This window comes from Urocampus carinirostris, chromosome 16 (genome assembly GCF_059441175.1).
Source record: "Urocampus carinirostris isolate Australia breed hairy pipefish chromosome 16, RoL_Ucar_1.0, whole genome shotgun sequence".
NCBI lineage: Eukaryota > Metazoa > Chordata > Actinopteri > Syngnathiformes > Syngnathidae > Urocampus > Urocampus carinirostris.
Genome location: NC_142364.1, coordinates 18,814,195 through 18,958,373, shown reverse-complemented (window position 1 = coordinate 18,958,373; position 144,179 = coordinate 18,814,195). Strand labels below are relative to the sequence as shown.

General features: G+C 39.4%; 3 protein-coding genes, 1 long non-coding RNA gene and 1 pseudogene across 6 annotated transcripts; 2 read left to right on the top strand and 3 right to left on the bottom strand.

Moving 5' to 3' along the window:
• Positions 1 to 1,313: 1,313 nt before the first annotated feature.
• On the bottom strand, positions 1,314 to 1,447 carry LOC148350534 (U2 spliceosomal RNA; annotated as a pseudogene).
• A 3,709-nt stretch (positions 1,448 to 5,156) lies between these two features.
• Positions 5,157 to 46,299, bottom strand: sppl3 (signal peptide peptidase 3). The gene is made up of 11 exons (XM_088319793.1): positions 45,779 to 46,299; positions 25,800 to 25,877; positions 21,231 to 21,322; positions 21,027 to 21,146; positions 20,757 to 20,835; positions 18,371 to 18,483; positions 17,228 to 17,334; positions 13,014 to 13,177; positions 12,575 to 12,765; positions 10,904 to 11,013; positions 5,157 to 5,527 (listed from the first exon to the last, which is right to left on the bottom strand). Exons 1-11 carry the CDS (start codon positions 45,802 to 45,804, stop codon positions 5,459 to 5,461), a joined length of 1,149 nt encoding a protein of 382 aa, XP_088175919.1. The 5' UTR covers positions 45,805 to 46,299; the 3' UTR covers positions 5,157 to 5,458.
• Positions 46,300 to 72,565: 26,266 nt separating this feature from the next.
• Positions 72,566 to 100,444, top strand: gnaz (guanine nucleotide binding protein (G protein), alpha z polypeptide). 3 transcript variants are annotated; one of them, XM_088320197.1, is made up of 4 exons: positions 72,566 to 72,819; positions 78,980 to 79,038; positions 90,329 to 91,577; positions 98,635 to 100,444. In XM_088320197.1, exons 3-4 carry the CDS (start codon positions 90,855 to 90,857, stop codon positions 98,977 to 98,979), a joined length of 1,068 nt encoding a protein of 355 aa, XP_088176323.1. In that variant the 5' UTR covers positions 72,566 to 72,819; positions 78,980 to 79,038; positions 90,329 to 90,854; the 3' UTR covers positions 98,980 to 100,444. The 3 variants fall into 3 exon arrangements, with proteins under 3 accessions (XP_088176323.1, XP_088176322.1, XP_088176324.1); XM_088320196.1 differs by lacking the exon at positions 78,980 to 79,038; XM_088320198.1 differs by lacking the exons at positions 72,566 to 72,819; positions 78,980 to 79,038 and adding an exon at positions 73,207 to 73,361.
• On the bottom strand, positions 97,076 to 112,942 carry LOC148350531 (uncharacterized). Its single transcript, XR_015847121.1, has 3 exons — positions 112,816 to 112,942; positions 107,033 to 107,189; positions 97,076 to 97,089 (listed from the first exon to the last, which is right to left on the bottom strand). It is a non-coding gene; the product is annotated as an uncharacterized LOC148350531 (long non-coding RNA).
• Positions 112,943 to 117,691: 4,749 nt separating this feature from the next.
• Positions 117,692 to 140,198, top strand: slc5a1 (solute carrier family 5 member 1). Its single transcript, XM_088355376.1, has 15 exons — positions 117,692 to 117,935; positions 123,701 to 123,772; positions 123,887 to 123,991; positions 124,061 to 124,120; positions 124,196 to 124,300; positions 124,369 to 124,474; positions 125,626 to 125,706; positions 125,788 to 125,996; positions 128,309 to 128,444; positions 128,508 to 128,615; positions 131,094 to 131,244; positions 131,312 to 131,480; positions 135,664 to 135,879; positions 137,624 to 137,723; positions 139,075 to 140,198. Exons 1-15 carry the CDS (start codon positions 117,798 to 117,800, stop codon positions 139,287 to 139,289), a joined length of 1,971 nt encoding a protein of 656 aa, XP_088211502.1. The 5' UTR covers positions 117,692 to 117,797; the 3' UTR covers positions 139,290 to 140,198.
• The last annotated feature ends 3,981 nt before the right edge of the window (positions 140,199 to 144,179 follow it).

The following is a 144,179-nucleotide window of genomic DNA, read 5'->3' as shown; positions in this document are numbered from 1 at the left end:
TTTTCTTAAAAAAAACACTGAAATTGACCATGGGATTAATCCTTGGGATCATATTTTAAAGATAATATGGAGTATTGTAATATTTTCCAAGTGATTAAAATATAAAAACGAGCCGCCATTTCGCATATGGCAAAACTACATATTCGTACTGCGTCTCCATCTACTGGACAACTACCACACATTCACCTGAACAGAGTCTCTAAAATGCTGACATTTAAATTAATAAGTGCTTTTAAAAAATCAATAATTTGACGAGCCGTGACATTTAGTCGTTATGTTTTCAAACAGATAGATTTTATTAGTGTGTCTAAAAATAAAAAAACATCCGAGAGGGATTATAGGGGACCATTCAAACCAACGTGGCAAATACTGGTGATTCAAATACACTTTTAACGCTCATATTTGAAGCTATATTTAAAATTCCCGGAATAATTAATAGTTTCTCATAAGAATTTGGAGTTTAGAATGTCATATAGAGGTATCATTTTAACACAAAAATACAATATGGTCCACCATCTTACCTCTGCTGATTTCCTGTTTGAGTCCAGTATTTCCGTCTTTGAACTTCAAAGGTCTTGTTAAAAAAATATGTCCAGTGAAAAATATTTTATCTTGTGTTCTACACACATTTTTGTGATCATTAAATGTCTAAAAAAAATATTTCAAGAGACTTGTTATTGGTACTGTGATCATCAAGTTCTGAGTGAAATTATTATAAAGGGACAGTGTGTAATTGTTAATGCTTCCTAGTGGTGCAAAAACCATCAATTTGAATACTATGCAAAAATGCATGAATTATCATACCACTGATAGGTATTTTATATAAAATAAGTGGAGAAATTTGTACCTTTTACATATTGAAATCATACCTAGTAGTCGCCGCTAGGTTTGCCTGTCATCTAGCTGCTACGCAGTGATCATTTGGAACTGATTTTGTTTCACATTAGACAACAGTGCCTTCTAGTGGTTAAACATTACACCATAAGGCTTTAAAAAGAGAGGAGATTGATTTTAAATACATCCTGCTTTCGGCTTTGTTTGGAAGGAGACATCTGGCTGTATCAACTTTTTCATCATTTTAAAATGTCAATTTGTCACAAAAATCCACATGTTTTATTCAAATATTTGAAAGTTCACAACTAGTTATCGATGTGTGGGGTTTTGGGGTTTTTAAGGGTTATTGTTCTATCTTCGTTATTCATTATCCGTTATCGGTCAGTTCATAATACGCTACAAAGCCTAGGAGCCGGGACACTTACTCTCAGCCAAAAGGCCAAGCTAAGGTCCTAGCCCTAAAGCCTTGCTGCGATCATTGCGAATGCACCGTTCCCGGAGGTACTGCAATACCGGGCCGATGCGTGGAGTGGACAGAGCAAGCTCTTATTCCATCTCCGAAATGCAAAAATCAAAGATCATGGCAAGAGGTATGGCCTAAAGGCCAAGCTAGCCCTAAAGCCTGGCCAAGCTAAGGAACTAGCAACATCTGAAGCCAAGTTAAGGACCTAGCATCAAAGCCTTGCTGTGTGCCCAGGCAAGTTAAGGACGCAGTTTCTGTGAACCAGGCGTCTTTTTGGTTGAATTGTCCCCATTAACGTGTTTTATTTTTAAAGAAAAAGCATCGCCATTGTGTCGAAAGCAGTGACGCACAGCATCATCCATCATCATGAAAATGTAGACTTAAATGTGAGTGGTGGGACTGCCATGCCTTCTTTGCTGGCCTAAAATATCCAAATCATGTGATGTTAACTATATTTTCGACATCAATACTTACTAAATAATTCCAAATAATCCATCAGCTTCCTTTTATTTCTTTTTTCTGGTTGCGATGCTTCTAGATCTGTGCTTTTATAAATTGAGCATTTAACCAATCACATTTCAGCTATTTGTTGTTGCCAGGCTGGGAAAGCGATCCAAAGGCCTTCACAAAAAAATCTTGAAGGCCGTGTTCAGTGCAATCAGTCTTCGAGAAAGCTATTTGTTCAGCCTAGGGGTCGGAAACCTTTTGGACTCAAAGAGCCATAAAAGCAAAATATTTTGATTTTGTTTTGGGAAAGAGCCACACCATTTATTTTGAAACAAGATTGTTAGATGCGCTCTCCAGACAAAAGCTTATTCAGCCCATTTCATTTCACTCTATGACACTTGATGATTTAATAACATTTATGAAATAAGAGTAATGCCAGCGCCTGTGTTACAAATATCAACAAATATAGCACTTTAAACTTCCTCCCTCTTGCATTAAGATTTTTTTCCCATCAATAATGGTTTCAAAACATGGTGCAAACTGTACCTCCACGTTTTCAGCGTTAGTTCAATAGACTTCGCTCACTCAGGTTTGGAACAGCATGGAGAGTATAAGCATAGTAAGAATTTTGTCTCCGAGCCATAGGTACTCATGAAAAGAGCCATATTCGGCTCGCGAACCATTCGTACTCACGAAAACAGCCATATATCTCACGAGCCATTCGTATTCATGAAAAGGGTCGTATATGGCTTGCGAGCCATCCCTACTCATTGAAAGAGCCTAATATGGCTAGCAAGCCATTCGTATTCATGAAAAGAGCAATCTATGGCTTGCAAGGCATTTGTACTCATGGAATGAGCCTTATACGGCTCATGAGCCATACTTATTCTAGAAAAGAGCCATGTACGACTCGCAAGCCATAGAACTCATGAAAAGAGCCATGGGTGGGTCATGAGTCATAGGTTCACGACCACCGGTTTAGCCTATCAAATTCCGAGTCTGCGCCTGAAGAACTGCAAGCCGACCTTAAGAAATGTCAGTTTTCAGAAAACTATAAAAGGGGGCGGTAATCGCCCGAAATAATTGCGCGAAAAGCCATTAAACCTGAAAAGAATGGGTAGCACAAGGAAATTTATTGTGTTGATTTAATAGAGAAAGGTGGAAAGACTGAAGCAAACTAAATGTTCGCAAGCAGGGAAAAGGTTTGATTCCGCCACTTTGAGCCTAAAGATCGTAAGGCCAAGTCCGACCTGATCCAAATTTCAGGCCGATTCGGGCCTTAATTGTCAATAGTTACTTTTGGGTTGGGTCAAGCTTCTTTTCCGCTATTTTTTTAATATGATCCACTCACTGTTCTTCTTTTTATATAGTCTCATTTAACTTATATTTTGTAACAACAAAGACAGGCTTTACGCATTGCACATGGCAGAACCATTTGCGTCATCATAATGCAGATTATTTCCAAAAGTAATTCCCAAAAACGAACCACAACAGGGTAAACTGATCCCAAATGAAGACCACAGCATTTACAGTTAGTCATATTTATTTACAGCACAATCCTGAACAAGGGAGGCAGACAAAAATGAATTTTTAAATGTGTGTGTGTGGAATAGAACTCAACTGGATTCATGTTTCATCACAACACGGTTCTTAATTTATTTAGTCACCATTTGTCTGTACAGAATCCATTCAGTCATTTTTGCCAGAGAGCTGCAATCCACTTGTTGGAGACCCCCAAAAAAGGAGGGAGAGGTTGAGGGGGCTCCATGTAGAAAAGAGTTGTCCACGATGATCGTCTTCAGCTATCTATATAGGTATATATATACATATATATACACACAAGGTATATATGTATACTTATATATGTATATAAATCTATATATTTTCTTGTCATGTCTATGAAGAGGTGATGGGGTTTGGGGTTTTGAAAATTCAGGCTTAGAGAGGGGTCTCGGGTCCCAAATATGGAGCATTTTTTTCTCTGCCCCGAGTTGCAAATGTCCCAAGTACAAACTCTGTACATGAGGGGGGCCTCTTAGAATAGGTCCGGTCCAGCCTCCAAAATTTTCGGCAGTAGCCCTCCGCAATGATTACAATGTACGCATAACATGCACCTCCGGAGTTGTAATCACCCCCCCCCCCCCCCATTCCCCCAGGAAAAACCCTGATAAAAAAACAACCTTCTGGCTTTCGTTACCCCCTTGTGGTATAAATTAAAAAATCTCTCACGAGCACCGACAATAGGTGGCAACACAAAAACAAAAAAATAATAAAAAAGCAGACTGGTTACAGAAAAAAAGACGTTAGCTTTAGTTCTAACTTCCATTGATCGTTTTTGAAAGTGATTCTCCACCAATCGTCAGGTCCATCATGCACGCACACACTCACGAGCACATTCAGCTTTATCTATACATGTAACCAAAGAAGATGTTCATCTCCTACTGACCCATCACAATAGTCAGGTCCTCATCACTTTTGCTTGCTCTGCGCCAACGACAATAAAAGGGGGCAAAAGGGGCACCTGGATAAACGTTACACGCCTTCAAATGAGTTAACATTCATTTATTTGAAGAAATATATTTTGGTAAAAAAAGAAAAAGAAAAAAAAAGTACACAATCCCATTCTGGCCTTCCCCTAAATTTGAAAACGAACCAAAAACGACTTTATAAACATTTTACAAAAAAGCTTTACACGCCAGTTAGAGTAGTTCGCTCGCATGGATGTCAACCTGACTATTGTCGCAGCTGGTCCGACTTAAAAGCAAATAAAAGCACCATTCACCCCATCACACATGCAGGCGCTTGACGACGGGAGCGGGAAACTAACCGCCGCCGACAACGGAAAATGTCGTCTTTTTCTTTTCGGTTGTTTTTGTGGCGGATTCGAAAAGGGTTCACGAGTCAACCGGCCGTCAGTTTCGAGTTTCCCCCCGCGGCTCGACGTGCTCTCCGACACAAATAAAAACCCGAGAGATGGCAAAAATACAAGTGTATACATATATACAAACGCAAGACACGCCCGCCGGGTGTGTGCTTTTGCGATTTAATAATGCATCGTTTTTCTGTATACGCAGAGAATAAAACCTTTTTTGAAATAAAATACATTGTTGTCTGTGCAGAACGGGGGAGCGAGGATAGCGGGGAAGGAGTCGAGAGTGTATGTTTTGTGTACACTCCCCTCCTTTCCTTCGCCGCATCTCCCCCTCCCGTCTCCACGGCGACGCTCGGTGCGTGCTTGACATCGCTCCAAAATAATATTAATAATAATGTCAAGAGTAATGACCACGACGACGCTAAAAAAATAGATATATAACAACCCCTCTCCCCCTTGATGTCTTACGACTGCAAGTCCACAAATGTAGGAGGGGAGGTCATGTGATCTGGTGTGTCAAATCAATGGAGGGGGGGGGGGGGGGGGGGGGCAAGACGGGAGGAAAGGGAAGTGAAACATGAGCAGGATGTACTATAATGAAGAGGAAGATGGGTTGTGCGTTTGCGATCCGCACACACTTGTGTCCGTCTGAGGCGGGGGGGCATGAGGGATGGGGTTTTTTTTTCGTAGATGGGTGGAAAGCATGAAGGAGTTGTGACGACATGGCCTCGCTGCGAGGGCGGCTGCTCGACTCCACCCCGGCCCCCTCCTTGGGAGCGGGAGGAGCCCGGGACCGCCGTCTTCTATCCCTCCGTTAGCTGGTCGCTAATCGCCTGGGTGCATCATACCTCCAGGAAGCGGGAGCTGGGCTTGGCGTGGAAGGGCTCGGACCACATGCGCCGCAAATCCCCCTGAAACGCACACGAGTTTACTTCAAGGGGAGAAAACTACGGTCACTTTCTTCAGTCTGGGTTACTAAGTATCTACATTTAAATAATTCAAAATAAACAGATTTGTATTTAAAGGTCTTTGTAAAGGGAATAAAAAGTTACCGTATTTTCTGCACCAGGTTAGGGCAGTGTTTTTTAACCTTTTTTGACACAAGGCACACTTATTTTCATGAAAACAATTTGAGGCACACCGCCCGTAGAAATTGTGTAAAGATGAATTGACAGTACCAGTTTCATGTTGGTGATTTTTTTACTTAAATTATCATGTTGCCAAAATGACTGTATAAAGCAGTGTTTTTAAACCAGTGTGCCGGGGCACACTATTAGCAGTGCTTTTCAACCTTTTTTGAGCCACGGCATGTTTTTTTACAATGGAAACATTTTGCGGCACACCACTAACCAAAAATGTTATAAAATGACACTGAACAGTATGTTTAATTATAATATAATTTATAATACCCCCAGTTTTTACAGTACAGACACTTGACAAGGACAAAATATTTGGACAAAATTATTAATAAATGTTTTATAAAATTGTAAATTTTAAAAAGTGACATTGGATAATTTCTCACGGCACACCTGACGATCTCTCCCGGCACTGCACTAGTGTGCCGCGAGACCTTGTCTACTTTCCCGTGGAATTTGCCCAATTTTATCTTTCCAAAAAATCAGGCCATCATTCAATATTTTTGCTTTCTTCAGACGAGAACTGTAATAGTCATCCATATCAGTAGGTGGCGGTAGATTTGTATATACTCTTTATATACCAATTATCTGCTCATGAGGTAGCACAGTACATTTAATAACATAATTTGTTTAACAAAGCGGTTTAAGATTGCACTGTAAAAAATAAAAACAAATAAAGCACATCATTCTTTTTTTATTTTAACTATCATTTTCTTCTTTTTGTATACTAATTACCTACTTATGGGGTAGTACAGTGAAATATTTCACATAACTTCATTTTTAAACATTTTCGACGGACGGTGTGCTTCGGAACTTTTTTATAAATAAAAGTATACCTTGGTTCAAAAAGGGTTGAAAAACATTGTTATAAATTATAAGCACCTTGAGGACTGAAAGTACTGTTGTAAATGGCTGTGTAAATAAAGTACTGTACATTTTACATTAACATTTTTAATCATTTGTGATCACCGTGGGTAAGGAAGTAAACCAAGTTATTCATTCTGGTTAATAATTTTGCTGTGATTTGGGGATTGTATTACAGTATTTGTTTCATCTGTTACTGTATTTTTATGATGTCATTCTTGAAAAATAAAAAAATAAAAATGAGCAAAAATTATTTTCTAATATAACCAAGCATGTTTCATTATATTCTAACTCTTTCAGTCTTTATTTTGTAAAATGTCAAGATAATATTTAAAATATGATTTTTACTTTATTCCATTGATTTTATTATTTTCTGTTGGAAAATGTTAAAAATAAATAAATGATCAATATATGTTCCTGATGATTGCTCATGAGCCGGAAAGTAAATGCTGCTACCTACCGGTATGGATGAATATTACAGCAGGGCGATCAATGGCAGAAAGCTTTTTTTTTTTTTTTTAAATACTAATAAAATTGGGCAATTTCCTGTGGCACACTAGACAAGGTGCCCCGGCACACTCATTGAAAGACACTGGGTTAGTGATTAGAGGATAGGATTTGGTGCGCCTACCAGTCCAGTTCGATCCCTGTTGCCACCATTGAATGCAATTGTGGTCAGCGATCGACTTATCAATGATTGTAAATATGGGATTGGATTTCCAACACTAACATGGATTATTTAATGAGTTTCCATATAAAGGATTTTTTAGCTATATACAACCAAAAAGGTGTCTTTTGGTATGGCACCTCGACTGTTAACTGTAGTTGAGATTGTGCCCTATGTATACTGGACAAAACCTAAATCCTATTTAGTGAAGTCCCGGCTTCACACAAGCTACAATCAGCTTTGCATGCGTCAATGCAGTAATTAATTGTGCACGCTTTATTTTATCCCCGAGCCATATGAATTCATAAAAAGAGCCATATATAGCTCGCGAGCCATAGGCTCCCGATCCCGGCACTAGACCATTAAGGATACAGACAGCACATGAAAATGCATTTTATTACATCATCACACTATTTTTAGTCACAGTACCTATTTGTTCATCTTATTGGGTCGGGCCGCAAAAAATATTGCCAGACAATAAACCCGTGCGTGTTCAAGAAAAGGTTAAGGAACACTGGAATACAGTATTGCTTTGCCCACTCGGAAAGTCTTTACGAAGCGCCCGAGATTCTGAACTGAAGCTTGAGCTGAGAAAGTGATACAAAATGTTATACCGATTTTTAATCACTTTCTGCTTCCTCATTTTTTTTTACATATCTGGTACTGTGACTAAAATATAGTGTGATAATGAGATGAGACCTAAGGCCTTTTCATGCGTTGTATCCCTGAAGGTCTACTGTAGGTTCAATTACCGTTGTATTCAATGCTATACAATTGTGAACAACAATCCATGTCACTCGTGGCCTAAGTGGTTAGGATTTGGTGTTCCTACCCTTGCCTCTGAGTTGATCCCTGTTGCCACTATTGTCATGCAACTGTGGTCAGTGATATTTATCGACTGATCAATTATTACACAAATATGAGAACACAATGTGAGCATATTAGGCGCACCGGATCAGAAAGAGCACATATTCAAATTTCTGGCCAATTTGGGTTCTTGGGTGCCCCATATAGCCAGGAAAATACAGTATGTTTTTTTCTAATGAAGGTTACCACATTGAGTCACACAGACTAAATCATAATGCTCATGAGCTGCCCCCCATCACTATGGTAACCAAAGCCTTATATTGGCATTAGCTGGAAAAAACATACATTTTAACCGGAGCCGCATAAGTGGGTATTACCAGTAGGGATGGGACATAACATTGTTATAAAACATTTCGGAATTTATCAACCAATTTGGATAATCAATAGAAAAAAGTGAGAGAAATCGGCTAAACAATTGTGTCATGTCCGAGAACTAACGAGAAATAACATGGAATGAAGCACACAGAAGAATGCACCATTGATATTGTGTAGCATTCGAAACTTAAAAAAAAAATGCTTTTGATTCTCAAAAATGTTTAATGACCCCCATTTGGAGCTTGGTATGGAATACAGACGCTGCCCTACTTAAGGATGAGATCGCTCGTAAATTGAATTTGTTCGTAAATTGCTTCAGTGCTTTATTTTGTATGTTTAAGGTTTATATAAGTAACCTGTATTGTTTTGTACTAAAAAATAAACATTTCATAAAATAATATGCTCTATAAAGATAAATAAAGTTAAGTTTAACTTACTTTTGGAGGATGAGTTACAAGAGTTAGGCCCTTTCTCCTCCGTGATAAAAAAGTGGCCGAAAAAAAGCGTTCCGATCATTTTATCAACCGCATCAAGCTTTCTTATTCCACTTTCATTTCACAAGAAACAGCTTGCTTCTTCATGACACTTTACACCAACCATATTGGTGGATGCAAGATATATTAAACAGTAAACACGTCAAAGTTCCTAGCGCACTAGAAATACAGTAAAGAATGTTTACACACGACCTAGGAAGAGGCAGCGTTTTTTCTCCTTCGGGGTGGATGCTGGGTGAGCTCTCACAGCGCCACCACAAGCCGGCGGAAAGAAGCACTACAGTACTGCCCTTTAATGTACTTGGAAAAAGGTGCACACAATACGAAATCTAACTTATAGCCATGTCCAGATATTTTTCTACATCCGGAAAAAAATGTTCGTATCTACAGTTTGACGTAAGTCGAATGGTCGTAAGTAGCAGAGCGTCTGTACAATGGTTTTTATCATCATCGATAACAATAAAGTGAAACATCATAAGCATCAAGATTAAACATTGCACTCCAGGGAAAATATTTAATAAATCCTTTAGAGAGAAAAGTAAGATAAAAGACTGCAAGCATAAATAGGCAAATTTGTTTACAACGTAATGCTTAGAGACTTACCTACTTGGCAATAGTAGCGCAATGTAAAATATTAGGTCATCGTATCAATGGTGCAATGAAAAGAAGTTCAATAACATTGAACAGCAAGACAAATTCCAAAATAAGTCACGAGAAATAGTATTCATGGTTTCGCGCGCTTGTTTGTGATAGTGATGGCCCTAGGGAAGAAACTGCTATACATACAATAAGTATTCTCGCTTCTCTTTTATATATTAAAGAAGCTCTACAAGACTTTCTACTAGCTGCTGCCATCTCCTGGCTTGTGTCATCATTAGAGCCTTAGTCAGCTCATTGATGATGGGCTTGCAAGTACAAGCATTTTTTAGGGCGGCAGTAGCTCAAGTAAAGCGCAGGTTCGATTCCTGGCTCCTCCGTGTTATATGTCGAAGTTTTCTTGGGCAAGATACGTAATCCCTATTGCCCCTGAAGATCAGGTAGTTGCCTTGCATGGCTGACGCTGCTATCGGTATGCAAGTCTGTGTGAATGGGTAATAGTGAAGCACATTGTAAAGCGTTTTGGGAGGTTTTCCATGACTTGAAAAGTGCTATATAAAAGCAGACATTTACATTTAGACACGCTCAAATAAACTCTTCTTTTGTCATCTTTATTGGGGGTTTGGGTTGGCGATTAGACTCTACTAGAAGCAGGCCTTTTCTTACTTTCGCTATTTTCTGCCCGCACTAAAACATTTTAAGAAAATAACACTCCAGGGACGAGCATGAAGTCGGTCTCCAGGAACCCCCAAACCCCCGATTCTCCTAATTAATGTGTTCTGCCCGGAACAGCTTTGCTCAAAGTAAGATTAAAGCAGATAGGTGTAGTTCATAAAGGCTCTCTGAACTCCGTTGGGCATCGTTAACACATACTTAATAGTGAAAATGTTTAACTTTCAAGTTTTTGCAGGACACCTCAAACCATGCACCCCTCCTTCAAAAATTTAGGAGAATAAATTTGCCAAAAATAATATTGGATGCAAAATTATTTATTAGGATGGCACTTTTCAAATTCAAGTCAAAATTATTCAAAATGTTGTTTTTTTCTAATTTAAGAAGAAATTTAACATAATTTGGAGTTGAATTGTGCTTGATGCTTATGTGTTAGATATTATCAAATTGGATTTCTTTTGAAAAATTATGACTTTGAAAACCTTTGTTCATAAATTTCAAACACATTGTAATAATAGGCATTCCAACGGTATCCAAAGAGAACACAAATCCAATACCAAAAGGGATTATATTGACTGTAGACTTTCAAATGAAGTCATCACTTCTGCTGCATTGCTTGACATATCAACCGTTTAATCAATCAATCAATGAGTGAAGGAGCAGCCATGGACGTACCTTCAGGTAGGCCATAGTGAGCAGAGGCAGCAGGGTGAAGGGCACCAGGTAGAGCAGAGCAGGCTGAGCAGCACGATGGATCCTGGATGCCACGGTGGCTGTCAAAAGACCTAGGAAAGGTGGAGGAGGGACTTTTACTAAATTGATTTGGAATGATTGGTTATTATTAGGTTCTCCTCACCCAATAAGATTACCAAAAAATATCAATAACGACAACATTAGCCTTTTATTTATTGAAATTATCATGACAAAGCCCCTTCCATTGGAAACCACCCACTTTCCAATACACCCAAACAAATTTTTTTTACATTAACTTGCAGATACATTTGCTATAACCATGAAAAACAAATGATAACAGCTTTGAGAAAATCAATTTCACTAAGGTTGGTGTGTACGGTGTATGAATTCCTCTCGTAGAAATGCTGAATGGTTTTGTTGAAATACTTGTAGAATAGAGTATGCACGTTTTTTCCCCAGCGGCTGCCTCCCAGCTTTTTCGGTTGTCGAATTTAGATCCCCTTTGTTGACAGACAGCAGTGTAAAAATCGATGGAGCAGACTTGATTTAAAATGCAATTGCCGCGTCGTTCTCTCAGTCCAAGCATCAATTTTAAAATAAAATTCTGGGAAGAGTCCAGATATTTTGATAAGCTAATGACGTGCTGGGAATAAGAATGTTCTAGTATTGGTACTTGCTTATAATATCCATTAAATCAAGGGTCTCCAACGTGGTGTCGGCAGGCACCAGTTAGCCCCTAAGAACAGCCGAGTAGCCCGCAGTCAGGTTCTGAAAATAGTTCACCGGTGATGGGTCATTGTAATTTTCCAGAGAATTTAATTTCTAACTGGCATCATGTTTAAGTGGTTGATTGAACATATCTGATCTCAACTTCTAATAGTTACAACAAAGTAATAACATAGGTTGTTATTTTAGAAATACATATCAAACTATTGGCTAGTGCCAATCAACAAAAAGTAGCCTTTAGCTTCAAAAAGGTTGGTGATCCCTGTATTAAATAACACTGAGATGCAGAGCAGATTTTAAAAGGTTGATTACCTGATTTAAAACGTAGTCTATTACAGATTTAATGTACTTAACAGTTTGATAATAATGCCAAAATGCAAAACTCTCGAGTAGTGGCCAAAACTGACAGCGATATGTTTATACCATTAGTGCATTACGTTCCCAAATAAAAGAAATCCCATTATTTATTGTTTTAAAACCGAACATTTTCCTTCCAGGTCATGAATTATTGGCAACTTCCTGTTCCTACCATTTCAAACTTCTAGTTTCAGATTAAAACACCATCGCAAGAGAGTGGTCACTGTTCGATAATTGGGCCAATATCGGCATGGATACTGATGACTGGTATCGACACTCGCTCATCTCTAGTTTAGATGGTGAAACCTTTGCCTCCGTTTGAGCTGAGAAAAACACTGGTATGAAACTGGAATCACATTGATAGTCTAGTTAGTCTGACATGCATGTGGCTATCAGACTAGAGATATGTATTAAAATACTCTTTCATCAATTTCTTTGAAGGTTCTGAGTGAAAGAGTTCCAACCAATACTAAGAAAAGCAAAGTATTTATCATATTACTAAATGTTTACCAGTAAAGTGTATACCTGTCCATCTAAAGTCCACGTACCCATACTTGATCCCTCGCTTACCCACAAAGTATCCGATGAGGGTGCAGTGGAAATAGGAGACTCGCTGCATGCGTCCCGGAACGTTCCCCGGGCCGGAGGCCTCCCCGCTCGCTTGCTTCTTGTAGTTGTCGTAGCGCAGGACGAAGCACAACAGCAGCCCCGGCATCACAATGTCTCCAATTCCCAGCATCGAAAAATGACTCCCTGTAGAGCTGTGACACAGCAGGGAAAAAGAGCCATGTTTGGAATATTAAAATTATTCAATATCTTGTCATTGTGTGCAAATAAAGGACAAAGACACCAATTTGGGGGAGAAATGTTCTTTAACAGCCCACTGAGGCTGTAATGCTCATTGGAGCGGAAAATTAAAAGTCGTGCAGGAAAAAAAGCGGAGAAAAATAAATTCAATGCAAAAAAAGAAGTGAAAGAAAAAGTCAGGGAAATCAAAAGTCATCCCTACCTAGGAAATACTAGTTTTCCAGGTAAGGAGAGGCGGGGTACGTCCCGGGCCATCCCCGGCCCCAGGTGCAGTTTCCTGGACAGGACGTCGATGGGGTTTTCAGCAGGCTGGGTGGCCACTTTCACCATTACGTTACTGTTGAAGATGTATGCTGAGAAAAACACCTGAAGGGAAACACAGGCACCAATACATTATGTTACTCCGCTTGCATCGGCGGTTGCTAAGCGCCCAACCACGGATGCTCACTATAGTGGCTAAAAGTGATCTTTTGCTTTTATTGGTCTGTGATGCATCCCCCAATCCAATTTAATGTTAATGTGACACTAAACCCTTATGGCTTGCTCCAGGGAGTCTTAGTCTCTTGTGAAATTTACTGAACAACAGTAGTAAAATACTTTCTAAAGACATGGCCAAACAATTTAATCCCAGCCGATTAGTGCCCACAGAACTCATCTGTGTTTTAAGATCTTGATTTGAATAAAACAAACATGATCTTATCCTTTGTGTGCACATTCCCACTTAACTGAGATAAATGTAACAAAAATTAGGTATGCTTCCAGGTTACACATCAGTGAAAAAAATTGAGCCAAGATACATTAACCCCTTATCGTTTCTGTCAAATTTGCCTAAAATTTCAATAAAGACATACCCAAAGTAAATTGAATGCTGTTTTTGAACCGTCTGGAGATTATGGACGGATTTGGTCTCATTTGTAAAATAAGACTTTGTCCCAGACTGAAAAAAAAACAATGCAAGTACAACTAACATCGAGTAATCTGAGTTGGAACACATAGGAATATACGTTTTTATTCTCCCCTGATTTATTCTTTGCAATCAAATGCTTGCAGATGAGTGTGGCATGCGCATCTTAGCTGGAAAATAGGTGAGACAATAGCTAGATGCCTTACGCAGTCTCCTGTCAAATTTAAACACAATCTGAATAACAAGATATTACTAATTTTTCTACTAGTACATCTCGGCGTTTCCAAAAGAGGCCATGTGGAGACGACCAGTTTACAGCTCTAAAAACTTTGCATTTGTGCATTTTAGTTTGGCCAATTTGTAGACATAGTGAAAGAGTTGTAAATGTCTGACTTCTCTTTCCAAAAGTCAATCACTGATGGTGCACACTTGTGTGTAATAATCATGCATAAAAGTACATCCCGTATTTAAATTGCGCATGTTTTTTTAAAACTCTGATTTCGTAAATTTACGTTGGGATTTTCTTTGGGTTAACTAATGTGTCAATCCACATTTGAATTGGCTATGGACTTTTATAATAAGTCATGGCGTTTTTTTCCCAATATAGGTCCTCATAGGTAGTCACAGGCTAAGACCCGTAAAAAAGATTGAAATTGGCCAAGAAAGGTGTCAATCAAAAGTTCAGAGGCTAACGGAAGTATTGGAAATCATGACGAGTCTGTTTATTTTTTAAAGAGGAGTAATAGAGCCAAACAGACTGATTGCAAATAAGAGCGTGAAACAATGCAGGAATGCTTTCAGAGGTTTTTTCTTTTTTTTCTGTCGGCATTATCATGTGTTTTGGAGTAAACATTTCACACTGATGGACTTACTGGACTCTTGTGAACGTGACCACACCATATTCCTAGCACTTTTGGGTGAGCTATCCTGTTTTTATAGTTTTTAGGTATTTTGTTTCAGACTGATCGTAATGTTTCTGTGATAAGTATATTTACAAAAGGTCATACATATCCCGAATCCCAAGAGTTTAAGGTTTCCAATGATATGTAGCATGACGCATTTCAATGACTAGTGACAATGTGAAGACTTTGTTTATCAACAGTCTGACAGGCCGCTGGTGTTGATAAACCCTGAGGGGTTAACATAAAATAGCTTATAAAGTAGATTTAGTAATAATCATGATAACCTCTCACCAATTTAAAACCATATTGACCTAATATGAAATTTGGGACTGAACACAAAGCCATCGTTTTGAATAGCAACAAACTAGTACAGAGTTGAATTGTCCCTATTGCCATCTAGTGGAGAAGCATTTAATATTCCGCTTTATATCGACTGGCATGGATAACAAAAAAAAAACCTTGCATGAAGGTTTAAAAAAAAAATCTGTTCTTTAAGGAGAAATTGGGTATTGCCACAGGCACACCTGAATCTTTCACTAGGGCGTCTCGCTGCAGTGGTTGTAATCACAGTTGAACACAATGAAGATGCAATTTGCCTAATTACAAAGCAGCACACCATCTAAATTGTCAGGGGATGTTACCTGCTCTTAAGATTTAAGCTTTGAATAGGAATTGAAACGGCAAAAAGAAATATCTGCCAATATACTTTCCAAATTAAAACAAAAAGTATTAATTTATGAATAAATTAAGTAATACATCACTGTTGATGGCAGAGTTGTTTAATGCCATTTTAGATTAATGTGGTAAATCTCATATGTCAAAGTCGATGCCTGTGGAGCGTATGTGGCCCGCGAGAAGGTATTCTACGACCCCCGACATGATCTTGAACATTATTGTATCATAAATCACTTAGCATTTTTTTTTAACTGTACTGCACTTCCCCTTTAAGAAAGTTTTACTAGATTTCTTTTTACTTTGTCTGATTATATCTCAGTAAAACTACATTTTCAAAAATATTTCAATTGAGTGAATAAAAGTAAATTGCCATTATTTTCTTTGCGGAAATAGAACCTAAAGGCTACTGATGGTGCCTGAGAAATGGATGCTGGCGTTGGCGAGGCAGCTTCTAGCAACAATCTTCTTAATTAAAAACATTAGAAAATTGAAAGTAAATACAACATTAGCAACTAGCATTAAGAGCTGCTTTTATCTTTTTTGTTTGTGTTGTGGGGATTTTTATATACAGTGAAGGAAATGTGTCATTTTGTGCCCATCGAAAATATAATTACTGACCGAGCCATTAGAAAATATTGTTTTATTGATCAAGTCGTATTGCAATTATTTTTTTTAGGTTTTCAGTAACTTCAATTAGTTTCATTAGACTATAAGAAGCATTTGAAAATGTGGCCATCAGTCTGGCCCACTGCTTACAGTCAATTTTTTGATTCGGCCCTCCTTCCATTTGACTTTTGCACCCTGTTGTAAATTGTCACTATCATGTGAATAGCACACATCTCCATTTTTTCAGGAAGAGAGAAAAAAACGCCGTTATTCCTCAACGATAAATTGGAGGTATATTTGCTTTTCCACAAAAGCAGCGGGATCTTTCTTTTAATATTGACATAATTAAAAAAACATTATGCCCTGCAATTGGCTGGCAACCAGTCCAGGATATCCCCTGTCCTGTCAGCTTGGGTGGACTCGAATTAGAATAAGCGCCTGGAAAATCAATTCATGAAAGAAAACAATTACGCTTTAAACAACTTGTTAAAAGCTGTTGAGGGATGTTTTTGATGATGAACAAAAGAACAAATTTCAAAGAGAGTTTTCTTTCAATTCATTAGACAGTGACAATGTGCTCAGTGCCTGCTCGGAGTGAAAAAGCTGCTGAACCTTATTTTTGGCATATTTTAGGCTTAAGCCATAGTATAGCTCGATTTACAGGGAGAATTCGGCCACAAGTCATGAAAACTGGTCTCGTGGATGACATCTCACAGTGTGGATGAGTTTCTATTGAGTGTTTTTCCTTACATGGTTTCTATGTGTCCTTTTACAGTTCTCCAGCATCCGTATTTAAGTATTAAAGGTGCAAAATGTTTTGATTAGAAGTTTGTTGTTGTTGTGGGTTAACAAACTGCTCTGTCTTTTGGCATGTGACTATACTCGTACTGTCGGCCTAAAATCAATTCATTTTGTTCCATTTGTAATTTAAAATGTCACAGTTATAGGAAATATTCAATCAAGAATGTTAAGTGGTTTATTATCTTGTGAAGCAGTGCTTATAATTTGTGAGGAAATATAGAAGGATGCCTATAGTTAAAAAAAAAAAAAAATCATTGAAAGATTAAAGGAGAACAGAGGCTAAGATTCAGTGACTGATCCTTAATGTCCCATAATCAGGCTTACCCATGATTGACAGAGGCAATATCATCATCTGAGGTTCATAAATCACAGCGACAACAACTAAAGTCAACAACACGACAACGGCATTTAAATGTGTTGCTCAAACTAATTTTCGAGACAGCGAGCTGATGAGAATGAACTTGTCCTAATGCATCACAGCAGAGTGTATGTGTGTAAGTGTGTAAGCAGTTCTGCTGATGTCCGTACCCAGAAAACATCATAGATGAGCAGCCCTGACAGCAGCAGGCAAGACACCTTCAGACTGGGCAGCCGCACAAAGGCTATCATGGCCACGCACAAGCCCATGGCCAACGCTACAAAAAAGGAAAAACACATTAAAATATGTTTTCTCATTTATAAATAAACATTCATAACTACAAATGCCTGGCTGATTATTTGCATTATTTAAATGGAGTTCATGCTATCCAGAGCTTGGTTGTCCAGCAGGCATTACATTACTGGTACTTAATATCGTTTACATTCCACAAAGGGGACATATCCCTCCGTAGATTTTTCTAAATTAAACAAACAAAAGTATCGTGGTACCCTGTTTTTACGAGCTTAATTCGTTCCAGGATGTTGCTAGTAGCTCAAACTTTCCACATATAAAATGATTAAAAACTAATCAATCTGCTCCTATTCTCCCAGAAGCATACAAAAAAACAACCATAAAAGCACATCCTACTTATAGTTACTATTTTAATGCATTTGTAGTTGAACATAAAAAAGTTATAATATGATATTAACCAATAAAGTTAGTATGAGCGCCATAACGAATGTTAGCACGTGCTGCGGAGGAAAGGGGTTGCAAGGAGGATTCACAGAGATCGCATACGTGTCAGTTTATACATTTCCCCCGTCTTTTATATTTTTTTGGGTGTGGATAAATTACCAATGTATACGCTGTGTAACAATTTTTATATCGAGGGAAAAAAATAATAAAATAGACCCATCTCGTCTTGCCCATTTTGGGTCACCAGTCATTGTTGATTGCTAGTATTTTACATAACCGGTCTTGGAGTGAGTAAATAGTTGCTTTGTTGCATTTGTAAGGTTTACTATTGCTTAATAGGATTGTTTGCAAGCATCAATGAGGGGAAATACTGGCGGCGGTTGACCGGTATGAGACCAAGAGACTTGATGATAGGTACGCATTTATTGTACACTTTAAATAGTCACTGTAACTTTAAATAATGAACAAATAACCATGCCATCTTCAAATAAGGGGTTTCATCTCCTAAATATTTTTCCCACTAAAATGTAGGCGTTCAGCATATTACGGAGCACTCTATAAACATAGCCGTGCTGAACTCTTCTAAATGGCACGTGAGTGGTGGTGGTGTGACGCACCGTCCATGAGGAGCCAATGTCCGGTCAGCACCCAGATGAGCACCAACATGACGGAGAGGGAGAAGGACAGCAGCTCGGCCAGAGTAAAGCGGCCACAGCAGCCGAATGAGATCCTGCAGTCGAAATCAGGAGAAAGAAAACATTCAGAGCCAACACCGCTGACACACAAAAAACGAAGAGGCCTAGGATAATAATGACTGTGCAAGTCACTGCCACTCCTTGTGGTGAACCACTGCAATGGAACAGATCCACTGTCCACACGCCACGCTAAACCTAACATTTAGGAGGCTGCATGAAGAGCTCTTTAATATATTTTTTAACTATTAAACAATCTTTTTTTTTTCACTTGAGGATAAAAACATTGTGATAAACGCAAAGTATAAAGAAGATTGTTTGCAAAAAATTATAATCAATTCCAAGAATCACACAGACTGCTAAACTCATACATGTTTCTATTTATTTTACATTAATAGAACAGCCTAATGAGATGCTGCGGCATGACTTCATAGGTTACTTCACACCTGACATACATAGGAATTGTGCAAAAACTGCAACAGTTTTGCAATGTGGAATAAAATCCTTCTGACCATTGTCCATTTCACATCCTAAATTATGGGAACTGCTTGCTTGAGGTTACTGCTGTCAAAGAAGGACTGACTATTATAACCAATGGTTTACTTTTTCCTCCGACTTATCCGTCCACTCTTGCAAAACAAAAACTCAGGAACTCGTCAAACTGGAGGATGTGTAGCACAGCCTGACCAAGAATAAATGGCTGCCAAACACCAAAAATGCAGATTTTGAAATGAATATTTTGAGCAGAGCACTCCTTACACCGCATGAGCTACCGTCAAATTCGGACTATAAGCATCGACTTTTCCCCAAAGCTTTCGACCTTGCAGCTTGTGAAATGATGGGGCTAATTTGTGCATTTTTTAACGGCCGCCAGGGGCACCCAAGCAGTAAAAGGTCAAAGCGGGACAGGTGGAATATGTGTGTCAAAGAAGACGCAAGTTTAATGTAACTTTGCGCTTTGTGCATGGATAAAACCACCGTGAACAGACTGTAATCATGGAAAATGTGTCAAACGAAATGGGAGTACTGACTACCACATTGGGAATACTTTTACAAGTCTGTTTATTTGTAGATGGAAATAATGTGGTGAAGCGACCGGATTACAAGAAGCAACGTCCAACGAAGTAGAAATATTTAAGGCAGATTCCTATTTATCTGTCGGCATCATAGTGTGTTTTGGAGTAAATATTTTACACGGTCAGATTCTATGGATTGTCCAGGATGTAACAAAGTCATTTTCCTGGATATTCAGAGAAGATGAAGACGGCCAGGGGACTTACTGGTAAGTTACCTCGGCTTTATAGTTTTCTGGTATCATAGTTCAGACTGATTGTGATGTTTCTCTGATGAATACATTTTGGAATAGTCATCTTGAATCCCAACAGTTTAAGCTTTCCAATGATATGTAGCATGACAAATTTCAGTGACTGGTGACATCGTACAGACGCGTCTTTGTTAATCAAAAGTCTGTCAGTCCGGAACGTATAATATTAAAACTCATTTTTTGTGTACTATCTTTCTTTGTAAATTTCTCATGTTTCAAAATGGACACATGCGACATATAGTCAGGTGCGGCTTATGTATGTACAAAATGTTTTTCTTTTAAAAATGCACTGGGTGCGGCTTATAATGAGATGCGCCCTATAGTCCGAAATTTGCAGTAGTTTCGATCAACCTTTAAAAAAAATTTTTTTAATTACAATGACTGTCGGGGTTTTATAGGGGGAGAACAGTACAGTAAGAAGCCACCAACCAGTCAGTGGTGTAAAATGCCACTTGTCCAATTACAGCAATGATACAGCAGCTCACCGATTTTCGTCATAAGGACTATCACTTGTAGTAAATGAAAATGTATTTCCAAAAAGCTTGCCTGCAATCAATACCAAAGACTATCAAATTGAGTAAATAACAGCTACGAGAAAATACAGTTGTGTGCAACTTTGACACTTGTGAAGACAAGCAGTGTGTAAATTAAGTGAACTTTCATTTCACAATCCTCCAGTAAATTTTACTATTAGTCCCAGGGAAATAATCAAATTCATTTTATTAATTTGTCAATTAAAAATTGTCAATTTGAAAATGTGCTAGCTCGTGAAAATGAGGCTTAGTCAACCACTAATACATCGTGCCAGTTGGAAATCAAATTTCATCACAATGACCAATTTTCAGAACCTGTCCACAGGCTACTCAGATGTTCTCAGTGGGTATAGACTTGACATAAAAATCTAGATTTTATTTTTGGGACATATCACCCAAACCGATATAAGGACAAGTTAACCAAGCGGTAATATATAATGAAAAAATATCTTACTTGTTCTGTGGGGAGCATGGCCTCGTCAGATACTGGCACATTGGCAACAAGAGGAACGCAAAAGCAATTGTAGCGAGCACTGAGGATGAGAAAGAGAGCATGGAACAGCAATGAGATACAGTCAGCTCATTCGCATCCTTTTTGTGTCCGCTTGACGGAGCAACTAATGATCTTTGCACTCCCATCAGCTGAGCACAAAAAAACCCGCTACAGTGTGTATAAGCCTTACAGGCGCTCGTTTGTTGTGGTTTTGCACTCTGCGGCGCTTACCTGCCGTGCAGATGGTGAAGACCACCTGGACTGAGTCAAAGAAGAAGAACATGACTAGCAGAGAAACAGAAGCTCCTATTGGTAGGAAAAGCGCCTGCGTCGAGTCTATAGTCTGAATACCTGCAGCACAAACAAACACAAAAAACACTTAATCGGCATTTTCAGCACACCATAAAATACTGATAACCGGGTGAAAAAACACACTATTGTTTGTGTTGCTGTTGTTGAAGGAGCCCGGGTTGGTGATGTTACCATCTTTGTCCTTCTCTTGGTTCTCACAGTCCATGTTTAATGACCTGCGGCAGAGATGAGAGTGCTGTAAAGAAGCCTCACACTTGTAGCTTATTTCAACTATTTGGCACTCAATTTAATTGAAGCAAATTACTGACACTTGTCTGAAGTGCCATTGACTTGTTGGCCACAGTGGTAGAGGCAAATTGAATGCACTTGCTTAAAGACTGGCAGGACTCGTCTAGGTTCGAACAGCAAGCCAGATATAAAATATTGGATGACGCTGAGAGAAAAATTGACTACAGCAGTTAATGAACACAAATGACAAATTCTTGAACAAAATTAGGATTCCCCCTCTGTATTGGTATCAAATGTTTTGGTGAAGGAAAATAGTCAAGTCATGTTTATTTGTATAGCCCTTAATCACTAAGAGTCTCAAAGGGCTGCACAGACCACATAATATTGCAAACTACAGACTTACAACGCCATCCCCTGATCTAAAACCACCATGAGGGCAAGGAAAAACTCAAAAACCTCAACATGAGGAAAATGATGAAACCTTGAGAAGGGATTGCTCATGAGGTAATCCCCCTTCCAGTATGACCAGGCTGCAATGGATGTTGCAATAACAAATGATACTCAAGTAGCAATCATTTATCCCATTTTAGGACCATTGTGTTCTGTACAGCAAATGGGACACGTTGGCGGGTTTATTCTATCAATTTATCAATATCATATGGTCAGATTACATTTCACGCAAGAGCTCTTAATGTAAACGTCACGGTAGTTACTATGTTTTCACTGGGGGAAATGATGCAGAAACTCCATCCCTGTGATGTGATTGCTAAAGTTGTATTGTAAAGTCTCCATCATTTCTTTTCCAAACGGTGATTACTGCAGTCACCGGATTCGATTTACTGTGTCTTGATGAAAAACTAAGTTGGGGGGCTCAAATTGAGTATGCACCTCCATGCCTGTGAGGCCATGTACCTGCCATCGAGGCTGCTGTAAATCAGCACGTTGTGGGTGTTTTTCTAATGCTACAAAGCCATTGAAAAAAAATCATTTCAGGTGTAGTCCAGAGCGTTTGCTATGCCGCCAAAATCATTACCATACCAGTGATGGTTCCGGCTTAACCTTCAGAAGAACCTTGCAAACTGATAATGTAACTGTGCACTTAATGGATTGAGGACGAGGAAGCATTACTTTTTCATAATCCCGTCATAATCCTTACAATTATGACAATTAACTTTATTAAAACATAACTCTCAAGGCCTATATCCACTGATATGTATTTACAGTGTTCAAGGCAACCACGCATACGGATTTCCTTCAAGGCAACAACAAAACAGTATTCCCTCGATTTTTGTGGTTAATCTGTTCCGTAATCACCTGTTTTAAGGGAATTTCCATCATCTAGGATATTTCATTCAGCAAAGCTCTCTTGACTGGTAGCACAGAGATACACAAAACCGACAAACTCGCTGAAAAAGCCACAAGTGTATTGGTGGATATCTCTGGTATATTTCCCAATTTATTTTCTGCCCCCCACGGCGAAAATGTCCCAGTTGTACCACTCCAACTATAATGGATTTTACAGGTGTATCTATCCATAAATAAATCTATGTTTTAAGGAAGCACAACTTGGACTGGATGCAGCAATGGGGCTCATTGTTGAAGCGAGAGTATACAAGCAATAAACCTCGTTGCTTTTGATGAGTAACAAGAAATCCGATTTTATTCAACGGCAAAAGTTAAATGTATAAACAACGTCTATTTGCGCAATGACGTCACTCATGCTTACGACCAGCGATAGCAGTGCTGGCAAACGGCATGTTTCGGAGTTATTCGGTTGTTACAAGACAAATTAACGATTCTTTAGGATTGCTCGAATCTTCAGCCAGGAAACAGAAGACAATTTGCAAAATTGCCTTCTGTGTAAAGCCAGTTGTGAAATGACGCGGCAACTCTGCGAGGAACATAATTAGCAGAGAAGCCTATTAATAGAAAAAAAAATAATGACGCATCCGGGACGCCAAAGTCCAACTAAAAAATGGCGAGGGAATACTGTAGTTCTCAGAAGATAGAAAAATTGTCCAAGTATACAAGTATACAGTATACAGTACAAAAAATAGAGATAAAAATAGAAACAAACTGCAGCAATGTGACCCCCAAGAGGTGCAACATCATCATTTTGATGGTGCTCTATCTTTGCATAAGGGCCATTACCATGGCAACTCCAGGAGACATTCTTTGAGGGTGGTCTAGATTGCAGCAATAAAAGGAAACTATTGATTTCAAGAAATGCGATTGTTACATCCAGTCTCGATCATCTTAATGTTCTACTCTCCGGTCTCCCAATGTCCAGCATCAAGGGCCTGCAGCTTGTACAGAATGCTGCAGCGAGGCTTTTAACTTAGACAAAACAGTTTGATCACATTACCCCGATTTTAGCTAACCTGCATTGGCTCCTGTCAGCTTAAGGTGCGATTTTAAGGTTCTGTTGGTATATTCTACAAAACCATGCATGGACTTGCTCTCTCACATCTTTCAGATTTAATTTATCCCTATATTCCGGTCCGGAGCCTTTGCTCTGAAAATGTTGGTCTATTGGTAATCCCAAGAGCCAAGAAGAGATCCGCAGGTTCGAGAGCGTTCTCCATTCAGGCCACGGTGTTGTGGAATGCTCTGCCCTCAGTGGAACTGTTTAAATCTAGGCTTTAATCACACTTTTATTCAATAGCTTAGGAATTAACTATTTGTCATGTTGATGATGTCTGTGTATTGTCTGTTGTTGCCCTTGCAACATCCATTGCAGCCTCATCATCCTGAAAGGGGTACTACCGCATGTGCGGCCCCTTCTCAAGGTTTCTTTATTTCCCCCATGATGAGGTTTTTGAGTTTTTCCTTGCAATCATGTAGATTTTAGATCAGGGGATGGTGTAATAATAGTCAGAGTAGTTTGCAATAGTCTGTGCAGCCCTTTGATACTCCTTGTGATTAAGGGTGATGCAGATAAACATGATGTGACTTGAAATGCACCTCTGAAAAATTTTGTTCCGAGAAGTAGTAGTCAGAAAAAACAAATACTATATTTACAAGAAGAGATTCAACACCCAAATGCATCCGTTTGTAGCACTTTCTTTGCGAATTTAGTAAAAGGTCCACTATGGCGGAGGTCTTAAGAATTTCATTCATTTTTTTTGCAGAAGGAAAGCCATATAGTAATGGTATCGGTATGTGGTATAGGTACTGATGCCTCCTCAGTCTGGGGGAAAACATGTGGTATCAAACATCCTAACTATTAGAAGCAGCAAATGCAATAGATAGTGTCAAAAATTCGATCAATCAGTTACCTTAAGCTCATACACCTCTGCAAAAAGACGTATACTTATTCGGAAATACCATTTAAATGTGCAAATTTGGGGTAAAATCGCATGAAATCAATGTCAATTTATTTCACGAATTGCATGTTCATGATTGCAAATCACCCACTAAAAGTCAAGAGGTATTGGGCACTGCTGCAAGAACAGATACCGGGATTAAAACCCCAGTATGTAACATTTGACCGCTAGATGGCACTGTTTTGTTAAATGCGTATGAAAACTAGTGCCAAGAGCACAATGAAGCAGCAAGATGACAAACAAACATGGCAGTAACTTCTAGCTAGGCATACCACTATGTAAAAGAGATGCAAATTTCTTGACCGATAATTTTTTTTTAATAAAAATTAACGTACGTATGATATTTAATGTATTTTTGAGTTGACAAATGTAGCATCACCAAGAGTGACTCAGTCAAAAATGTAGGTGTCCCATTTGACCCTGCAGCCTGGTCTTCCTGGAAGAGGGCTAATCTCATGTGCAGTCCTTTCTCAAGGTTTCTTCATTTTCCTCATGTGGAAGTTTTTGAGTTTTTCCTTGCCCTGTAGGTTTTAGATCAGGGGATGGTGTAATTATAGTCTGTGGTTTGCAATAGTCTGTGCTTTGGACTTCTTGTGATTAAGGGCTATACAAATAAGCATGACTTGCCTTTATTGTACCACTAGGAGGCACAAAATATTACACAAGGTCCCTTCATAATAAGGCTGGTATCTGCATGATACAATAAGTAAAATAAGCAAGTAATTCCATAAGCAGAAACAACAACCAAAAATAAAACGAAAATTAAAAATATGACAGGCTTGACTTCCGCCTGTTAAAGCAACCCCAGATAACATTCAAAATCTGATGTCTTTGCTTTATCAAGAGAGTTTTAACTGGAAAGATGTGTGTGTTTAAATCAGATATCGACACTACCATCCTCTTGGTATATCAGATTTGTGCATTCACACCACCATTACATTGGCAGATACTAGATGCTTAAAATTTGTATCTAAATTTTGGCAAGGCTGAGCAAAGGATATCACATGTGCTTTGCTGACTAAACTACTAAAGCATCTTGATTGAGACAAAAACAAACAAACATGATTGCACACTTTGCAGAGGAGTGTTCAGAGAAATACAGTCACCAAAAAAAAGACTTTTCTCAATGGACACTTACCTGAAGCTACCATAAACAATGAGGAGGATAGAGATGAGGAAGGTGGACACCTGGCTGGAGTCAACTAAGGAGTATGCCCTGAGAAAGATAGAAAGAAAACAATTAACATGGAAACAAGACAAATGCAATTTATTTATTTTTGATTAAGATGGCAGTAACATGGTATGTAAACCAATGAAACCTTCAGAAAAGAGTTTCCGAAAGTATAACAATTTATCGTTCCACGTACATTTCCTTGTTTTTCATGGTTTCCTCCAGGATTTTAAAGAGACACCAGGTTTTTTTCTTACCGACCCTCGCAAATTAATTAAGCTAATTTTAAACAACAGGCACCACAGATATAATAATGCTCTTTTTTGTGCTTTAAGTCTTATTTTCATCAAATTATTTAGATTATGCTGCACATTTAACCTTTAAATGTACCAAAGGATTGCATATAGGTGATTTATGAAAAAGTATTGGAAAACATCTATTAGTAGCTGAATTTAACCCTTTTTCAATTAGTGTTTAAGCAGATTAGATTCATAGTGCATCACTTAAAACAGGGGTCACTAATGTGGTGCCTATGTGCACCAGCTAGCCCTCAAAGAACAGCAGAGTAGCCAGCAGGCCAGTTCGGAATTCATACAAACTGTATTTTATAGAAAATTTCCAAATTAAAAAAATTGAGAAAAGTGCTTCATACTTGGTATCATTTGTAGTCTAACCAACAGATGAAAATTTTAACTTATTCTGCACCACAGATGCGTGGCAGAGAGGTTCCCGATTAGTGATGATCTGTTGCACCGCTAATAGCAAGCTATAAGTAAAGGGTGAGAGTGTTTCATTCCAAATCTGTGAGCTAAATCAGGCTTCCACAATCTTGGTGCTCAAGACCTGGATTCCTGCTTCATATCATCATAAAGATCTGCAAAAGCGTGATAACTTTCCTCATCTTTAGAGTCAGGTGTGTTGGAGTGCGTAAACATCAAAAACAGTGGCTGGGGAGGAGAGGAGTTGGGGAAGTCTGGGCTAAGTGTTCTAAAAATATTGCACGTCAATCACAGTTTTAATGACATACTTTCGAGGAAGGTAGGGCAGGCGTAGATGTGTGTTGGGACAAAAGCGTAGGAGTTCCCTTTTCACAGAGGTTGCCCCCTGCCTCTGGCACAGCGTAAAAGTGAGAGCCCAACAAGGTTAAATAAAAACTACTGCAATCAATCAATAGGGCCTGTCAGGAAATTAAAAGCTCTACTGCCAGAGAACAGACATCTACACCCCATTCCAAGGGGTAGTTTGTACTTGAATGTGGACAGACAAGCATCAACAGGTTCAGTAGTATTTACCGGGTCATTATTCCTACACTCAACATAATAACAGCTCCAACACTCACTGGATTTCAATTACCTTATTTTCTGCACTATAAAGGCGCAACTTTCTATACAGTCTATATGAATGCAATGGTTGATCGAAAATTATTGCATGCAACGGGAACCTGAGTAGTGCAGTGACAGCACCACCACTTTACCGATAGACCACCAATGGTACAGAAGACATATGCAAAGGCGTTAGACCTCTTTGCATTACCACATTATTTTTTACAGTGCCAGAAAAACTGATTTGCATAGTGCATTATGTTTTGCTTTAAACATTTTCTACACTTCTTCACCTCTGCATCAATAACATTGTGGTTTAGTGAGAATACATACTTAAGAGAGCTTGTAAAGTATTTTATTAAGATTTTCTGTTTTTATAACGTTTGTTGGTGAAGAAGTGGAGACTGTTTAACATATCGAATTGCACTATGCAAAAAGTGTGTCTGGCACCGTGAGTAGAACAAGTGTGATAATGAAATAAGGTGATAATGAAATAAGGTCTAATGCTTACTAATGTCCACTAATGATCACCACTACTCTGGTTCGCACTTTTAAATTATTGGTTTTTGGGTGCACATTTTAGTCCAGAAAATATGGTAATATACGTGGCTAAATTAAGACCGATGACTGGCAATATTGCTACATTCCAGAAAAGTGGGAATTGTCCAACATCCGAGCAGGAAAATATCACTAAAATGAGAAATTGAAAAATATGTACCCGACTTCATCGAGTTGCTTCAATCTAATATCACTCGACAAAATGGCAATGCCCATGGACAAATGCACGGTTGTAAGGTAAAACATAATTTAGAAGATTATAAAAATATATTTATCTCTGTGTGCTATTGACCTCAGCCGCCATTTTGATGCGGTTGCAAAAAGGCAGGTTTGCTGGAGGTCCAAATGTCTTTGCGATCCCACCTTTCTGGAATGCAGCATAAGAACATTTGGTAGTTTGAAAAACATTCAACTTTTACTCGAGGAAAAAAAAAAGAAACAAACCAGGGTTTTTGCAGTAAATACCGATAATTCAATAACTTTTTAAGCATATGATTTATCAGTCATCACTGAGCTGTCATGGTGCTCAGAGACACGAGGGACGAAAACATTTGCATGGCATCTAGGGAATGCTACAATATCCCACTGTGACACATGGACAAGTGCTCCGGTCCTCTATTAATTTTATTCTTTGTCATCTTGGCTCGGTGACAGGATCTCTCAGCATACGCCAGGAAGATGTGTGGGAATCTCTTCATCTAGAGCAGATATTGCACTTACGGTGTGTGATGGAAACAAAACCACAATGTTTTTCACTCTCCAGCAATGTCTTCTGCTAATGCAAGGACTTTCCTTTCAGAGCAGCATCCTAGACTGCAAATGTGCAGAGGGGGCTTAAATCAGATCAAGCCCTTTGATTGAAGTGTTGAATGTTTTGACACAGCCTGGACCTGACCGGCAACCTCCTAATGCAAGCCCCGGTGCAGAGGAAAAATACAACGAGGCCATTGTAGCCCCTTGGGGGAGGAATGCAGAAGTGTATGTAAACTATGCCCTATGTAACAGTGTTTCTCAACTGGTGGGTCAGTACCCAAGAGTGAGTCTAAGAAAATTGTTTTGGTCTTCGTTGTCTTTCGGTGACGTCACAGTTCTAGAGGATATGAGATCAAACTGTCTACTTTGAAAATCAATTCCTTGAGATCTATGGCGCGTGGAATATTTTGAAACACATCTTCATGATTGTGAGGAGAAACCCTAAATGCTCTGTGCCTAATTGAAAAAAGGGTCTTTTTTTAATCCTTTAAAAACAGTCTTTTAAAAATATGGTAGGTAGCATCTGCTGTACGTTAGCAAACATAACAAATGTAGCCAAGATGTTTTGACACGCATGCATCTGGAAAACTTTAAACCGATATAGGTAAAGGCAACTTTGTCTGCAAAATCCGATTGCTTTGCCAATCCTTCGTGTTTTTTTTTCTCAACTACATGTGTCTTCTAGAGCGCTAGTACCTAGGTGATTATTGTAAAAAAACAATAAAGAAATTAAACTATATATAAAAATATATTAATGAAAAGGAGAATCATTTTGGAAAAACTAAGAAGCACTGTCTATTCAAACAATAAGGATAGTAGAGCACAGCTTTGTTAGATTATTTATGACACTTGTTCAGCCATGCAGCAACTTGTCGCCAAAATTGGCGATGATGGAGACAAGAAAGAAAACAGCAGAACAGTGAAAGTCAGGAGGGAATTGAAGGGGACCCATTTGGGATTATCGTAGTGGACAAGAAAAAATGTAAGGCAACAGAACAAGTCTTGGATGGCAAATTTCTCAAATGGGCAGTCCCTGCAATCCCAAAGGAACATTTGTTAAGTTTACTCAACAAAGTTGAGTTAGTGTCTTTGCAACCCACCTCCCCATTAGCGAGACAGAATTCCTACCAAAAGAGCTTGTTGATGTGACAGTAAAGAACTTTCCACCTGCCAGGCTGTTATGATATACAATATTGAGACCAAGATAAATAACCTGAAAACATTTTTGGGCCTTAATGACTACTATAACAACATTTTGCTAAGATATCCAAAACATGGGAAAATTTGTAATAGACTGAATAAACTGAAGCAGCGTGACACAACAAACTAACCCAAATTTTTGATTATTTTTATACTACTCCAATTATCTGGTATTTGAACAAGGCTGTTTAGACTTTATAACTAACAACTACTAATTTTAGCACAATTCATATTAGGGTAGAACAATAAACTTCAAAATTAAACTATCAAATGTAGGTCATTCTGGGTGATTGCGATTTCAATAATTAAAAATAATAAAGATGGGTAGATTTGTATTTTTTTTATTACTTCTAATAGGTTTAATTACAAAGGACATCCTGTGTAAACAATTCAACATTAACCTTAAATCTTAAAATCAATTTTCTCTTAATGTTGAGGTTTTGAGTTTTTCCTTGCCCTCTAGTAGGTTTTGGATCAGAAGATGGTGTAATATTAGTCTGTAGTTTGCAATCGTCTGTGCAACCCTTTGGGACTCCTTGTGATAAAGGGCTGTACAAATAAACATGACTTGACTCAAATTTAACCTTAAATAAACAACAACACGGTTTTAATTTTGCCTCATCAAAATTAGACCCTTGTTATAAGAGGACCCCACCAAACAATGTTTTCACTTTTCAATGCGGAATGAAAGATGTTTTTCTGCCCCTCTTTACAACATTTCCTCATGTCATCCACAGTAAATTATTTTGCGTGTGGAAAAGCTTATAAAATTTTGAAAAAGTTTGAGTTGTTTATGCGTATGGCGGGTTAAAAGCCCCAGTGCATAATATTTGACCATTCGATCACATTGTTGTATAATGCGAACAAAAAAACAATACCTCAGAGCACAGCGCAGCAGTGAGATGCCAGACAAACATGGCAGCAACCTCTAGGTAGGGATTCCACAATGTAAAAGAAATAAACATTTCCATACCTTTTTTTTAAAGTTAAATTGGTAGGAGTTCATGTATTTATTGCCTAGCATTAAAATTAATGCTTTTTTTCACTTACCACTAGTGGTACAAAAAGTAGGAGGCACTAAATATTACAACCTGTCCCTTTAAGTTTTTAAGATGCCTGTACGCTCTTGTTGATGACATAAAATGCTGGTCCGCTGTTGGTTTGTGTTGCGGCATAAATTAAAACGCTGATATGCCATTCGCTAAAATACTTCCCACAATGCTTTTCTCCCTCTTCAGTCCAGAATTTCATGTGTCGTAAGTACTTTTCAAGTCTGCGACACAGTACTATGTTTATTCACCATGGGTCCCAAGAATTGAAGCGATACTAAAAGGAAGGACTGCACGATTAACCGAAATCGAATCAATATTTTGATGTGATGTAGTGTGATCGTGTAATTGCAAGACACCGGTGTGAGCCTTGAGTGAGCAGAGAGCAATCATAACAAAGTTCCCCAGAAGAGAGCACTGTTTTCTTAAGGTTAAAAGCATGTCAATATGATTAACTCTTGTGTTGTCTACATTTCAAGGGATTCTCAAATGCTATAAACATACAAAATGTGAGAAAAAAAGTACATGTTTTTTTTGCATAATATCTATGTATACGTCATTGGTGTATTCTAATCATTTTCCGAGATAATGCATTTTGAAGACAGACTGTCTTGTTTTTGACTTCCTGAGCACTGACATCATGTGAAGAACACCAGCAACCTAGCAAGCCAGTCACCATATGGGTTTACATGTTAATTAGTTGAAAAGGTTGAGTGTTTTAAGCAAGTTTTGGTCGTATTTGTGGAGAATGCCTAGGTATTGTACAACAAATGGCAAGCAGCCAAAATGGGGCAAACTGGCTAAAATAACACACAGACAGCTCACAGGGGCTAAACCAGCCAGGACACAGCAGGCTAGCCGGCTGCTAAAAATAGCTAACCGGGACCGATCGGCAGAAAAACGAGAGCCTGGCCGACCAACAACATGCAGTAAGGAGCCAAGATAACCTGGAGCCAACAATAAAGAATTATTACATCAACAAACATGAACCCAGCCAGGGAAAAAAAAAACATAATTAGCATGGCAGGCTAGCAGCTAGCTGACGGCTAATGGCGCTAACCTGTAAACCTTTGGGAGCATGCATGCTAACGGGGGTACTATTTGGACAATATTACATTAAACGACATATAAAAAAACACAAAAAGGAAAAGTCTAAATCGCATACTTGAAAAGAGGCAAAGACAAAAAAATATAACGCACAATGTACATGAAGACAGGTAAACTTTACCACACGCACCTTTTGATGATCAAAGCACGCAACTCGGACCAAACAAAAGTCCCCTAGGAACAGTGTAAACGAAGTTCCAATTACTCCAAGCAAAAATAAGCGCTATGCTGTCTGTTTTTCAATTGGACCCGCCATTGTTTCAAGTCATTGCCCCGTGGAATATTTTGAAACATATCTCCATGATTGTGGGGAGAAAACTACACATTTTGTGCGTAATTGAAAAAAAAGTATTGTATAATCCCTTTAAGGACCATTTTTTGGACTTTTTTTCATAAAGCTTCCGTATTCAAATTGCAATACTAGTCTTGGGGGAGGGAAAAAAAAAAAAGCGCAATTCGGTTTTTATACCTAAATCGTGCAGCCCGACTACAAGGGAAAAGCAAAAACACGATAACTATAAAATCCAACATTAGGATTATCAAGAAACACGAGGTAGATGGATAGATAGAGATAGATAGATAGATACTTTATTCATCCCCGCAGGGAAATTCACACAAATCACTACCCCTGCCATGTTGTATAACCGAAAACAATAAATAATCTTGAATATTATAAAAAGTCAATAAAATATTTTAGGACCATGCCAACCCTTACATGTGGAAGTTTTAAAATCTGTTTCAGTTTTAATCTGCCATAGCATCACCTCTTCTCTGCAACCACCCGCTATTCCATTTTACCAAGTAATGTCACACCAAAGCTAAATTAAATTTATTTATTTATAATGATAAAATGCAGAAGTAAATGGAAGGAGACAAAGAGGAAAGCCACGATTGACGTGGATAGATGGTGTTATGAGTGCACTAGAGGAAAGAAGTCTAAATATAGTGGAAGCTAGAGCTCTGGTTGGTGATAGGAATGAGTGGAGATGTGTTGTAAAAGGATAGTGGGATGTTTAGACGCGTTCTAAGGGATGGGCAGGGCACCTGTATGATGCGGCAGGGGTAAACCAGTGAAAGCTGTCGGGCCCTGCTGTTGAACAGAAAAGTGTGTTGTGTCACCCGGACCAAAGTGACATGGCCAGGTTCTAGTGTCCCATTTTATCTGGGGGACGAAAGCATGACCAACCGGGGTGCTCAACTTGTTTGGGCATTTGGGTTGGCCATGGTCAAATCTTTTTTCTTTTTTCTTTGTTTTTGCGTATGTGTTTGTCTTGCTGTTGGTCACCCCTCTCGAGGAATGTGATATAGATAGATGGTTAAGGATAATATCATATGCATATTATAATTTTTTTTTCTACTATAATTTTTTTTATTTAGGACATTGGGGGTTCGAAACGCATAACTTCACATTGCCATAGATTTCTGTCCCACGCAATGCAGCTAATTCACTTAGCGATCCTGACCTGAGAACAGATTAATGTTGTATCCCGGGAGTCTACAGTCATTTTGATTGTAAAAACATCGTGTAAACACACTCATCCAACATTCTGACACTTTTCCAATAGCTTTTAATAATCAGCACCAGCTTTGAGTGAATAAATTAAAATCCTTTATTACTTGGAATTTGTTCCTTACATTTTGATGATTTTGCTAATTTCACAATTGGCATTTGAAAATGCAAAATCAATCAATTTGTTGCCCAACTGCAGACCAACATTCCATTTGTGTTTCACAATTAAAGTTAAAAAATGATTCTGTTATGTAGGTCTAGTAAGACCGATTGAGGCTGTTGGTAAGAAATATAATGATTAGTCTAAAATTATTCAAAATGACTCATTTCTACTTAACAAGTGACAATGGTTTGGTGATTCTTCTCAAACGAGTAGATCAGAGTAGATTCATAACAAGAAAGCCAAGTGATGATAATGGTAATAACGGACGGGGTTAACAAGCCAATTTAGGAAGATTTACAGAGAACAGTTCGACTTACTTAAAAAGTGACCTTGTTCCTCTTTGACTCCTATGTCACCGCAGCAGCTAGATAGGCGCAGAGTTTCATCCACCACGGAGCTAATTCATATTCTAGCGCTAAACTGGTTCGTCGGAATTCTGCGCACAGATGCCCACAGAACATGGGCGAGATCGATGAATGGAACATTTAAAAACAAAATACAATCCCGGGCTGTTGCGGGCTGGACCAAAGCCCAAAGAACCATAAGCCCCCCTTGTCCACTGAAAAGACTGGGGTTTTATTTTTTTCTCCTCTTCCAAATAACAATTCCAAATCCTACGCTCAACAAGCTAGAGAGGGTCAGCGAGTGAAGGAGTCTGCCACGGGTATTGAGAAAAGTCATACATCAACGCATCTAACAAAATAACTGTGATGTATTTAACAACATTTCACAGTAGCTACAGTGTAGAGCTGCATGGAGAACGCCAATTGGGGATTAATATTCATCTCCCTCCATCGTCTTATCCAATTATGGATGTAATGGGCTAAATCCTCCAGGAACAGGATGTAATTTGTGATCAACTGTGACCTTTTTTACCTCCATTGCCTCCATTAAAACATGTTCACCTCCCCTTCCCGGACATCTGAATGTATGGCGTGTTCGCAGCCTCATGTGGCATTTGCAGAGGGGCTCGTCATTTCACAACAGACTAAAGCTGCAACGTTTTCAGCTTTAGAAGGACACGGGTTAAACGTTTTTATACATTTGTTCGTTTTATATTATACGCGCAGTAGCCCTTTTTCTTTCGATGCACAATAAATTCTTGGCAACTATTCGTTACCGTTACCCACAATTTTAACCCTGCGGTTTTAAATATTTTTCTAACTGGTTCCATCTTCCCAAATGCGTCAATAAGAAGAAAAGGCTTCTTAATCACGGCGTGCAAAACAAAGTACTTGCAGACACTCCACCTTAGTGTGAATCGAGTAGTCAGAGTGGCCCTCCAAGGTCATAAAATTGCTTTGTGGAGCGTTAGGAATACCAGTGACACCCTAACATACATGACTTGAGAGTGGGGAGTTTGTCGTCATGAGGGGTAAGCAATCTTAAATGAGTATGAAGAGAAGTTTGTGATGTGATATGACAGAAAAATGCTTAGAGCGAGTGGTTAAGCCGGATTTGCGGAATTTTCTTGCCTGGCCTTGTCTGACTTCTCCAGCAAGCAAGCATAAGGTTTTGGGGTCTTTGGGCAGCCGTAGCAACAAGATGGCGGGGAATCATGTCGGCTCCCTGTTGGTGAGGCTTATGTAACATAAAATACATCAACAACAAATGTTTAAAAAAATAAATCACTATGATGTGGTCAAGGATTTTTGCGTATTATTAAAATTACGTTTTTTAATTTCTTTTTTAAAACGATTACATTTTTTTGCCACTAAAGGTACAAAATAATACGCAATGCCCCTTTAAGAAAAAAAGAACAGAAAAGCTAATACATGAACATGCTTCAGCTTTAATTTATGATACACACATAATTAAAAGCCCCAGTGTGGATCATTTGACCACTAGATGGCACTGTTTTGTTTGATGTGAACGAAAACCAGTCCCAAGAGCAGCAAAATGATTTCAAGGTGATTTCTAAGCCCCACCTAGCTATGTAAGAGAAATGCAAATTTCTTGAACTATGACTTTTTTTTATTAGAAATTACCATTGGAATGATGGTTCATGTATTTTTGTCTAGTGCAGGGGTTAGTACATTTGCCTAGCACGCGAAAGGTCCCCGGCCCAAGACCAGATGGAAACATATATGCATAAGCATTTCAAGGTCCTGGAGTGGCCTAGTCAGTCTCCAGATCTCAACCCCATAGAAAATCTGTGGAGGAGATAAAATTCAATGTTGCCTAACGACGGCCTCAAAACATCACTGCTGTAGGGGAGATCTGCGTGGAGGAATGGGCCAAAATACCAGCAATAGTGTGTAAGAGCTTGTGAACAGTTCTGCCAATAAAGGGTATCCAACAAAATATTGATATGAACTTTTGGTATTGACCAAATACTTATTTTCCACCATGATTTGCAAATTAATTATTTAAAAGACGAACAGTGTAATTTTCTGTCTTATCCTTCCAAATTCTGTCTTTCACAGATGATATTTAACCACTTTGACAATTACTGGCCTATTTTCAAGTGGGAGAACTTGCAGATCAAGTGGTGGACTAAATACTTTTTTGCCCCGCTGTATGTAATTTGAAGCTATTAGTTGTAATGAGGGAACATTAAAAACAACAGGTGTTTATGGTACTTAAAATATTCTATCACTGAATGAAATTGCTATCGAGCAAAACTTAAATGAATAAAATCTCAAACTTTGATCGTTACTATAACGTGCAAATTCACTGTTCCTTGATTCTGTCTTGCCATCTGCTCTTAAGTTGCCATTATGACTTATTTTATTATTTTTTTGTTGCTGCTAAATGATATTGCACAGGTATATACCTCAAGATATATTTGAGGACATTCGTTGAGACTCCGTGTGACTAAGAGCTATACAAATAACTGTCACCTGATTTGACATAGGCCAGTCTCTAAGCACTACGTTGAAACCATTTTTGCCCTTTTATCCTTACAGTCTTTTTTCTTTTTCTCTTAAAAGTCTTTATTACATGTTTACCCTGTATTGCCATGTCTATTCCTTTTTTCATACCATACCATGTTTCATGATGTCAAGGACGTCGTTTGAAACACTGTTCAACTAAATTTAATCAGTTGCCCATGCGCCAGCACACTGCACAAGCAAGAGCAATACTTGGGGAGAGGTCAAACGGGACACCCGCATAGTGACATTATTCTTGATAGACATGCGAAACTGTAGCACAACAAGACCTGATCGCATCAGTGATGAATGCGCCAGTGATGATGATGATGGATTAAACAGAGGCATTGCTGGCCAAACACAACAGAACCCGTACATGGGAACAGCATTTTTCCCCTTCAATCCATAAACTGTAATTTTGAAACAATGGACTTTGGCCTTGTATCACAAGCTGCAATTACAAAAGAATAAGTCGTGCTCCTAAGTCAGTCACAGAGAAAAAATATGCAAAATATTGGTATGGCTTCCTACATCTTACTCCTTTCTCAGGTCTTTCAACACTCAAAATGTCCCTGGAAAATCCGCCATGCCGTATGACCAGCGTCATTTATTTAAAAATTTCCCACACAAACAATGCCCACTACTGTTCAATGTCTGTGTATTCACAAAAGCGATTGGATACATACATACATGGCGCTGCTGAATGAGTCACTGTGACGTAAGCGCATGTGTGAAAGGTCATGACAATACGAGGCCCAGCGTGAATATTTCCAATGCGTAGAATGTCTGCACCGAGCCACGTCTGCTGCTTTCTGCTCCGAGTTACATACTGAAAATGAAGAGTGTGTAACTGACAACAGAAGTAGGACTGGGCAATGTGATCACAATATACATTTATTTATTCCTTTTTTATTTAACATTTCAAATCTAATTTTTTCTCCAGAGTCAAAACTGACAAACCCAAAAGCTTCTTTATAAAATCTTTAATGTCAGAACAAAGGTGCATGGTGACCAACAACTAGACAAATATGAGGAACTATCCATCTATATAACAAAGACATCTCCTCCTAATGGGAGGTGGCAAGAGTCAAGAACACACTGATTCACAAACTATTCATTCCACTTGGCTCTTCCCAACTTGGCACCCTACGTCAAGCCCACAGCACAAAAGAGGGTGAAATACTGTGCCTTGCAACCCTTCATCAGCAAAGAGGCCCAACAGCATACACTGGTTTGACCCCCTCCGCATCATATGGTTCGATCCCACCTTGGCCTCCCCGCTGGCCCAAGCAGGCCACCCGGACGCTCAGGTTAGCCCACATCGAGCTTAGTCGATATCAGTCATTCTTAATGGGATTCCCACATTCTAAAACATACAAATTGTGAGAAAATTGTTTTTTTTTACATAATACCGATATAAATGTCATTGGTATAATCCAATTATTTTCCGAGATAATGCTATTTGAATCAGTCTTGTCTTTGACTTTTGGAGCTCTGGCGTCATGTAAAGCATACCAGCCTCCTAGCATGCCAGTCACCCTATTGGTTTACATGTTAACTGGTCAATAAGCATTAGATTCTTTTAAGCCAAGTTTTGGTATTTTTGGGGGGAGAATGGCTACGGGTGCAACGATGGTACAACAAATGGAGAGCAGCCAAAATTAGGAAACTGGCAGAAATAACACACACAGAGCTAACATGGGCTAAACCTGCAGGGACACGGCAGGCTACCCGAATGCTATAAAGGACGAATTAGGGTTGATCAGCGGAAAAAAATCGGGAGGCTGGCAGACCAAAAACATGCAGTTAGCAGCCAGGATAACCGTGAGCCATGGCAGCAACAAACACGAACCCAGCCGGAAAAAAAAAACAATGAGCACGGCAGGCTGGCCTGCTAGCCGACTGCTAACGGGGCTTACCTAGACCAAACAAAACAGGAAGCCTTCTGGAGCCCGCACGCTAACAGGGAGCTATCAGGACAATATATTAATTCCAAGACAAGCGGCACAAAGCACGAGAGTAAAAGTCACAATCACATACCTAAAATGAGGCAGGACATTGCACATAACATGAAGTAGACCTGCAATCCCCAAAACTTAAAAAAAAAAAAACACAAATACACACATTTGGGCGGGCGGCAGTGGCTCAGGAGGTAGAGCGATCGTCTTGGGATCAAGAGATCGCAGTTCAAATCCCAGCTCCCCCGTATTACATGTGGGAGTGTCCTTGGGTAAGACACTGAACCCCTAAAACCCCCAATAAGCAGGTTACATGGCTGCACAGCCGCTATTGGGAAATGTGAAGCACACTGTAAAGCGCTTTGGGAAGTCTTGACTTGAAAAGAGCTATATAAATGCAGATCATTTCATTTTCATTTCATTTTAAATCACACTCAGCTACGAACGTTTATGTGCAATAAGTCTTAAAGTGTCTAACAATGTTAAAAAAATAAATGGACACGAGAAAATGGCTCTCTGCTGGAAAGCATTTGTTGCCTTTATGCTCAACATTCGATGACCCGGTTCTTGGCCCGCTAGCACTCGTTTTGGGGTTTGTTTTTAATTTTGTATATTCTAGCGGGTGATATTGTTTTAAATGATGGAATAATAAATTCTTCGTTATCGTCTCGGTGGCCACACATTGTCTGCAAAGTTTGCAATAGACTCTGCCGCCATTTTTATCGGACTTAACGTCTTCAAAATGCCTCCAAACAACTGAAGAAGGGTCTATCCTGTCTTAGACTCTTTCAGTGGGTATGCCAGTGTTTTGTTTTGAGTCTTTTTCGCCGTGTTGTTGTTATTTCCCTTTTACTCTGTGAGGCGCCATTTGTGCAAAATGATTGGCTGGTCCTGTTACCTTTTTTATCTCCTGAATGTTGGCCTGGAACTTGTGTTTTCTTTGCATTAGTGCCCCCATTTTCTCCAGTGTTTGGCTTGTGTAATAACAGTCAAAATAAATTGACATTTATCAACCCTTTTTGTTATTTATTCTGGCAAAAATTCTATCAAAATAATCCCCATTATCGTTTTATCACCCAGGCGTAGTTAGAAGTAGTTAAGATTATGAATAAATAACAAAAAGATTCCACTCTGATAAGGGCTCCAGCACCCCCGCGACCCTACTGAGGATAAGCGGTGCAGATAATGGTTGGATGGATGGATGATTACAACATAGTGCTTAGAAAAACTGGCCTTAGTTACAATAATAATGCAATAAAGAATAGTGCATCATAAAAACAGTGCAATAAAAATAAGTGCAATAACAGCAAGCAGCTAAATGGCAACAAAATACAATACAATATAATATTTATCCATATATCTTAATTTCACAGTTTTGTGCCACAGTGTATACTGTATATTTTTACAGCCCTTTGAGACTCCTTGTGATTTAGAGGCTATACAATAACCATGACTTGACTCTCCCAAAGTTGACTGTCATTTGTTATTGTTATTCAGAGCCAAGCTGGATTCAATAGAGGTATCTACTACTGTAAAATAGGATAACAGTAAAAACAAAAACCTTGATTACTGATATGATGTGAGATCAAGAGTCAACCCAAAAGCTTTTTAACAATAACTCTCCCACTAGTTTAAACACAGCAGTCTGATTGCATATGTAAAATGATACAAGAAGCAATATCTACCTTTTTTCCCCCCCCATCTATCTTGTGGGGGCAATTATTTTGAGAAAATGACACCAAAATTACCTAGGGCTCCACTTAACACCTGATCCAATGTCACTTGCATTCTGAAGACGAGATGTGGTGGGTTGTTAGCTATGCCCTGAGCAAAGGTAATGTCATGATCAAATAATACAAAGTAGCAAAATGGAAACTGATGGAAATGAAGATAGGTGAATTACCCCAAATTATTTTTAGTGCATTAAATTATTATAAAATAACTTAAATAATTCCATCAACGTTTTGATTATAGAGAATCATGTAAGGTCAAACTACACTGCTAAAAGTCTTTCACCTGAGGAAAAAAAAATCTTTGTCATAACTATGTGCAGGGTTTTTTATTAGCATTCGTATTCTAAGTGATATTTGGAAAAACTCAAAATTAGCGCTGCACCTACCGCCAATTTTTCTACAATAAATGATGCGATTCATTAAATTTGAGATTTTTCTTTTATTTTAACCATTCCATGCATTGTGACCAAGGACAGTCAAAAAAGACTGATTCGTATTGTTTGTGCACCATCAAATAACATAATAAAGCCGGGCATACACCATGCACCATTGCCAATGATCACGTTTGGGCTTGTGATGCCATTCATTATGGCGAGAACGGCTGCAAAGGTAAATATAAGTTTTCTGTTGACTCAACAAGTGTCATGAGACTTGGCTTTCACTGATGTCGATTGCCGTAGTAACAAAAACCCGTTTGCATCATTTTAAGAAGAAGCTTGCCACCATCCTGCATTTGATGACTACAGAGTGCCATGGGTGTCTCAAGTGCTGGAAAATTAATATTAAGGTGGAAAACAAACTGATAAGTAATCTTAATAAAGATTAACAATTGACATTTGTGCCTCATTTTTTTCAAACTTCGAGGGTTTGGTGAGTTGAACCGTGTGTGTGAGGTCCGCATATCGAAAGTCAAACAGTGAAGTACAACAGCCGTTTACGATTTCACACAGAAACACCTGCAGAGCTACTTTAAATACGACTAATTTTATCCGTCACCTAAAACTGATTCTTGCAGAGCAGTTGGACCATTACGAGAGCAAAGCAAAACACAGGCTGCAGCGGTAAACAGATTGCAGGCCACATCAAATAATTTTCCTGGAATGTAAGTGAAATAAAAAAAAGGGATTGTGTAGCTGTATGAAAAGTGTACACATAAGAAAATAAGGTAAAACCATACTGGAGTGGAAGCCAAAAATCTTGATCAGGACCTCCCGAATCATATTGATTCCTAAAATCGCCAGTTGATAAGCCCTTTGACAGAGTCTCCCGTGGAAAAAATATCTAAAAAAGGAATGTACTTGAGAGCTTCTATCCAAAATGGATTGGGCTATGATAATCCCCAACGAATAAGTGCCATCTCTGCTGCACTTTCTTAGGGGAGTAAATGCCACCCAAGGCCACGGCGAAACATGGCATGACACATCAAAGTCGTGGAAGTGTAAAGGTGGGACCGATGTGTGATGCCGAGGACTCATATGACGTCTGAACTAGCGATCGACCTAACAAACAAGGTGCGATTTTTACAGTTGAAAACAAAAGAACAGCGTCAATAAAAAAAATACCACATGAACTGCTCGTCTATCATCAATGACATAATCTATTTTTTTCAGTGAGAGCCACACCTTATCATTTTAGAACAAAATTAAACAACGCCGTCAAACCCGCATCTCCAGAAAATGCAATTTTTTTTACAGTTATTTATATTTCACTGTGTGACATACGTTTGCAGATTTCTGTAAAGAAATGATAACAGAAACAGCGCTTGTGTCCCATAATCAATATGTTATTCTTTATCATTCGTGAAAATTCCACAATTATTCAAACTCAGGCCAGTCTTTAAACACTTTGCTGTAAATCGCGCTTTCTCCCTTTCATTCAGTCTTGTTTTTTTCCCTTTAAAGTCTTTATAAAATGTTTACCATTGAGTGCCATGTCACAATGTTGATATGATTGAGAAAGAAAATCCAATAGAATTCAAATGGCCAACTTAAAATGTGTCCCCCCCCTCACAGTTAAGATCATTGAGGTTCATATTGACAGTCATTTTTGTCACAGAATAATGGTTCAAAACAAGGTGTGAGCAGAGTTCTTGTGTAAAAAAGTCATAATATACTGCAAACGAGAAAGTAATGAATTTATGTATGTATTTACAAATGCTGCAGCTAACGATTATTTTAATAATTGATTAATCAGTCGGTTATTTTTTTGATTAATCTGACTTTTTTTTTTAAAAACACCAATAATTTCCTCTGTATTCAAATATTGAAAGGTTGGGCAGAAATAAAAATAAGATCACAAACCAATAGAATATTCTGTAAATCCAAGTGTTTGTCAAACAGCTTTACAATAAGCAAAAAAAATACATACAATTATGTAAGATACTCCATTTGTTGCTTACACGCTTTGTACACTAATGTTAGGGCTTTAAGTTTCACCATATTTTCAAATTTGAACATGGATTTTATAAACAGTTTGTTGTATGTTCTTCATACCCAGCATTATGCACAATCCGAATAGCTTTTTTTCTATAATCGAAGCCATCCTAATCTAGGGATAACCTATATTTTATGTTGACAATATCTGTGTATTATTTGCCCTCATGTAGGTTTTAGATCAGAGGATGGTGTCATAATAGTCTGTAGTTTGCAATAGTCTTTGATCTGTGCAGCCCTTTGATACTCTTTGTGATGAAGGGCAATACAAATAAAAATGACTTGACTACTTTTTGTGAATGATTGGCACAAAATGTCTAAAATTTATTTAAATTGTTTTTATTGTCATTGATATCAACATTGTATGCAATGAGATTGGAGATGGCACTCCAGGGTAAACATGTAAGAAATACTTTAAAGAGAAAAAAAGGATAAGACTATGACAATGACAATAAAAGGCAGAATAAAATTACAATGTAGTCCTTAAAGACTGGCGTAAATTATAATAACAGTGAAAGGTTCATGAATGAAAAGGAATAGTGCCGCAAAACAATAGTTCAATTAAATGAGCAAAATCACTTAGCAGCAAGAAAAAAAGACAACATTTTATTACTACATTGTTACTAAGTTATAACAGAGTTGTAATTATTAGAAGTTGAGTTAAGCCCTTAACGTTCCAGTACAATTTGCCTAAATTCACAATCCAAGACATACCCAAAATAAATTGAATGCTGTTCTTGAACTAGTTGGAAAATTAGGTTTGTGGTCACTATGGAAAGGTGAGGTTTTGTTCCATTTCGAATCACGGCAAATGCTACTAACATTGCGTAATTTTGGAACACTCGAAAATAAAGGTTTTTATTCTCTCAATTTTTTTTTTTTGCGATTAAAAGCCCTGCCTGAGGATGAGTGTAGGATGGGGCACCTTAGCTTCAAAAAGAGTGAGACAATAGATTAAACCTGGTACCTTGTCAAATTTGATCACAATCCGAAAACTAATCATTGTATTTCAAACATTTTTCTAAGGGGTGGTTACAAAAGTGGCTGTTTGGAGACGACCTCTTTACAACACTAAAAGCTTTGCAAGTTTGTGTTACACTTCGACCATTTTTTGGGCCATTGAGAAAGAGTTTAACTTCTTTCCAAAAGTCAAATCCATGATTGTGAACACTTGGGTAATGGTGCGTAAAAATAAATCACAAATTGCTTTGCACACTTTTTATTTCGGCTCCGATTTGAATACAGATCGAAAATTGGATACATTTATGTTTTAAATTCTATTGGCTAACCAATGTGTCAATCATCATTTGAATCTGTTACTATTGGCTGAAAATATTTCGACTATTTGAAGCGGTATCCGTTTTGTCTTATCGAACAGGCCCGTGTAGGTAAATTCAGGCTGTGGACAGTGAAAATGAGCCAGCTATTTTAGGAAAATTATGTCAATGAAAACCGGAGTCGTTAACTACAATATTGGGAATATTTTTACGAGTCGGTTTACTTTTAAAAGGGGAGTTTTGGAGTGAAACGAACACGATTCAAACTAGTTATCCCAAGAGCCAAGAAGAGATCCGCAGGTTCGAGAGCGATATCCATTCGGGCCCCGGTGCTCTGGAATGCTCTTCTCCCTGAAATTCGATCTGCAACCTTAGTGAAAATTTTTAAATCTAAGCTTAAAACACACTTCTATTCTATAGCATATGAATAACCTGTATTTTATGTTGACAATATCTGTGTATATGTGTATTATTTGCCATCATGTAAGTTTTAGATCAGGTGATGGTGTCATAATAGTCTTGGGTTTGCAATAATCTGTGGTCTGTGCAGCCCTTTGAGACTCTTTGTGATCAAGGGCTATACAAATAAACATGACCTGACTTGATTCAAGAAGCAACATCGAATGAACCATATATGCTTTTAGGCGGATTTCTATTTGTCTATTGGCATTATCGTGTAAATATTTTATACGATTGGATTCTCTGGTTTGTCCCCGTAGGAACGAAGCCATTTACACAAACATTAAAATAATTTGATGACAGCCAGGGGACGTAATTGGTGAGTTACACCAGCATTAGAGCTATCGCAAATCTCGTTTCAGACTGATCGGGATGTTTCTCCAATGAGTATATTTTAAAATTACATGTCGCAAGAGGTATTTCACTGACTGGTGACATCATACAGACACGCATTTGTTTATCAGCAGTCCACAGAACGTTAAGGGATTAAAGTAGGCTCTGTGAACCACCAAAACACGCCACATAGAAATTTACCAGAAAATCGCGAGAACACATTAAAGGTTAGCAATTTTCAGAATCTGTCCGTGGGCACCACGTTGGAGACCCCTGCTCTAAAATAATACCACAGAACTAGGCTGAGAGATCAGAAACTGTTCCATTCTGCCAATGGACATTCACACAACACACTTCAGTCCTAGAAGTCACAGCCAACCAAACCAAAAGCCTTAATTCAGAATTAGTTCTCTACACTGAGTTCATTATGAAGTCTTCACGCAAATTGCGGATATTGAGAAAGGATCATCTATTGAGGCATCAGCAACGTGATTTTCATTCAAGGAGCGTTTTGGGCGATCACGTCTCATTAATCGAGTGCCAACATACAATGGAGCTTCAGGTGCTCGTATCTTTCACCACCTGTGCAAACTGCTTTTTGACAACCTGTCGATTATTACGCAGTGAAGAAAAAAAGTGTGTCACGTTCGGACAAGTTTGCTATTACTGCAAGTAGGTTTGATCCCCTGCAACAAAAAAGCCATCGTTATTGTGAGTCTGGTCGATGAACGCTGGCCCTCTCTCCCATCAGCTAACGCTAATTTGTTTGCCTACTAATCAGCTTAACGCTACAGTGCAATGTTGCCTCCCCCAAGGGCTAGAAAATCAAGTCACCCAAAATATAGTTTCGACGTAAAGGATAATGCACAAATGCCCGGAGTGAGTTAGAGTAGAGTTATCAAGTCGTTTGGCTAGTTGCATAGCTCGTTAGCATCCGTTCACAATAGCACCATTGGAATTGACCTCAGCTGAATGGCGTTAGTTAGCACAGCAGCATCATTAGCCGCGGCCGGGTAAACGCGTTTATTTAGCTGCTCTCGCAAATATAACAGACGAATGTGAGGTTTTCATCGAAGTTGGAACGCATTCGAGATCCGTCTGCGTTTCGGGAAACAATTGCGTCAAAATGCATCCCCTCGCGATTGTCACTTGACAGGAGCAATACGGGAGGTTAGCTGGCTAATGCTAGCTGCAAGCGCGGTGCTCCCAGCGCACTCACCAAGATGAGTAGCCTTGCTCCGCCATAGCGCCGACAACAGTGGGGCTCCGCGACACTGACACACGGGTTGGGGTCCCCAGCGACGACCCGTCGGAACCTCGATGGGTGATGTAGGAAGGCTCTTTCGGCGTTCCCTTCGTAATCCGTCGCCTTAGCGGCTACTCTTCGGCGAAAACATAGTGCTGCATCCCGATGTCAGCCAGCTGAACCACTAGCCGAATATCGTGCACTTGGAGCGGCTCTCCGGTGATGGGGGTCGCTGTGGTTGGGCGAAAGAGACAAAAGCGCACCGCCGATCGTTGTTTGCGCTCGTCGCTTATTCTGCAGCCGTCCGTCGACCTTCCCAGCCGAGAAGGCTCGGTCTTGTCTGATGCTACACCCACTGTAAATCCATATTCAGTGAGACGGTCGCCCGAATTCAATTCGGTTGTTTCTCAAGTCTGCAGCCTTTGCTGTTATGGAAGACGGCGAGGCTTTGTTGTCTCTACTGGAGCAGCGGGGGCGCGCACAATCGCCCTGCTGCGCGTGCACGCTTAGTGGGCTTTGCAAGTAGGACGAGCACTGGAACGCGTTTGTGCACTCGAAAGATTCGCAAAAACAAAACAACGGCTTCGTTTGCAACTATGGGTTCACAATTCGAACACGAATTTCAATATCGAACGCGATGCTACCAACCGACCCTGCAGACCCGAGCTCACTGGGTCGAATCCCAGGAAAATATACCGTAAATTCCGGACTATAAGCCGCTACTTTTTTCCCAAATGTTCAACCCTGCGGCTTATTCAGTGATGCGGCCAATTTATGTACTTTTTCTAACAGCCGCCAGCGGCGCTCGAGTACAAAAGGTAAGATTTAGACCAGTGGAATATATGCGAGTGTGTTGCTAGTGTGTTTTTGAATAAAGGAGCGTAGGACGACATCTATATGACAAAGTCTCTTTCTCATACTGGGGAAAACGACATTAATGACGTCAGTTATAAGGAGGAAGATGAGCACGGTTTACCGTGATTTTAACAAGTACCGTATTATTTTTTTAACAGACCCGTTTCTTTGTGTTGCGAGCGTGTTCCTAGCAGCGTTTTGCTACCCTTCACAGACACGGTTTTGGATGAAAGTTATAATATTATTATTAAAGCTTTGAAAACTCTTTCGGTGTACCGTCTTTCTTTGTAGATATGTGTCACCATGTATAATATGTATTTGCAACTGTATATTTTTGTAATGTATTTATTTTAGAGACTTATTCTGATATGTTTGCCACGGGCGAATCAAAAAGAAGGGGCGAATACAACAGGGACTGATGGGAAGTGGAGTAAAGGTGAGACTTGTATGTGGACGCAGCGGACAATAGTGCATATATATTTTTCCCACCCTTACCTTTGGAAATATACTTTTTTTGTCCTTGGATTATTTTCAACAGGACCCGGACTCTGCAGGTCTGCGTCATACCTTAAGTACCGGTATCATTTAACTTTCAATTTGCCGGCTGTTGTTTTTGGACTGTGTACTTCATATTCAGTTACATTTGTGGGACGCAAAGTCAGGTTTGGGTTAATTTTGTGATTGTGTTATAAGTTTTAAGGTGGGCGCATGCGGCTTATATACAGGTGCGGCTTGTGTAAGTACAAAAGCGGTTATCCTCCTAAAATGTGGTGGGTGCGGCTTATAATCAGGTGCGCTCTATAGTCTGGAATTTACGGTAAATATATTTTGGGTAGATCACCTTCCCCGAAGCTTTTTCTTTTTGACCCCATCCAACGGGTTTTTCTTTGACTGTAACTTTGGTATGTATCATTGTACTAGTATTGCTTTGACATCAAGGAATTGTCAGTTCGTGGTATTCCAATCCAAAATCAAATATCAGACCCAACAACCTGTTTGAACAATTTTTATTGACACTTTTAACAACAATTAAACATTTTCACAATTTCATTATATCATATTCTAACAATATGAGGTTTGAACAATTTTTATCGACAGTTTTAACAGCAATTAAACGAACAATCTGAATCTGTTATTGCCATTCACATTGCTGCTCATCTACAAGCAGTCCGTTATAAAACCACTCTTGCTCTTTGATCCAGCACCCTGTGGATTTAACATAGAGATGTCATCAAAACAAGGAATTTGCCTTTGTGTTGGCAATGGATAGTCAAAATTTACAAGGACTGTGACCAAGTCAAGTCAAGTCATGTTTATTTGTATAGCCCTTAATCAAAAAGAGTCTAAAATGGCTGGATAGATCAGAGACTATTGCAAACTTATTACAGACTATTAACCTACATAAGGGCAATTGATACACATATTATCAACATAAAGTATAGGTTATTTATATGCTATTGTCACAAACCAGGAACAGAGACGGGACTCAAAAGCGCACGTTTTCTCAGTTTTTATTGATAAAAGAGGGAGAGAAAGGCTTGCTTCCACGATCCACGAAACGACGAACACGGGTAGCAGGTGGCGGGAACGCGGAAGTGGCACTTTCGTGTCGAGCGAGGAGGATCGGAGACAGGCGGAAATAGCAAGTCGTTGGCCGGGGCTGGAGATCAAAGGTGGTGTCGAGTTCGTAAGCGAGGTCAGTAGCAGCAGGCAGGCAGGTAACAGGGCAAAACAGGTCAGGTAACAGGCAGGTAGAATGGGGCGTAATCAGGTCCGGAAACAAGTTGGCAACAAAGATCAGGCACAAAAAGCAGGACGGGAACGGAGTCGGACAAAAAGGCTTACTGAGCTAAAGGCAACGGTTCACGTAACGATCTGACGGCTTCCAAGAGGGAGCCGGGGGTTTAAAAAGAGAGTGTCCACCAATCAGCTGTCTGAGCTGTTGGCGCCAATTAAGCCGCCGCAGCTGCGCTCGATCGGCAATCATGACAGCTATAGAGTAGACGTGTGTTTTAAGCTTAGATTTAAACATTTCCACTGAGGTTGCAGATCGGATCTCAGGGGGAAGAGCATTCCACAGCACCGGGGCCCGGATGGAGAACGCTCTCGAACCTGCGGATCTCTTCTTGGCTCTTGGGATCACTAGTAGACCAGCCGCCATTATCAAAGTTAAGACCAAAGTTAAGGCTTATAATGCTAAACATCAAAGAACTGGATTCAGAACTGTGTTGTGGTCGCTCCGAATTATATACAATTAAAAACAACATATTGCATAATAACTGCTGATATGGGATCAAATGATACCGGTATTTGAAAATAATTGGTAATAATAATATAATCTGGGGGCAGCACGGTGGCTCTGTGGTTAGCCCGTGTGCGGCACAGTTCTGAGGTCATGGGTTCAAATCCAGCTACCAACCTTCCTTGTACGGAATTTGCATGTTCTCCCCGTGCTTGCGTGGGTTTCCTCCGGGCACTCCGGTTTCCTCCCACTTTCCAAAAACATGCATGTCAGGTCAATTGGCCAGTCCAAATTGTCCCTGTGTGCCCTGCGACTGGCTGGCAACCAGTTCAGGGTGTCCCCTGCCCACTGCCCGAAGATGGCTGGGATGGGCTCCAGCGGCGCCGCGACCCTACTGAGGATAAGCGGTACAGATAATCAATGGATGGATGAATATAATCTGGTATCAAAGAAAAAATTAGACTCCGTTCCAATTTTTTCAAAAGCATCCATCTCTGTCCTCCTTTTTCACATTTGACACTGTAAATTAGGAATAATGTTGTATTTGTGTGCACTTTCACACATCTCATGTGCAATTCCACAATTAGATATTTAAATGAGCAGAATTCCATCCATTCATTTTCTCCCGCTTATCCGGGGTTGGGTCATGGGGGCAACAGCCTCAGCAGGGAAGACCAAGATCTCCCTATCCTCAACCACTTCATCCAGTTTATCTGACGGAATCCTGAGGCCTTCCCAGGCTAGCTGAGAGAGATGGTCTCCCCAGCGTGTCTCCGGGGCCTCCTGCCGGTAAGTCATGGCCAGGACCCCAAAAAGAAGACATGCAATGCTAAGGCTTCCAAACCAGACACTTTCCTCGCCAAGGCTGCTTCTAGAAATTCTGTCCATAAAACGAGAATCGATTTTTGGGCGAAATCCGATGTTCTTGTGAGATAGTTCACATTACAGACTAAATAGGACTTGTGTTGTCATGATTGCCCATTGCTCTCACCTGTGCCCGCTCGTTTGGCGCCAGCTGCTGCTCGTTGCCTGATTGGTTCCCCTTCTATTTAAACTCAGTACTCCATTCACTCCTTGTCAGTCCGTCAACGAACCTCCGCACTTGCAAGGCAAGTATTTTGACTCTGGCTACCGTTCTTTTCCCGAACTATCCTGTATCGATCCCGTCCGTCCCGTATCCTGTATCGATCCTTGATCCAAGCCCTGTCATCCTGTATCGGTTTCGTCTGTCCCGTCCTGTCCGGTATCCTGCTCGCTATCGATCCCGCCTGTCCCGTATCCTGTACCCTGTATTGATCCGTGATCCAAGCCCTGTTTTCCTGTATCCTGTATCGATCCTGTTCTTCTCGTCCTGTCCGTTATCCTGCTCTTTATCGATCCCGTCTGTCCCGTATCCTGTATGGATCCCTGATCCAAGCCCCGTATCCTGTTTCCTATATCAAGTATCGACCCTGTCTGTCCCGTCCTGTCCGGTAACCTGCTCTTCTGCACTTGGCTTCCTGTTTTCCCGGCCTGACTTCTCTGCCCAGCGATCGCCAAATCACTGGCATTTGTGTTCCCGCGCATGACTGCCTCGCTTCCGTAAATAGAGCTTGGTGTGAAAACGTTATGCGTTTGGGTCTACCGTCTGTTCGGGTTCTGACACGTATGCAACTTGATCTTCCCGTGTGAACACGCCACAACTGTCATGCATGCACCCAATGCACTCATGTTAGAGGAAGTACTGATGGAAACAGCGGAGCATTGTCCCACCAAATATGAATAAAATCCAAAACTTCGTTTTTACCTCCGTTAAAGGCTCTCTTCATGGTGTGATTTGAATGTAAACATTGTTAATTACCACAAGAGGATACTATGTCTTTAAGAATGAACTCAAGCGACATGTGGTGAATCCGCGATGTGATTTTAGCTGTTCCGTGAGTTACGAAATAAAGAAGTGTCGTTTATTTCTCTGCTTCCTCCCGCCTGGGCGTAACGATGATGTGCGGGATGCAATAATGCACCTTGACTGTTCAGACAGAAGTTGCATTCCAAAACAACGGATATGTACCGGCTTTAGGACCACGTATAAAAGTGTCCAGGGTTTGGTGTGAAAAAAAAACGCATATGTTCCGTTCCAACATACAGGTCGGATACAGGTTGCCTCCATGCAAAAAATCAGATTTCCCTGCAATGTGAACCTAGCTGAATTGCCTTTGTCGGCCCATTCTAACATACTGCATTACGGTGTGGTATGCTGGGTGCACGGCAGCAGACAGGAAAACGCTCCAGAGGGTCATCAAATCAGCCCAGAAAATCGTCGGTTGCTCTCTGCCCAGTCTGGAGGACATTGCCTGCTCTCGCTACCTCAGCAGAGCAGAAAACATCATCAAGGACTTTTCTCACCCCGGCCACCACCTCTTTGACCTGCTGCCTTCCGGCAAGGGCTACAGGTCGCACAAAACAAAAACAAACAGACTCAGAGACAGTTTCTTCCCCAAGGGCCATTACCACCCTAAACACACACCGCACAAAAAACTGAAAACTCCCACTACCTCATACGAACGTAAAATGGTACTCATGCCTATGTTTCTTGCGCAATGTTGACTGCACTATGTTTACTGCTCACCTTGCACAATGTTGACGATATTTTGCACTATGGTGACTATTTTTGCACCAAATGCATATTGCACAACCCTTACGATACCAAACTATTACGATACCAACTATATGTAACATCCTACATGCCGACATTTCTTTGTGTAAATATTGTGTCAATTATAACTATAACCTTATCCTCCTTGTTTTTATAACCTTATCTTCTCTCCTCCTTTATCTTCTTGGTTTCTTTTATCCTCACTGTGAATATGTGATACTGGAGTGCCATGCCCAATTTCGTTATCACAATATGTTAACCCATTTTGTAACAATGACAATAATGGTATATTCTATTCTATTCCATTAAATGTCAGCGCAGATAAGATGTGATACTCAAAATTTCAGAATGAAAGAGTCTTTTCCCAGTGACTTGAATTCTGTATCTTCTCTGAAAAGCGCGTTAACGCTAAACAGAGACAACAATGGGGGCCAGATGACGAAGGTGCTGTATTTGAGTCAGATCAAGTGGTTTCTCCTGCTGCTGGTATCGATGGACATGGGACAGCAAACCCCTACCCGGAACGGCTTGGAGAGGGATGGGCGCCGCCAAGCTGTACTTACAAACCAAAGGGAGTGGTGCCCTAACGACTCAGGTGATTAAGGGATCCGTCAACAGTCAACACAGGACAGTGAAGGTAATTTTTAATCATGAATAGCAATGTGAAAAAAATCACTTCTCTGGATGACGTTCCAAATCTTTGTATGAATTATGTAATTAGCTCATTAAACTGTCTTAGCTGTTAAATTATTGGCCTTTTGAGTGCTTGTCAAGTTACAAGTTCTTCTAAAATTGTGTCTAACTGTTCTGACAGATTCCAATGACATGACATAATCACCATTGCATTTTTATTATAACCAGTTTTTCTAAGCACTATGTTGTAATAATTTGATTTTTTTTTGTTACTCTTCCACAGGGTTCAGTACTTGGCCCCCTTCTTTTCAGCATTTACAGGCTTACATTAGGCGATATTATTCGCAAGTATAATATCAGTTTTCGTTGCTACGCAGATGACACTCAACTATATCTTCCGATGGAGGAATCTGCCACGCTAAACTGTGGATATTTGGAGGCCTGTCTCACTGAGACAAAAGAATGGATGTCACTCAACTTCTTGCGCCTTAACTCTGAAAAGACCGAAATGCTAGTTATTGGTCCATCTAAATGCCGTGACTTGTTCTCAAAAACCGCTCTGAACATTGTAAAATCTAATATCACCCAGAGTGAGTCAGTCAAAAATTTAGGTGTCATATTTGACCCCAACCTGTCCTTTCAAACTCACAATAAGAATATTACTAAAACAGTTTTTTTCCATCTTCGCAACATTGCTAAAATTCATCCTATGCCGTCTCAGTCCGATGCGAAGATTATAATATATGCGTTTGTTACCTCCCGTCTCAATTACTGTAATGTACTATTCTCCAGTCTCCCGAAGTCCAAAATCAAGAACCTTAAGCTGGTACAAAATGTTGCAGCAAGGCTTTTAACTAAGACAAGAAAGTTTGATCACATTACCCAGATTTTAGCTAACCCGCATTGGCTCCCTGTTAGCTTAAGATGTGATCTTAAGGTTCTGTTGGGATTATACAAAATCATGCATGGACTTGCTCCTTCATATCTTTCAGATTTAATTTAGCCCAATGTTCCGGTCCGGAGCCTTCGCTCTGAAAACGCTGGTCTATTAGTGATCCCAAGAGCCAAGAAGAGATTGACAGGTTCGATAGCGTTCTCCATTCGGGCCCCGGTGCTGTGGAATGCTCTTCCCCCTGAGATTCGATCTGCAACCTCAGTGGAATTGTTTAAATCTAGGCTTAAACACACTTCTATTCTAGTATAGCATATGAAGGACCTATATTTCATGTTGACAATGTCTGAGTATTATTTGTTATTGCAACATCCATTGCAGCCTGGTCATCCTGGAAGGGGGATTACTTCATGTGCGGTCCCTTCTCAAGGTTTCTTTATTTTCCTCATGTTGATGTTTTTGAGTTTTTCCTTGGCCTCATGTGCAGCCCTTTGAGACTCTTTGTGATTAAGGGCTATACAAATAAACATGACTTGACTTGACTTGTCCTTTCAACCTGATAGTATTTGTCCTTTTCCCCCTTAAAGTCTTTATACCAGTACCTGTTTTACCCTGGAGTGTCATGTCTGGTTTTGTTGCATACAATGTTTCCAAACGTTTATATCAATGACAATAAAGACATTTCTAATTCTAATTCTTATCATCTAGGTTAGCCAAAGGGCTTGGGTTAAAAAGCACAATTGTAATATTTAGAGAATTTCCAACAAAACTACAAACCAATTACATTTCTTTTGAATTTTTTTGTTGAAAAGTAATTGCAAGTGGAGTTTAAAAATTCGCTAGGTTGGCAACAATGTGTAACCAGCACTCACGGTCAGGCCCCTGTTGTCATAGTAACAAAGCCATGCTTTCCGCCTGAGACGGGACCACACCTCAAAACAGTGATTTTTAATCTAACCGCGGAAGGTGTATTAATTCATAAGCCCTTGTGGATTTTGAGGTAATAATGGCCCTGGACTTTAAACCAAAAGGAAACTAAAAAGGCAGACAGGTATTTCTCTGTTTTCGCCATAAATGGGGACCAGAACAACCCGCGAAAAGTGAAAATCCGCGAAGTAGCGTCGCACCTTCATAAAAGCCCACCAAGGGTTAAACCTACCTCTAGAGAGTGATGGCAAAATGAAGCCCCATAAAGAAAATGTATAACATACTTGTGTAAATTACGCTCTGAATACAATAAATAGATTTTAAGAGTGGGCAGCACGGTGGCAGTGGTTAGCGCGTGTGCGGCACAGTTCTGAGGTCGTGGGAACCTCCTGCGTGGGTTCAAATCCAGCTACCGGCCTTACTGTGCGGAGTTTGTATGTTCTCCCCGTGTTTGCGTGGGTTTCCTCGGGCACTCCGGTTTCCTCCCACATTCCAAAGACATGCATTTCAGGTGAATTGGCCGGTCCAAATTGTCCCTAGGTGTGACTGAGCGAGTGAGTTGTCTGTCCCCGTGTCCCCTGCGATTGGCTGGCAACCAGTTCAGGGTGTCCCCTGCCCACTGCCCGGAGATGGCTAGGATGGGCTCCAGCCCCCCCGCGACCCTAATAAGGATAAGCGGTACAGCTAATGAGATGAGAAGAGATGAGATTTTAAGAGAAGAAAATGAGGTAAAATAAAGTGCTTATTCATTGTTATCTTAAACAGTATTTTTCCAAAGTTTTTGGACCCAGACAGTTTTTTTTGCAGATAGTGTCAAGAACCGGAACAGGAGGAGAACCCAAATGCGTGACGTTTCTCACACAAGCTTTTATTTTACAGGAAATGGGGGGGTCATGCACATTAACACAAAAACGCCAGTGATTCGGCGATCGCTGGCCAAAAGAAAAAAGAAGTCTGGCGTGGAACAACAGAAAGAAAGAGACCGATGAGATCAATACCAATTGCTCGAGCAGAAATCAGACAGATGGAGCGATACCGGACAGGACGGGACAGACAGGGTTGATATAAAACTGGATCTCGAAATTAAACTGGACAAACTAGATGGGAACGCAACTGGAGATCGATATTAAACAGGACAAAATAGATGGGAACAATACTGGACAGGAAATACAGGCAGGGAACCAGACAGAGTCAAAACCCACGTCTTGCGAGCAGAGGTTCGTTGACAGACTGACAAAGGGTGAGTGAGAGCACTGAGCTTAAATAGAAGGGAAGCCAATCTGTCAACGAGCCACATTTGGCACGACATGGGCGGGACCAATTGGGCGCCATGGCAACTCTGACGGATAGTTAAACCTGCTTTTGAAAAACTCTTTCACAGGGTTCAGATGAAGCAGGGGTACATATAGATGTGTGATAGCAAGTTTGTATATAACTGGAAGTGCAAATTTCTGTGATTCCCAATACTGAAAAGCACTTTTAACTGTCACGTTTCGAACCACACTCAAGAGCTAGTGAATCATTTCCTGAATCAGTCACATGGTACATCCGCTTCACAGGACATGAAACGCCACCACCTACGTCATCAACACACACCTTGACTCTCGGTTCATGAACCACTCATTTACGATACTCGGCACGCGCTTCAGAGATTCGAGCCGAGGAGCGCATCACTACCTCCAGATGACGTCATTACCGACTGAGAGAATACGACTGAAACAAAAAAACAGTCATAGATCTACAGATAATAACACACAATGTATAATAACAGTTGAGTGAATTGTTTTGTTGTCATTACACAAAAGTAAAACAAAATCGAAAGGGTTCTCCTTTGTGTGTAGGAAAGCAATTTAAAGAGAGGCCGGCTAGCTGTGCGCTAGCATCAGATTTCCTCGTATGGAGACAGATCTCCGTGATTATTAAAAAAAGCCCGCCCAGAATGTTGCTGTTTCCTGTGAGTTGTTGTTCCACGTCATAGATTTCATAATGGACCTGGCGTTGGCAAGATACAGGGTCCGCAACGGTAGCTTCGGAGCGTGGTTAGCCTAGCTGTCAGCAGTAGGTCGGACCAGCAGCACCGCTCTTGCCTTCTCACTGACGCCGCCCTTGTCGCTTCTAGAACCCGATAATAATCCAAAGAACACTCAATTTCTTTGCATTCTTCTGACTGTCCTCAAAGTCAGATTTAATTGATGAATTTATTTTCTATGTAACTTGCTGCTAAAAGCAAGCAGTCGCTATGCTTCTCAGTTTGTTTACGGAGGCAGCGCCTGTTCGCTGTTAGGCTGCTGTATGCTGTCAGTCTACCACAAGTCACACACAGTCACACCTGCCAATCAAAGTCACAGAAACAGACAGTCACACCCATCCAACATAAAGCGCCCTCCCTAAAATGTCCCCGCTGCTGGCCAACAGAACACAATGTACCCTACAATGATATCAATGACTATAAAGACAAAATCAATTTAATTCAAAATCCGCAAAGGAGTGAACCAGCAATAACTGAAGCGCGAAGTAGCGAGGGGTCTTTGTATCTAAGTCACAGGTCTCCAACCTGGTGCAGCTGAGGAGCCCACGGAACTGTTCTGAAAATAGCTCACCTGTCGCGACCAGACCGGAATTAGGACCCAGATGCGTAACGTTAACCACAAGTTTATCGAGATAAAGAGGAAAGGCAGCGTCCGTGATCCGGTGCTCGCTGGAAGCAAGCCGCTCACAGAATCGGAACTTGTTTTGAATGCAGAAGTGGATCTTCCGGAGCGGGAGATCGTAGTGTCGTAGATGGAAAAACAGGTCGATAGCCGGGACAGGAGAGCAAAACCTGGTCGGGCTTAAAAAATGAATCGTAAGCCGGGACGGGAGATCATGATGTGGTCGGGGTCAAAAAACAGGTCGAAGCTGGAGACAAACGGGGAAATCAGGAACGGACGGGTGGAAAACGGGAGAAAAAGGCGGGACAGATGCTTGCCTTGTAGAAACAGAGGTTCGCTGACGGACTGACCACAGGCGAGTGAAAGGACGGAGCTCAGGTAGGACGGGGAACCAATCAGGAGCTGGCGCCCACCGAGAGGGAGTAGGTGAGTGTAATCAGTCATCACGACATCACCAGTGATGGGTCATTGTTATTTTACGGTGCTTCTAATAATTAACCTGGTTATAACCTCGTAACAACATAGTAATAACATGATAAGTACATTTTTTTCAAAGAGTTCAATTATGAAAGTGAAAAATCCATACACTTGCATAACTGTCGAGATTGTCAACTCTAATCCTCCCATTTCTTATTTGTTGGTACTAGTTAAAGCTTTGAACTATAGTGAAAGCTTTAAAAGAGATGTTCGACTAGGTCAAAGGGTACTACAGTACTGTACTTTGATTATCAAGATTGCATCAGTTTAATGCATTAGTAGCAGTTGGCATATGCTGTTTACTGTCATACTTGGTGAGTTTAATTGTTGAACACTTTAGAGAAAATCTTTAAGAGAGACGTTGTTTCTGTTTGGAATAATACACAGTAATGACTATTGTGTTGTTAAAAACAAAAGTTTCCTATTAAGGCTTAGTGGAGACAAATTGAGATGTGTCTGCAGAGGATGGAGATTGCATTGGGGTTTAGAGGGAGGTCATCGGGATTCCCTCTAGAATTTAAACGGTTCAGGGATTACAGAAATCTGCAACGAGCTTCTTTTCTTGCAGATTATGCTCAATCTGTCCTCGACACGTTCATTCAGGGGACACAAGTTAAATGAACAAAGTGAGGTTCAAGAGCCGCGGTCACTAAATTACGATAAACAATAAACAGTCCTTTGTGATTCTAGATCTGCTTTACTTGATGGTTGTTGACATTGCAGTTTGCAAGTAAAGTACTCCATTAAAATACTCCACCGAGGCTGCTCAGTTTGAGGATGAATTACTGACCCTAGTGGAGTAGGTCAAGTACCACAGGGTATAGTTTATAACCTAGGTGCTTTCTAGGCAAAGGGGGAAAAAAATAAGAAATCTATGAATAGATAATTAAGTGTGTTGTGTGTATAATTATGTCGAATATCAAAACGATTAAAACAGGCCATGCATTATTTACGTTTAGCCACAAGATGGCAGTCTTTACATAAGAGCGATAACAGGGAACAGCATAAAAACACTGTTAAATCGAAGGATGAAACTATAATCTTCTGTTGTTGTTTGGATATATTACAAATCATCAAACGCAAAACAAAACACTGTTCAAATAAGTCGATTCCTGATAAACAAATATCAGCAGTTTTATTTCATCCAAAACGTTTATTGTAAATACATGTAATTAAAAATTATTTTCTTTTAATACAGAGTGGACGCTCATTATAATCCATAATCCTGATACATAATTCCAAGGTCCGATATTCTTGTACAACATTGAAAAGGAATAGAGCCACTCAAAAAGGTATTCGATTTGGATTATGTCCCATATATACAACAAAAAAACCATATACTATCGGTATTTTATATAAATATAGGAAAGATTAATGTATCGTGTCTCTTTTCTTTGCTTCAAGTTCTTAGGCTTTTAAAGACTGGTACAGTGGTACCTCTACTTACGAATTTAATCAATTTTGGGAATAGATAGATAGATAGATAGATAGATAGATAGATAGATAGATAGATAGATACTTTATTCATCCCCGAAGGGAAATTCACTTTTCCAGCAGCATCCCTGAGCTGAGAACAATCGAAAAATAACACGGGAGCTGCTGGAGTGGCTGCCATTCGTGACGGCGCCGGAGAAACGATTCAATTTGAATCATGTACAAACAAACAAACAATTGAATCATGTACAAGAAACGATTCAGCTTCGTAACCTGAAAATTTCGTAAGTAAAGACGCATTTTAAATGTAAAAGCGCTAATCCGTTCCAAGCCCCGCAAAAATACAGCAGGATATTTTTAAAATAAAACATAAAAGGGCATAAGAACATTAAACAAATACATGTTAAAATTAGATTACCACACTATAAACATTGAAAGGGAGGGACATGATGTGAAAAATAAAAAAAGGAAATAATTTACCTTTTTTTCATCCCGTTTCTTGAAAAACTGATCCAATGACGTCTGCTCTTGTGCGCGAGGTAAAAGCAGAGAAAGCCTGACTTGTCAACACTTTATCCGGGTGGTTCCCTTCCCCAAATTTCAAAACTTCATTAAAGTTTGCTAAAATGTCTTTTATTGGGTTAATTGAATGATGGCTATGTTCTCCTCCACGTTATCTTGCCGGAACCCCTCCTCCCCTTAGTCTCTGAACTCTGAAATCAGACAGTGACATGAAAAGCATGCTGGAAGCATACGTGCACACGTTGCCAGGCAGATTTCAAGCAGTAACCAGTTTGTTTACGCTCTGAAAACTCTGGAAGTGGCGAATAGCAGCACATACTGTACTGTCTTTATAACTTTGTATCCTGAAGCGCCTTTGTAACTAGAGGCAATAGTTTCCCGTTCAGGTACTTTGTAACCTGAAACTTTCGTATGTAGAGACATTCCTAAGTAGAGGTTCCACTGTATACAGCAAAAGGAAGTATGTGTGGAAAATAAAAGACAGTAATCGCAAATGTGAAAAATATTTACAAATATGAAAAATTTTCATGATTATTTGCAACAGCCCCACACACTGTACCTTTAAAAACGGTGAATTTCTCCTAAAGCTGAGGGATTTTTATGCCTGTTAAAAGATTGGGCTTCAGTTTACTCCGTTGGGGCACATGTTTATGTTTTGCAGAGCTGTTTTTGTGCAAATAGTTTGTTTCCTTATGTTAAATAATGATTGATTTTATTTGCTTTAGTTTTTTTTTTGCTGTCCCTATATAAAAACATCCAAGCACGAAAGTCCCACAGGATGATTATATCCGAAAACCAATGTTTACACGTGAAATTTGCCCCACAGGCAGCAGAGGGCGGCTGCACATCCTGAACAAGAATTCTCCAATTGAAGAAAGGAATGGCATTCCTGAACATGTGATCAGAGCGTGCTTCACGGGTTATGCACACCTCAGGAAACTTGATGCACAGTTCTATATCTCGTCCGTGGGATGCCAAAATGTTTGTAACAACCAACGTGATAGACATCTTCATGCCTGTCAACCTCCAGGGCTCCATGCCCTTACAAAATGTTGTTTTTTCCCTTACAAAATACAGAATTATCTTACACCATTTTTTTAAATTATGTAGTTTAAAATGTTATATTGTACATGTGTTTCGTTATATCATATATATTGTTAATTAACATTTTGTTGTGAGATCCTGAGTTGCTCGACATGAATGAGGTTTATTATAAAAAAAGTTCAAAAATTAAGTAGCTTGGACGTTCACTGTAGAAGGAAAAAATACATGCAAATATAATTAAGTAGAATAATACATTTTCTTATTCAAATTATTAAATCATTTTCTGCATTAAATTATTGTTGGTAATATACTGGGTGTTTGGGCAATTGGGTTGGCCATGGTCAAAAAATCTTTGTGTGTAATTTTTTTTCGTTATTTATTTCCCTTTTATTTTCTTTGTTATTGTATGTGTGTGTCTTGCTGTCGGTCACCCCTCTTGAGGGATATGACCAAGGTAGCTAGACAGACAGACAGACAGACAGACAGACAGACAGACAGACAGACAGACAGACAGACAGACAGACAGACAGACAGACAGACAGACAGACAGACAGACAGACAGATAGATAGATAGATAGATAGATAGATAGATAGATAGATAGATAGATAGATAGATAGATAGATAGATAGATAGATAGATAGATAGATAGATAGATAGATAGATAGATAGATAGATAGATAGATAGATAGATAGATAGATTGATTGATTGATTGATTGATTGATTGATTGATTGATTGATTGATTGATTGATTGATTGATTGATTGATAGATAGATAGATAGATAGATAGATAGATAGATAGATAGATAGATAGATAGATAGAATATACTGATTAAAGGAATAAGCACGAACCTGTCTTTTTTCATTTTCTCCTTTTATACTTCCTTTTTTTCTTAACTTCTTTATACAACAATAATGATTCGTAATATAATGCATCAAAGCAAGTGAGCCGTTTGAGAGCCGGCTCTTTTAAATGAGTTAGCCGAAAAAGCCGGTTCTCTAAAAATAGACGGACTTCTTTTCACTACATAACTACCACATGAAATCTGAGGCGGCAGACGCATGCGCACAGTAGCATCAAGCCGCTCGCTTTGTTTGCAACAAAAAAAAAAACGATACCGAGATAGAAGCTACTGCGGCAAACTCGTTTGACTTGATTGATTTGCCGTTTCGTGATAGTCGGTGTATACCGGATGGTGCCCATAATTGACAAATTTGCGTTTTTCCGTACAGATTTTCTCATACATCGTACACGTCTTAAAATGCATAATAAACGTACTTTTTACGGCATCAACGTACAGGTTGACAGGTATGCATCTTTTAAACTCGGGTTAGAATTCGAGAGATGTTGTTGCAGAGGAGTCTGCTGCTCTTCTTCAATGGAGAAAAGTGGCCCGGTATTTTCGTAATAGGCGATTTCTATGTTTTTAGAAGGTGGCCTCACAAAACGCTTAATTTCTAAGCCTGATTTAAGGCACCTGATTATACTTGTGAACTGATTAAATGAACAAGCAGAGTACACTGTCTGTATTGTTGCCGCTCTGACTGAGCTCTAAATGTTCAGATCATGTGGCTATGAGAAAAATAAAGCATTGCATGCTCATGTCTTCTGTGAAACTATCCATTCGAGAGAGCTTGGGGAGGGAAAGGTATTCATTGAGCAACTGTTGGAAATTTGCATCAATTGATGTTGCATTCACTCCTGGTAACAAAATTTTAGTGAGTTGTGTCCAAACACATCATCAGTCATGATTTAATCCGGCCTGCCACATTGAGCAGGGGAGTCAAACTCATTTTAACTCAGGGGCCACGCAATAAAACAAATATTCTCTTGGGGGTTGGACTAGAAGTTTATAGAGAAAGAAAAAGAGAGAACAAATTAAAAGCAAGAGAGGGAGAGAAAAAGAGGGTGGGACGAAGAAATATAGAAAAGGAGAGAGAGAGAGAGAGAGAGAGAGAGAGAAAGAAAGAAAGAGAGAAAAGAGTTAGAGAATGTGAGAAACAAAAAGATAAAAAGAGAAATAGTGAGAGAGGGGGAAAGAAAGAGAGAAAGAAAGAAATCCAAAGAGAAATAGAAATAGAGAAAAGAGAAGGAGAGAATGAGAGAAGGGGAGAAAGAGAGAAGGGGAAAGCAAAAGAGAAAGAGACAAAAAGAGAGAGAAAGGGAAAAGAAGAGAGAGCAAAATAAGGTAAAAAGACACAGAGAGAAAGAGACAAAGATGATCAAAGAATGAGAGACAGAGAGAGTGAAGGAGAGAGAGAGAGAGAGAGAAAGGAAGAGAGAGAAAGAAAGTGAGCAAGAGAAAGATAGAAAGAGAGAAAAGAGAGAGAGCGAGAGAATGTGAGAAACAAGAGATCAAAAGAGAAATAGTGAGAGAGGGGGGGAAAGAAAGAGAGAAAGAAAGAAATCCAAAGAGAAATAAAAAGAGAGAAAAGAAAAAGAAGAGAGAGCAAAATAAGGTAAAAAGACACAGAAAGAATGAGACAAAAGGATCAAAGAAAGAGAGAAAGAGTGACAGAGAGAGTGAAAGACAGATAAAGAAATACAAGTACAGCGTTTGTGAGAGGCACCTACCTTTGGTAACATCAAGTGGACATATTTCAACCTGCAGCTCGTTTTCCTCTTGCGCTCCCCTCAGTGTTGTCTCGTGGGTCGGATTCAATTCCTTAGTGGGCCTGATCCGGCCCGCGAGCCGCCTGTTTGACACCCTTGACATAGGGTATGTAAAAAAAAAAAAAAAAAGAGGCGAGTCTCTGTCTAGGTAATTTCTGTCAAAGGTTATGGTTTCTGGACTTAATGCAAACCAATTGCTCCCTTTGGCCACTAGAGGGCAGAAAAGCCTTCATCAGGCCTAGCCTAGTAGTTTGAGCTGATGTAGTTTAATCTTATTGCCCGTGCACTGCTAATTTTTTTATTTTGTATTTCCTTTTATTCATTCCAAGCCAGAGTGACAATAAAGGCAAAAATTATGTTTTTTCATAGCTCCTACTTGAGTTTTTATAGCGTGGTGCATTGGTTCAGGTGTAAAACTGCATTAACTCAACTGGTAAAACAAACCAGTTAATGTCATACACAAAAATAATTTTCCCTCTAGTTTTTGTGAATAAATGTTATGCTTGAAAAAAATCCAATATGTATGTAGGGTAAGTTAATAATGTAAGATGATAAATAATAATGAAAAACGAAGGTAAGCTAAAAATGTTAAGTTTACATTCTTTTGTTGCTGAGAACACAAAGTCTGGAACTGGCCCCAGAGTCAAACTGTGTTTGACATCCTTACACCGTATGAACTATCAGTATACACTTGACTATCTTTCCTCACTTTTATTTACTGTCTATTATGATGTTAAAATATGTTTGTGCCTTCTGTGCTTTGCTAGTATCAACTAAAATAAGGGCTTAACACACTTCATTGCTTTGACATAAACACCAACGCTTGTATATGTTTTAGTGTCCTTGATGACCTATGTTTAGGATTTAATATTTCTTGCCCAGCCTGCTGTGGGCACTGGTGGAGTTTTCTTTTGGTAAGTGCGTCATTTTTAGATAGGCACAGCATTCGGTAGGTGAGAAGGCTCATTTGCACCTTTGAGGGAGGGAACACAGCCAAGCAACATCATGGTTCATGAAAAAAGGCGACACTAATCACCTAAAGTACAGATTTATGGAAGCATAAATACATTTGTGGTATGGAAACTATTTTTTCAGTCGTTTTCAGTCACAGGATATATTGATAGGAAAAGGATCTAGAGCAGGGGTGTCAAACGGGAGGCCCGCAGGCTGGATCAGGCCCGCTGAGGGATTGAATCTGGCCTGCAAGACAATGCTGAGGGAAGCACAAGAGGAAATGGAGTTACAGGTTGAAATGTGTCCACTTTATGTTGCTAAAGCTGGGTGCCTCTCACAAACGCTGTACTTGTATTTCTTTCTCTGTCACTCGCTCTCTCTTCTGACCTTTTTCTCTCACTCTCTATTTGTCTCTATGTCTTTCTTTGTTCCTTTTTCTCTTTCTCTGTGTCTTTTTACCTTCTTTTGCTCTCTTCCTTTTTTCCTTTTCTCTCTCTTTTCTCTCTTTTTCTCTCTCACTTGCTTTTCCCTTCTCTCTTTCTCTCCTTCTTTCTTTCTATTTCTCTTTGATTTCTTTCTTTCTTTCTCTTTCCTCCCCACTCTTTCACTAATTCTCTTTTCATCTCATATGCTTCTCACATTATCCCTCGCTCTTTTCTCTCCCTCTCTTTCACTTATATCTTCTGTCTATATTTCTTTCTCTCTAATCTACTAGTCTGGCCCCTGAGAGAATGTTTGTTCTATCATGCGGCAGTAGCTCAGGAGGTAGAGCGCTCGTCTTGGAATCAAGGGATCCCAGTTCGAATCTCGGCTTGTCCGTGTTACATGTCGAAGTGTCCTTGGGTAAGACACTGAACCCCTAATACCCCCAATAAGCAGGTTAGCGTCTTACATGGCTGCAATACAAGGCCGCTATTGGGAAATGTGGAGCACATTGTAAAGCGCTTTGGGAAGTCATTGACTTGAAAAGCGCTATATAAATGCAGATCATTTCATTTCATTTCATGTGGCCCCCGAGTTAAAAGGAGTTTGACACCCCTTACGAGAGGAAATTAAAACGTTTATAGCATGAAATAAAATGGGTCGGATGAGTCCATGATTAAGGCGGCATGGCGGCTGGGTGGTTAGCACGCAGCCCCACGTTACGGAGGTTCTGGGTTCGAGTCCAGTTATGGCAGCCTCCCCATGTGGAGTTTGCATGTTCTCCCCAGTGCTTTCTTCCGGGCACTCCGGTTTCTCCCACATTCCCAAAAACCTGCATGTCACGTTAATTGGCCGGTCCAAAATGTCCCTGGGTGTGAATGAGCAAGTGAGTTGCCTGTCTCTGTGTGCCCTGTGATTGGCTGGCAACCAGTTCAGGGTGTTCCCCTGCCCACTGCCCGAAGACAGCTGGGATGGGCTCCAGCACCCCCACAACCCTACTGAGGAAAAGTGGTGTAGATAATGGATGGATGGAAGGATAGTCCATGATTAGGCCAGCGTACTTATTGTAAATCACAGCCACTAATTAATGCCTAAGTTTGGATGCTGGTTAAGAAAATCTTTAGTCAATCTCTTAGGGTTGGCTTTAACTATAATCTCAGAAAAAGAAATGGAATTACTTCCTTGTCCTAGTCTTCACTCTTAAATTGTAATCTGCTTAGTGTCAAAAAGGCCTTCAACCCGATTGGGAAGTATTTGGACAATTTCAAGTGTTAAATTAACTGAAGAAAGTGTGGAGCTTTATAGACTTTGAAAAAGGTTTTGACATGAATGCGTTATGATTGGTTGTGGTTGATAAACCCATGTGGGGGAGGCAGAAACTGCAGGTAGAGGTGATCAGAATAACAACTTATTAACAAAATCAGGACCAAAGTACCAAACATAGAAGTGGGCACGAAACTAACAAAATGCCCCCCCAAAAAACAAAACCTGGAACCAGAAAATGCAAGTGGCAAATTAACAAAGACACCAGAAATAAATAAACCTGGGGTGGTGGTAAAAAAAATACACAAGGAGGATGACAGAAGACCTCGAAATGACCCGCCAAACAAAAATGTCATTTTAAAGGGTTCAGGATGATTGGGCACAGGTGTGTGATGATTGCTCACAGTCGTGCCCAGTTCAAAACACCGGTTGGGGCCCTCTGGTGGTGGGAGGTATGCCACAGAACTCTGCAAGACTCAATTTAACAAATGATTTTGCTATTTATTAAAATGGTTTATGGGGTTGTGTTATTTTATATTGTTTTTGTCATTTGAAAAAATAAGAACTGATCCTCGAAATTTGTTTTTGTTTGTTTATTATGTAAACAGTCCCAAATGGTTTATTAAATAATTATTTAAAGAGTAATTGTTTTCTAAATCTGTTAGTATTAAACGTAAAGCTGTTTTATTTTAGAGATAAGTGTTTTTCACGTACCAGCAACATCCATCCATCCATTATCTGCACTGCTTATCCTCAGTAGGGCCGTGGGGGTGCTGGAGCCCATCCCAGCTATCTTCGGGTAGTGGGCAGGGGACACCCTGAACTAGTTGCCAGCCAGTCATAGGGCACACAGAGACAGAAAACTCACCAGCTCATTCACACCTAGGTACAATTTGGACCGCCCATTTAACCTGACATGTATGTTTTTGGAATGTGGGAAGAAACCAGAATGCAAAACCCACGCAGGTACGGGGAGAACATGCAAACTCTACCCTGAACCCCTGCACCGTGGGGCTGCGTGTTAACCACCCAGCCACCATGACGCCTGTCAGCAAGATATTCAATTTCACCAAATGCCAGCATACAGGTAAATCTGTTAAACACATGTTAAAAGTAAAATGAACATAAAAACTAAAACATACACACACAACCATGGCTGCCCAAACTGTTTAAAAAGAGAACAAATTGGTGTGCAGTAAAAAAAAAACATGTTGTTTACATCTGCATAAGTCTGTGAGGTTCATTGACTGCAACATTAATAATTCAGAGTGCACTTAATTTACCTTGCTGTTTATCTTTAATTAAATGAAGTGAGCTTATCTATTCACGGTCAGGTTTACATTGCATCAACTGATGCGCAGCTTTGGTTCGCGTGTGCGATGCGTGCTCTTTATTTTGACCGCTGCCAGAGAAAGTACTTTTAAATCTGATATATTAAAGAAAATTGACAAATTACATTTCGCTAGTGTATACATTTTATCGGATTTCATGTTTGCTAGCTGTGCCCCACCCGTCTTTCTATGCAGTTCCAGGGAGGTCTACGCAACTTTGAAGACTATCCAGCACCCCCCAGCCTTTCGGCTCCAGGGTTCTGTGGGATCCGAGTGCGGAGACACTGTTAGCACGCCTGATATGAGGGCTTGATCAAAGCGGGCTCATTCTGCCTGACCGATTTCCGCAGGATTAAGGATTAGGGAGACAGGAAGCAGGGAGAGACACACAGACAATCTGGGAGAGACACATGGAGAAAAAAAAAGGATGGTGATGGTGATGGAGAGTGAAAATGTTGGCGGGGACAGAGAGGGGTCATGAGGCACAGGCAAAGAACATCTTGGGAAAGGAATGTGTCACTTTAAAATGAGTCCTCAGTCATTTCCATAGGCACAGATTCACTACAAGGTAATAATACTGTACATTCAATAGCACATTGTAGTGAATTTGGAATGGGTGGGTGGACAGTAAGAATCTTGTTAAAGATGCCTTGCAGCTCATGTGCTTTAAGTCCTGGCATGGGAAGATGCCATTAAATTATGGAACCTTGCAAATCCCGCAGGCAACAGGCATAAGATAAATGGAATGCAATGTGAGCAGGAAAAGGGACAATTACCATCGTCAACACGATTAAGCGGGGGAAGTTCTATTTTATGGTTACCAAATGAGAGACAATTTGGAAATGAATATGACAGAAAGCAATGAGCAGCTGCCTCTGATTACCGATAAAGCAATAAAATTCATCCGGATGATTTTCAAATTGTCAAGTATTACTGAGTAGAAAGCAGATTTCGTCTTTGACTACGCACCCCACACATTGGCCTGAGCGCTCGGTAAACCTGCACATTTTCATGTCATGCAATAAAAGGACTGCTTTACTAATTATACTTCAGAAAATTGTGCTCAATAATCCCCAAACCACATCAAACTGACCTGTCAAATCATTCCCGTATTGTTCCATTTCACTCCTTTAAAAGGCAGTAATCATAACCAAACCAGATTTTTTAAACAGATAAAGAGATTCATTTACAATGTCATTAGGGTTGCAGAGAACTGGAGACTATCCAGGCTAATTTGGGCTAAAACACATGCTGAATAATGGAGTAAATATTATTGTACTGGGCCGTATGAATGGTGGGATAAAACTGCAATACACAAAGGAAACAATAGAAAAGCACAGTAACAATAGATTCCTGACAGGAAGTGCTTAAATTCTGCTTCCTGGTCCACAAAACTGATTTACCCACAAAGATGTTTGATATGTACAGTCAAATTCACATTTCTGCCTGAAAAAAAATGTATTAGTCTTAATTGAGTATACATTTCGGCCATTTTGTAGACCCATTTGTGTCATTGAATAGAACACATGTGTCAAACTCCCGGCCCGCGGGCCACGTCCGACCCGCCGTGTATTCAAATCCGGCCCGCAAGACCATTTTACATTATTGTTATTAATGGCCCGTCAATATGAACAACACCGTCTCAACCCTGGACATCATATTCTGACCTTTTAGTCACTACTGTATACCTATTCCTTCATACATGACGTATACTATACTATATACCAGGGATCGGGAACCTATGAGTACCTAAGGGTCAGAGACAAATTGAATTGCATGCGAATTTTCTCCATCTCAAACAAAGCGTGAACCATTGATCCTGTTCAGATACACTCAAAGCCAAACCATATCTTATTTGCATAGCAGTACTTTTCAGAATATATAGGGCACGTTTTCACTACGATTTCAGTCAAGGTGTCACAAAAAAAAAACTCGTTTTGGCTGTACAACGCTAAAGAATCCTCTATATAAAAGCTCACTATATAATCTGTGTTCAGTGTTCAGATACTTTTTGATGAATCCACGGAACAAATTGTAAATACGCCAAAACACCGGAAGAGAACTTAGAGTTATTTGATTAGGTGTGTTGGAGGGAGGGATGGAGCTATGCAAAAAGTGCAAGCACTCCCTCCCATCTCTCGCCCTACTCCGTCTGCGCCAAAAGTAAGCACATCAGGCTCCCTGTTCTCAGAATGTTGTGACGTTTTTACAAAATAATTTGTGTAGCATTTTCATATTTCTACTTTTGACAGGAGATATATTAAGGAGAGCAAAATCTTTTGGGATATTTAAGTTTTTTTCTAATATATTCATTGACATAGGAGCAAAGGAATTTGAATGTTATTTTAACGTTAAGTTGTTTAAGTAAAGTTCTAAGTTGTATAATTTAACAAGATATTTTTATTAACAGCAAAATAATAAATACTGTATAAGTGATTTAAGGTTTAAATTTAATATTCTTGTCTGTTTTTATTCACATTTATGTTCCAAAAACATTCAGTTTAAGTGTGTTCAATAAATGTTTATCCTGGTTGGCCCGCGACCTTAAGTGTGTTTTGAATTTTGGCCCCTTGTGCAATTGAGTTTGACGTCCCTAGAATAGAACATAAAGAAAGCTTGTCCATATAAACTTCTTGTTTAAGAATAGCACTACCCATTTTGTCCACTTGTCATCCAGCAGCAAAAGAACCCTACATGACAATGAAGCCATCACCGTACTTCACATTGGAGATCATGTACACACATGAAAGACAAACACAGCTTCTTTCTGGAATTTCAGACATTGTCTGTCAATTGACTTTGGACAGTTTACGTAGCCTCCCCAGATATTTTCCTATGGAGCTGTTGTTTTTGATACAATGTACACATTCTGACCAAAGCAAGCCAATCTTGGGTTCACATAACCAATTTCCTTCCCGAGCTGTGTTAGGGCTGGACATTCCCTTGATGATTGTACTTGAGTACATTTTTTTTGAGCAGATGGTAACTGCACCTTTAAGCCTTTTAGTCGGGTATGTACCAGGCTTGTGAAAGTCTATGATCTGTTTTGTTGGGGTAATTCTTGCCCCAACATGGCTGGGGTGGGCTCCAGCACCCCTTTACTGAGGATAAATGGCGCAGAAATCAGATTCATATGTGGATTTCCTTTAAAAGTTACAAATATTTACACTGGTAACAAATTACCTTTACTATGAAGAATCATGATCAACGTTTTGCCAGTGCCGGCTCGTTTGGCGCCAGCCGCTGCGGGCTACCTGATTGGTTCCCTGTTCTATTTAAGCTCTGTCCTTTCACTCGCCTGTTGTCAGTCGGTCAGCGAACCTCTGTTTCTACAAGGCAAGCACTTTTACTCTGACTCCCGTTGGTCCCGCTTTTTACATCCGTTTTCCACCCGTCCATTCCTGTTTTCCCCGTTTGTCTCCAGCTACGACCTGTTTTTTGACCCCGACCACGTTTTTCTCTCCTTTCCCGGCTTGCGACCATTTTTTGATCCACTTTCGCATTCGGATCACAATCCGATTCTGTGAGCGGCTTGCTTCTCGCGTCCAGCGAGCACCGGATCGCGGCGCTGCCCTTCCTCTTTATCTCAATAAACTTGTGGTTAACGTTACGCATCTGGGTCCTGATTTTGTTCGGGTCAAGACATTTGGTTGGTTTTCTTGGGCCATTGATTTAACAATAATGCAATTTTGAACAGGAGTCTCATTGTAACCTATTAATCAACAAAATAATGAACAGATTCAAAACATATTGCAATAATCGTTCGTTGCCGACACATCATTCTGTTTGATTAAAATCTGGAAAATGTACAAACTGATTTAACGTTATACAGCACCTGTGTCAAACTAATGGCCCGTGGGCCAAATGTGGCCTGCCACATCATTTTATGTGGCCTGTGATAGCTTAAAATTCCTGTGCGTCTAAAAATAAACAGATCGAAAGAGTGCTTTGACCAAAAGCTAATTTTCCCACGATGCCTGCTGACTACGATATCCATTAAATTATAGCTCAGCACCACCAGTATTTCATATCTATGCCTAAGAGTCAAATTGAGGAAGTTATCCTAAAAATCTCCAAGATTATTTTTCATTTTGCTATTGGGTAATAACTCTACAAACGGGCAAATTTTGCTAATACCAAATAACTGAAAGCCTATTCGATACAGGATACTGAAGACTGGTGCAAGATACCAGACAGGCGGGATCGATATCGGATACTGGAGACTGGCGCAAGATACCAGGCAAGAGGAGACCTATGAGATCGATATCGGATACTGGAAACTGGAACAAGATAACAGACAGGAGGAGACAGGCGGGATCGATACAGCACACTGGATACACAAGCAGGATACCGGACAGAGTCAAAACACAAGTCTTGCAAGTGCAGAGGTTTGTTGATGGACTGACGAGGAGTGAATGAGAGCACTGAGTTAAAATAGGAGGGAAGCCAATCAGGCGGGGCCAAGTGATGGCAATGGGCAACCGTGACAAAATAGCTATTAAAAACACATCATCCTGATCACTAAAAACACATTCTAATAGTATTTGAACATAAAAATACAATAATAACTAAGATCTCTAGTGGTAATGTCTGGAAATTCTTGTAACTTAGATTTTCTCTTGTTGGCAAAATCTTTGTTCGAAAGATGTTTTGTAGCGACAACCTTTTGAACTTGTATGTAGGGGTACCACATATTTAATTTACAACATATTTTATATGTGTAGTACCCTTTTTTTCAATGCAACTGCCATGTTTGTGACTTCAATAATGGATAAATTCAGAATTACTTTACATGAAGGAGTAAATACATTTATTTTACATACCAATCATATTCCGTTACATTTTTAAGTGACATCGGCCCCTTAGAGTACAGCCACACACTGACGTGGCCTATGGGGAATATTAGTTTGACACCCCTGATATACAGTATTAAAAACAACTTTTTGGATACACTCATTTAAAAACGGAATACATGGTTTAAACGTATATAAATGGCAAACATAAAACCTCACACCACCTCTCTGCCAGAAGGCACATAAACCAAAAAAGCCGTTCATCAATTCAGTGAGTTGCAAAGTCGCTCATCTTCACCAGATGTGCTCTAGCAGCGCCGATTAATTATCCTACTGTTTGTGTCACTGGCTTTGGTGTCCAGGAAATTATATTACACCGCAAACCAATGGCAAGCCGGGCTAGATATTTTTTTCCCCTTCCTCCCTTTATTTCTTCCTGCGGACACAGGGAGTTTTGTGATTTCACAAGAGAGCTGTTACAACACAAATTTACAACATGTGTTCGCTGTTAGCCTGAAAGAAGTTAAAACGAAAATTGTATGAAGCCTGTTTAAGAGAAACGAACACCCCGTTCACACACCCTGTGGGAACACGGTCTCATTTGCCCGAGCCTCTGTCAATTCCCGCTCTTGACCAATGGCAATACATGAAGCGGCCCCGCTGTCACAGAGACAGTTGGCACGGAAACAGCACATTACACCATTGTCCCAGTCTCCTCCTATTCTGCTGTCGTCATTACCGTCCTCTCCTCCCTCTTTTGCTCCCTTGCTGGTATGTTTTTTCCATCATTAATGAAATCACAAGCGATGTCATACGAAAAATACTGTAACAACTGCATTCAAACCTGCAGGGCTCTGAATCCTTATCGGACACATGTTCCTCATCACCGCAGCATAAAATTAAGATAGCTCCGTTTTCTCTCCTTTTTTCCTGTTAGTCTCATGATTTCATCCTGACCATTTCCCCCTACTCTCTCTCCTGCTCTCTATCCCTGCTGCTGACTCCTCCCTCCATTTGTGTCCTGCACTCCCTCTCTCTGTCTCTAACACACACATACACGCATACACAAACACATATACACGCCCTCCACCCCCATCGCTGCAGTGTCTCAACTGCCTCGGAGCAAAGGAGAGAGGATACAGACGTGCATTTGGCACATTGAAAGACCGAGACAGACATGTATGTGTGTATGTATCTGGAAGTATGAGGAAGATGGGAAAATGAAGAAGTGTGATTAAAAGGCGGGATTGCTCAGCAGTGTTATCTGTGAGCAAGGGCTCATCTGCAGTATCCTTTTGTAAATGGATGCTGGCTTGTGAACACGGTAAGGCAAACTACTACTCAGACTGCTGTTTGTCTTTCTTGCCATTAACTCCTGTTTCGGGAAACCGTAGGACAAAAGTGCGAGCCCTGTGTGTGTTTTGGGTGTGTTTCCCCCTCATACATACGAAACAGACAAGGTGATGTTCAGAGATGGCACATCCAGTCCCCTCCTCCACCCTTGCTAGCTATGTGACAGTGGAAAGTGGCATCGCATCCTTGCTATTTGACTCATCACTAAAGAGCATCCTGCATCCTTAAAGATGCTATTGCTGCAACCCGGGTGCTAACATCTCACCGTTAGCCTATGTAGGGCAAGAGTTTGTGTGTATGTGTGTGTGTTGGCTCGGAAATGGGATGAGTAGAAGCGCCACATGATCAGGTGTTAGCTTTGGAAGGCGCGAGATGTACGTACAGTCGGAATCCATCACGAGCGTTGATTTGCAGGCGCCTGGGACGGATTGAAAGACCGGTGTGAGATTGGGTGCTTTACGCCTGGGTTAAATCATCATTGATCATCCTTGAATTGATCTACGGATTGTGACGGTAAGACAGACTCAGGGGCCTGTTATAAATATAATTTATATATATGTATATATTTGTGCTTTACGCTTGCCTGAGAGACAGGGAGGGAACCTTTTCAGCTGAGGGGTGGAGGGGCCTGGGGTAGTGGCGGCGGCGGCTTTGGTGGGTTGACAGTAAGAAGGCAGATGGGGCAGAGGGGCGGAGGTTGTGATGCAGCAGAGAAAGAAGGGGGAAAAGACCAAATGAATTGAATTTTTTTTTTGTAAAGAAATAGAATAACAGACGGCCTTTTTGGAATGTCGGCTGCTTACCATGACAACGTACACTCGTAGGCCTCGAACGTCCTAGGAAAAAGGTAAAAATGGTGGATATAGTATCAAGATCCAGAAGATTAGCTAGCTTCAATGTCTTTATTCTTGCAAGGTTTGGATTTGTCCGTGAAGGACAAGAAAGATAGGACTATCGATCAGTTCGAATTAGTCTGACACAGAGGCTGTTATGAGTGGCTGTTCTTAATCAAGGCTTTTTACAAGTCATATTTTGTAGCCAGGTTTGATATCCAAAATGTGTAACTAATGCGTTTAGTCGTTCGAGTGTGGCACTCCCATTTGATTAGTTCAATATGTCAAACCAGCATTAGTGATGTAGCAATGAGGTGCTATGTTTGTTATTTGAAGCTTTTGGAACTTTTTCTTTCAATTACTGGGAGCAGGTAAAAAATATGCTAAATGGTATTGTGCGTGTTTTCACATGATTCCATCTGTTTACCGTCACTCTTGTCACTGCTAAGATCCCAACAGGAGGCCAACCAAGGTCAAGCTCACTGTGACAAAAGCTTTAATCAGCCTTGCAAGCTGGAGTAACATCAGAGTGGCTTTCCTCCACGAAACAGTTCACTTTTTCACAAGTGATGTCTGCAAGAGCAACAAAAAAATGAATGAGGGCCATGGTTATGTACAGTACAATAGCAGCATGTAAAGTGAGTTAATCTCAAAATCCGTAGAATAGCTTTTGTTGCCATGCAAATCCATTTGGAATACGTCTATTTACATTTCTACTTATTTTTTAGGGAACATAAGCCAGCTGAGTGTGTGAAACTCAATCATAAACCATAAATAACACTATGGTATGATGCCGAATTCTCTGCAAACCAAAGACGCTAACTGTTTCTGAGAACTGCTTGCCATCTGTGTTGCATGGAGTAAGCCAACATCTGGCACCTGTGAACAGAAATTTTAGCCCAGGACGAGGATTGGAAATTTCCTCTGAATTTTTTTCTTTTTTTGTCCGGTATATTTTGCGTCATCGCTAAAGTTCTTTTTTAAATGAGGAAGGCTTTACACACCAAATTGTGGATATGTAAGCAGGATTGCCTTGCTTTGCCGGTGTTTGCTAGTCCAAAAATCTTATTGAAAATGATCTACTTTCTGGCATAACACAAATGCTTAAACAATGAGGCACCAAGAACAAGAAAGGGATAACCTTTTAGTTTTTTTCATATTGCACAAGAGTGACGTAAAGTTGTCTACCTACCGAAAAAGGAGGAGGTAATTTAAATTATTCTCTACACCGTATTTAGATTATATCAGATTTTAGTTCCTTCCAAACATCCTTTAAATCTTATAATCAGACATAAAATGATAAATACTATAAAAATATAGTTCAAGATTGTAAAGGCAGCAGTTTACAGTAAATATTTATGCCTCACATTTTTAAACGTTTTCTATGAGGTAAACTTCTGTATAATGTCCACAGCTAGCTTGAGTTTAGGAGTTGACCCAGATGTGATCAGCAGATAACGGCCTTACAGATCCATGCCTTGCGCTGACCATTTTTGTGTAAAACTTTCCTTTTATAAAGGAAAAAGGTCCTTAATTACACAACAAACACAAGGCACTTTAATAAAAGATGAAAGTGTACTCAAAGATTGCTCTAGCGGCCACAGAATGCAGCCAGGTCAATGAATTGCATGCATAGAAAAAGAGAGTTCCATGGCACAAACTGATGCTCAGCTGACCCCTTTGCAACTCTTTTGTTACTTGCTTCTTTCAAGTTCAGCGGGTGACTTAATGGCTGGAGAAAGAACGGACAGACTTGATTTAAAAGGAACAACAAAACCCTTGAGAGATACACAGCCAGATGCCCTTACATTCAAGTTCCCACTTTTAACAAGAGCTAAAAAAGCTAAAACAGATACAGTTCAGAGATTTGTGTCACCTGACATGAAAAAAGCAGTATATGATTTTTTCCCCCCCCTCTGGCATTGTACATTTAATCACATTATACTGTAGTTCTACTTCTGCACTTAATTATTGGATATTTATTGTTGTTTATGCACTTCTATCTCCAGCCATGTTTTAATGAAATATCTAAAGTAAAATACATACTGTATATAAGTTTCCACCGGCGGCTGGGTGGTTAGTGAACAGCCCCACGGTGTGGAGGTCCAGGGTTCAATTCCAGCTACTGCAGCCTACCCATCTCAGAGTTTGCATGTTCTCCCTGTGCCTACGTCGATTTCCTCCCACATTCCAAAAACATGCATGTCAGGTTAATTGGTCCAAATTGTGCCTAGGTGTAAATGAGCAAGTACTGTAAATTAACATGGTCCCCAGTTCAGGGCTTCGACTGCCCAAAGATGGCTGGGATGGGCTCTAGAACCCCCGCAACCCTAGTGAGGATAAGCGGCGCAGATAATGGATGGGTGAAGTTTCCAACAAATCCTGTCTAATCCACCAATTCAACAACATTCATGGCAATATCATAACATTGAGTTTGGGTAGAGACTCTGTCCCACTAGAGTACTCGTGCCACTCATCAACCAATTTATTACTCAATTTATGTTAATAAACTGGAAATAGCGTTATCCACTCTGTCATTTAGGGGGTCCTCAGTTTACATACCAACATACACTTAGATGTGACCAATGGTGCACAATGAAACAGATTGTGCAGCAGCATACCAAGCATGACACGCCATGCGCCACACACAAGCACACTCTGTATTAATGCACTTACATTCATTTGACATTCTCGAATTTATGATCGAGATTTTTTTACTTACCCGTGAACTATTCAGTGAATATAAAGCCTAAGCCCCACTGTAAAGAAAGACAAATCTAAGATACCTGTAGTGGACACACGTACAAAAGGAAGTCTCCCCTTAGTTTGACATATTTACTTGGCAGGAATATGCTACTCACACAATTTTTTTAAACACTTAATTGGGTCGAGAATTGAAATGGCAAATAAGTAAATACCACAGATATTCACACAACTGGACTATATAAGGTGTAGGATAATACAAAAGACATGCTCAGTTATCACAGCACTAGCTGTCTTTTATTAGACTGTTTTAAAATTGCGGTTGTAATTTGTGTAGCACAAGCAGAGGTGGGTAGAGTAGCTAAAAATTATTACTCAAGTATAAGTACTTTTACCTCAGAATAATATTACTTATATAGAAGTAAAATGTAGACATCATAATAATTACTTGGGCAAAAGTAAAAAAGTACCGGTACTAGGTAACTGAAGCAATGTCTTCTTTATTGATTAAAAAAAAACATTCTATCTGATCATGAAATGAAATGATCTGCATTTATATAGCGCTTTTCAAGTCAATGACTTCCCAAAGCACTTTACATTGTGCTTCACATTTCCCAATAGCGGCCGTGATCTGTGCAGCCATGTAAGGCGCTAACCTGCTTATTGGGGGTAATTGGGGGTTCAATGTCTTACCCAAGGACACTTTGACATGTAACACGGACAAGCCGGGATTCGAACTAGGATACCTTAATCCTAAAACGATCGCTCTACCTCCTGAGCTACTGCCGCCCATCAAATATTCAAAGTCCATCCAATTAACAATAAATGTAATTTAAGAATAGAGAAACAAAATAAAGGTAAGTTCAAGTACTGTAATAAAGAATAAAATAATAATAGTATGAATCAATAAATACATTAAGCACATGTAGCACATCTCAAGACCCATTCCTTGTTTTAACAGGCTTTGCAGGCAGAACAAGCTAGCCCTGGGGTCAGCAACCCGAAATGTTGAAAGGGCCTTATAGGATCAAAAAACAAAAAAAAAACAAAAGTAATTTGTCAGGAGCTTCGAAAAAATAAAAACATGACATAAGCATTACAATAAAGGCAACACATACAGTATGTATCTATATTAGCATACTATCAAATTGACTAAGTTGAATGCAGGGCATCCTGAGTAGAATGACGTGACTACTCTTTTGTATGATACCGCCTCAAGTTTAACTTTGCTTACAAAATTAATAAATTATGGAACTTTTAATTGTTTTGATAAAATTAAAGAAATGCAATTAAGATATCCAATTATGGGTGCCATTTTTATTTTGAGGATTGAAAAAAAACCTACAACAAAGGTGCATAATGTGCCCCTTATCTGGGCAAATAAAAGTGCAATAAAACGCAGCATGCATTTATAAAAATACACTTTTCTCTTTACCTTTAACGTCTTTGGAGTATCACACACAGGCAAACGCCTGTTTGCTACGTGCACTGCTCCTTCAAACTGGGGTTTGGTCCGCAAAGCTGGCTCTCACACAGTTGACACGGATGATAACAAACGAAGAAGTAATGCACGTACTTAGGGCTTAACTAACAGTTTCAATGAAGCCTAATCCAGTGGAGTAAGACTACAGTTTCTTCCCTACTCAAGTGAAAAGTACAGTGATTTAAAAATACTTCTACATAATGTGCCAAAACCTAGTCAAGCAAATGTAACAGAGTAAATGTAAATGAGAATATGTAACTCGTATTACCCAGCTCTGAGCGCAAGTATGACTTTGCTGCAATGTTAGAATAGGTTACTAATACACTTTGCAGGGTTTTGACTTGCAGACACATTTAGGTCAAGTAGCTACAGGAGTAGGTTCTGACCTATTCAACTCTTGTGTCAGTCAAAGTAGCATGTATTAATTAGACTCATTAAAAATGTTATCAGGTTTTGTATGAAACGCTAATTCGAAATTTTCCCTATCAAACTTTGAAAGATCAAGAGTGAATTGACATGCCACATCTCTTTCAACTGCACTCTTTCTCTTCAAACAGACAATGTGCTCATTCAGCTGGTTTCATGTTTATTTTGGAGTTTCAATACTGGACAGGTAGTAGGACAATGCATCTTTGGAAACGATTCTATGACAAAAAGAAGCATGATGATTAAGCTGAGGTTGCGTTTAGAGAATCAAAACCGATTTTAGGGCGGGGACAATTGATGGTTTGCTTTTTGCGTTGGTGTAAAACAAAGTTTGCTTAAACCACTTTTTTCCTTTCTCCTTCAACGTCCCTTGATTACCACCCATACATGCCCTTCACCACAAATGTGTGTTTCCCGACAAGTTCAGAGGCCTTCCCTTGCAGCAGAGTGAGAGGGGACAAACAGACAAACTTTGTGTTCAATTGCTCACATATAACACTGGTCATATGACAACAAGGAGGCAGCGGAGAGGCGGGGTAAGGGTATGGGTGGGTTGATGAGGGAGTGCAATTGCCTGCAACCTGTGGGGGAGATTTTGTTGTGTAGTGAAAGCCATAAAGTGTACAGTGCATGTATGCACTGTTTTCAGTAACATGAATTGACACTCAACTTTCTGCTTTATACAGGGAAGCCACAAAAGGTCAAACACAACCTGTTCCATCGTCAAACTACTATTTAAAGCCTTGTAAGTAGGTGTCCTACATTGGCTCTTTCTAAAGGAACCTGAATCGGATAACATCGCCACTCTGTGGCAAAAATGCTAAAGTGTGTCTTTATACCAGTGCTGGAGATAGATAAGAAATATAATCTAGATTAATTTCACTCGAATTTTGGATTTAATCTAGATTAGGGGTGCTCGTTTAGGACCTGTTTTGAAAATAGCTCACCAGTGCTGTCATTGGGATTTTCTAGTAATTTTTTTTTAAGTGGTTGAGTCTTTTAACCCTACTTCCAATAATTAACCTGATGGTAACAACATAGAAATAACATGGTAAATTATTTTAGAAATAATAATAATAATAATTTCCTTGTATTGTCATTCTGTGTAACAATGTACACAGAACGAAATGTCGATTGCACCTGACCCGTTGTAGCGAGCCGATGCAGCCGCAGCCAACAGAGGGCGCCGCCGACCACTTTTTAAGTCTTAGGAATGACTCGGCCGGGGCGCGAACCACCGACCTCCCAGTCTCAAAGCGGGCGCCTTACCATCTAGGCTACTGAGGGTGCACTTTGTGCTAATTAAATCAAGTCAAGTCATGTTTATTTATTCATTATAAGAGTCTCAAAGGGGCTGCACAGACCACAGATTATTGCAAACCACGGACTATTATGACACCATACCCTGATCTAAAACCTACATGAGGGCCAGGAAAAACTCAAAAACCGCAACATGAGGAAAATGAAGAAACCTTGAGAAGGGACTGCACATTAGCTAATCCCCCTATCAGGATGACCAGGCTGCAACAGATGTTGCAATAACAAATAATACACATATATTGTCAACATAAAATATAGGTTATTCATATGCTATAGAATAGAAGTGTGTTTTAAGCTTAGATTTAAACATTTCCACTGAGGGTCCAGATCGAATCTCAGGGGGAAGAGCATTCCACAGCACTGCGGCGCGAATGGAGGATGCTCTCGAACCTGCGGATCTCTTCTTGGGTCTTGGGATTACTAGTAGACCAGCATTTTTAAAGCGAAGGCTCCGGACCGGAACATAGAGGGAAATTAAATCTGAAAGATATGAGGGAGCAAAAAGTAGCTCGAGACCCTTGATCTATATTAATACAGGTAAAATGCCTAATTTGATGTTCCTTAATATATTAATGTACATACCAAAACCTTGTTTTATTTTGAGAATAAAATGCCTCATTTTAATTCTGATGAATGCAGTACAGTATATGTTTTTGAAATACTTGAATATTATACAAAATGCATCCATTCTCTGCACTGCTTATCCTCACTAAGGTTATGGGGGTGCCATAGCCCATCCCAGACATCACAGGGCAGTGGGGAAGGGACACCCAGAACTGGTAGCCAGTCGCAGGGAACACAGAGACAAACATCTACTCGCTCATTCACACCTAGGGACAATTTGAACCGGCCAATTAACCTGACATGCAGGTTTTTTGGGATGTGGGAGGAAACCGTAGTGCCCAGAGGAAACCCACGCAGGCACAGGGGGATCATGCAAACTAAACACGGGGAAGCTGGGAGCTGGATTTGAACCCTTGGGCTGACGTACTAACCACACTGCTGCTGTTCTGCTGGATATAAATATGTAGACGCCTTTTAACCACTGAATGAACAATAACATTTTTGTAACTTTTTCTGGTGATGACAAACTTTATCGTTTAGCCTTCAATACATTATGCAAGTGCTTGACAAGTAAGACACTAAAACATTTTTCCTAATGTTATTGTATACACCTTTACACCACAAATTCAAATTTTTTTCACAATTTTTTGCTGGAGATCAGTCCCACCGCAATATGAGCATTTTTGCACAACTGGGCTTCTTTGTTTGATTTTGCGATGGATTTTCACCTTAATGAGCCATCAAAAACAACCTGAAGATTGTCAAATCAAGTCAAGTCACATTTATTTGTGATGTCCTTAATCACAAAATGTATCAAAGTACTGCACATGTTAGAATTACACCATCCCCTGATCTTAAACCAACATGCGGGCAAGGAAAAACTCAAAACCTCAGCACGAAGAAAATAAGAAAACCTTGAGAAGGGGCCTCACAAGTGATAATCCCCCCAGGCTATTGCAATTACTTTAAATACAAACCTTTAGTTTGGCTGTACAGTTTTTACCGTCATATTTTTTTCATATTGAGACTATTCGATTGTTCTCAGCTCAGGGATGCTGCTGGAAATGTGAATTTCCCTTCGGGGATGAACAAAGTATCTATCTATCTATCTATCTATCTATTGACACTAGTTTTGTTTTGAAGTACGTGTTAATAACCAACCAACCAAGAAGCAACATATTTAACGGTGCTTGTTAAAATAGGCTTTAACATATTATGTTGTTATTCATAAAAATTTTGATCAAGTGATATTAACTTATTTTCTGACTTTTTTATGGGTTTTAGGACTTTGGCTAAAAGATATGTTGACACTTTATGATGAGTAAACAAACTTGACTGAGGACTCTGCCAGAGGTGACATAAAATGAAAAACATTGGCAGAAAAGCTAAATCCTGAGCTAATTCATTGATACAGTGAACTCAAGGTCAAGAAATACTTGAGGAAGTGTAGTGCAATATCAAGCATCCTTCGTCCAAAGTTTAAAGCATTTTGTGTACCCATTTATACCAATGGGATCCTTTTGTTTTAATTGAAGTGAAGAAAATCACAAAATCATGCTACAGCATAGAATTAGCAGTAGAAAAAATACTTTTGGGTTAGCTGCATAAAACTACATGAAATTTGAGCTGCAAAAATCAAAAATGCCTACTTCGTCAATGGTTTGAAGCAACTCGAAGAGGACAGTTTTCTTCTCTGTGGCGTTAGTACATCGTATCTGTCAAATCAAAATGTACAGTACCTGTTTATTATTGACACTTGTAGACATTACTTAGTAAAACAGTTTCAATTTGTTTATATTCCATTATCTGGAGGATTCATAATTAGGGCCCAGATCACATTTTATCTTAAAAACAAATTTTGTTATCTTCTTGTCAGACAAAGTGGACCCGTTGTATGTTAATAATATGGTCTGCAAAGCAAGACATTTATCAACAATACTGATGTCCACTTTGTGCCATCCCCATCCTTTTGTATCTGATTGCATGCTCGTAGACTCGTCCCGTCGACACAGGCTGACCTTGTGACTCAGTCTGACCTGTTAAAATTGCAAAAAGGGAAACGCAGCCACTGAACCCGGACAATGAAAAACCATGCATTTTCACCACCGCCGTCCCGTCCCCGACTTTTAAACGTCCCACTGTTTGGCAGATGAACACTGCCTTCCATTGTTTTCCATAATGAATGAGTCGCATCCTCACATGTGCGCACGTTTTACAGGCATCCTTCTCTGAAGCCTGCCTTCGGCGTTGCATAACGAACACTAGGTACAAACACACCAACTAGACAAAGGGTCGCCAAACTTTTAAAGCTGATAGCTACCTCTTTGTGACAGTAATTATAAGCGATTGCATATATATTTAAAAGCTTGATTCTGAAATGTAAAGTGGGATTAGTACACCTGACAGTGGTCTTTTATTCGGGCAAGGTTGTTTCATTGGAAATCACGTAGCGAGGCGATAATCGTGGTCCAGGATGCAGTCAAAGGGTCGGTGTTCCAGTGAGTTCAAATAGCGAGGGCGACAGTCCAAGAGTTCGTTAGGCAGTACTCGTGACCCGGAAAGGCAGGCGAGTGTTCAGTACACTGGAATGACAAGACCCTGAAACAAGAGTGCTTTGACGTGCCATAGAAAACAACTAACTAGCACAGCGCCAAGGAGACAGAGTGTGTAAATTGTGACGAGGGAAAGTAGTGATTGGAAGGAAATCAATACAAGTGCCAGCAGTTGTGAGGAGGAAATTAGGACAGGGAAGAGGGGGAGAGAGCATGCTGAGAAGTAGGATCTTGACAAGAGTTATTATTATTTTAAAATGTTGATGTACATAAACGCTAACAATGATGATTATTTCTAAGTTAGGAAAAAATATACCACAAATATAAAAAACTTTCAATATTTTTTTATTGTTATAAATTGTCAAATTTCTGAGTAAATCAAAATGACCCATTGAGCTATTTTTGGAAACATTTTGCGGGATATCCAGGTTTTCTTTGAGGGCTTTGGTAAGACGTGATTTATACCAACCACCAACAATAAAATAAAAATAATTATATAGTAAAATGGCTGTTTACACAAAAAACTTAAAACATCACTGTTATTGTTATGGTAAATGATCTGAAGTTTTGCATGCAATTCAAAACTCTTATAATCCTACTTTCTTATGAAACAGGGGATTATGATCGGTGTCAGAATTACCGAGAATGATGTCCTGTTGCAATTTGTTCACTAGCTCGATCCCTGATCATCCAATAAACAATTATGATGATTTTTCATTAACGAACATTGCACTATTATCATAACTAGGCTAGTCTCTAAGCACTACGTTGTGAATGTTTTTTTCTGAATTTTATCATGATGGTTTTTTTTGTTTTTTTTTATATTTTGTTTTTCTCTTTGAAATCTTTATTACGTTTGCCCTGGAGTGCCATGTCCAATCTTGTTGCATACAATGATTCAAAGCAATGATATCAATGACAATAAAGACAATTCAATTAAATTCAAAACATGCAAGAAGACGTTATGTTCTCTTAATTATCGTGTGATTTGTCTGGGTTGTTCATGGGGCCTTCTCCTTGTGGGACATAGATCTCAGGGGATGCTTTGAGGGTATTACAACCAGCACAGAGGATCGCTCAAATGTCAGTTTGCTCCACAGATGAAATGTCTGCCACTGTGTTAATCAAGAAGATAATTTATCCAAGAACTGTCTCTCCTGCATTTTACAGACCTGTATATTTCGAAGTGATTGATTAATTCTGAACACAGCGACAGATATAAGAGGGTGTGTACACATGTCCCATGCTTTTAAGTTCACCAGCCCTCTTTTAGTTTGTTTAGTATACTTTTCAATTGATTCAAAGCTTTGAAATGAGGAACGGTGCACCAAATGCTGACATTTCAACAGCGTTGCATACACCTTTTTATCTATTGTGAATGTCACATTTGCAGCATTCATGGGACTTTCAGTATACTAAGGATCAACAAATAAAATTATAAGGTTATGAACAGCATATGATGACGTTTTCGCAGCAGTGAAACACTCTCACCATGCACGGTGCAGAACTCACAGTTACCGCTGTGCTCGCTGTTTTTTAATAATTGCAACCCTTGAGATTTCAGAAAAAAAGGATGTTTGTCGAATATCTATAGCCAAAGAGTGTTTTTATACAAGTATTTAATCAAATTAATTATGAAACCGTTAAAAACAGTGTGCAATGTTGATACATCCCTGGCACTCCTAATCATTGTTATACTTAGTGGTTTTCATTTAACTTATCTGATGTTCTTAACAAAGAAGAAATGATTTCATAAGAAATATTAACATACTGCACTATTTCATGTTACTAATAAATCAATGTAAGGGTTACTAAAACATTGAGCAGTCAAGGAGAGGCTCCCATCTAATGTAACACTATTATTGTTGTAATGTGCAACTTGCGATCTTAAAAATAGTAGCAGACCTAACAAGATTCTTAGGGAGCCCAATTAAATTACAATATAGCTGTAGGAGAATCAAAATGTAAAAATATAACTAGGGATAAACACAAGTCGAACTGCAGAAAATCACACTGTCTGACCTCTATCTACTCCAATTGTGATGTAAAGTGGGGCCAACACACAGCTCTGACTCATCACACCAAAGCAGACTTTTTAAGTTAGGAGTATTTCATGTTTGATTTATCTGACATACACAGAGTACAAATTTGTAATATTAAGCACACCTAATTTTTTTTTCAATTTATCACCTAATATAGCTACAATCCAGAACAACTTCATAGCAATCTGAGATACCATTGATTAACTGTCAGGATCAATGAAATGGACAGTTTCCCAATCACTTTGCAATCTACTAGACACAGCAAGTACTGCACAGAAATAATTCTATAAGTTGTAAACAACATATTCCATGTCTCTATTTCTTTTTTAAGGATATACGTTTTGTGTATTTTTATTTTTTTATATTTTAATTAATTCATTCAATTTTTCACCAGCAGTTTATTTTTCAAATAGGGTAAAAGATGTTTCCAAGCAGGGCCGGCACGGCAGCTGAGTGGTTAGCGCGTCAGTGGCACAGTTCTGAGGTCATGGGTTCAACCTTCCTTTGTGGAGTGTACATGTTCTCCCCGTGCTTGTGTTTGTTTCCTCCGGGCACCCACATTGCCAAAACATGCATTTCAGGTGAATTGGGTGGTCCAGATTGTCCCCTTGTGTGATAGAGCGAGTGAGTTGTTTGTCTCCGTGTGCCCTGCGACGGGCTGGGAACAAGTTCAGGGTGTCCCCTGCTCACTGCCCGAAGATAGCTGAGATGGGCTCGAGCACTCCCGCAACCCTACTGAGGAGAAGCGGTGCAGATAATGGATGGATGTTTCCAAGGGTGGGTAAATAGCAAAGATAATGGTAAATGAATGGTATACGGTCTGCATTTATATAGCGCTTTTCAAGTCTCGGAAGACCTCCCAAAACACTTTCCAATGTGCTTCACACATCCCCATTCACACACACACTCACACACCAATAGGGGTGACAGCCAAGCAAGGCGCCTACCTGCTTTTTGAGGGCATTAGGGGTTCAGTGTCTCGCCCGAGGATACGTCAACATTTAACTTGGAGGGAATCAAACCTCTGACCTCTCAGTTTCAAGACGAGAACTCCAGAGCTATTGCTGCCAAGATAAATAATGCCTTGTACAAATATAAGTACAAGCGTATAAGTGTGCCTACCACTATGTTACTATAGAATACAGTATTTATACATGTGGGAGAAAGTCAGTGTGTGTGTGCTTACATCCGAGTGTATGTCGGTTGTGTGGGTATGTGTGTGTGTGTTTCTGGGCAAAGTGTTGGTTTGTTTATTTGAATAGGTCTGTAATAATTGATTGCAGATCAAGGTTTTAAAAAGGTTTTGCAACAATTTTATTGCCAAATCTACAACTCGCCATCATCATTATTATAATAATCATACCTGACTAGAATGGCTGTTTTTTTTAATCAATTTATATTCCCAAACTCTTAGGTGCAGGCCAAAATCAAGCATTAGGTATGCTGATTTATAGAAGTGAATCAATACACTATGAACTTCACTTTGAGTCTGGTGGGGAAAAAAAACACAATTTACCACAATTAAGGTCAATCAACAAAAAAGTTGACCTAAAACCTTTTCATGTCTGAAATAGAAAACAAATCTTGCCATTCTGATTTGAGGTTGCCATGTTCTGCTGAGCCCACACTTTGTAAATGCAGCAAAACAAATGTAATCTAAACCAGAAATCCTCAACAGATATGAGTTAAGTGTGCCACAAAATTAAAAAAACAACCTTTCCTATTCAATCAATAATTCGGGGCACCGTGACTTCAAATTTTAGCAGTCGTTTAAAAAGTAACAAAACTTGGCGCTGAGGTCGAGTAACAGTATCTCCTCTTGCAGCTGTAATATAATCGTTTTGTTTGATTAAAAAACTAAAGGTGCGACTATATTTATGGCAACTATGTTTACCTATTCCTGATTAGAGTGGCTGCTTTGTTGCCTTGTTTACCAGGCGAGTAGTGGTTAATAACAAACAGCTACATTCAATAGCCAGCCCCCAGGAAGAATTCATACTGTGATTTAATGGAATAAAACCCTGTTGAAATGAGGCAGGACATTTCTTGTTGACTGTTGCTTACATGCAGGACAGTCATGTTTAAACCATCAACAGTGTTGGCTGATATTCCCATCCCTTTCAAGGAAGCGCTAACGGCCAAAAACCTTTCACATGGGCACCACTGCTCACAGAGCCCTGAAAGTCACCTTGACTCCTGACCAAACATGATATCTGTAGCTAACTTCTCACAAAATGTTTTACCCACAAAAAAATGCACTTATCGGCAGTGACAAAAATGTGAATCTCTGTTCAACCTCATTTGAATTCCACAATATGCCTTCGGGAAAAGTAAGTTGGCTGTGTTTATACTAAACAGGCTTATGTGTCACCTTGTGGTGGCTGCACAACGTAGACGACAAGCGTAGTCGAGCGGAGCCAGCACATTGATCGCCTCGCTAATGCATCGTTCGTTCATCACATGCATTAATAATGTCCCTCTGGCAGGGCTTCGTCTCATTTAGGAGGCCGGCTTCTGGAATCCTGAATAAAGTTAGTCACCCCATTATGCAATGGAAATCTTCATCCATCACAACATTTTAAATCACACGTTAAGATTGTGTCATCTATTTCCTATTATTTTACCTCAAAAGCTGATTTGGGGATAAGCCGATGATTTTGGCATTAGTGGAGTTAAGTCCTCTCACTAACCCCTGTCAGGTTGAGTGGAGTGAACAGCAAGATGCCTTTTGGCTGACTATATGACATGTGAGCGTTTTCTAAGTGGGCCTCCGCTGTGCTCATACTGCATGGCTTTCTTGCCAAATATCCTCAGGTATGATAGGGATAACCCTGCCATTGTGAGGATGTACGGCAGATGGTGCTGAGAAAAGTCTGAGCGGGAACTACAAACCTACAGACAAAGGAAGTACAGTCATTTAAAAGTCACACACTTCATCTGTGCCCAACTGGTCTAAATACACAAAAGTCACTTTTCTAGCTATTTGAACAGTGGAACCTTTAAAACAAAGTTAAACATTTTGGGGCGGTTACTATTCCTCACTCATGTCAAAATATCAAGAAAAATATTTGTCACCACCATTGTGCTTTATGAGACATGAATAACATTTTTTTTCTAGTATCAAAATGTTTCACTTTTTCATTTGTAGCTACTTTTGTCCGTGTAGCGTTTTTCTAACACAAATTCAAAACCAAAACATTTAAAATAATGCACAAAGATCATGAAGGAAGACACATATTCCAAGTTATACTTCATTAAGAGGACATGGATTCAAAGTTGTCAGGTTATCAACATTCTCTTGTGGGTTTGTTTCACTTACCAATAGTTATATCTCATTTACACTGTAATGACATTATGTGAGTTGAATTGTTACCTAGCACACATAAAAGATTCCAGCTGTTTGCAACCTTAGTAGAGAAGAAATCTTTAAAAAACCATTGTAATTTTAGAGGCTTCCACAGAAATTCTTGCTTTACTACCTCATTTTATACTGCGTGCCCAGCAGCAGGTCAATGCTAACTGGAACGAATCATTCCATATTGAATGCAAGCTTGTGACTGTGAAGCCTAATTCCTCAACTCAGAACACAATCGATAAAACATGCACCTTTAATTTTTCTTGCCACTTCATTGCATGGATTATAGATTTTAAAATGCATAGTTTTTAATGCATTCTAGACACTAAAATCACTAAAGCCAGTGTATTATTGTGCCCAATTATTTTACTACTTTATTTACTTGTAAAAAAAGATGATATAATTCTTGATGAGTAAATACCTAGATTATTGCAAATTAGAGTAATGTCCCTACTTTATGCAGAGTGGACATCTTTTGACATAAACCAACCAGTCTATATTATCCCACCATTCTTTGGACAGCAAAAGACAATGCAATTTTTGGGTTTGACAATATTACCTTCAACTATGATTAATTTCCAGTCAGCATGAAAATCATATACAGAACAATAAACCTAATTTTGCATCTAAAAAAATTCAGTTATGTAAATTACAGGAATTTGGCTGTATTGTGTGGTAAAAAACAAAACTCAAAGATGCTAAGTTGCTGTTTACAGAGACTAAAAATGATCATGCGATATTTTAATTTTAGCGTTACTTCAGAGAAATTCCTAACACGTGTTACAACTTTTAGAGCGTGACAAAGTCATGACAGGAGATCAAACACGTGGTTTTAACAGGAGAGGGTAGCTGAAAATGGTGTGTAAAATTTACAATATACTGTAGTGCAATTAGATCAGATAAAGTACAACAGTCCTCTTGGCTATCACATTACCTCAGCACTCATGATGTTTCTAGATGCCTGGCTGCAAACACCTCCTCTTCATTTCACACAGAAATGCCAATTTATTTTCTATGAATTTTCTGAATTTACAACACTAGTGGATGTGACTGTCTCAAAGATGTGTGAAATTTTATCAGACATAATTTCAGGAAACTATTTTGTCGTAAATACCAGAACTATCCCCACTTTTTTATGAGGGTATGATTTTTTTGGAGTTCTTTGCACAAAGTTTCTTCAAAATTAAAAAAAGAAGTGTCTAACTATCAATGTATTAATCACCTTTCCTTTTTACGTTATTAGTGGTTATGTGCCTGATGCGAAAAAAACACGCCCTTACATGATGGCTTTTTTTTGTCGTGTTGGTCCTCTCACTCTTTTTCAAACATGTTTTCCAAAACATTAAAGCCCATCATTTTACGTCTGATGGGTCTGCAAAGTTGAGTTTATCTGAGAAAAACTAGGCCAAAGAACTATTTCCCATTTCTTACTCCGCCAGTAGAAACCAGCCTGCCCCATTATGTGTTTCTCTACCACGAGCCAAATCTTTAACGACCAACAAGAACATTATTAACTGAAAAATCTTAGAGTTAAACATTTCTAAGTAATAAACCTTTGACTCTCAGCTAAAACAAGTCTGGTGGGACCAAAATGAAACCAAATTCTTAGTAAAATATTTGTACTTTTTCACTGATCACAGTGCGTAACCTGGTAGATATCATCACAAGATGTATGCAAGCAGATCAAGCTCCATTGTGACATTAAGATACGGTAGGCACCTGCTGGACTAAACCCTATAATCATCTCTCAAAACAGTAAATACGTGTTTCCCCAAACAATTTTTTGCTAAACCGCAGTCTGAGAACAGCAGGCAATATCCAGAGGCAGTAAAATCTGTAGTCCACCTGAACATGTTTCAACAACATTAATCTCATAAAAAATATTCCTGCTTATTGACTCTAATTTCTCTATAAAAATGTATAATAATAATGATAATAAATTAATTATATTTTTAATGTATTTTCTATTTAAGAAATTACTATTGTTTAATAAAAAAAAATCAAAGTGAAACCTTTTCTCCTCTTTCAATCTGTATCTGCAGTCAAATATTTGTCCAATCAATGGAAGAGCAATGAGTTGAGTACTAAGAGGCATATTGTTACTCATGGAGTTTTATTGTGATTAGATGCAAAATACTCTCAGGACCTGTGTTTATCTATAAAGAAAAAAACTAATTTTCTCTGTTGCTGTTCTTTCAACAGACTCCAAAAAGAGTGTATTGGCAATCCTGAGAAGACAAAGCCTTTTCAAGAGTGAATGATCGCAACGGGTCAGGAGGGCAGACGCAACACAGGAGCCATGTGGGAATGGAGTGAAGGCATTTTTTCAATCACACCCAACAAGCCTAAACATTTTCTTTACTGACAGAACCTGAAGGTAGCCTGCCTTCCTCAAGAGCCTTTTCAAGAGAAGCCCCTGCTATGATCCCTAGCTCCCTACCCTTTCGCAGGCGGTCCAACCTCAGTGCAAGGCACTGTGTGGGCATCCCACAAGTCTGGGTTTTGCCCACACAGGACTCACCGACTGCCCCGGAGAAAAAATAATGAAACACTCCTAAGCCACTAATTTCTGTGGAGGCTCTCCTGACTGTTTGTCTGACGTAGCACCTGCTTTTGCTGCAAGCAATCTGTGCTCTACTCCAAAGATTGCATCAATTCTTCTTTGTAATTAGTTCACCTGTCAAGCGGCAGCACGAGTTCCTTTGCGCTTACCACGTGGTGGAGGACCATGGGATGCCGTCAGAGCTCGGAGGAGAAGGAAGCAGCCCGGCGCTCGCGGCGAATCGACCGCCACTTGCGATCAGAAAGCCAGCGGCAAAGGCGAGAGATCAAGCTGTTGCTGCTGGGCACCAGCAATTCGGGCAAGAGTACCATCGTCAAGCAGATGAAGATCATTCACAGTGGTGGCTTTAACCTGGAGGCCTGCAAGGAGTATAAGCCCCTAATTCTGTACAATGCCATTGACTCACTTACACGCATCATCCGTGCCCTTACAACTCTCAAGATTGACTTTCACAATCCTGATCGTGCTTATGACGCCGTGCAGCTCTTTGCCCTCACGGGGCCGGCTGAAAGCAAAGGGGAGATCACTCCAGAATTGTTGGGAGTCATGAAACGCCTGTGGGCAGACTCTGGGGTCCAGGAGTGCTTTCAGCGATCCAATGAGTACCACTTAGAGGACAATACTGCTTACTACCTAAATGACCTGGACCGCATTTCTGCCCCCGAGTACATCCCAACAGTTGAGGACATTCTGCGATCCCGTGACATGACCACTGGCATTGTAGAGAACAAGTTCACCTTCAAGGAGCTCACCTTCAAGATGGTTGATGTAGGTGGACAGCGATCAGAAAGGAAGAAATGGATTCATTGTTTCGAGGGAGTAACAGCAATCATTTTCTGTGTTGAACTGAGTGGTTACGACCTCAAACTCTACGAGGATAACCAGACGGTAAGAAAAAAAAAAAATTAAAGCTCTCCACACTGACAGACAATGATCATAATTAAAATAATCCCAAATTATGCAGAAAACCTAAAACACGTGAGGAGCGTAACATGAAAATTCCTCCTAAAAAAAATAAGCCAACCCTGCTTTTGCGTCACATTTTGTAATTCCAATTTAAATCTGCAGTTTTGTTACAGCGTATTTTAGGTGTTTAAATGCGTATTCATTTCAATTTTCTATGTATTCAGTAGTATCACCAGTGTCTGAAACAACGTCTGCCAGGACGCCTGGGGCGTGCATTTTTTAAGTCGGGCGTACAAATCCCCCTCCAAAAAAACAAAACAGAACTTAAAGATTTTTTTTTTCAAATCAAATGTTTGCTTTATTCCAATTTTGAAATCTTCGTTCAGATTTTGGAAATTTTGGAATTTCGGTTTGTTTGGCAATTTGCATACTGGTCGAATCAGAAGCCTTCATCGAATAATGCCCTGCTTCCGGACTTTCCCGAGCGTGATAAGGTCGTGCATTTGCATATCATTTTCCAGAGTAGACACACAGAGAACACAAGAAAAATGGATAAGTGGTTAGGAATCAAGCCAAAACCTCAGCCCAAAGAAATATTCAAATGAAGCGAACAAAATTTATGACACTAAAAAACGTAAACGTACATTAAAAGCATCGTGGAAAGAGGAGTTCACGTGGCTTGAAGCAGACGACGCAATGCAAACATTGCATGAATGAAGATGAGTAAATACAGGTACATACTGATGGCAGATGGAAAACAGCGATGTCATATATATATGCAATGAATGTTATAAGTAGATTTATAATAAACTTTAAAGTGTTCTGTTATATATTCTGATTATCAATCCTTAATACTTTGCAACAATGGGATTTTTGCTATTAGTCGTCTTTTTGTGGTTCAAGTTGTGAAAAATGGGGCAGGCAACTTTATGGCTAGGCAGGCAACTTTTCAGGCAGCTCTGAAAAGATGCCTGCCCTGCTGTCCGGTAACTTTTTGTCATGAGTTTCAGACACTGGTGTCACATAACATTATAATATAAGGGAACCTTTTTTTTGTAAATAGTAGCATTCCAAACTCTGTTCAGTGCTTGTACTGTATAAAATCTTTGAAAGATAAAAAAGAATCAAACAAGATTATCCCCTTGACTAAATGATATGACTCAAAAAGCCACCCAATGTTCTCTTTCAAATCAAGGCAAATACATTCACTCTGGCATAATCTAGTAAAAACAAAGCTATTTTAAATGTCTCTGAGAGATAAAGTATGTATGCCTTATCACTTTCTCATGGTTTTGGAATTTGAATAATTTCCTACTCAAAGTACTTCCTTTTTTAAGCAGCTTTGGTATGCAGTGCTGTCAATGTTTATGCAACCGCCTTTTTGATGGACGATCCAACAATGGATACTATTTACATTTTTTTGTCAGTATCACAAATTGGGTCAGATATTTTTAAAATTCTCCAGGCACTTGTTCTTTTCTCAAATGCAGCTGTGTCAGCTTCCGAAACGTTTTAGCACTAAGGAACACTAGCATAATGAAAAGAGGAGAAAAATCCAATACGGTGCTGGTTAAACCACATTTGAAGCCTTACCTATGAGATTCAACGAGTAGCGAAGGATCTTTATATGGCGTTTGAATTTGAAATGTGTGAGAAAAAAACCCTAACCTTAACCCTAACCCTGTTTCCAATTACCTGAGTGCTGTATAGAAAGCAAAATAAAGATGTTCCAATAGTTGTCTTTTCTTACTGAGATCAACAAAATAACACCCCAAGATATATTTCCGTTACAGACATGTTGGCAATATATGCTTTATATGAAACATGTCTTAACACAGACTTTCCTTCAGCTAGAGCAAGTCTACTTGATTGTGTTAGGGAATTTGGCAAATCATGCTCCGGTTTTCTGGTTGTTTGTTAAGAACTGAGTGCATTTTTGATTACAAAAACTTGACAGTCACGAGAATTTGGTGACATGAAGTAAACCAATTTAGATAAGGTAATAGAATGTCAGACTTGTGGTGAAATTAGCGGAACACAGTTGTGTTCATTGTTGTGGGTGAATTTGCTTCAAGATCAGTTAGAATGTATGGTTTGCCTATTCATGTTAAATGTCATTGTTCATTAAACCCTTCTACATAAACACCAATTTCCCTTTTTTGGGCCTGTAAATAAATTGCCTATGTTAACTCCCATAATGGCACAAACCCCTTTTTCCAACTGGAGCCGTCAACAAAAATACTAAAAGAAAAAAGACACTTGCACATATGAAGACACTGCATGCTGTACTTGCTTTGTGCTGGGAAAATTACTAATAATGTAATGAAATCAAGCAATGATATGAATCTGTTTCAGTTTTGAAGCATGCAAGACTAAACACAATACAATTACTGAAAATTTTACCCGTCAACGAATTCCCAGTTGTATTTTCCCTGTCCCATCCCTGTCCTGATAATGAATCGGTTACCATGGTTACAGTTGCCTAGCAACAAGTCAGTCAAATGCTCCTAATCCTGCAATGTTGACAGTGAGCTGTGACTAGGGAAAGGAGGATGAGAAGGGAAGTGGAGAGGAAGACAAGGGAGAGGCAATCCAATAAAAAGCATCGCCGGAGTGAATACCGTACATGTAGATTTGTGCAGAGGGTGTCAGACAAGTTGCAGAAGGGTATCCTCTTTAACAGATGAGGCAGACGCAATTGTTTTAGATTTCAGTGAAAATATACTCCAATTCTAACTTGTCCTGAAAAGAGGCGACCCTAACAGTCAACTTTCCTTTTTTTTTTTTTTTTTTTTTTTTAAATACAGTCGCCATGTTGGAAATTAGATTGTTAATGAGACTAAAAATCTCACAGAAAACCAAGGGCAAGGTGGCCAAAGGGCTCGTGCCATCATCTGGTGAAATGGTGATTTTCTTTTTTGTTTGTACAAATTTATTTTATACTGCAGTCAACATTACGTCAAGTCAAGGCATGTTTATTTGCATAGCCCTCAATCACAAGGAGTCTCAAAGGGCTGCACAGACCACAGATTATTGCAAACTATGGCGGGCCACATTTTATTAATTTTATGACAGAGACCGCGGCCCAGTAAAAATTTAATCACGGACTGTAACTGACCCCCGGGCCAGACTTTGGACATGCTTGCTTCAATGGGTTTGATTATTTTGACACTAACTATCTAATAAAAATGTAACTGTAGACATCAGTCCTCAAACATTTCTAACACACTTCAAATACTTAGATAATGTGTTGTGCCCAACGGCAGTACCTTAGTAAAGGAATGGGTTGTGGGCAAGTGGGGCAAATTATAAAATGCATCCAGTTACCAGGCAAAACAACTAAGCAAATGTAATATTTAAACAAGATAAAATTAGATTAAAAAACCTTGTGATAGAATGAAAATAATCTATTTGCATTGTCATAGTAACTATACTGCAGAATAGATTAGGATTTGAGGAGTTGAGCACATGGGGCACTTGTTTTTTTGTTTTCTACTTTCACTGGCAAATACTGGCAGATGTAAGTCGTTGAATCAAATTGACCGCTCAGACAGATTAGGACCAGACCAAGCGCTTAGGAAATAGATTACTAAAATATCATGCAATAAAACTGTAACAGTGAGTACCAAAAAAATAAAAGACTTTCTCTAAGAATCTGTGGTTTAAACTTGATATGTCATTATTTGTGTTTTCATCCTTCTACTGAGATAAAAACCACTGTGATTTGGTATGTAAATGTGGAGCTTGATGGGATCATTGCTTTCATGTGATAAAAGAAATAAAATGGAAGCATTTTGGGAAAATAAATATTTTCTAAATTACATAAAACAAAGCTTGCCAGGAAGATAGAACACAAATTGCTCGACGTGCTCCATCATTTCCCTTGTTATCTTTCCACTTTGTGAAAATTAGAGCATTGTGATGGGATGAAGTACTGGAGTGTAATTCACATGATACCATCTGGTATAAGCTCCCTGTGGTGAAAACACAGGTCAGGGTTTGCGCTTATATATATCACACAATGGGGTGCTGAACTGATATACTGTTTTTTACTAGTTGGTAGAAGGTTTACGGCTTTTTTTTATCAGTCCAGCTTGTCCTGCACAGTATTACAAGACTGAAATTTTCATATAGGTTTACACTGAAAAAATAGTAGAATTAAGATCTAACAACAGAAATTTTGAAGTGGGATTTGAATTGTAAACCCCATTTAACATAAATCCACACCACAATTGCTGTCCATTCTATAAGCCAGGGGTGGCCACATGTCCTGCATGTATTTGGAGTTTCACTGCTCCAATACAGGTGATCCCAATCACTTGGTTTATTATCAAGCTTCCACACCGCTTGCTATCAAGCTGAAAAGTTACATCACCTCAGTTTGAGTAGAGAAACCTCCAAAACATGCAGGACATGCGGTTGCAGCCCCTGCTTTAGGCAGTAGCAGAAGCTGAGTGGCTGACTACATTCACAAAGTTGTGAATAATCATGGAAAAGGTTAAGAATGGGAATGTTTATTATACTCAAACAACTTTGATATTGTACTACGAAAATTTTTAACATTACCGTATTTGGCCTGCGGCAAGGCAGATGAGTGGTTAGCGCGTCCGCGTCACAGTTCTAAGTTCTAAGGTCATGGGTTCAAATCCAGCCATCAGCCTTTCTGTGCGGAGTTTGCATGCTCTCCCCGTGCTTGTGTGGGTTTTCCCCAGGCACTCCGGTTTCCTCCCACATCCCAAAAACATGCATGTCAGGTTAACTGGCAGGTCCAAATTGTCCCTTCGTGTGAATGAGCGAGTGAGTTGTCTGGCTCTGTGTGCCCTGCGACTGGCTGGCAACCAGTTCAGGGTGTCCCCTGCCCACTGCCCGAAGATAGCTGGGGATGGGCTCCAGCACCCCCACTACCCTAGTGAGGATAAGCGGGGCAGATAATGGATGAATAGATGAATGTGGACATTAATATACATCATTTGACTGCATATCAAATAGAACACTGAACCTACAATAAATTGTGGAGAGGTGTTTTTTTTTTAAAGAACAAATCATAAATTGACTGAGTGTAATTATTTTTTTTTGAAAGCAGACGACATTTGATGTAAGCAAACATAAGATTGATTACCCCTTGGCTAGGTAAATAATGAAATCACCTAAAATAGAATGTCAATAAGGTGCAATGTAATACCAACATGTAATTTTAAAATACTCAACAACAGATGAAAAATAAAATTAATCAGTTCCTGCATAGGTGTTTTGAACACACACACAGTAGTCTCATTGAATTTGGATATTGTGGCTTAACATTATTATTATTTTTTGTATCCAAGTGCGATTTTTGCAGGAATTCTAGATTTTCTATAAGCATAATTATGAGTTAATGTTGCCATGCATGTTTAGGTGCATGAGTTAAAATTACCCACTGCACAACAGTTGTAGAGGACAGGTGGAAAGACGAGAGGCTTCCAGGGCTCAGGTTGTTGGGTCCTGTTCGGCCACTCTAGGAGATAAAGGACACCGGTCAAACAGCAGGTTAAATGATGTCAAGCGTGCATGCAGCCTAGATTTTTTGATAAGTACTGTGCTCTTTAGGTCAGAATGAAAGGAGAGCTTTAGTTCAAACTGTATAACAATTAGGAAAATGTGAGTACAAGAGGGATTACATGTGACTATACAATGAACAGTTTAAAATCATTTTTGAATGAACATGAGTGTAAAATGTTGTTTAGGTTTAGGTTTTTTCCAGAAGCGAGTAAAATATGAATTACTGGTACGTGATCCAAATCTGTGTTTTTTTCATTCATTTTGATTCTCAATTGTTTCCTATTGTAATATTGACGACATTACAGCTCAGTAACTAAATTATCACTTAAACCCAGCTCCCACATAAACTTTAGACTTGCGTTTGCGCTAGAATTGTATATTGCTTGGCCTCCTTTCCTTATATTAGCCAGTGTGCATCAGTGTGTAGGTTACATTAATCAAAAATCCTCAGGGATTTTTTTCTATCTCCTTTCCTTTTTGGTCCAGCCTCAGTGAAATTTGTTTTCAGGATGTGCAGATCTTGTGATTTGCTTGGAGCATTATGTTGTTCATGTAACCTTTGAAACAACAGCTTTCAATCTGAAAGAATCCTAGTCACAAGTTACTGGCATGTAGCCACATGCCATCAGCCGCCATGGGAGGCTAAAATCCAATTCTTTTCTTCCTTTTCTGCATTTTAATCGTGGAAAAGTGAAGTGTGAAGTATTGCTGCCGGACCAAGAAAAATATATATTATTCAAGTCCGCAATAGATGTCTTATATATGTATGTCATGTTTCTGACAATATTTGTATGACTATAGACCATCAGATGCTCCCTGTAAACCCACACACAACTTCTAATAGTAGTTTAAGTTAATAATTGTGCATTAATGGCCTGCCTCAAGTAGAGTCCAAAGCCAACCTAAACCTCAAGAAAGATAAAAAAGGGCTCATTCGAGCATGTCTAAGAAATGCACCTGCAAGTCCATGCATCATGGATGAGCTCACTGAGCCTGCAATGATGACACAAGCCAGGAGATGGCGACTGAGATCAACACAGCTCAAAATTCCATACAGCTCCCTTAAGTTTGAATTATTAAATGCTGAATGTGATATTTTCTAAGAACTATTTACAATGAATACTGCCTTATAATTGTGGTTAGAAAAAAAATAGGCGTTGATTTCCTATTAAGATATAAATGTTATATATTTTTGTCTAAATAATGTTTTGCACAGGATGCAATTTGTTCTGAAATATTCTTTTAGATAAAAATGGATTAGGTCTATTGCTTTGATCGAAATTGAGCAAAATTGTAAAATACCTAAAAAAAAAATAAAAAAATCAATATTTATATTTTGCGGCACTTCACTCAAAATGACCTGAAACTTAACATCCCCCTGTTGTGTGACACTTCTCTTTGAAATAAAACTGATTCTACATAGTTTGAACTAATATGCAAAGCTTGAAGTGGAATTTCTCATTGTCCGATGTATTCATTTGTTCTTGTTCCCTCTACTCAGAGCCGAATGGCAGAGAGCTTGCGCCTCTTCGACTCTATCTGCAACAACAACTGGTTCACCAACACTTCGCTCATCCTTTTCCTCAACAAGAAAGACCTGCTGGCTGAGAAGATCAAACGCATTCCTCTGACAGTGTGCTTCCCCGACTATAAGGGCCAAAACACCTATGAAGAAGCGGCCGTGTACGTGCAGAGGCAGTTCGAGGACCTCAACCGCAACAAGGAGACCAAGGAGATTTACTCGCACTTCACCTGTGCCACCGACACCAGCAACATCCAGTTTGTGTTCGACGCGGTCACGGACGTGATCATCCAGAACAATCTCAAGTACATTGGGTTGTGCTAGGACAAGACGTTTGGTTGGTGGGAGGGCGGTTGAAAAGGTGATGGACGGGTTGGTCTAATACTTGGTGTAATTGATGAAGTGCAACAACAAAAAACTGCAATTGAAATGAGTTGGGGAAGGAAAGTGAGGTTTTAAAATGCTTTAGTGGGGTCAAAGATGGGAAATTTTATACCCAATGTGTTTGCACTGAATAAGAGTATGCAGAGACACTTAAAGACACACACACAAACATACACAAAGACATTTATGTTTGGTGACACAAGATTAGGAGTTGCACCTGATGTGACAACACTAGACACGTTAGACAGTTTACCCACCTGCCTGCCAAACATCAAACTAAGTACATGCTGGGTGCTTTTTATCCATTTTCTCCATTATTTTGATTGCCTGAGGACATTTAATGCTGCTTTACAGGATAATCTAGGTTCTCTTTGAAAGTTTTTAATTATTTCACTCTTAACAACGCTAAACAATGAGAGTAATAAAGGGGCAATGGGAAGATTGGGAGGGGGAGAATGAAATGTGGGTAGGCATGATGTCACAAGGTCTTCGCCTAAAAAAGGAAACTGCCACTGTTTAAAGATGTACTAAAATATTTTCTACGCCTTCTCCATCTAACTCTAACAAAGGTGGTTCTGTTCCCCTTTTGTTTTAGCTTTTTGTGCGTTCAAAATTAATATGAATGGCAAATCTGCCCTGAAGAGCAGGCCACTGACTTACCAGGAGTGTTTTACTCTATAACATCAAGTGTTCTCGTTCATAATTCTACTTTCCAGCAAAAAAAAAAAAAAAACAGTGCCAAGATCAGTTTGTAAATAAAACAGACAAAGTGGATGACAATTATTTTTGTTTTGTTTCTATGGCGGGAAAAAAATTACTTAAAAGTGCATGATTTTGTTACTTTGGGATACTACACTATTTTCCTTGGAATTTATTTTGTTTTTTTGAGTTAAAAAGATATATTCCCCGAAAATATATATTGAAGTCAAACACTGTGTAAGATTGTATAGTTGTCAAGAAAGGAGTATTTTGAAGAATTTTATCTGTATAATTGCAGTAATGCTGAAATGTGGATGGCAGAAAAGTCTGGTTCTTGAAAATGAGAGGTCAAAAAGAACAACGAAAAACATGAAAAATACAGTGCAATGTTCAATCTTCCTTGCATCTTCTAAGTGGAACTTGTCCAAAAGTTGGTATGATATGTAAATATAATGTACGGTACACTCTTTGTCTAAACAAATAAGAACAGTGATTGAGTTGGGACATTGCAAGAGACAAAGAGAGAAAGAGAGAGAAAGAGAAGGAAGGTTAATTTCACTGCTTCTCTTACCCTTTCTTTCTGCTTAAGATGTGCAAACAACAAAGCTAAGGGCTTCAGCTTGACTTAACAGGATGTCCACTTAAAAAAATATATGATTAAATCTAAATGAAAAGGACGACAAATAAAACAACTTATGCAAATTTTCATGGTATTGCAAGTGTGTTTTTTGACCTTGTCTAAACTGGGGCTCGGCAACAGGCGGCTCTAGAACTGTGAGCAGATTTTTGGTGCTCTCTAGTGGCTCATTGGCGCTTTTTCAAAATTATTTGGTGTCCGTAGGAAGAAAAACATGACATACATATTCTAAGGGTTTTCCAACACTATGTATAGATACAGTATGTGTTGCCTTCCTAATAATGCTTATATAAATCTTTTAATTTTTTTTGCGGCTCAAAATATATGGCTTGGGGTTTTTTTTCAGCCCATTATGGCTCCAAACAGTTTGGGTTACAAACCCATGGTCTTAACAGTGTTTCTTTTCCGTAACTATGCAGCATTGAGTGATTGGCATTTTGGAACATGCTGTCCAATATCATAGAATGGGCGTGTTTGTCCCTTTAAACAATGAAACTGCTGGGGCACAACTAATTGCCATGTCAAGAATGTAATTAAATTACATCTGAATAAATGTGGCCTCTTTGTGATGGGATGGCAACATACACTGCTATGAAGTTATGAACTTTTCATCAACATGACTGATCCTCTATTGCAAATAACATCGCTCACAGAAGCTGTGCTTGAATTTTAAAGAATCATTCATCTAGAACGTTTCACAAAGTCAAAAAGGCTGCTGGCTTACTCCTTTACAGATCACATTCAATTAAGCTGTGTAATAGCATGGACACATTAAAAAATACACTGATTATTGGACAGTTGTGTTCGGTAGGCCTCAAGGATGTCATGTGGAATGAGTAAGCGCCAAACATAAAAATGTTAAAACTTCAGAAAAGCCAAGTTCTCCAAAACAAAATCAAGTGACATTACTGTAAAAAAAGCAGGAAAAACAAAAACAACCATGATGGTGTTATGGTCACAAGATGGTTCTGATGCACCACCAGAGGGAAATTCCACAAGTAAAATGATTTCAATCCGTAGATAAAATCTAAAAAACTATGGTCAACCTCTCTAAATTCAATTCAATAGAGAATAAACATAAAGACAACTTCTAAAAGACGGTCTAGGAACATCAAGTAAAGCAAAACTATTAGTTTTGCCAAAGAAATAATACAGATCTTTGTATTATATATTTTGAAGTTGTAATGATCAACCCACATTGAAGTTTGAAAAAGGTTTTTTACTGCCTCAAAGTCAAGTTCTTCAGGGTTCTTAAGTGACGTCAGGATCAAATGAGTGATGCAGAATTCCACAAAGCTTTGATATTTCTAATTTACAGTAAGTCTTAGGTCTCTCCTGTGTTTTTATAAAGCCAAGAAGTGCCACGTGGGCGTGGATTCTCTGCAGGGGTAACTAGATTTGAACCCAGCAGTTAACCCAGGAAAATATTCTTTATTCTAGGAAAGTAAGGTGCAGTAATGACAATAAATAGTAACAATATATTTACTGTGTACAATGTTCTTAGGTGCAATGAAACGTTCGTACACTTTGTTCATGGCCTTAATCAAGCACTTTTTAAGTACTCTACAAGCCAGTTTTCCCGTTTCTGCAGTACCATTTAAAGAAATAATCCAGTGTAAATCATGTATGTATCTGTGATTTACAAGAGATTCTTAATATCGCTCGTGCATTTATCAAGATATATGATTTTCAGATGTTGAGTAAATCGCAAAATCGTTTGTGGATCTGAACAATAAATGTGTTAATATTTTTGAGAAAACTCTTTTCCCTTTATAAATGTTGGGTAGAAATAATAGTATAGTATTATGTAGCTTACATTTTTAGTTACAGGAAGTACTTCCCATTACAATTTAACTCTGAGAAACTCTTTTTTTTGCATGGCCATCAATTAATGTCCATAATTGATATGTAATCCTTGCACTAATACACATTTCATAGTGCACTGTTTAGGTGTAGCATGCAGTTGTCCTATTGGTCAAGAACCACAGGGGGCAATGACCCTTCTTTAAGACGATGCCATACAAACTAATGCAGGCTGGCGTTAATCATGAAGGAAGAAGAAATGCAATGGCAAAGCCAAGCCACCAGCTAGCAGTACCTGCATCATTTTGAAGCTAACTTGTTAAGATACATGGGGTCAATTTAAAGCATTTACCAATACTTCACCAATAATTTGGTGCTATAGTTGTCATTAAATTAATTATCAGAAAGGCCTGGTGTGCTCGCGTGCATGTTTTTTTCCCCTTCTCACACGCTTTTTGGGTTAATTGGTTGATTGAATAATAAACATGGTTTTGTGTCCGCCGCTGCGCTCTTATGTTTGCTATGTTCGCTTGAATGATTGCAATCACCATGGCGTATATTTGTGGTCCATATCTGACGATGTAAAGTGAACTTTTACCTAATTTAAACTTTCAAGTTGTTTATACTAAGCAACTTTTATGTCAAAAAACACAGAATGCCTGAGAAGCAAACGACACAACAAAATGTAAAGTAAAAATGTTTACTTTTCAGTGCAACAACGAATGCAGTATGAAAAAGGCTTTTTTCTACACGTAACAAATTTAAAGTGAAATAAAGGAAAAACCAAACTTTATGTATGAATTGAAATGTTTGCATATCTTCAAACAACAAATTGTGAAACACAAAACAATTTTAACTTTTAAACACTGGAAAAATTTAAAGTAAAAAACAAAACAATCCCTGGAAAAATTCCAAAACTAAACATAACTTAAAGTATTAATTCTGCTGTGTTATAAATGATTTACAATTCAAGTTTGGCTGAATTAGACACATAACCTCTGAAGACACACAAAAAGAATATACATTAAAAAGTGTACAACAACAATAAGGGCAGCACGGCGGCGCAGTGGTTAGCGTGTGTGCGGCACAGTTCTAAGGTCTTAGGAAACTCCTGTGTGGGTTCAAATCCAGCTACCGGGCTTCCAGTGCGGAGTTTGTATGTTCTCCCCGTGCTTGCGTGGGTTTCCTCCGGGCACTCCGGTTCCCTCCCACATTCCAAAGACATGCATTTCAGGTGGATTGGGTGGTTAACACGCAGCCCCAAGGTGCAGGGGTTCAGGGTAGAGTTTGCATGTTCTCCCTGAACCTGCATGGGTTTCACACTCCGGTTTCCTCCCACATTCCAAAAAAAACATGCATGTCAGGTTAAATGGCCGTACCAAATTGTCCCTAGGTGTGATTGAGCGAGCGAGTTGTCTGTCCCTGTGTGCCCTGCGATTGGCTGGCAACCAGTTCAGGGTGTCCCCTGCCCACTGCCCGAAGATTGCTGGGATGGGCTCCAGCACCCCCGCGACCCTACTGAGGATAAGCGGTGCAGCTAATGAGATGAGACAACAACAATAAAATATTAGCAGTTCAATTTATAGTGCAAGCAAAACCAATTAACATAATAAAAATGGACATAAGGATAAAAAACATTAAAGATACGATATATGAATAAACAGTGGCAGTTGTATGATACAGTGTGGTACGCTGAAGATGGGACCCAAAACTACACATTTTACCCACCCTCAAATATTTTTGACACAAAACAAAGAAAGTTATTCGGAAGTAACGTATCAAAAGAAATATAGTCACTCCACTGTTTCATCAAGTGTTTATCAAAAAGGTTCACTTTTATGAACGCACCACTGTTTGGAACGGCATGGTTATGTGACTTTCCACCAGCGATTATTATTGTGCACAAAAGGCTTGGCAAGGATGGTGATGACTCCATGATTTCAGGCGCCTGATCGGCTGTTCCTGTGAACAACAAGTCGAATTTCTTTATGTAAAAAAAATTGCATTGACTGTTTCCTAATGTCCACAATTTTCAAATTTAATTTTCAATTCTAAGGTCTTTTATAGATTTTTCCTTAGACTACACAGACACATGCTATTATTTTTGAGTATACAGTAAATATAATTTGAGCTTCAAATGCTATGTACTTGGGGATCCTGTCATGATTACTGATTCAGGGCACCTGCGGCTTCCCCGTTGGCGCCAACAGCCACGGGACCTGATTGGCTGTTCGACTCTTTTTAAACTCCCGTCTTCCGAAGGGAAGCCGTCAGACTGTCTGCGAACCTATGCTCTCAACTAGGCAAGCTGTTGTACTCTCCGACATTATCCTGCCCTGTTTTCGTGCATGATACCTGTTGCCGACCTTTTTCTGGACCCGTTTCTGCTTTTGCGCCTCCGTCGCAGCCATCGGCCTGTTTTTTCCTGTTTCCTGCCTGATACCTGTTCCCGACTTCTTTTCTGGAAACGTTTCTATTTTGCTCCCCCGTCCTGGCCATCGACCTGTTTTCTCGCTGTCTACGACTACCCTCGCTCGACACGGAAGTGCCTTTTCCGCGTTCCTGCCATCTGCTACCCGTGACTGACGATCATCGCATCGTGGATGCAAGCACTGCTCTCTTTATTAATAAAAACTGAGTAAAACGAGCGCTATTGGGTCCTGTCTCCGTTACTGGCTTGTGACAGATCCGTTCCAAATTATGATTTGGAACCTACCTTTAATCTTAAATAGAAAATCCAAAGTATGTCGATATGATTATAAATTGCAAGGCTCAAGATGGTAGTGTATTTTTGATATCAAAAAGTAAATAAACAAATTGTTCACATTAGTTTATAGAAATAAGCTGCAGTCTTATTGGTGTTTTTCTTGGAAGTCTTGGTATGTACTTGATTAATTGACCTTCTTTGAATGCATACAGAGTGTATATCAGATCTAAAATTAAGAACGCAGTCCATGTCACCACCTATATCCCACTCTCTCTCTTACACGGACTAACAATTGACAAACTACTTCTACCAGCTAAGTAAAAATTGAGCTAGAGTCAGTCCTATATATCTGGAAGCACAAAGCTAATAACATGGCAAGCAGTAGCAGTCACAAAACAATGCTAAAAACATGAGTTGAAAAAAACAACATTTTTGGGGGGGAAATTCAAAACATACAACACTCTTACCGGTGCGTAGACTCAATGCTTTGAGCAAGGACCCAAAATATTTCTTCATGGTAGTATCTCCAAGTTGCGGACGAATCGGGAGCTTCACGCATTTTTTTCCTTTAAAATTTAAAACTCGTGGAGTTTTTGTCGTGTTGGCTACCCATAGCGGGACTGCAGACAAGCATGGCGACGACTTTGAGAAACTGATCCCACGAAGTAAAAGAAATAAGAATTTTTCCACCAATAATCCTTTATGAAAACTAACATTGGTAGGATAGTTTATGTATTTTTGCTTGGTATGCAAATTAATGTTTCTTTTTGCCGAATGAAAGTCATTTTTGTACCACTAGGAGGCACTAAATATAACATACTGTCTCTTTAAAATGAACCCAAAATTTTGGCGTCATCTCCTGCATTGACCACTCCTCTCCAGGCCAACAGTACTTTATTTCTGAACCTGCCCCGGACTCCCCCGACACCAAATTCAATTTACTTGTGGGCCTCTGGAGCTCGGGTCCGGGTGAAACTGGACCAAATCAGGTTTTCCACAAGAAAAAACATCCCACAGTTCATTTTTTAAAGTTGCTACACAAAATAAGATTGAAAATTAATGTGAAACTATAGATGAATTATGTGAAAATGTATAAATTGATCTGTAATTTCCATGGGCTTTATTTACATAATTTGACCACTAGATGTTGCTGTTTTGGTTAGTGCAACGAAATATAAAGAAAGATTAAGAACTCAGGAGACTCAAAGTGCAAAATTATACAACACATTTCCTTGACCACCCTGTTTGAGATTTTTAGTTACCAGTAGCAGCAAGATGGCTGACAATTAGCTCATGTTAAGTAAAAAAAAAAAAAATGCAAATTTCTTAAGCAATAAGTTTTGTTTTGTTTTTCATAAAATGCATGTTAATACGGGGGCAGCACGGCGGAGCAGTGGTTAGCACGTGTGCGGCACAGTTCTGAGGCCATGAGATCGAACCACCTGTGCGGAGTTTGCATGTTCTTCCCGTGCTTGCGTGGGTTTCCTCCGGGCACTCCGGTTTCCTCCCACATTCCAAAAACATGCATTTCAGGTAAATTGGCCGGTCCAAATTGTCCCTTGGTGTGAATGAGTGAGCAAATTGTCTGTCCCTGTGTGCCCTGCGACTGACCGGCAACCAGTTCAGGGTGATAGCTTGGATGGGCTCCAGCAGCCCTGCGACCCTACTGACGATAAGTGGTGCAAATAATGGATAGTTTGTTTATTTTTGGATTATATTCTACAGATCAATATTGTTCTTTTAATTCATTATTTTTTGTCTTTCAAAAGAAGTGCTAAATAATACAACTGTCCCTTTAACTGAGTAAGCTGGGGTGTTTTTGGTTGCATGTTTGAGACCCCTACCCTAGACTATCCACCCAAGGGGGTCTCACAAAATTATTTGGGAAACACTGGGAGTAATGTAATTGCGAGTCTGTTAAAATAGTAAAAATATGTGTGCACCAGCAGGCCATTGGAACATGTTTTAATGACTTCTCAGGAGTGATCTCTGTGTTATAATTTGTATCAGTCATACCAAAGCCTTGAAAAAAAAAAACGGGCTTTGGCTATCTTGTAAATTGACTTGTTACTTCCCAGCTTCATCCAGCTGGAGTGTTCTTGGTTTGCCCTTTCCGCCCCCTGAGTTAATTTTGTATTTCCACCTACCTGCTCCTTTGCCTCGACGTACTGATAAAAAGAGCAATGGGTTATCCACTTGCCTCCCTCGTGTAACGATCTCATTCTTTGACCTGTCAGCCATGAGCCAAGTATCCACCAAGATTCATCCAAATGAAGCAGGCAGACTTCAACTCGTTTGCACCCTCTGTGAAACAAAATATTACCTTTGCTTTAACTTTTCTCCGTTGAGTTACAAAGCAACATTAATTCATCCATTATCTTCAAGAACAACCATTTTGTTTGAAAAGGTGCTTTCATCTACAGAAAATCAAAAACTTTGCTGCACATTTCTTTAATTCCATGCTAATATTCTAATTCAATACTGTGACTTGAATTGTGATTTTTGAGACCTGAATTGCAATTTCAATGTGATTTTAGATTTTAAAAGTGAACTGTATTTTTGTGCTCGTTTTATTTTTGGGGAGAACTTAAACATGGTAACCGAGAGACAGAGTGTATATGACTATAACAAAATAACAAATGTATATTTACAAATAAAAACAGAATTGCAATTGAATAAAATGTCTCCATTGTCATTATACAAAAGTACAACAAAATTGGATGGCTACTCCTTTGGCTACACGCTATTGACAGGTAACCGCGACTCAACAAAGTCTTTGTGATCATTAAAATACAAGCATCACAAATCTAGCGACTTTTCACGAGTGGTAGCTCCAACTCTTTCATTTAATAGGTAATGGATCAGGCGTTGATGACTAGCCATGTTGAACAGTGGTGGCTCAAAAGTTGTTAGCCTAGCTGTTAGCTTTCCCTTCTAGTGCCGCCTCAACCAATTCTCAGACACGATAAAAATCCAGGGATGTTCTTTGCGCTCTTCTGACTTTCTTCAGAGTCCGATTTAATTTATCAATTAATTTTCAATGTAATGAGACGCTGAAGTTACAAGCTCTTTGTTTTGGTGGCCAGTTGTGTGCCCGGCTGCTTGACTGGGCACTTACAACCAGCCTATCAAAGTCGTGCACACACGTCTTGCAAACTTTGCCTCGCCTTTACTGGTTGGTGCCATCAAAACCTGCTTCTGTTAAACCCCGAAACACAAGAATTATTGTTGGCCAAACACTCCATCACTCAAATAACAATTTGAAACTATAAATCGTTATAAATCTATTACGTGCCATCGATTAGATTTCGGTTAATCGTGACCCCCTACCGTGACTCATCCGAATCCGTCCGCTAAGGACCAAATGACTACTAAAAGTATCACTTTCCACATAAAACTTAATGTGAAATGTAATCATGCAAAGTTCACTGATGAATTTCACCCCCACACAGGGCCTTTTCTTCGATTGATAGAAGAATTCAGTCTAATACATAGCTTTTCTAAATCCAATGATATACTATATTATAAAGATTTAAAAACAAGAATCAAAATGCTACAGCCATGCTTTCTTGGATCTGAGTGACTGGAATAACAATTCCTTGTCTAGAAAACGTGTCTGGATTTTGAAGTTGTTATTCCATTCCTTTGCAACTTCTCTATTCTGTGTTATATAGTTTCCTTAAACAACAAAGGTGGATATGTTTTCGGAAACATTATGTATTCATCTCCATTAAAAACCCTGCCTTATTTTGGGTTCATGTTGACATGCATAAACCCTGCCATATACTGGACTGTCTCAGAAAATTAGAATATTGTGATAAAGTTCTTTATTTTCTGTAATGCAATTAAAAAAACAAAAATGTCATACATTCTGGATTCATTACACATCAACTGAACTATTTCAAGCCTTTTATTATTTGAATATTGCTGATTTTGGCTTACAGCTGAAAAAAACTCCAAAATCCTATCTCAAAATATTAGAATACTTCCTCAGACCAAGTAAAAAAAATAATTTTATAACAGCAAAACTAAATCAAACATTTGAAAATGTCCATTGATGCACTCAGTACTTGGTTGGGAATCCTTTTGCACGGATTACTGCATCAATCCGGCGTGGCATGGAGGCAATCAGCCTGTGGCATTGCTGAGGTGTTATTGATGCCCAGGATGCTTCGATAGCGGCCTTCAGCTCATTTGCATTTGTAGGTCTGGTGTCTTTCATCTTCTTCTTAACTATACCCCACAAATTCTCGATGGGGTTCAGGTCAGGGGAATTAGCAGGCCAATCAAGGACAGTGATGCCATGGTCAGTGCACCAGTTACTGGTGGTTTTGGCACTGAGGGCAGGTGCCAGATCATGCTGGAAAATGAAATACTCATCTCCATAGAGCTTTTCAGCAGATGGAAGCATGTGGTGCTCTAAAATCTCTTGGTACACAGTTGCATTTACTCTGGACTTGATGAAACACAGTGGACCAACACCAGCAGCTGACATGGCTCCCCAAACCATTGCTGACTGTGGGAACTTCACACTGGATTTCAAGCAACTTGGATTTTGCTCTTCTCCAGCCTTTCTCCAGACTCTGGCGCCTTGACTTCCAAATGAAATGCAAAACTTGCTTTCGTCTGAAAAGAGGACTTTGGACCACTCTGCAACTGTCCAGTGCTTCTTCTCCATAGCCCAAGTCAGACGCTTCTTCCGTTGTCTTGAGTTCAGAAGTAGCTTGACCATGGGAATACGGCTATTGTAGCCCATTTCCCGGACACGTCTGTGAACTGTAGCTTTTGATACCTGGACTCCAGCTTCAGCCCACTGTCTTTGAAGCTCCCTCAAATTCTGGAAGCGGCTCTTCTACACAATTTTGTTAAGGCTGCGGTCATCTCTCTTGGTTGTGCAGCGTTTCCGGCCACATTTTTCCCTTCCAACAGACTTTTGTGGATATGCTTTGAAACTGCACTCTGTGAACAGCCTGCTCTTTGAGAAATTTATTTTTGTGTCTTACCCTCCTGATGGAGGGTATCAATGATGGTCCTCTGGACAGCAGTCAGATCAGCAGTGATTTAGTTTACTGAACCAAGCTGAGTGTTTTTAAGGCTCAGGAAACCCTCGCAAGGTGTTTCGAGTTTAGATGATTCAGGTGATTAGTTGAATAGCCTACTTGTATACTTTTTCATGATATTCTAATATTTTGAGATAGGATTTTTGAGTTTTCTTAAGCTGTAAGCCAAATTCAGCAATATTAAAATAATAAAAGGCTTGAAATAGTTCAGTTGATGTGTAATGAATCCAGAATGTATGACATTTTTGTTTTTTTAATTGCATTACAGAAAATAAAGAACTTTATCACAATATTCTAATTTTCTGAGACAGTCCAGTATAGTCCTTCATAATCATAAAACAACAAACAATTAGAAGTCCTAACACATAATAACAATGGTTTATCTTTTTGTCGCACACTTTATCCATCTCCAGTTTAGCCTATCATTGCATAAATGAGCTTTTGCCGACCATTTGATTTTTGCAACATAACAACAGAGTGTTAACGAATTATTTGAATTGTCAGATTTCAATTCCTAAATGTCCTAAAACCCTCAGCAATCACAGCAAAGTTACGTTCTGGAGGGAAGGGGACCTTTTCCTGACACACCTTTTTTGTCCATTCGGTTTTAGACGGACAGAGGGAAAATATAAAATAGCAATCAAAAAAGCTAGCAAGATACTGGGAAAGTAATACCTTCTACTGAAGGGCATCTGATGTATTTAATTTTTACAAATAATAGAATAGCTCAAATGTTCCACTCTGGTATAACGCTTCGCCCCAAAAATCGACAACAAATATTGCTTTGGACAGTAAAAATCTTCCCCCTAAGTAGTTTTATATTATTAGGATGATTAAAGCCTAAAAATTGGCTAAGACTGACTTGCTTATTTTACCAGTTGACAAATTAGTTCTTTCATCTAGCAGGCAAAACCAAACATACTGTAATCATTTGAAGTTAAACCAATTCATTTAAACGATTTCCTAGCATTAGCTTAGCATACCAGGGCATAAAATATTATTTAACATTTTAATATTGTTAAATTTATATTATTGTCAATTCTGTATTTGTAGTTATAATATACAACATTGTTGCATCAGAGTTTTAAAGGGACATTGTCTATTGAGGGCCCCTATTGGTAATAACCCCCCCACCCATTTTAATAAAAAAACAAATCAAAACCAATTGTGTATTTATTTATTTTACATAACATGAGGCTAACGTAGAAGGAGCTTATATGATTGTCCGCCAATTTGCTACTACGGGTCCTCCCAAAAACCTTGGGAAAGGCTTGGCTAAATAATATGAAGAAAAATGGTGCCATTTGGTCACTTTGGCTGGGTTCACACTATAGAGCTAAATGCTCAATTCTGATTTGTTTTTGTGAGATTGTTTACATTTCTAACTAAATGCCACTTGTATGCTACTTCATCTATGTGAACGCCATAATGGGTCTGCATGCGCAGAAGAGGACTCGTGTAGTCACATGCAACACGCTCATGTTTGCGGAAGTACTCATGGATGTTAACCCAGGTTAGGACAGAAAATCGACTAATATATGTGTGTGTATATATATATATATATATATATATATATATATATATATATATATATATATATATATATATAAATATAATCGTGATTTTATTTTGGGAAATTTATTTTTGTGTCGTTATATTTTGTTCGTAAAAATGCGTTAAAGCAAACGAAAGTCCAAATATAGAGGAAATAAGCGAGCCACAAGAACGAAGGCCGGCGTCCATACATTTTGATTCCAGAAGTAACAGTAGCCTACCTGTTACCTGCCATGTATCGGATTTAGGACCACATATGAAAGTGGCCTAGATCTTGTGTGAAAAAAGCGGATTTGCTTTTGTGCAATAAAAATCCGAACCCTACAGTGTGAACCTAGCCTTTGAGGTTCTGTAGTTTGTATCATTCCTTGTTCTTTTTAGCAAATATTACACTGTTGTCACAGTTGCCATGGCGCCCAATTGGCCCCGCCCATGTGGCGCCAGCTGCGGCTCATTGACAGATTGGCTTTCCGTCTATTTATGCTCAGTGCTCTCATTCTTTCTTTGTCAGTCCGTCAACAAACCTCTGCCCCTCAAGGCATGGGTTTTGACTCGGTCCTGTTCCCTGTCGGTATTGTTCCCGTTTATTTTTGTCCTTTAATATCGGTTTCCAGTTTTGTTCCCTTCTATTTTTGTCCTGTTTATTTTCGATATCCTGTTTCATTATCAATCCTGTCTGCCCCGTCCTGTCCGGTATCAACCCCATCTGTCCAATATCTACTCGGGCAATTGGTATCGATCTCGTCGGCCTCTGGCTTCCTATCATTTCATGCCAGACTGCTGCCTAACCGGCATGACTCCCCATTTACCGTAAAATAAAAGGCTTGTGTGAGAAACGTCACGCGTTTGGGTCCTGATCCTATTCCAGTTCCTGACAAATGTATTACTAATAATAAATAATAACATTTAAGGAAAATCAACAGTAGTTGATTATACAAAATTGCAACACATTAATGGCACACTTTTGACCAGTGAGATGATATCATTTCGTCCTACTAATATCACAAACGAAGATAACCTTGCTATGACTTGTGACTAGCATGCTAAAATTAGCAGGTGGAAAGAATAGGATTAAACAAATCATAAATGACTGTAATAAAAGAATAAATATTACCAAAGCTGCTCCTAAAATTGTGCTTCTGATCTTATTCACCTTGTCACCTTTTTTAACCATTATAAACACGATTTACCCAGTTTATTTGTATTATTTAGCAGCCCGTCACAATTAAAGACATACATGCTAAGACTAATTTGCTCATTTGTGCACAATAATAAGGCGAGTAGCCTATTCAAGAAAAACGGTTTTTACAGCTTACCTATAGCTGTTTCACTGCGTCTGTAAGAAGTTTTCGGGATATTGTTTAACAGAGGAAAATCTAAATACGGTAAATAGGAAAACAACGTTCCTGAAATTGTATGAGCTCGTTTTAAGTCTCTGTCGCCATAAGCAAGCGTGTGGCGATTGTCAGAGTATGTGCTGCCATCTACCGGTCACTTTGGATTGCAACTACATAGTGGGAAGTGAACCGAGGGACACACGATATGTAATTTTGCCAAATCTGAGCAGATTACCATCCATATATCAGAAAGTATTTTTTAACGCTCCTATAATGTAAGTTTTCTCGTAACACGCTCCATGTTAGCGGGCCGGTGACGACCCGTGTCTTAAATCAGCTGTAAAATACAATAATATTACATTTTATTTCCTCATCTCTTGGTTAACCTTATTAGGCCTCCTTATGCATGAAAATATTGATTTCTTTGTTTGTATTGTGGGTCCCTGGGCCTTTTCCTTTGCTAATATACTCGTCAATTTTAAATTTAAAATATGTCCAAATTAACCGGTCCTATGGAATGCCCTGCCTCCGGAGATAAGATCTGCAACCGCAATGTAAGTTCTTAAATCAAGGCTTAAGACACACTTCTATTCCAAAGTTTATGACTGATGCCCACCTCATATTCTGTATTGTCCTGTCTTTTTCCGACTGCCTGCCTGGTGGTGTGAGAAGGAGAAGGACGATTTGAGATGAATCAGCGGACCAGCGTTTGACCTGAAGCATGTGAACGCCTGCATGGACCAGCTGGCAGAGATGGGAAGCTGCGTCGTGGCCGCCATAGACTTTCTGGGCTAGTTTACAGGCTGGGGGCGTCGCTGCTGTCATGCACTTTCCGGACAAATTTTCAACATGTTACCTAGTGTTTACTATGTTTGTGTACTGTAATGCTAAATGTAATTTACCCTGGTCATCTTAAAAGGGGGATACCACTTGTGAGTTCCTTTCTCAGGGTTTCTCTTTTTCCTCACGCTGAGGTTTTGAGTTGTTCCTTGCCCGCATGTTGTTTTAAGATTAGGTAATTGTGTTGTTGTAATCCTGTGCAGCCCTTTGAGACATTTTTGTGATTAAGGGCTATATAAATAAATTTGACTTGACTTGACTTGATATAAATGAATAAAAGGTTCTTTTGGAACCTGAGTATTACTTAGGCATTAGTCAAGTCAAGTCACATATATTTTTACAGCCCATAATCACAAAATGTCTCAAAGGACTGCACAGGTTGCAATTAGACCATCCCCTGATCTTAAACCAACATGCAGGAAAGGAAAAACTCAAAACCTCAGCACGAGGAAAACATTGAAAAAGGGCTTCACAAGTGTTAATCCCCCTTCCAGAAGAACCAGGATGCAATACATTTAGCAATCAATTTAGCATAGGGTAGTAGTACATACAACATAGTGAACATCAATAAAAGAAAACAAAAGGTATTATGTTAAAATTTGTCCAGAAAGTGCATGACAGCAACAAAACCTCGAGCCTGTAAAATTGTGCAAAAACTCCATGACATCAATTACCTAGCTTCCCATCTCAACACATCTGCTGATTTTTATTTTAGTTGTATTAACTATAACCGATCTATGGTATTAGGGTTGGTTTTAAGAACAAGGCTGAATAAAGAAATACATAAATAAATAAATACTGTCCAGAACGGAAACAGGACCCAATTGCGTTACATTTCTCACAAGTTTTATTACTGGAAAGAGGAAGGGCAGTCCCCGCGATCCGGTGCTCACTGGACGCGGGAGGCAAGTCTCTCTCACAATCGGATCTGCATCCGAATACGGAAGTGGATCTTCCGTAGCGCGAGATGGTGGTGTCAGGAACGGAAAACAGGTCGATAGCCGGGACAGGCGAGCAAAAACGTGGTCGGGATCAAAAGCGGGTAAGCCGGGATGGGAGAGTAGATGTGGTCGGAATCAAAAACGGGTCGTCAGCTGGGACGGAAAGCAGACAGGTCGTAGCCGGAGACAAACGGGGAGATTAGGAACGGGCAGGTGGAAAAACGGGTTCAAAAACAGGACAGGTGGGAGTCAGGGTCAAAAAAAGGCTTGCCTTGTATCAACAAAGGTTTGCAGACGGACTGACAACAGGAGAGTGACAGGACTGGGTTTAAATGGGGACAGGGAGCCAATCAGAGCCCCCCACGGATGGCGCCAAATGAGCGAGCACAGGTGATTCAAATCGTTAATCATGACAGCTTTCCTAATGTAGTGATTGTTTTTTACTTGATTTTGTGAAAATAGATATTCTTGACCAATTCAAGAATCTTTGGTACATTAAACAAATAAACTGTATGTGGTTTTTGTATTTTTAAAATCCAAAATGGGTTGACCTAACACAAGAGGAGAATTGATGTCATAATTATGTTGTATAAAGCAACAAAACAGGTATTTTCCAGTAGAATCTCTCGATTTCATTCAGTAACTTTCCTGAAGAAATATTATGTTTAATTGTGCCACACATTTGATCCTCAACCATGTTTTATTTGAACAAGATACACGTGAAATGAAATATTTCAACACTTAATCCAATAAAAATCATATTCAGAGAGTAATGGTTTCACATATTAAGTCAATGTTTTTCAATCGTTTTGAGCCAAGGCTCGCTTTTTTCGTTTTACTAGCAACACGGGGCCCGTCTCCGTGCACTACCGCTTAAATATTTTGACTATTTATCTTAACATTCCTTGATCTCAATTTTCTCTTTTAAGTATTTATTACATGTTTGTCATGTTTATCTTGGACTGTTAAATCTAATCTCGTTGCAAATACTCATCGGTTAAAAAAAGAAAACGTTATCGCCAGAAAAACATCAAGAAATGAATTAGTCTTTATCTTACGCGTACTAACATAAAAAGTTAATTATTTATCTTCAACTAACACTTCCTGTAGTGGATGTGTTACGGGTCAAGACCAGTTACATAAAAGCGTATTTTTCTGTGAGAATGTAAGAACAGAATGGTAGCTACTAAATTAATTTGTGTATAACGCGGGCTTGTGTATAATATGCACCTGAATTTTTTATTAAAAATGTTTTTGATTAAAACTCGGTATCAGTTTAAACTAAGCATTGTATACGACAAATATTCGCCATGATGAAAATAATTTATTGACAAGATAAACTATAAACAGAATCACAGTTCACGGATCCTTTTTCACCAGGGTCGTAGGGGCGCCACTTCCTGTGGTGTGTTTTGGGCAAGTACAGCCTGGCAATGCCCATGGCCGTTTTTTGTAGGAAGGGGTTTTCTCCCCCAAATGAAACAGATAGTACTGGTTTCCATGGTTACCAGGAGTAGGGGAAGCCTCCTGATCTGACTCAGATACAGCACCTTCATCATCTGGCCACTGTTGTTTTAGTGACAATACGGATACAACACAAGGTATTAAAGATGGCATTAGCCCAAGAGGTAGAGCGCTCGTCTTGGGATCAAGAGGTTTGCAGATCTGATTCCCTGCTCCTCTGTGTTATATGTCGAAGTGCCCTTGGGCAAGACACTGAATCCCTAATGCCCCCGATAGCAGGTAGTTGCCTTGCCTGGCTGACGCTGCTATCGGTTAGTTAGTGTGTAAAAGGGAAAAGTGTGAAGCACATAGTAAAGAGCTTTGGGAGGTCTTCATTGACTTGAAAAGTGCTATATAAATGCAGACCATTCCATTCAAACAAAGTCCGATTTATCATCAGATACACTGAGTTGTTTCCCTCGTCATGCTTTTTTGCTTTTTATTTACATGATTTAGATGAACCTTCTGTGTTCTCCATTCTCTAGAATTCGGTGCTTTATCTGAAAATAGTGTGATATTATGATAAAATCGTATACCTTTTATTAGGGGCGGCAGTAGCTCAGGAGGTAGAGCGCTCGTCTTGGGATCAAGGGATCCCAGTTCGAATCCCGGCTCGTCCGTGTTACATGTCGAAGTGTCCGTGGGTAAGACACTGAACCCCTAATACCCCCAATAAGCAGGTTAGCGCCTTACATGGCTGCAAGGCCGCTATTGGGAAATGTGGAGCACACTGTAAAGCGCTTTGGGAAGTCATTGACTTGAAAAGCGCTATATAAATGCAGATCATTTCATTTCATTTCATTTCATTATGTCAGCTATATCAAATCTAGTGGTTAGGATTCAGCGCTCACACCAATTGCATCGAATTTTTTGCAATTGTGTTCAGGCATATTTTTAGACGGATCAATCATTGCTCACATACTTTTATGGTAAAACCTCAAGTTTAAGGATACCTTAACCTTTAAGTTCCTTTTTAGATAAAAATAAAATGTGTCTTGTACATGAATGAATACAGTACATTTCCAGTATTTTGTTTTTATATATAATATATGATATATAATTTCCTTGTATTGTCATTCTGTGTAACAATGTACACAGAACGAAATGTCGATTGCACCTGACCCGTTGTAGCGAGCCGATGCAGCCGCAGCCAACAGAGGGCGCCGCCGACCACTTTTTAAGTCTTAGGAATGACTCGGTCGGGGCGCGAACCACCGACCTCCCAGTCTCAAAGCGGGCGCCTTACCATCTAGGCTACTGAGCTGGTAGAGACAAGTATCTCAATGCAAGGATATTCCCGTACACAAACACCTCTGGAGTAACTGATATTTACCCTTATTTTGCTTCAACAGTCAAGGCCATCTTTTGCTGATAGCTAGGATGGACAGCACACTAAATACCACAGAAGAATAACCCTCTTACCCCTCTCTGTAACTATGTTTTACGGAGCAGGAAATCTCAGCATGTTTCCTGGTGTGTTGATGATTAACACATTTATTGGCTTTCAGTGAGCACAGGCAGACATCATGAATCCATCTACTCATAATCATCTTCTCCACCTTACTGGCGCCTTCAAATGTTTCTTTGCAAGAGCTCGCCCCAAGCGAAAGGGTAAAGGTGCACAGGTAATCGCAGGTGTCTCCTTCATCGTCTCTTGTTCGGTGGACATTTTCAACGATGTCTCGCAACTACTTTGGCTTCTCCTACGTGAGGAGCGAATCTGGAAACGACACCACTGGTGTGGCCATCAACAATCCTGCTGACATATCAGTCATTGTGATTTATTTTGTGGTGGTCTTGGCTGTTGGAATATGGGTGAGTTATGCAACACTTGTTGGTTTTCTTGGGTATAAAAGTAATCATTGGTTGCTAAAGGTGGGGTGCGTCATTTGAGGTGTTCTTAAAATTTCTAAAGTTAAGAGTGAAGTCAAAAGCCCTTATTAGAGGCAAGATGTTGGGCCCGGGCCCGAACCAGACCCTAACCCGGCCCGAAAATGTCAATTATTCGGTGGGGCCAGCCTGGCGTTTGGTTTTTCTTTTCTTTTTTCCCCTGTGGGGAAGATATGCACGGCATGCACTTACTTATACTCAAGTAACTATTTAGATATCAGTTTAAATCAAAATCACGAAGTCCAAAGATTTTTTTTTTTTATCCTCGGTAAAATACGCACCGCTTCCTCCTTCCAACTCCCTTGCTTCTTGCCAATAGCTCACAAGCTTTACAAACTTTTTTTCTGCTTTTCATCCAAACATTTCACTATTTGCGACTTGTTTATGATTGTCTTTTCGGTGCCGTTTTGGTCAGTTTTTCGTTCACTATCATATGCTACACGTCACCCAAAATGCGCACTTATCAGGGCTGAATCACGCACAGCCCAAGTAAAGCTTCGGGTTTATTTCGGGCTCATTTATCAATTCAAGTTAATCCATCAGGTTTGGGTGGGTTCGGGTTCATATACCCGTGACTCGGGTCGGGTTGAGTTTCTTTCGGCCCAATCTTACCTCTAGCCCTTATGCTTTATTTTCCACTTCGCCTATCTGCTTTTATTCTACTTTTAGCAGAGCTGTTCGGGTGTTATTAGCTTTGAGGAATGGGGGTTAGGGGTGTTATTGGAGAGGGAGGTCATGCCCAACCCCGCAGGTTTTTTTTTTACTGTTCTATTTGTCAGTGTAGCATTAGCAGGGTATTGTAAGTTAAAAATTAGGCCTGCTTCGAGCGCAATTGCCAACCAAATGTTAGGGTCTAGAAAGCCTTCTTCCACCAGTACACTTGTTTGTTCGGTACTTTGTTCCTAGTTTTGTTATGAAATACTGTCCTTGTTATGAGCACTGATGTCTCAGTTCAGGCGCCACTCGAAAAGCACCCACCGTAACTGTGTTTGCTGACTACCATTAATCAACCAGAGAACATTGAGGAAACCCACTTCAGTATTATTTTACTCAAAATAAAAGTCAAAAACATGCAGTTAAAGTTTTCATTAAAAAGATAAAAATAAAGGCAGAAAGACTTCAAATTCAATATTTTAAATAAGTGCTTGTATGCTATTTTTTGTCACTTTCCAGTTTTTATGAGTTTACTTGAGTTAAGTAAAACTGTATTGGGAATGAATTGAGTTGTTGTTGTTTTGTTGTTGATAAACACCACAAGAGATTAAGTCATAGTAAAGGAAAAAATGTTGAGGAAAAAAAGAACAAAAATTTTATGATCAAATATTACATCCCTTAACTACAATCTAATTGTGAGCCTCTGAAAAGTCGAAAAGCACAAAGCGGGCTCGCTAGAGAAACTGAGAATCACATTAGCAATGCTAGCTACCGGACTATAAAGTTTACCTCGTGACATATTCACACATCTTACAGAATCCTCCAGTCTGTCTCACTTTAGTCCACACAATCTGTACCACTATACTGTAAATGGAGTATCCCAATACACCAATGCTGATCGAAAAGCTTACAAAAGTGTGGATGCTTACCAGTTCTTTGTAGATGATACGAATTGCTGCGCTTCATTGAGACGCACCCCCGGCTTGAAATGTCCCCCTCACGCAAACGTTACTAAAGTGAATTTGTCTCCAAATTTTTGGGGAATGTAATAAAACAGTAAAGGACAGGGCATTTGCACCTTGTATACAAATCACTTTTAAGCATGTTAAACATATTTACTTTGGGAAAACGCCGTTTTATCTTCTGAACATCCATCCATCCATCCATTATCTTCACCGCTTATCCTCAGTAGGGTCAAGGGGGTACTGGACCCCATCCCAGCCATCTTCGGGCTGTGGGCAGGGAACACCCTGAACTGGTTGCCAGCCAGTCGCAGGGCACACATGGACAGACAACTCACTCCCTCATTCACACCTAGGGACAATTTGGACCGGCCAATTAACCTGAAATGCATGTTTTTTGAATGTGGGAGGAAACAGGAGCGCCCGGAGGAAACCCACGCAAGCATGGGGAGAACATGCAAACTCCACACAGGAGGTTCGATCTAATGACTTCAGAACTGTGCTGCACACGCGCTAACCACTGCTTTACCGTGCTGCCTAACTTCTGAAGATTATTTTCGTTTTATCCGTTGACTGTTCCTTTCAGCCTGATAAGCTTTATGGTAGAACACATAACAGTTTTAGATACATGTAATGAAAACGATTGTTTTGAATCCTTGGTTAATCACAATAAAAGCAGCTTACTTACATAATAAGAAATGGCAATAGTAAGACACTAACGTAGGTCGTTAGCACTAGCTAACTTATTATAGTAAGTGTCTTTGAAGTGACTTATACTTGATAAAAAATGCTTGGAAATACACCAAAGGTACCTTGTTAAAAATATTCGCTGCATATCCCGGAATAGTTGAGGGCTCCAAGTGTTCACAACACCAGTCCCTGCGTTTGACTGCAAATAAACAAACAATGTGACGTCACGTGCAAAGGGTCAATAGAAAAATAGTTAACAGTGAAAAGCGGGTGAGTGAAAATCAAGGTGGCGTTTATTATGATGATATACCTTTATTTTATTAACTGATATTTGAGCAGGCACGTTTTCAGTTTATAAAAAAAGAAGTGTCAATTCTGGAGGATTGTAGAAAGGGGTCTAAAAAACATAATAGCATGTAGAAAAACAATCTTTTAATATAGTAGTCATCATAGAAAATATTTATGTGACTCCAGGAAGTCTGAACAGAGCAAATTGAAATCTTGTGTGAAGTGTTTTCACATGTGCATAGTTTAAGCCACAGTCTGACTGATGTGCTGTTGTGTTTGATAAATGGTTAACTTTTCCTGCCGTCTTTGTGTCAATGCTCAAACGACACATAAATATATACTTGAAATGAGAATTTATTTTGCATATAGTCTAGCAGTGTACACCCTCGGTAGACTTGAGTAAGATAGGGAAAAGGAAAACAGATTGAACAAATTTTAACCAATAAACAATATGTTAAACTTTTCGTAATGTATACATCATTGCATTATAATGAGAATCAACAAAATATCTTCCAATCGTTAAACTGGGTGTAACATTGTATAATCGTGCTATTTCTTTCCTTTTAAGTCTTTATAACATGTTTATCTCGGTGTGCCATGTGTGATCTTGTTATTTGAGGGCAGATCGATCCAGATATTGAAATTATCGATAATAAGTAAGGTTTTGGAGAGGATCCATACATTTTTCCTGGGATTGATAGTTCTTTCCTTCACCAATTTCCTCAATGTGATGCTTCCCTTTGTAGATAGCGCAGCCCTTCTAGTCAAGTTAAGTCATGGTCATTCGTTTTAGCCCTTTATCACAAGAAATCTCAAAGTACAAACTACAGACTGTTATTATACCATCCCCTGATCTAAAACCTACATAACATCAAGGAAAAACTCAAAACCTCAGCACGAGGACATTAAGAAATCTTGAGAAGGGGCCCCACATAAAGTAATACCCCTTCCAGGATGACGAGGGTGCAATTGATGTGGCGAGGACATCAACAAACAATACGCAGACATAACTAACATGAAATATACAGGACTGTCTCAGAAAATTAGAATATTGTGATAAAGTTCTTTATTTTCTGTAATGCAATTAAAAAAAACAAAAATGTCATACATTCTGGATTCATTAAACATCAACTGAACTATTTCAAGCCTTTTATTATTTGAATATTGCTGATTTTGGCTTACAGCTGAAAAAAACTCAAAAATCCTCTGGACTTGAAGACACACTGGACCAACTCTTAGTTGTGCAGCGTTTCCGGCCACATTTTTCCCTTCCAACAGACTTTTTGTGGATATGCTTTGAAACTGCACTCTGTGAACAGCCTGCTCTTTGAGAAATTTCTTTTTGTGTCTTACCCTCCTGATGGAGGGTATCAATGATGGTCCTCTGGACAGCAGTCAGATCAGCAGTCTTCCCCATACTTGTGATTTAGTTTACTGAACCAAGCTGAGTGTTTTTAAGGCTCAGGAAACCCTCGCAAGGTGTTTCGAGTTAGATGATTCAGGTGATTAGTTGAATAGCCTACTTGTATACTTTTTCATGATATTCTAATATTTTGAGATGGGATTTTTGAGTTTTCTTAAGCTGTAAGCCAAATTCAGCAATATTAAAATAGTAAAAGGCTTGAAATAGTTCAGTTGATGTGTAATGAATCCAGAATGTATGACATTTTTGTTTTTTTAATTGCATTACAGAAAATAAAGAACTTTATCACAATATTTTAATTTTCTGAGACAGTCCTGTAGGTCATTCATAAACTATAGAATATACGTGTGATTAAGCCTAGATTTAAACAGTTCCACTGAGGTTACTGATTTCACAGACCCTGGGCCCGAATGAAGAACACTCTTGAAACTGCGAATTTCCTCTTGGCTCTTAGTAGACCAGCATTTACGAGCAAGGGCTCCAAGCAGGAATAAAAGGGGAAACTAAAGATATGAGGGGACAATTCCAAGCACAATTTTGTATAATACCTACAGAACCTTAAAACCACATCTTAAACTGACAGGGAGCCAATGCAGGTCAGCCAAAATCGGGGTAACCTGATCATGTCTTAGTTAAAAGACTCGCTGCTGCATTTTGAACCAGCTGTAGGCTCTTGAACTCTTGATGGTAGACTTTGGAAGACCTGAGAATAGAACTTACAGTAATCAAGGCGGTGGATGAATTTTTGCAATGTTCCAAAGATGAAAAAAATGGTTCTAGTAATATTCTTAATGTGTAACTGGAAGGACAGATTAGGGTCAAATGTGACACCCACGTTTTTGACAAAATCGCTCGGCATGATATTACATTTTTCAATTTTAATTTTTTAATTTTAATTTTTGATTTCAATTTTTTAATTCTTCTCTCTCTCACCAAGCACACCTGTCCACTCTAAAATCATGCCTGTGTTACTGACAAGAACACTTTAAGCTCCTCTTCCTTCCTGGCCTTCTTCTGCATCCTGCCTGCCAGACTGAAGATAGAACCAAATACTGTATATGCACCCTCCACTACCAGAGGCTAAAACTGACAGGGGAAACGGGGAGTTCAAATACAGAAAAGAACAATTCCAGGTTAAATTTGTATGATAGAGTGGTCTGCTAATGTGGCAACACCACAAATGCCCATAAACATATGAACAAAGCTCACCTTACAGAGAACAACGAGCTGAAAACATAATGTAATCAGGATACTCTACCTAAGGAAAAACCTGTAAATCTGTTGTCACTAACACAAAAAGACCAATGAGAGACAATTGACACTTTATTTGCATTACTGACTTGATTTTCCAAATATTGTACATTGGAAGGCATTTTAGTTTTCTAGTGGGAATTGTTTTACAATATTTGATATATTTGGTTTCATTGTCTTGGCTCTTGCTCTGAAACAATCGTAATAGAAATGTTTGTATTTATTTTTTTATAAAATGTTTACGTTTGTAACATAGTTATTTCATAAAAAATATGAAATATTTTCAGTACTTGAAATCTTTCTGCTCTGTTTATCGTGATTTTATAAAATTCCCATTATTGCCCACCCCTACCCGTCGTTATTAATGAAAACAAAGAAAATTCTAATTCTGACAGCGCATCTTCAAATTCTCTTGTTGTCAGGCTATGGTTCGTACTAACCGCTCCACTGTGGGAGGCTTCTTCTTGGCAGGCAGAAGTATGGTTTGGTGGCCGGTAAGTCCCTTATTTTCATCTTCTGTTGAATATATTTGATGGAAAACCAAATGTGGATTTCCTTCCGAATGCTAAAATTCAAAGAGGCAATAATTACAATTATACCTTTCAAAGATTGGAGCATCTCTTTTCGCCAGTAACATTGGAAGTGGGCACTTTGTGGGAATTGCCGGGACGGGTGCAGCCTCGGGAATAGCCATTGGTGGATTTGAATGGAACGTGAGTAAAGAATGAAGTTCAAACAATATTATTTCTCCCAGATGAAAAGAATGACTGTTTTGACCTCAGGCCCTCATCGTGGTGGTCATCCTGGGTTGGCTGTTTGTGCCTATTTACATTAAAGCTGGGGTAAAACACAACCTAATTAAATAGTATTATCAAATCACAGCCCAAAAACAAAACAGAATTTGCATGTTTTTTAAGGTGGTAACAATGCCCGAGTATCTGAAAAAGAGGTTTGGTGGGCAACGAATCCGTGTCTACCTCTCTGTGCTCTCCCTCTTCCTGTACATTTTCACCAAGATCTCAGTAAGTGTCTGTAAAGGATCACAGAACTGTTGTCAATTGCAATAATGTTTAATCTCCTTTTCGCCCAGGCAGACATGTTCTCTGGTGCCATTTTCATCAACCAGGCTTTGGGTTTAAACATCTATTTGGCCGTGGTAGCGCTGCTCCTTATTACGGCGTTGTACACCGTCACAGGTCAGCCCAGCAGGGTTGCATTCATTTCCCTATTACCCTGCACACCCAGATCCAATTTCAATATTAAAATACGTACATGAACACAAAAATATCTGGTGAACTGTATTACGGATAAAGTCTTGTCTCAGTCTTTTTCTCTCTTCCCATTTGTCGGTGGCATGTTATTTTTGCTTGTGGGCCATAAAGCATGATAAGCATAAGCTTGACTCAGTAGTGTTGAGTGAACAGTAAAAAAGGTTAAGATAAATGTGAACCCAAAGGGTCATAAAAATAGTATGTACCGGTAAATATACAATGTAGTTATCCCCCGTTTAACACGGATGTTAAGGATGAAGTCGAGCCATGATTTATTTTACAATTATTATGCAATTCAATATTCTAAAATGCATTGAACAGGCCCATGCACTCATTTAACACATAAAACATACTGTTCTCTGTAAACTATAATTTATATATGACCCCTAACTTCTATCTTTAGGATTGTTTAGCTAATCAGAATGCTGAACACAATGCACGATGCAAATCCGTTAAAAAGGGAAACTGTGAAAAGTAAAGTGCATAATAGCGAGGGATTACTGTAAAACCTAACAGCAGGGAAAAATATATAATCTTGTAAAAAAACACTTTAAATGAATTAACAAATATTGCACTCAGTTTAAAAAATACATGGGGCTGACACAATCCATGTCAGTGTACAGATGATGCCCTACTTACAAACGAGATACGTTCCAGACGATCGTTCGTAAGTTGACTTTTTGTTCGTAAATTGCTTCAGTACTATATTTTGTATGTTTAAGGTTTATATAACTATGTTTAAGGCTTGTATAAGTAACCAGTATTGGTTTGTACTAAAAAAAAACATTTCATAAAATAATATGCTCTGTAAAGACGAATAAAGTGAAGTTTAACTTACTTTATGAAGATAAGCTTCAAGAGTTAGGCGACCAGAATATGAAGCACAAGGGTTCAGTAAACATTTACATTATTATGTTTATTACTTTTAAATGTTACGCAAGTTATGAATTAATCTATTGTTTTTTGCCTTATTTTAAAAGGAACTCGATTCTTATCGTAAACCCAATCAAGCAAGATTATTTTGGATTGGCTGAGATATAACGAGCGCTTTAATACTGTTGTGTTTTATCTTTCAGGTGGTTTAGCAGCAGTAATCTACACAGACACCTTACAGACCATCATCATGATAATCGGCTCCCTCATTCTCATGGGTTATGGTAAGGCCTTTTTTTTACTTCTGTATTTATATTTCTAATTCTGTCTGGGAGTCTGAATTGACAAAAACATCTCCGTAACAGCCTTTGACAAAGTGGGTGGCTACGAAAACTTCCAGGATCGCTACATGACGGCTATTCCGTCCATCGTGGGGAACATCAGCGAAAGTTGCTACAAGCCTCGGCAAGACTCCTTTCACATTTTTAGGGATGCCATCACTGGAGATTTGCCCTGGCCCGGCCTCGTGTTTGGACTTACTATTCAAGCCACATGGTACTGGTGCACGGATCAGGTCAGTGAAATATAGGGTTAAGATCGGGCCTGAGAAATTCAGCCCGACTCGACCCAGGCCCGCTAGTATTAAAGCCAGCCCTAGCCCGAGCCCGTTTTATATTTTAGTTGTGAGGACTCGGGAGGAGGAGAGGTGATTCATGATTAAGGATTAAGGTCTTTTGTAACAAAATCTTAAGTCAAAATTTTGTAGTATTTCTGCAGTGGTAACATTAACTGACAATTTTCCATCATTGACGGATTTTTTTTAACAGTTCACGGAAAACTTTAAGGCCGTCCATGATTTTGACGGCTTGAAAATAGGGCCATAAACATCAATAGCAGTAGCAGCTGTGTGAAATTTGAAAATTTGTTAGAAACAGTCCTTTTCTTAACTTTGCCATTTTCTTGCTACACTAACAAAAAAAACGGCGATGTCGAGCGTAAAGTCACTCTCCCTCCTCCACCCACTCTCCTTTTTCTACCTAATGTGGCGTGATTCCTGAAACAGCAATGATAACATTAAAATCAAAGCAGATATGCACAGTACAAAAAAATTATAAATGTTCCCCTAACTCAGTTGTTTTTTAATACTTGCTTAATAGAAAATATATTGTACTTTCAACGTTTAAGGATGCCTTAAACAACTCAACCCACCTATAAAAATTTAGCCCTGCCTAGTAAGAGAGATGTGTTTTTTGAATATTTTTTCCTTCTTTTGAATAAATGCACTTTTCGGCAAATTTTTTGTAAGCACTTAGTTATTAGAAAAATAGTCCCTGAGAGAGAAGTCTGGCCTGACCCCCAACGTAATGATTGATATTTTATTTCCAACCTGGGTTGAAACTCTGGTTGGGTCGGGCGCCGATGCGGGCTTGAGCTTAGTATCTACACATCTTTTAGTACACACTTTAAAAGGTCAGAGAAAGAGAAGTCCAACCCAACCAGCACATAATGATTGATATTGTAGCGCACAGCCCCACGGTGTGGAGGTGCAGGGTTCAATTCCAACTGCCAGCTTTCCTGTGCGGAGTTTGCACGTTCTCCCCATGCTTGCATGGATTTCCTCCGGGCACTACGGTTTCCTCCCACATTTCAAAAACATGCATTTCAGGTTAATTGGCAGGTCCAAATTGTCCCTAGGTGTGAATGAGCGAGTGAGTTGTCTGTCCCTGTGTGCCCTGTGACTGGCTGGCAACCAGTTCAGGGTGTGCCCTGCCCGAAGATAGCTGGTATGGGCTCCAGCACCCCTATGACCCTACTGAGGATAAGCGGTGCAGATAATGGATGGATGGATTAAGATATATAACTGCAGCACCGTTCTGAGGTCATGGGTTTGAATGTTCTCCCCGTGCATGCGTGGGTTTCCTCCAGGCAATTCAGGTTCTTCCCACATTCCAAAAAACATGCATGTCAGGTTAATTGGCCGGTGCAAATTGTCCCTTGGTGTGAATGAGCTGGTTTATTTGCTGTTGTAGCAGGTGTTAAGATCACTTGCAGATAACGCTGCACTACTTTTATCATCTATTTCCTGTATAACCAAATGACTAATGTGCTTTTTCCTCTATTTGGTCTCAATTTAATTGTTGACCCAAACAATGACTCCTCGCCTCATTAAATTTCACTGAAAGCTTTTTCACTCTAGTCCTTTATTGTGGGAGCAAAAGAGGGTGGAGCCATTTGGAATTGTTGTTGGTAAGATAAAGTTTAATGCCTCGGCAGAATATATTCTGGACACTGCCTTCAATCAGACAATAATATCAATAATATGTTTATAACATTCAAAATTCAAGATTGTTATACCTTTTTTGAGGCCGCGTATAGGTCAACAGGAAACCACAACTTCAGTTGTCTTGACATCAGGCTGAACTTTGTTCTTTCACTTAAAGTTTCTGACAGTAGTTTAAACTTGCAGTTTGCTTTGAAAATATTCATTTATAATAAAAGCTGATATACATCATGTACAATAGGTCTACAATACCTACACCAGGGGTTGGTCAATGACAATCTTTTTTAAGGTACTGTATTACTATTTGCAATGATGCCAATACCCTAGTGCAGTGTTTCTTGATCTTTTTTATGCCAAGACACAGCTTTTTAATAATTGTATTTTTTAGAGAATATATATGTATATATATTCTCCCCAGGTGTGGGTGAGCGAGTGAGTTGTCTGTCCCTGTGTGCCCTGCGACTGGCTGGCAACCAGTTCAGGGTGTCCCCTGCCCACTGCCCGAAGATAGATGGGATGGGCTCCAGCACCCCTGCGACCCCACTGAGTATAAGCGGTGCAGATAATGGATGGATGGATATGAATTGTCTGTTTTCACCCTCTAGGTAATTGTGCAGCGCTGCCTGTCGGCTAAAAATTTATCCCACGTTAAAGGTGGTTGCATCCTATGTGGCTACTTGAAGCTGTTTCCTATGTTCCTGATGGTTTTCCCTGGAATGATCAGTAGGATCCTCTACACCGGTGAGCGATGTTCTCGTTTCTTTGCCGCCTGCCAAAGCAGCCAAACATTTTGTTTTTTTCCAGATGTGGTGGCCTGCGTGGACCCTGACGAATGCACAAAACACTGTGGGGCCAGTGTGGGCTGCACCAATGTGGCTTACCCCCAACTGGTGGTGCGTCTGATGCCTGACGGTACGTATCAAACAGTGGTTGGCAAACTACGAAAATGGTCAAAATATAATGACAATATATATGTAAATATAATACTAAATTTTGGGGGGTGCCAACTTTGTCCCCTATGTCCTTTTGTGTGGTGAAAACAAAAATACTACAACAGAAATACTACAAAAATACTAGAAAATTACTACAAAACTAAACATCAAATCTAGTGGTTGAAACAGGGACCTGAAAAGAAAATAATTCAATAATAAATAAAAATACTACTACAGCAATACTATAACACAAAAATATTACTACTGAAATATTACACCAGAAATATCAACAAATTGCTCTAGAAATGCTACAAAAAATACTACAACGGAAATACAACAAAATAACTACAGATATACAACAAAATTACCCCCCAAAAACTACTATGGAAATACTTAAAAAATAATTCTAATGAAATACTACAAAAATACCACTACAGTACAGTTGGAGGGTGACTTAATGCTCGTCAGCACAGTTTTTGTTAGTGTAGCATTGAAATAGTGAAAAAAAAAACAGCCAAACGCTAACCCAAACCCCCAAAAAGATGATAATGAATTTATTCGAGCACATCTATGGAATGCAGATACTTGCGCCACAAAAGAAGCTAGACAACGGCTGCAATGATGACTAAAGCCGAAAGATGGCGTCAGCGAATGGAACATTTTCAAATAGAGCACCTATAACAATGTCCAACTGAGTTCAAAGTGCCTTTGTTTCCCCCCCTCCTTGCTTATCTGCTTTTTTTCTTACTTTTAGCAACGCTGTTAGGGACATGCAACACATCAAGTAGTAGGAAAGGGGGAGAGGTTGCAGAGTGAGTTCATGCTCATCCTTTTTTGTGAAAAGTAAAAAAAGGCCCATTTCGAATACAGGCCAAAAGCCAACCCAAAGCCAATCTTTTAGGATAAAAGATGAAGTAGTGTATTCGAGTGCGTCTAAAAAAATGCAGTTACTTGTACATGCCGCATAAGGAGTCAAGTCATGTTTGTTTGTATACCCCTTAATCACAAGGAGTCTCAAAGGGCTGCACAGACCACAGACTATTGCAAACTATAGACTATTAATACACCATTCCCTTATCTAAAACCTACATGAGTGCAAGGAAAAACTCAAAATCTTCGCATGAGGGAAATGAAGAACAGTAGATAGCGATAATGCTCCATCTCTTCTTTCTGCTTAGTCAATCAGCGCCGCCCCGTTTGTGTTTGAGAGGGATTTTATTGCTTTTTCTTTTCTTTTCCTTCCCATAAGAATGGGTCCCAAGAAAGAGTCAAAGAAGGAAATAATTGCAAAATACAAGAAAATTGTGCAAGAGTCTGCCTTTGAAAGGCTGCTGAAGGGTACAGAAAATTGTTTAAAAATATAATCTTTTAGGTTTTTACCAATAATTAAACTTTATTATCCAGACCATTATATAAATCCTGATTTGTGTGCGCGTGTGTTTGTCTTTTGGGCTCCGGAACAAAGGCTGCAATGATGACTTATGCTAGAAGATAGCGTCAGCGAGTAGAAACGTTTCCGTACAGCACCTTTAAAATATACCATGCTGACATAGTCAAAAAGCCTTGATGCAATAAAGTCAAGTCGGGTCAAGTCATGTTTATTTGTATAGCCCTTAATCACAAAGAGTCTCAAAGGGCTGCACAGATCAAAGACTATTGCAAACTCTTTTTACAGACTATTAACCTACATGAGGGCAAATGATACACATATTATCAACATAAAGTATAGGTTATTTATATGCTATAGAGTAGAAGTATGTTTTAAGCTTAAATTTAAACATTTCCACTGAGGTTGCAGATTGAATCTCAGGGGGAAGCGCATTCCACAGCCCCAGGGCCGAGATGGAGAACGCTCTCAAACCTGCGGATCTCTTCTTGGCTCTTGGGATCACTAGTAGACCAGCGTTTTCAGAGCGAAGACTCCGGACCTGAACATACAGGGAAATATAATCTGAAAGATATGATGGAGCAAGTCCATGGATGATTTTGTATAATACCAACAGAACCTTAAAATCACATCTTAAGCTAACAGGGAGCCAATGCAGGTTAGCTAAAATCGGGGTAATGTGATCAAACTTTCTTGTCTTAGTTAAAAGCTTCGCTGCAGCATTTTGTACCAGCTGAGGGCTCTTGATTTTGGACATCGGGAGACCTGAGAGTAGCATTACAGTAATCGAGACGGGAAGTAACAAACGCGTGAATTATAATCTCCGCATCCGACTGAGACAGTATAGGACGAATTTTAGCAATGTTGCGAAGATGGAAGAAAGCTGTTCTAGTAATATTCTTCACGTGTGTTTGAAAGGACAGATCGGGGTCAAATATGACACCTAAATTTTTAACTGAGTCACCCTGGGTGATCTCACATCTTACAATAAACAAACGCATGTGGTATTTTTTATGCATTTAAAATCCAAAACGGGTCAGAGAAAGGTTAAGCCAACCTCTTCGTTTTCAGGCTTACGTGGTCTTATGCTGTCGGTTATGCTGGCCTCGCTCATGAGCTCCCTGACGTCCATCTTCAACAGTTCCAGCACCCTCTTCACCATGGACATCTACACAAAGGTCCGTCGCTCTGCCACCGAGAAGGAGCTCATGATCGCTGGCAGGTGAGACAGGTCGATGCGAAACCGGTGGTCGCGATTTGGCCTCACGCCATGGTGGTATTTCTACCAGGGTCTTTATTCTGGTGCTGATTGGTGTGAGCATCGCCTGGATCCCGGTGGTGCAGTCGGCCCAGAGCGGTCAGCTCTTCGACTACATCCAGTCCATCACTAGCTACCTCACGCCGCCCGTTGCCGCTGTTTTCATACTGGCCATCTTCTGCAAGCGAGTCAATGAGTCTGTAAGTGAGTTAAGGTAATATACCAGAAGCTTGGGAAAAACAGCAGAGTGAACTCTGCTCCGTTTATCGTCTTGTTAAAAAAACGCCCGTGCAAAGGTCCTGGCTTATGTTACACCTTTTTCATTAGGGTTGTGTAATGGGGTGATGTATGCCTTGTGGCTTCCCTAATACCTTTCAATTGTGGTGGTTAGACCCAGGACCGGCCCAAGCCTCCATGGGGCTCTAAGCAAAATTAGATTTGGGGCCCCCAAATTACTTGAAAATTTGCATACCTACTAGAACCCATTCCATGTTCTACTCCAGGGGTGGGCAACTATTTGTAGTCGGGGCCGCATGTGACATGTTATACTTCTTTTTAAAGAGATTAGTTTCATTAAATTGAGAGAGAGAGAGAGAGAGAGAGAGAGAGAGAGAGAGAGAGAGAGAGAGAGAGAGAGAGAGAGATCGATCGATAGATACCTTTTTCATCCCCGCAGGAAGATTCACAAAAATTGGTTTTGAAACAACCACAATTAGAGCAAAATAGTATATTAGGTCCCTGGTTTGAGCACTTCATTAGTTATTTACTTTTAAAGTATTACTGTTGAGTTTTTTTCTTTTTTTAGTATTGCTTAAGTCGGATTTTGATTGAAGTTTTTATTGAAGAAAAACATATATACGCTGCACCTGTAGTATAAGTCTCATTCTTGGGGGAAAATTACTTGATAAAATCCAACACCAAAAACATACGTGTCATCTTAAAATACAATTAGAAATTAAAATGAAATAGAGAACAACCGGCTGAATAAGTGGACGGTATACTAATGTTACATGATTGACATCCCTGGTAATGTCAGTACAGACGCTGCCCTACTTACGAACGAGTTTGATCTGTTCGTTAGTTGCTTCAGTGCTATATTTTGTGTGGAATGCAGGTTTAGGGTTTAAATAAGTATGTTTAAAGTTTATATAAGTATGTGTAAGGTTTAAATAAGTATGTTTAAGGCTTATAGAAGTAACCTCTATGGTTTTGTACTAAGAAATAAACATAAAATAAAATAATATGCTCTTTAAAAATAAATAAAGTTAAGTTTAACTTTCTTTTGGAAAATGAGCTTAAAGAATTAGTCAACTCACTGGTAGCGCAGGACAGAATTACTACAGTATTGTCTTGTAGTCGGAAAAAGGTGTACAATAAAAAATCTAACTTACGTGGCCAATAATTTCTCGACATCCTGATTTTTTTTTTCGTATCTATGTTTTTCGTAACTTGCAACTGTACTAAGGGGCCGGTCACACAGACATTTGCGGCTGAATCACGGCCAGAAATTTCTGCCTTTGAGGCGGACGCCATTGGACGCACTAAGATCGCCATTCAGACGAGATACAGCGGTGCTTATCACGCAGTCGAAAATTCGCGCGCAGGTGGCAGCGCGAAATTACTTTACACTGCTCAAATTTTCAGAGCGCGGGCACACAGCCTTTCACGAGCGCACTGAGGCTGAACCACGGCCAGAATTTTCTGGCTGTGAAGCTGATGCCGTTGAGCGCTTTTGGATGTTTAGAGACCGCCATATAGACGAGATAGAGCAGTGCTTTACTCGCGGTCGGAAATTTTCACGTGGTTGGCCGCGTTCAAAACTTTTGAGCTGCTCAAAAGTTTGAGCACGTGTTAAACCGCGTGCCGCACACGCGGTCAACACGAGGAAATGACGCGGAAATGACGCGCAAACGACGTGCTCTGGCCGCGGCCAGGGCGTGCTTACACATGGGTAGGACGGGAAATTTCAGCGGGTAATCGTGGGTGGAGCATGATAATAGCATGTTTTGCGCCTGTATCGCGGTGTTATTACGTGAAATTAGCGTGTTACGCGTGTGACAGTCAAACGCCTTTCTCCGCGTATAAACAGCGCGAATGCCGAGCATCAGTTGTGCTCGTGACGTCAAGGGGGTGAACATGGATCCCCGTCAGCGTAGTTTCTCTTCATTTCGAATAAATCTTTCGGTGCATTCGCAATGGTCGCAACAAGGCTTTGAAGCCAGGACCTCAACTTGCCCTTTTGGCCGAGAGTAAGAAACCCGGCTCCTAAGCTTTGTGTTATGAAATGATCGATAATAGAGAGTGATTAAAGAAGATAGACTAACAATACCTAAACAGTCACCGGCGTCTTTTTTCCGGCCATACCACAGATGAACGGCGGGTTGGCCAAATTTGCGCATTTTCCATCCCGGGCATCCACGGGCAAAAAAAAAACGCAAAATTTTAGCCGTGATTCAGCCGCAAATGTCTGTGTGACCGGCCCCTAAGTAGGGGAGCGCCTGTAACAATGTAACATATCAAGAGTTATTCAGATAACTATAGCATAGAAAACATGCTTACCAAATGATCCGTTTTACTCCTCCTTTGTGTCACATTTACCTGTTAAAAACTCCCCCAAGTACCAAGTAGGGAGGTATACGATGCGCGGATTCCTCATTTCGCTTCTACGTCCCTTACATCATACTCATCGTCACCTCCGCTGTTCCACAGTCCCTTTGTGCTAATTCCAAATTTTCCTTTTGCTGCTCGACTACCGTTTTTGGCTGCATATTTTACTATTTGCAGTTTGTAATCTTAAGAAAATAATTTTCTTTACTCTGCCATTTTCAATCATCCCCTTCGCAGTTTTTATAAAGTCACCGGCAATTTTTGAATTATCAACACAGAGTGATAGCGCCCTCCTACACTTTAATATGATAATAATATGTGAAATGATTTGGTAATGTTTTAATAATTTCACACATACGGTTTAGCGTGAAAATAACAAGTGAATGATATAATTATGTTTCACACACAAGTCGCACCTGAGTATAAGTGACACCCCCGGCCAAACGATGCAAAAAACTGCGCCTTATAGTCTGTAAAATACCGTAAAGTGGGTTCCCTTTGGGCTAAGTAGTAGCAAAAAGTAGCTCTCAGGTTGAAAAGGGTAGGAGACCCCAGTTTTACTGAATCACTCGTTGGGTGTGGTGGGTTTACTTTGCTTAAAAAGGGACATTGGGGACTGAAAAACAGAAGCTTGATAATGAAAAAACTATTTTCATTGCATGATTATGATCATGCTGGGATGGGCTCCAGCCCCCCCGCAACCCTAATAAGGATAAGCGGTACAGCTAATGAGATGAGATGAGATGAGATGAGATGAGATGAGATGAGGGATGAGATTATGATCATTTGCAGAGCTGAAGATTTCCTTTCACAAGATTTACAAAACAATGCAGTTGGCCGCGACTAGCTCGTGGGCCAAAGGTTGACATCTATGCTTTATTTTTATGCATTTTGATGGTGATTTGCAATGAGTACAGTGGAACCTCGGTTTTCGAACGCCTCTCAGTTCAAACAAATCAGTTCTCGACCAAAAATTTCGAGAAATTCTTGCTTCGCTTTTCGTTCAAAAAATCGGAGTTCGAACGCCGGTACGCTAGGGTGCGATGCTGAGCAGCGTACGGGTGTAGATTGCCCCCACCCCTCGTGAAGAACGGTTATGACGTGCGCGCGCACTTCTTTTTCGCTTTAGATATCGGTGAACGGAGTGTTTTAGCCCCTAATTATGCCTCCGAAGAAGGTCGGTGCAAGCAGCAAATTTGCTACAGGTGAAAAAAGAAGGCTAGTGCGTACAACTATTGCATTTAAGAAAGAAATAATAGCAAAATATAAAGAAGGTGTGCGAGTTTCCGATCTTGCTATACATACAGCATGGCTTCTGCTGAGCACCACAAAGGTAAGAAATCCTATTCATAATTCTTTTTTTTATCCTTTAACCGCTCACCACTTTTTGTGGAGACCCGGGTGCTAAATGACGTGTAAACGACCTGATTTTTTTAGTTGTACACGTTCGCGAACGTACGATTAGCCTGGGTTAGCTTCATATTTACGTTCATGTTAAGCGCTCAGGGTGTTGGAACGGATTAAAATGATTTTACATTACATTTAATGGCAAAAACAATTTTTGGTGATCAACCAAATCGCTTTTCGAACAGGGTTCTGCAACGGATTATGGTCGAGAACCGAGGTTCCACTGTATTAGGTTTGCAGCCCACGAAAGTAGGAAGTCAGATTCATCCCACTCGAATTGTTGTAGATGTAACTGAAAAAATTGCTGTGGCAAAAATGTTTTTTGATTGACAAAATTTAAAAAAAAAACTATTTTTGTTGTTTGAACAGGGTGCCTTTTACGGGCTGATCATTGGCCTGTTCATCGGCCTATCAAGGATGATCGCAGAGTTCGCTTATGGCACAGGAAGCTGCGTCGAGCCCAGCAACTGCCCCACTGTCATATGTGGCGTACACTACCTCTACTTCAGCATCATCCTCTTTGTGGTTTCCTGCATCATCATCGTCAGCGTCTCTTTTATGACCAAACCCATCGACGACAAACACGTACTGATTTTTCTTTTTTTAGCCAAAGCTTTTTGAAATCCCGCCTCAGATAACTCATTCAATGCCAGACATTTATCTCAAATTTTAAGAGTCCATGCCAGCCAGTTTTTTCTCATTTTGACTCATTTTTGAAGGCCTACATAAAATTGAGTACCATAGCCCTACAAGTATAGGCATTTCGTTCTGTGTACATTGTTACAAAGAATGACAATACAAAGGAAATTATTATTTATTATTATTATTATAGGAGATGCCAAAATAAATCTCAAGGAGTCGGAACCTGGGCAACAATCTTACAACTAAGGTTGTAACCAAAGTCCATCTATACAAAGCCCCTGATGAGAAGCCAGTGTGGTAATGAACAATGGCACGCTGGATCATGACATGAAAATTGCTAAATTGAAATAACAACATTAACAAATAACTCGTTTCCAAGAAAACGGCTTTTTCTGAAAACACGCATTCCAAGCAGAACTTTGGTGCTTTTTTTTTTTACTTTTTTGGATACCTCCAATATCTACACCACAGGTCTCAGGTGCCTGCTGAAACCAGGGTGCCCCCTTAAGACAGCGAAGGTGCTCATGGACATGTTCTGGAAATAGCTCACTAGTGCTAGGTCCTTGTGATTTTTGAGTAAAATAATGTATTTTAGTGGTTGACCGTGTCTATTTACCCCTACTCCCAATAGATAACCTGGTAATATCAGAGTTACACATAGTAATAACATGATAAGTTTATAATTTAGGTGTCAGACTGGCTGGCTTATGTACTAGTTAGTAACCTAAAGTAGCTCTAAGCTTGAAAAAAGTTGAAGCCCCCCTGATCTAAACAATGCTTTCCATAAACACAAGGGCACTTGCAAAATAACATTGTATAGCAAAACTGATCCATGAATGTTGTATGAACCTTTGGTCACTATGGCGACTGCGTTGCTACGACGTGCACGAAACGTCATCCCTCTCTAACCAGACGATGGGAATTTGTCATCTTTTTTTGAAAGGAATAAGCTCTGTGAAGAGTTAACTGTCTACTATTGTGTACTATTTGTTTCGCGACCCTTAACCACACTGCTTCACAATGCTTACTCGCTATATGAGATGCCTACACACACTTAGTCGCCAGATAAAGGAAGCAACACTAGGAAGTGGGGGTGTCCTTGATGTGTAGACAAAGATCTGATCAAAGCGATTTATCTTATTGAAATCATTCCCAGAGGTCTTATACTTAGTAATGAAGAGCACCTTCCATCCACCCATCATCTGCACTGCCTATCCTCAATGGAGTCGCAGGGGTGCCTAAGCCCATCTCAGCCATCTTTGGGAAATGAGCAGGGACACCCTGAACTGGTTGCCAGCCAGTTACAGGGACACAAAGATGGACAGCTCACTCGCTCATTCACACGTAGGGACAATTTAGACCGGCTATTTAACCTGACATGCATGTTTTTGGAATGTGGGAGGAAAACCGAGTGCCCGGAGGAAACCCATGCTAGCAGAGGGAGAACATTCAAACTCCACACAGGAAGGCGAGTCGCTGGATTTGAACCAATCACTTCAGACGCGCTAACCACTCAGCTGCGCAAAACCTTTAATAGTGTTTTAAAACAAATATCTCAAATATAAATTTACGTTTTGGCACGAAGGGACAATGCTCCTGAAAACATGTTCAAAACTAATGGCATTGTATGAGTTTTAATTATAAATGAAGCACTACATGTCATTCCACATGTTTGTCCTTGATCCAGTTGTATCGATTATGCTGGACGCTGAGAAACTGCACGGAGGAAAGAGTTGACCTGGAGCAAGAGGACTGGGTTGAACAAGACAACAAAATGGAACTAGAGGGTAATTGTTACATGATTTAACGCAAATTAATTGCGTACTACCGCATATGCTGGTCACCCTGACTCCTCATACATTTAGTTGACCTACTGTAATTGTGAAAGAGGGCCACCCTGCAAAGAGTTAACATTCCTGATGACTTGATTTCAGAGTGAGATACTTTAGATCTGCTTTTCTCATCCTTTTTGATCATGTATTTGCAGTAAAATAAGAAACCACTAACGCATCGGTGGGATTAAAAATGAATCTAGATTAAAAATGAGGATGACTAGACCTAAAGATGAAGGAAGTACTCTTGTCTAATTTATTACACTTTAAAACTTGATTTACCTGTATAGATAGATAGATAGATAGATAGATAGATAGATAGATAGATAGATAGATAGATAGATAGATAGATAGATAGATAGATAGATAGATAGATAGATAGATAGATAGATAGATAGATAGATAGATAGATAGATAGATAGATAGATAGATAGATAGATAGATAGATAGATAGATAGATAGATAGATAGATAGATAGATAGATAGATAGATAGATAGATAGATAGATAGATAGATAGATAGATAGATGGATAGATGAATGAATGGATGGATAGATAGTCCAACAAACTAAAACAATTCAGTAATTATTTAGTGATTTTATATGGGACCTAATTTTTACTTTAGTTTTAAAATCTTATTTCGCCCAATTTAAGAACCACTACATTGGATGATGATGGTAATTATAATTACCTAAAAATGAGAATTATAAAGAAAAACAATCAAACAAGTCTTAAAAGAAAGAATGACAATCATTTGTAATGACAACAAATCTCTATTTTTAAAAAAAAGTACATTATGGAGGTCCTGAGACTTCTGTGTTATGTTTGACAGTTACAAATGAGCACAGATATAGTATGCTAACATTAAATTGCCTGATTTCTAAATGGTAAATACTAAATGGTCTGCGTTTATATAGCGCTTTTCATGCCAATGAAGACCTCCCAATGCGCTTTACAATGTGCTTCACACTTACCCATTCACACACACACTCACACACCAATAGGGAGTCAGCCATGCAAGGCGCCTACCTGCTTATTGGGGGCATTAGGGACTGAGGGTTTTGCCCAAGGACACTTTGACATATAACACGAAGGAGCCGGAAATCGAACCTGTGACCTCTTGATCCCGAGACGAGCGCTCTATTACCTGAGCTAATGCCGCCCAACATTACTGTACTTTGTCCTTTGCTACGCGTGGGCTTTTATTTAATAGACAAGAATTTGCAGCACGTCTAACATTTCAAAAATATAAGGTGGGGGAATCAGGAACTTAAAAACTAATTTCCTTATTTTTTTCCTCTGCTTAGAACTAGAAGAGGAGCCTGGCTTTTGCAAGAAGGCGCTCATGTGTTTCTGCGGCCTCGACCAGAAGAAAGCTCCGAAACTGAGCACGGAGGAGCAGGCCGAGCTGCAGAAAAAGCTCACGGACACATCGGAAGTGCCGCTGTGGAGAAACGTGGTCAACGCCAATGCTATCCTCCTGCTTTGCGTGGCCGTCTTTTTTCACGGATTTTACGGTTAATCGAACTCTTATTTTTTGTATACATGGGTAGAATTCTATACACTAGTATATAGAGTGAAGAAAATAAGTATTTGAGCACTCTGCTATTTTGCTATTTCGCCCACTTAGATAGAGATCATGGAGGGGCCTGAAATTTTCATCGTATGTGCAGGTCCACTGTGGGAGAGATAAACTAAAAAGAAAAATCCAGAAATCACGATGCATGATTTTTTAGCGATTTATTTTTGTGATAGTATTTGAACACCAGAGAACATGAATGTGAATATTTGGTACAGCAGCCTTCTTTAGATCAATCAGGTTTCTGGGCTGACGCTGAGAAACACGGAGTTTGAGCTCCCTCCTAAGGTTTTTGATTGGGTTCAGGTCTGGAGACTGGCTGGCCATGCTAGAACCTTGATATGGAACTTATGGAGCCCGTCCTTGGTTTTCCTGGCTGTGTGCCTATGGTCGTTGTGATGTTGGAAGGCCCAGCCATGACCCATCTTGCATTGTAATTTCTTGATTTTTCTTTTTAGTTTATCTCTCTCACAGTGGACATACACCTATGATGAAAATTTCAGACCCGTCCATGATTTCTAAGCGGGAGAAATAGCAAAATAGCAGGGGGTTCAAATACTTATTTTCTTCATAGTCTATCCTGGCTATTGATGTGGTAAACAAGCTACAGTTTAACAAATTGAATAATGACTCTAGCTTTTTGTACTTTTGCACCTACTTATACAAATAAATAATATATTACAGTGACCTAGAAATATTTAAAAGCTTCGCATGTTTACCCTGTGTTAATCATTTGATAAAAATGTAATTTTTTAAAAAATGTATTAGCATGTAAGACATCTTTTATTTTACGAAGCCAACAAATTATACATGTTCATTGTTTGGGTTGATGAATAAATTTCATAACTCATCCCTAGAGGTCACTGTTCTTTCAAGTAAGGCATGTTCATTTGTATAGCCCATAGTCACAAAGAGTCTCAAAGGGCTGCACAGACTACAGTACTGTATTGCAAACTACAGACTATTGTTACACCACCCCCTGGTCTAAAACCTACATGAGGGCAAGGAAAAACTCAAAAACCTCAGCATGAGGACAATAAAGAAACTTTGAAAAGTGACCAGACATGACGCTGCAATGGATGTTACTTTAACTTACAATAAAAATAAACAAAATTAAAAATAATTAAAGTATAAAATAAAATAAAAGATGAAATAAAAATGATGGCCAGCACGGCGGCGCAGTGGTTAGTGCGTGTGCGGCACAGTTCTGAGGTCATGAGATCGAACCTCCTGTGTGGAGCTTGCATGTTCTCCCCGTGCTTGCGTGGGTTTCCTCCGGGCACTCCGGTTTCCTCCCACATTCCAAAAACATGCATGTCAGGTCAAATTGTCCCTAGGTGTGAATGAGCTAGTGAGTTGTCTGTCTCTGTGTGCCCTGCAACTGGCTGGCAACCAGTTCAGGGTGTCCCCTGCCCACTGCCCGAAGATAGCTGGGATGGGCTCCAACACCCCCGCGACCCTACTGAGGATAAGCGGTCCAGATAATGGATGAATGGATGGATGGATAAAAATGATAACCAGGTTGCAAGGGATGTAACAATAATACTTCGGTATTTTCATTGCCACATAACAATTTCAGAATGAGTCATCATTAAGTTTGTCTCTGAACAGACACCATCAATTAAGCTGTCTAATTATCATGTTGCGTCGAACTATCACATTGCCAAGCATCTTCCTTCCTTGAGTTATCATATTACAACAGGTTTTGTGATGTTATTAAGTAAACAGAAAACATTTAAGCCCCAGTGTGTTATATTTGACCATTAGATGGCACTGTGTTGTGTAATGCGAACCAAAACCAGTGTCAAGAGCACAGCGTAGCAACAAGATTTACCTTCTAGGTAAGGTTTTTCACCATGTAAAAGACATGCAAATTTTCTCAACCTATGATTTTTTTTTTTAATAAAAATTACTATTGGAATGATAGTACATGTATTTTTGCCTGGTATTCAAGTTAATGTTGTTTTTTTACTGAACGAAAGTTTTTGTACTACTAAAGGCATTAAGCACGCACTGTCCCTCTAATGGATTTCCAGAACTTATTCTCTACTTCTGTCAAATGGTCAGTGTGTATTATTTAAGCACTGTATGTCCATGTATTGTGTAGTGCAACAGAGAAAGAGTGCTAAAAAGCACAAGTAAGAATACATAGATACTTAAAGTGACCATATAACACATTTTTTTCACAGCCATGAGCAAGTGTTTAAATACCTTAGTAGCAAGACGGTAGACAATATCTGCTTTCTGTAGGTGGGGCTCAAGTTATGTAAAAAAAAAAAAAAAGCAAATTTTTCAACCTATGAATATTTAAAAACATACATAATTATATGATCTTTCATATGTTAAATCAATATATATGTATTTTTATGGAGTTTTTGTTACCTTCGGGGTGCATATCAAAACAAGTAATACACACTGTTTAGCTTAAAACAAATACATAATGCTGTAGCTTTATCATTTCCTCTCATATTACAGTTGTTGTTTTTTTTTCTATTTGAAGCCTCAAAAAACGTTTTTGTCCAAAGTTTATGTATTAATGAGCAGATAATACCTGTAGTTTACGAATCCGAATATATTTTTAAAAAAAAAACAACTAAAATGTTTGCAGTACACAAAACAAAAATGCTTCATACAGATATTTTTTCTCACAATTATTTGAAAAGTTCATCAATGATCACAACCAAGACCACAAAACAAAGAACCATGGTAAAATGAGTATTGTTGTTAACTGTTCCACTCATATGAAAAGTTTTAAAATAATTTTCACATGTTTTTTTTTTCTTTGTTAGTCAATTCAATCCAACAAAATTAAATTCAGTTCTGCCTACCTTTTCTTTGGTTACTCACACTATTCATAGTTCTTCCTGGTCTGAGTTGCCATTGAAATCCTAACAATACTTAGAATTGTTTTTATTGTCATTGATAGCAACGTAGTAAACATTGTTTGCAATAAGATTAAATATGCATGGCATCCAGGATAAACATATAGTAATTACATATGTCAAGAACCGGAACAGGATCAGAACCCAAATGCGTGACCTTTCTCCCACAAGGTTTTATTCGACGGGAAAGGCATGTTAGGCAACGGTCTGGCGTGGAATGACAGGAAGCCAGAGACCGACGAGATCGATACCAATTGCCCGAGCAGATATCGGATAGATGAGGTCGATACCGGACAGGAAGGGAAAGACAGGCTTGATAATGAAACAGGATATTGAAATTAAACAGGACAAACTAGACGGGAACAAAAACTGGAGAGAATAATAAATGGACAAGAATAGACAGGAACGAAACTAGAAACCGATATTAAACAGGACAAAAATAAACGGGAACAATACTGGACAGGAAATACCAACAGGAAACAGGACAGAGTCAAAACCCACATCTTGCGGGGCAGAGGTTCGTTGACGGACTGACAAAAGGACAGTGACAGGACCGGGCTTAAAAAGGGACAGGGAGCCAATCAGATGAGCGGGCACAGGTGAAATTAATGAGTAATCATGACAACATAAGGAAAATATAATAAAATCAGGATAAATACGCAAACATATTTACAGGGTAGTGCTTGGAGACTGGCATAAGTTGTATGGGCATCATAATAAGAGCGTAATGAAAAATAGTGCATCGAAAAAATAGTCTGAAGAAAATTAGTGCCATAACCTCAATAGTTTGTTTTTAATGAATATGTACATTCATTTTCTTGGTTTTCTGTGTTAAAGAGAACTAATCCATTTTCTTCTTCCGCTAAATTAATTCTACTCTTGCTTGGCATAGTCCTAAAAGCTAAATACTGAAGGCGTGCTTATGAAAACAGGTTTAACACGATCTGTTGCAACATATTTGCTTAATGTCAAAGGAAAGTTACAGGGTCAGTGCTCATAGCAGTAGAAGAGTAAAAAATATCCTCACTCTTGTGTTCCAATGTGGTACCTTCTTGTTTAATTCATCATTGCAAACACTCATAAATACTTGATTGAGTACAATCACGCCCAGCCGGGGACTTCATTTGGAACATAGCATGCCTATTTCAGGCAAAAACAAGCCGGATGAATAAATGAATAGTCTGAGTTGTGAGGGCTACTTACTGCGGCATTGAAAGTGTTGACTTCCTGGGGTCCACAAAAGCAGGACTGAGTCAAGATGTTGAGATATCTCTGACGTATTGTACCGCTGAGCTAATTTTCTCATTAGTGTCTGCTAATTAGCTCGGCAGGAAGCTACAGGACCGGACGAAAGGAGCCCACCCTGGTACACGGTACACACTATCTTATGACTTATGTACAGGGTTGGGTAGGGTTACTTTAACTTGATTACGTTCAATTACTTTTGGATTACTCCAATACCAAATATGCTAATAAAAGACAAAAGAAACTAAATATGAATAAAATTATGACTCACAACACGTGGTAAGCTTTCTCTCCTGACTTTGATCTCTTTGATCTACGGCAAAACTAACATAAAATGCGACAGAAACAAAATGAAAATAAATCCAAACAGCTTGCCAACATCATTTTTTCCGTTCCATGTATTCCGTTACTCCCCAAGCCTGCACAAAATGTAGTCATTTTATTCATATTTAGTTTCTTTTGTCTTTTATTAGCATATTTGATATTGGAGTAATCCAAAAGTAATTGAAAGTAATCCAGTTAAAGTAACCCTACCCAACCCTGCTTATGTAAGTAAATGTGTGACATGTTTTTATTTGTGTAAGTAAATTTGTGATATTTTGCTTTAGCAGCTGTAAATTGCAATACAAAGCTAAGCTCAAAGATCTAGTTTTTTACGTGAGCGCATTTATTTAACCGATAAAAGTTGGCTGCATCCCTTAACCAC

Excerpts from the sequence above, each read along its gene's own strand:
- sppl3 (XM_088319793.1), bottom strand. The coding sequence starts at position 45,804 with ATGGCGGAGCAAGGCTACTCATCTTG. Across the intron at positions 12,766-13,013 it reads GGAAAACTAGTATTTCCTAG|CTCTACAGGGAGTCATTTTT; the intron begins GTAGGGATGACT and ends GCTGTGTCACAG. Across the intron at positions 11,014-12,574 it reads CCTCATCGGATACTTTGTGG|GTCTTTTGACAGCCACCGTG; the intron begins GTAAGCGAGGGA and ends CACCTTTCCTAG.
- gnaz (XM_088320196.1), top strand. The coding sequence starts at position 90,855 with ATGGGATGCCGTCAGAGCTCGGAGGAGAAGGAAGCAGCCCGGCGCTCG. Across the intron at positions 91,578-98,634 it reads TCTACGAGGATAACCAGACG|AGCCGAATGGCAGAGAGCTT; the intron begins GTAAGAAAAAAA and ends CCCTCTACTCAG.
- slc5a1 (XM_088355376.1), top strand. The coding sequence starts at position 117,798 with ATGTCTCGCAACTACTTTGGCTTCTCCTACGTGAGGAGCGAATCTGGA. Across the intron at positions 125,997-128,308 it reads GGTACTGGTGCACGGATCAG|GTAATTGTGCAGCGCTGCCT; the intron begins GTCAGTGAAATA and ends TTCACCCTCTAG. Across the intron at positions 128,616-131,093 it reads GGTGCGTCTGATGCCTGACG|GCTTACGTGGTCTTATGCTG; the intron begins GTACGTATCAAA and ends CTTCGTTTTCAG.